The sequence below is a fragment of the Cucumis melo genome, chromosome 3 (assembly GCF_025177605.1).
Source record: "Cucumis melo cultivar AY chromosome 3, USDA_Cmelo_AY_1.0, whole genome shotgun sequence".
In the NCBI taxonomy this organism is placed as follows: domain Eukaryota; kingdom Viridiplantae; phylum Streptophyta; class Magnoliopsida; order Cucurbitales; family Cucurbitaceae; genus Cucumis; species Cucumis melo.
In genome coordinates this window covers 12,243,779-12,387,957 of record NC_066859.1, presented here as the reverse complement: position 1 = coordinate 12,387,957, position 144,179 = coordinate 12,243,779, and the positions used below count along the sequence as shown (strand labels likewise).

General features: G+C 35.1%; 4 protein-coding genes and 4 long non-coding RNA genes across 17 annotated transcripts; 2 read left to right on the top strand and 6 right to left on the bottom strand.

The window, feature by feature from the left end:
• Positions 1 to 13,960: 13,960 nt before the first annotated feature.
• LOC107990749 (uncharacterized) lies at positions 13,961 to 15,730 on the bottom strand. The gene is made up of 2 exons (XR_001762488.2): positions 14,714 to 15,730; positions 13,961 to 14,121 (listed from the first exon to the last, which is right to left on the bottom strand). It is a non-coding gene; the product is annotated as an uncharacterized LOC107990749 (long non-coding RNA).
• A 178-nt stretch (positions 15,731 to 15,908) lies between these two features.
• On the top strand, positions 15,909 to 16,717 carry LOC127148543 (uncharacterized). Its single transcript, XR_007819584.1, has 2 exons — positions 15,909 to 16,234; positions 16,384 to 16,717. It is a non-coding gene; the product is annotated as an uncharacterized LOC127148543 (long non-coding RNA).
• A 2,002-nt stretch (positions 16,718 to 18,719) lies between these two features.
• Positions 18,720 to 41,343, bottom strand: LOC103488651 (plant UBX domain-containing protein 11). 3 transcript variants are annotated; one of them, XM_008447469.3, is made up of 10 exons: positions 41,111 to 41,343; positions 40,732 to 40,831; positions 38,543 to 38,595; positions 38,375 to 38,456; positions 35,896 to 35,961; positions 35,727 to 35,794; positions 34,460 to 34,657; positions 23,218 to 23,713; positions 20,054 to 20,326; positions 18,720 to 19,222 (listed from the first exon to the last, which is right to left on the bottom strand). In XM_008447469.3, exons 2-10 carry the CDS (start codon positions 40,829 to 40,831, stop codon positions 18,981 to 18,983), a joined length of 1,578 nt encoding a protein of 525 aa, XP_008445691.3. In that variant the 5' UTR covers positions 41,111 to 41,343; the 3' UTR covers positions 18,720 to 18,980. The 3 variants fall into 3 exon arrangements, with proteins under 3 accessions (XP_008445691.3, XP_050938564.1, XP_050938565.1); XM_051082607.1 differs by lacking the exons at positions 38,375 to 38,456; positions 38,543 to 38,595; positions 40,732 to 40,831; positions 41,111 to 41,343 and adding an exon at positions 37,366 to 37,715 and having other exon boundaries at positions 35,896 to 35,995; XM_051082608.1 differs by lacking the exons at positions 38,375 to 38,456; positions 38,543 to 38,595; positions 40,732 to 40,831; positions 41,111 to 41,343 and adding an exon at positions 37,482 to 37,714 and having other exon boundaries at positions 35,896 to 35,995.
• LOC127148542 (uncharacterized) lies at positions 35,101 to 35,717 on the bottom strand. Its single transcript, XR_007819583.1, has 2 exons — positions 35,493 to 35,717; positions 35,101 to 35,403 (listed from the first exon to the last, which is right to left on the bottom strand). It is a non-coding gene; the product is annotated as an uncharacterized LOC127148542 (long non-coding RNA).
• Positions 41,344 to 76,279: 34,936 nt separating the features above from the next.
• LOC127148541 (uncharacterized) lies at positions 76,280 to 82,440 on the bottom strand. Its single transcript, XR_007819582.1, has 4 exons — positions 82,271 to 82,440; positions 77,459 to 77,546; positions 76,982 to 77,374; positions 76,280 to 76,905 (listed from the first exon to the last, which is right to left on the bottom strand). It is a non-coding gene; the product is annotated as an uncharacterized LOC127148541 (long non-coding RNA).
• An 8,728-nt stretch (positions 82,441 to 91,168) lies between these two features.
• Positions 91,169 to 92,955, bottom strand: LOC127148540 (uncharacterized). The gene is made up of 5 exons (XM_051082606.1): positions 92,653 to 92,955; positions 92,499 to 92,564; positions 92,031 to 92,420; positions 91,848 to 91,943; positions 91,169 to 91,756 (listed from the first exon to the last, which is right to left on the bottom strand). The coding sequence occupies exons 1-5, from the start codon at positions 92,953 to 92,955 to the stop codon at positions 91,211 to 91,213; spliced, it is 1,401 nt and encodes a 466-aa protein (XP_050938563.1). The 3' UTR covers positions 91,169 to 91,210.
• A 1,855-nt stretch (positions 92,956 to 94,810) lies between these two features.
• On the top strand, positions 94,811 to 101,158 carry LOC103488653 (PTI1-like tyrosine-protein kinase 1). Its single transcript, XM_008447471.3, has 8 exons — positions 94,811 to 95,085; positions 96,363 to 96,537; positions 98,453 to 98,706; positions 98,814 to 98,940; positions 99,029 to 99,302; positions 100,161 to 100,293; positions 100,540 to 100,626; positions 100,712 to 101,158. Exons 2-8 carry the CDS (start codon positions 96,444 to 96,446, stop codon positions 100,841 to 100,843), a joined length of 1,101 nt encoding a protein of 366 aa, XP_008445693.1. The 5' UTR covers positions 94,811 to 95,085; positions 96,363 to 96,443; the 3' UTR covers positions 100,844 to 101,158.
• A 14,923-nt stretch (positions 101,159 to 116,081) lies between these two features.
• Positions 116,082 to 130,199, bottom strand: LOC103488654 (CMP-sialic acid transporter 2). 8 transcript variants are annotated; one of them, XM_008447474.3, is made up of 17 exons: positions 130,021 to 130,199; positions 129,812 to 129,909; positions 128,873 to 129,127; positions 125,279 to 125,395; positions 124,244 to 124,300; positions 122,776 to 122,853; positions 122,577 to 122,621; positions 121,487 to 121,546; positions 119,290 to 119,412; positions 119,104 to 119,181; positions 118,685 to 118,754; positions 117,859 to 117,966; positions 117,585 to 117,718; positions 117,424 to 117,497; positions 117,141 to 117,186; positions 116,971 to 117,037; positions 116,082 to 116,540 (listed from the first exon to the last, which is right to left on the bottom strand). In XM_008447474.3, the coding sequence occupies exons 3-16, from the start codon at positions 129,038 to 129,040 to the stop codon at positions 116,987 to 116,989; spliced, it is 1,209 nt and encodes a 402-aa protein (XP_008445696.2). In that variant the 5' UTR covers positions 129,041 to 129,127; positions 129,812 to 129,909; positions 130,021 to 130,199; the 3' UTR covers positions 116,082 to 116,540; positions 116,971 to 116,986. The 8 variants fall into 8 exon arrangements, with proteins under 8 accessions (XP_008445696.2, XP_008445698.2, XP_008445700.2 ...); XM_008447476.3 differs by having other exon boundaries at positions 128,873 to 129,140; positions 130,021 to 130,184; XM_008447478.3 differs by having other exon boundaries at positions 128,873 to 129,100; positions 130,021 to 130,184.
• Between the last annotated feature and the right edge of the window lie 13,980 nt (positions 130,200 to 144,179).

The window sequence follows — 144,179 nt, the reverse complement described above, 5'->3', positions numbered from 1 at the left end:
AAGATCTAATTTTTTTGGAAATGGCTGGAATTATGAAATTAATACTGTACATAGTTTTGGTTGAATGTGAGAAAGGGTGTCCTTGAGGTTGATTCTTATCGACCTAAGCAATTTTAAAGCTCTAAATTCACGTCAGTTTAAGAGGTTGCTTATGAGTTTCATAAAATAAATTTGGGGTAATTTGGTTAAGAAATGAGGGAGATAAGCAAGCTTTTGTGAGTGTTTGCTACTGTTGCTGCTGCAAAAGAAAAAAGGTTGTACACTGCATAATGCTTCATTGATTCGAACTGATTTGAGGAGTTCGAGAGTGTTTCGGATGTCCAAACATTGAGGTAAACTTGTTCTTATTAAGGGTAGGAGGTTTACCTAGGTTAATTTAATTAATTTTGGAATTTAGGTCGCTGGAGTTGAAAAGTTGGCTGGAAACTTACGTTTATACTCTATACCAACAAAAGAACTCAGGAGCCCATAGATTCAGTATTGAGTTTACTTCATAGCAATAAAGGACTAGTATGCATATAGATATGTTATGTTACTAGCTGTTAAGAAACTACTTTAGGACGGAAACATGCTCACGATGTTTGTTCTTGTTAAGTTAATTTAGTCCAAGTTTGTTCTTGTTTCTTAGGAATTAGTTATTCATGATTTGTAATCATGGAGCAAGTTTAGGTCATGTTGTTAGTGGGTAGTTATTTTTTAAGACTTGAAATATTGTATTTTTCCTTGAATGTAGATGCAGGAACTTGTCTTCAATTTGCTGTTGCAATATTTATTTTTTATCTAGAAAATAGCAATTGGTATCAAAGCTCTCTTCTTAAGGGATCTATGAGTGTGTGTGAAGTTGTGTCATGGACGCCGTAGTAAGTTCTAGTTTCTTTTCAATTTCTCCATCGATATTTGATGGAGACAACTACCAAGTTTGGGCAGTTCGTATGGAGGCATATATGGAAGCTTTGGATATTTGGGAAGCAGTGGAAGAGGATTATGTAATTCCTGCTCTTCCAGACAATCCTACCATGGCGCAAATCAAAGTGCAAAAGGAGAAGAAGACAAAGAAATCCAAGCCAAAGGCCTGTTTGTTTGTTGCAGTCTCATCTACTATCTTCACTCGAATTATGACTATGAGATCAGCATATGAGATATGGAATTATCTCAAGTCAGAGTATGAGGGATATGAAAGAATCAAAGGAATGTGTGTGCTAAACTTGATTCGAGAATTCGAGTTACAGAAGATGAAAGAAACAGAATCAATTAAAGAGTATTCTACTAGGTTATTGGGCATTGCAAATCAAATCAGATTACTTTGTTCTGAGTTCAAGGACTCAACAATTGTAGAAAAAATTCTTGTTGTATCAGTGCCTAAAAAATTTGAGGCATCTATTTCTACCTTAGAAAATACCAAAGATTTGACTCAAATCACTCTTGCAGAGATACTCAATGCTTTGCAAGTGCAGGAACAAAGAAGAGCCATGAGGCAAAAAGGTGCTGTTAAAGGAGCCTTACTAGCCAAGCATCATGAGAACGTTAGGAAAAATAAGAAGAAGTTTTTTAAGAAGAATCAAATTTCTACTAGAGAATCTTCAGCTTACAACAAAGCAGGAGTCAAGAAGGGATCCTACCCTCCATGTCCATATTGCAATAAACAGGGTCATCCTCCTTTTAAATGTTGGAGGAGACCAGACGCCAAGTGCGCCAAATTTAACCAAATGGGGCATGAAGCTATAATTTTCAAGAACAAGAATCAACAACAAGGTATAAAGGCCAAAATTGCTGATCAAGAGGAGGAGGATCAATTGTTTGTGGCAACATGCTTCGTGGGTGGTAAGTCAAAAGAAAGCTGATTGATTGACAATAGCTGTACCAACCATATGACTCATGACAAGGAGTTGTTTAGAGATCTAAAGTCAACAAATATCACCAAAGTCAAAATTGGCAATGGAGACTACATCTCAGTCAAAGGAAAGAGGACTATTACGATTGCAAGTTGTACAAATACAAAATATATACAAGATGTTCTTTTTGTACTTGACATTAACCAAAATCTGTTGAGTGTGGGTCAACTTATTGAAAAAGGTTTTAAATTTACTTTTGAAAATGAATATTGCTTGATTAAGGATGCAACAAATCAAGATATTTTCAAAGTAAAAATGAAAGAAAAAAGTTTTTCACTCAATCCTTTAGAGGAGGAGCAATCTATTTTTTCTCTCAAAGAAGATGTAACACAGCTTTGGCACAAAAGAGCCTGTCACTATCATCATCAAGGGCTACTGCAACCAAAGGAGTTGGCACTTGATATTCTCAAGCTTAGTGAAGTAATCTCAAGCTTCAAAGCATGTCATTTTGGAAAGTAAAATAGGAAGTCATTTCCCAAGTCATCTTGAAGAGCCACTAAAAAATTGCAGCTCATTCACACAGATGTTGCAGGCCCTCAGAGAACACCTTTAAAAGGCAGTCTCTATTATATTGCCTTTATTGATGACTTCACTAGAATGTGCTGGATTTTTTTCTTGAAGTTTAAATCAGAGGTTGCTCATGTTTTTTGGAAGTTCAAGGAAAGAGTTGAAAATGAAAGTGGTTGCAAAATTCAAATTGTAAGGTCTGACAATGGGAAGGAGTATATTTCGGCAGAATTTGACAAGTTTTGTGAAGATTCAAGCATAAAACATCGACTCACAGCTCCTTACACTCCTCAACAAAATGGAGTTAGTAAGAAAAGAAACAGATACATCATGGAGATGACAAGATGCACACTGCATGAGAAGAGTTTGCTAAAAAAGTTTTGGGCAGAGGCAACAAATACAGCTGTATTTCTTCAAAATAGGCTTCCCACAAAAGCGGTGAAGGAAAAGACACCATTTAAGGCATGGTATGGTTACAAACCATCACTAAAATTTCTCAAAGTATTTAGTTGTTTGTGTTTCAATCATGTTCCACAAAGCAAGTGTGACAAACTTGTATAGGAGAGCTTCACAGGGTGTCTTTATAGGCTATAGTACTATCAGCAAAGCCTATAAAATTTTTCAGCCACAAACTGGAAAGATTGTCATGAGCAGGGATGTTCACTTTGTGGATGATGAAGAGTGAAACTTTGATGATGCAGAGAAGAAAGGTCAGACCTTGGAAAAAATGAAATTCAAGTTTTTTTATTCAAGCATTGAAGAGGAAGATGACTGGCAAAATGAAATAGTAGATGGTGCTTCCGTGAGAGGAACAAGGTTGCTTTCTGATATTTATGAAAGGTGCAATGTTGCTGTGTGTGAACCTGCAAACTATGCAACTGCAAACTATGCAAAAGCAAAGAACGATCAAAGGTAGCTGCAATGGAGTAGGAGTTGTCAATGATAGAGAAGAACAAAACTTGAATCCTTGTTGACAGACCTCAAGACAGGAAGGTAATTGAAGTTAAATGTGTGTTTAGAACCAAGCTTAATGTTGATGGCTCGATTAACAAGCACAAAGCCAAGCTTGTGGTTAAAGGGTATGCTCAAATCTTTGGTGTTGATTACTCTGACACTTTTGCTTCTATTACTAGAATGGACACAATCAGGTTACTATTTGCAATAGTTGCACAAAATGGTTGGAAATTGTTTTAGTTGGATGTCAAATCAGCTTTTTTGAATGGTGTCTTACAAGAAGAAATTTATGTTTAGCAACCTGAAGGATGTGAGAAGCAAGATGAAAGAAATAAAGTCTATCTTCTCAAGAAGGCTCTTTATGGTTTAAAACAAGCTCCAAGAGCTTGGTATAGCAAGATTGATGAACATTTATTGAGCTTGGGATTTTTGAAAAGTCTATCAGAATCAACCTTATATGTCAAGCACAATGGTACTAGCATTCTTATTGTTTCACTGTATGTTGATGACCTACTAGTTACAGGAAACAATGCAAATCATATTCAAAATTTCAAATGGGAGATGATGAAGATGTTTGAAATGACAGATCTCGGGCTCATGTCCTACTTTCTTGGCATAGAGATCAAGCAAGGGCAAGGTGAAGTTTTCATCTGCCAGAAAAAATATACAAAGGAAATGCTAAAGAAGTTTAAGATGGTTGAGTGTAAGGCAGTAAGCACTCCAATGAATCAAAAAGAGAAGTTGTGCAAAAAAGATGGTGCTAACAAAGTTGATGAAGGATATTTCAGGAGTTTAATTGGTTGCTTGTTGTATCTCACAGCAACAAGGCCTGATATTTTGAATGTTATGAGTATTTTGTCTCGTTTCATGCATTGTGCAAGTGAATTACATCTCTAGGCAGCAAAAAAAGTGATTCGATATGTCAAAGGCACAAGTGATTTTGGTGTTAAGTTCACAAGGGGCAAGGAGTTCAAGCTGATTAGTTTTTCTGATAGTTATTGGGGAGGTTCCATTGATGATATGAGAAGCACTTTAGGCTACTATTTTACTCTTGGCTCTGGTGTTTTCCCTTGGGGCTCGAAGAAGCAAGAAATTGTTGCCCAATCTACTGCTGAACCGAAATTTATTGCTGCAACAGATACTGCTAATCAAGCTTTATGGCTGAGGAAAAATTTACTTGATCTTGATTTGGAGCAGAAGGAAAGGACAGAGATTCTTGTTAATAACAAAGCTGCTATTGCTATTTCTCATAATCTTGTGTTTTGTAAAAAGACCAAACATTTTAACATCAAGTTATTCTTTCTAAGGGAAGTGCAGAAAAGTGGAGAGGTGATTCTTGTCTACTGCAAAACAGAAGATCAAGTTGCAGACATATTAATTAAACCGTTGCTTACTTGCAAGTTCGAAGTTCTAAGGTCAAAACTTGATGTTTGCAACTCCTAAAGCAAGGAGGAGTGTTAAGAAACTGCTTTAGGACTGAAACATGCTCACAATGTTTGTTCTTGTTAAGTTAATTTAGTCCAAGTTTGTTCATGTTTCTTAAGAATTAGTTATTCATGATTTGTAATTATGGAGCAAGTTTAGGGTCATGTTGTTAGTGGGTAGTTATTTTTTAAGACTTTAAATATTGTATTTTTCCTTGAATATAGGTGCAGGAATTTATCTTCAATTTGTTGTTGCAATCTTTGTTTTTTATCTAGAAAATAACACTAGCATTAAGTTTACTCTTTAGCAACAAAAAGACTCATGAGCCAACAAAATTATCATATTGCTAGCATTGAGTTTACTCTGTAGCAATAGAGGTCTAGCATGCATATAGGTCTATTTCATTGCTAGCAACGAAGAGATCAGGAGTCGGTTTATGTATATCTACGATATAAAGTTAAGTTCATTTATGTTTTATCTAAAGCTAGTCACTCATTAAGCCTTTTAGCTCACATTTTCAAAATGTTTTCATTTTTCAGGTAATAATCGTGATCTTAGAGTTGAGCTTACCGATGCTAGTCGTCTAGTTTGTCTAGCAGGTTCGTGTTGTTGTTGCCATTGACCTCGGTGGATTTATGTATTGTGTGTCTAAAGAAGAATGCAAGAAAGGTACAAGATTTTGATACAATCAAGTCATTTATTTTTAAACATGAGTTTTGTTACACTATGACTTGACAGTTTTTTCACTATATTATTTTTTGTAAAAGAAAGTTTTACTATAGTGCTATTGTACATATCTTTTAAGTGAAGTTTTATGTTTAGAAGGTTAGCATAGTAAGACAGTCAACATATGTTGGATTCACACCTCTTCTTGTGAATAGAGAAGTTTTCTAGAGAGGGAGTGTGACAAATTGGTATTAGAGCAATAAGTTCCTTGGGAACCGAAAAGTATTAAGTAAGTGTCAAGTATCATGCATTTGTGTCCGGTCAAACTGGTAGGCGATGTAAGCAAGAAGAAAATGGGATAAGATCTTACCAAATTCTAGTAAGTTTTAATAAAAGAATAAAAGTTAAAAGCTAGTATCCCTTAAACTAAGGCTAATATGGGGAGTAAAGCATTTGTATTGATTAGTAGGAAGTACAATGGACAAATTCAATTGCATGGATCCTAGGAATGAGTATAAAAACGGAGGATTTGAGGTTCTAGGAGCTAAAATGTTTAAAAGTACAACAAGATTCAATTGAAAGAGATGAATGGATTAGTACAATAGAAGAATGTCTTTGGGCTATAAGGTGTCTGAAAGACTAGAGAATCATGTTAGCTAAATCTATGCTCCAAGGAGAGACAAGGACTTAGTGGGAAGCAATAAAAAGAGAATGTAATAGTGAAGAGATACTAAATTTGAGAACTTTTCGAAAATATTTGAGGGAGAAATGTCTCGAAATTCTATTATAGTAACTAATAAGAAGGAAAATGAAAAGTTTGTTCAGAACTCAATGATGGTCATTGAGTATGTTGAAAACTTGCCAAAAGAATGGAGTATGTTACTATCACCACCATCTTAGAGGAAGATTGATGCAAGAAGTTTGTAGATGGTTTACGAAGAGAACTTTGTACGAAAATTTTCAGTATCAAGTGGACAAACTTATCTCAACAAATTGCAGTTGTATTAGAGCTTGAGAACAGCTTAATTGAAGAAGAGACAAAGAAAGAAGCAATACAAGCAAGATGGACAAACGAGAGCTCTAGAGGTCAAAGCTCTAATTTAAGATACTACTCCGCCAAAATTTTTCGAAAGAAGTGTTAGATTAGGACAAACATTACCCAAAGATAGGAACCAGGGAAGAGGAAATCCAAGACCTTTCGAACCAGTAGTAATATTTGTAACCGGAGTCCATAAGAGATAGGGTCTAACCACAAACGTAATTAAAAGACACCCTTGAAATAGCTGTGGTAGAATACATCGTAGAAATTGCATGAAGGAAATAGTTACATGTTATAATTGCAAGCAACCAGGACATTAAAGGTTGGAACTTTCGTTACTGAAACCTGGAGATCAACCCGAGAAAGAAATGATATCTTAAACAAATAGTCAACCAGGAACAACTGTTTTGATGAATAAAGACTTTTATGTAGAATAATGAAGCATAATCGATATATAAAGAGGAATAATGCGTAACAAAATATGTTGAAATAGGATAAATGCATTATGCAAGTCTCAAAAGGTAAAACACATGTTTATCATGGTTTTTATTATCTTAACATGGGGTTTTAGCAAAAAGAAGCAAAAAGAGAAATGAAAGAGTCATTTCAAGAGCCTAAGCTTGCTTTAACCAACCAAGCGACCAAAGAAAAGATGTTGTCACACTCCATTCCAGACCACCTCCTCTCATATCGAGAGACATTGTGAAGTCAATCGATATCGTTTTCTTCTAAACGACACCAACTGATCTCACTCTACTTGAAAAACTTGCGAAAAAAAATAACACAACTCTAGAGATAGATATAATGTAAGAACTCAAGTGCAACCCATTTTATAACATATTTTGAAGATTAGTCTGACATAAACTATTAATATAGACCATAGATTCCTTAACTACAAGAATTGACCCTCACTTCCCACGATATAAAGCTCATTATACATAAACCTAACAACATGTGGCTTAACTACCTTAGTTGTAACTCCAGATTTCTGATGGATGTAGCTTAGCTTTGCAAAAGAACATCATTCATCTAGATATACTTGATAACTTGTAGAAATCAGTGGGAGAGGTAATCTCATATATAAAAAGATTATCATCCTCCCCTGACACGAACTCAATGGTGATGAAGTAAAAGGTGTATCCTAAAAAAAAGCAACATAAGGAGAAACAAGATACCTTTTAGGAGTAGGACAATAAAAACGATACCCTTTTGAACACGTGAATAACCCAAGAAGATACATTTCAAGGATTTGGGATCTAGCTTAGTATGATGAAGACGAACATCGCGAACAAAACAAACACAACCAAATATCTTAGGAGCAATATGAAACAAAGACTTGGTAGGAAAAAGAACTCGATAACGAATCTCACCATTAAGAAGAGATGAAGGCATTTTATTAATTAAAAAACAAGCCGTAGACACGGCTTCAGCCCAAAAAGTTCTCGAAACATGCATTTGAAACGATAAAGCACGGGCAGTTTCAAGTAAATGCCTATTTTTGCGTTCTGCGACACCATTTTGAGATGGAGCGTCAGCACACGAAGACTAATGAATAATGCCATGTTCACACAAGTAAGAGCCAAGAGTATGAGATAAATGTTCACCCGCATTATCAGTGCGCAAAGTTTTGATAGAGACATTGAACTGATTTTTTATTTCAGCATGAGACGCACAAAGTGAGATAATAACTCATAACAATTTTTCATTAAATATAACCAAGTTAGACGAGAATGATCGTCAACAAATGTAACAAAATAATGAAAGCCTGTTTGAGATACAACTGGACAAGGACCCCAAATATCAAAATGAACTAACTCAAATGGAGCATTTGCTCGTTTATTGACTCGAGGACTCGAACTAAGACGATGAAATTTAGCAAATTGACACGAATCACAATTTAAAGAGGACAAAGACCTAAATTCGAGATAGAGTTTCTTCAACACAAACAAAGATGGATGACCTAAACGACAATGAACTTCAAAGGGAGAAGGAACGACAGGACACGCCACAGCTTGCGATACTTAGTGATCAAAGAGATAAAGGCCTCCCGACTCATATCCTCTACCAATAATCTTCTTCGTCACACGATCTTGAAAAAGCAATAACCTGGAAAGAACAAGACAACACAATTAAGGTCATGAGTAAGTTGACTAATAGAAATTAAATTAAAGGATAAGTTAGGCAAATGTAACACAAAAGATAGAGAAAATGATGGAGTAAGATGAATAGTGCCAGATCCAAGAACAGAAGATGTGAAGCCATCTGCCAATGTGACAAATGGAAAAGGAGTAGGGGACAACGGTCTAGAAAATAGGCGAGAATTACCTGTCATATGCGTCGTGGCACCAGAGTCTATGACCCATTTTGTAGATGATGTAAGAAGACACTTGGTATTACCTGGGGCAACAGTGGATGCAACAGGAGTAGAGGAAGATAACGCTTGTAATGAATCTTGGTAGTTCTGAAACTTAGCGTACTCATCTGCAGAAATCGTAATTGACGCCTCTGGTATATCACATGTGGAAGCTATCTGAGCATGTTGAGATTGTTGACTATTCTTATATATAATTTTTGACAATCACGTTTTATATGGCCTGGCTTACGACAATAGTTACAAACAATCTCTGTAGAATCTGGTTGTCGATGATCTTCCTCTAAACATTGCCATCCATCGCTCGAGGTGCTCGAGGGTTATTGTTCTTGCTAATGAGAGCACTATTGGATTGCGGAATAGATACACCATTCGGAGAGCTTTCAATGTGAAGGACACGAGTGAAAGCATCGTCTAATGATGGAATCTTAGAGTTAGAGAGAATCTGTGTCTTCGTCATTCCAAATTCAGGTAAAAGTCCATTTAAAATGATTATAATAGCCATCTTCTCTCGTTTAGCTTGTTGAACTTTAACATCAGGATTAAATGGTAACAGCAAAGCAAGCTCAGTAGTTATCTTCTTAAGGCGCATAAAGTAGTTGGTAACAAACTCCGCTTTTTATTCAACACGGAAAAACTGCATACAGACTGTAAAATTCTATGTACTTGCTCTTTACCTGAATATAGAAAATCTAAAAATTCCAAAAGTTCTTTAACAGACTCACAGTGATCAAGTAATCCAATTATCCCACTCTCAATGGAGTTTTTGATCTGAAGATATAGACGGGCATCATCATGAAGCCAATTCTTCTTCTTCTTTGCATTTTCTGGGGCCTCTTCGGTCATATGATCATCCATATCAGTACTTTTCAAATAGAAGAAGATTGTGTGACGCCAATCATAATAATTAGATCTATTTAACTTGTGTTCGGTGATCTTAGAGGCTAGGAAAATAACATTAGAAACTACCATATTCTGTATGTCGGCCATATTGAAGACACAAACTGATTTTAGTCCACACAAACAAAACAAATCAATCCAAATAGTTGCAAGATTGGAACAAAACCAGCCACAACCCTAGAACGAGGTAGTAATCCTCAATTTTCGTCCAAATCGAATGATCTTCAGTGGACCCAATTGTATAGAATGACTAACAAATAGGATTCGAGGCAAGCCCAGAAGACTGAAGTCAAAACGGACGGCTCACGCGCCAGCGCATGGCGGCTATACAGGAATCTTTCGACAGCGCGTGAAGCTCACGTGCGACGTTTCTCGATGATTGGCAACGACAGAATGCGACGGACGGTGATGACCCTTCTGAACTGGCCAGTGTCGACAAACGGCCACTCAAAGATGACCTAAACTAAGCCCTAATGGAAAAGGAAACCACCAACTATGAAATTCGAAACCCTAAAGGCTCTAATAGCATGTACTCAAGAAGTCAAAGAAAAGTATCTTTCTTATTATCATTTAAAGTCAAAATAAAGTTACATATATATAGAGAACAGAGAAACCCTAGACTATATGCACAATTACGATAATGGACATGTAATATATATATATATATATATATATATATATATATATATATATATATATATATATATATCATAACACAAAACATACTACCTTGAATTAGGGCGAGTTGCCTCTCGATGCTTTTGTCATACTTGCTCACCTTTCGGATCTAAATACACAAACTTAAACTATGATTTATACCTAATCATTGTATAAGTATTCTAAGTTGTTTCTCCTTGACTAAGGTAAACAACCTCTCGGTGCTTTCGCCACACACATTGTCATTTTTGTAATGCATGCAAAGGACAAAATTGGCGATAAGATTATATTGCTACAACCTCCTCGCCAATCGCGTAGCTAAATGCATGTTCTCATTAATCAGATGATTACAATCAATTCCATTGTTCTTCTCTCGAATAAACAATGTTCTTGACAACTGTTCTTAACTCAACAAAATTTAAAACGCACATACTATGATTCTAGGCATTAAAACACATTTTATTACCCAACAAGCTAACCAGAGAGATTAAAGAAAGCGAGAAACAGAAATACGGTAGAATGAAATAAAAAGTGAAGTGCATTGAATAAAATAACTTTAGGTCTCCCGTCCATGAGGTACATATTACAATACAGTACAATATAAATACAAATTGGAAGAAAGAGGAAAGTGTTAAGCCTCAGAGTATGATTTTTCATGCTCATTGGTTTTTGATTTTTTCCTATTAAAGAGAGGGAGATGAAGGGGAAGAACTCTATCTCTTTTGTTTTGACCTCTCATCTAAAACTCAAGGAAAAGTAAAGGATGGACGATGTAGAAACTTGCTCTCCGGCCAAATTTTTGCACCCTTGTTCTGCAGTGAATGGTTACTTTTATAGGCGAGAGTTGAGGTTGAAAGGAGGCCACGTGTCATTAATGCTTTTGAAAAGCAGTAACTTGTCGTGTAGACCGTCTTTTCGTCCTTTTCGCGTCAACTAATTTTGTCTACTAGTGCCTTAATGCCTAGCTTGCTTCTTCTTTCTCTAGTTGAATGTGTCTTCTCGCGTAGATGTTGTTTCGTCGAATGTCACTTCTTTTGCTTAAAAATCCTGTGATAAGAGCACTAAAAACGCAGTAAAACAGGGATAAGGCTCTTCCGAGTCATGTTATTCGCAAGTTAATCAAATTGGCTTTTTCCTCCTTATTTTCTTCTATTTTTCATGCATTTAGACTTCATAATTTTACATAAAAGGTTACAATAACTTGTATTTCTACAAGTATCAGAAGCTTCTCAATATCTCTCCTAGAAACAAAGTATCAACTAATTGTCGAGTATCTATACTCAGTCCATAATAGAACACCTCCATCAATAAGCATTTGGGAATGCCATGATGAGGGCAAGTTTTCACCATCCTCTTGAATCTGCTCCACATGTCATGTAGATTCTCTCATCTCTTTGCCGGAAGATCGTTAAGTTCTATCCTCTCTTAGCATTTTTGACAGGTGGGAAGATGTCAAATTGAGAATGCGAGGAGAAGGCAGGACTTGAAAACCTTCAAATAGAGAGAGAAAATTTGATTGACGCGTGGAGACGATTTAAAATGATGGTAAAGGGCATAATAGTAGGACTTGCAAGTAAAGTTTGAACAATTAATGAAAATGTGATATTTTTCTTTCATTCTAATATATGTATGTATAAATGTATGACATTAGACTTGGTGAATGACTATAAAGATGATAGAGATTTAATAACATGATCATATTTAGATTTAGTTAAGAGATCTACATGTATTAACAGAATTGTTTAGAGTTTACCAAATGATTGTGTGATGTGTACCACACGATCATTTAGGCTTGATGATTGTACATTTAACTATAGTTACGACATCGTCTTGACTTAAGTACGCGGTGGTCTATGGTGTATTACACGATCATTTAGCTTTGTTAACACGACTGAATTCGTTTATTTGCGCGATCGTGTAGACATTGTAAGACGATTGTTATCATTTTTTTATTTTTACAGAATACATGATAGTTTAGACTTTTATTGTGGCATATATACAAGATCGTTTAGATCTATATACACGATTTTTTATATTTGTGTACACGATCGTTTTTATATATTTATACAATTATTTTTTGAAAAGTATCTAAACAAATATAAACATTCAGTCTCAAGGTGATTAAAATTAAAAAATAAAAATTGTACAAGTATAACATAAACCAAACAAACATTTTATTTACCAAAAGAATCTATTTGCGCAAAATTCTCACATATTGTTGCCTAAAAAGTTTATTGTTTTTCATGTCTAGATAATTACTATTTGAATTTGTTACAAGGTATTCAACAAATTTAGCACAAAAAATCACGCAATCTAATGATGGACCGCGTTGCAATGTGGCTTTGGATCTAATTATTGGCCAAGGGTCAAATTTGAAATTTTTTATTGTATCATGTAATCTAACAACTATTGCCAGTGAAGGGATGCATCATGTAGGTATAGCAAGAGATTTATCAACAAATTATTTTTTAACATAGTTCGACATAGAGTCAAATACGAAGATCTTGTAATTCCATGTCAGTTGCAATAGCCATCCAATGTTCTCTGATGTTGATGCAGCCAATCACATAGTGAACATTTGACCACCCCACTTTATTTAGGACTACACCAATAACATAATTAAAATAGTAAAGTAAATCAATTCTCTCAATATAGCTTTATGTGCAGTTATGGTTGACCATTCAACCTTCTTGTTCTCTTCATTCTATATCGTTTCTCTTGAGGGGTGTTTTTGTTTCTTTTAATTTTGCTTGTTTGTTGGATCCTCGGTTCTGGCCCTTCCTCTTATTTCCTTTATTCATCTATTTTGGTTTCACCATAGTAGGGGCAAGTCTCCTCGGTACAAAATTCACCTCTTCCCTTTGTTCTTACCTTCAAACCTCCTCCTCAATCCTCAACCGAGTAATCAGACTTTCCAACGAGAATTTCTTGGTTTTGTGCCTAAAGGTGTTTTTAAAATCCTTCCATAAAGGGGTGCAGTTTGTCAATAATAATAGCTATTTGAAATTGTTCATCGAAGGACATACATTTGCTAATTATTTCATGAACTATTTTTGTAGTTCATGGGTTTGAACCTCCACTAATTTGTCATCCGTCATTTGAAATTTCAGGTAATGGTTGACAGCATAGGTTTTTTTATTCAGCCTCCTTGGTGTTATATTTTTTTCTTTGGGCATCCCAAACCAATTTTGCTATCTCCATGGTGCAGTAATAATCATATAGCTCGTCAATCAAACCATTTAATTTGAAATTTTTACCACGAAATTCTTTTATTCCCAATAAATAGTTCCTTAATTTATTCCTTGGTGGAATTTCTCTCTAGAACCTCAGGTTTCTTCGTGGCACAAGCACATGTCACACCCCACCCTGTAGACACCCTTGCTAATCATATGAGACGCAACATGATTTGAGCATCCTGGATGCATTTAAATGCCCAAGAAAATCAGACTTGAAGTCCTTGTGCCTTGCTTAATCGCCTACTCTTTTCTTAATCTTAACTTATAACTTAACAAATACCTTTAGGCGATTTGAATACATAACACAGGGAAATAACCAAACTAAAACTTTATTAAACTTCATTGAGCATTTTACAATAACTTTACAACTAATACATACACAAATCTTAAAACTTTAAAGAATAAAACGTCTTGGCAACCTTCCTGCCTAGCAAGCCCTTCAAACTTCTCTTACTTGGTCTTAACGACTAACTCCTGGAAGATGAGATTTAAAAACATAAGTCTAAACGACTCGGTGAGGTTTTAGGAAATCATTTTTGCAATACCAGGGTAAATACCATTTTATATATATCAGAAACATCAATTCATAATAACATTTCATTCGCATAAACCTTCTTTTCGCATAACACACATTAGTTATCAACATTTCTTTCGCCAAGGATCCCGAATCATTCTCGACGCTAGGTCAGTAACTTCACGTTTAGACTACTGTAACAACAAGATTCGAAAATACACAGATTCGTCCGTGTTGCTCATGCTAAGACGCAATTCATATCTTCTATACATTGTCCCACCTCAATTCACCATGTAGCCCTATACACCACATGGTGGCCTTGACTCTTTATGTGCACATAAAAGGTAGCTCATTGATAGGAAGTAACCAATGGTTTAAAAACCATTTCATGAACAAGTCATGCTTTGAAATACATAAATCATACTTTGAAACATATAAGCTTTTCATGTAAATCTCTTTTAGAAACATTTAAATTGAAATCATCATTTCAAACCATCAAAGAATTTATAAGGATGCTTAAAATCATTCACACACTTTAAAGAAAACACTCACCAAACTTAACCTTAAACCTGGATTGCTCCTACTTTCCTCTTCTCGCGTAGACAAAATGTCAACACTTCAAGTCTTGAGATCTCCTCTTGAATTGAGCAGAAAATTAATAACTAAGGTCTTACCTCCCACTATTTATACTACTTCCTAACCGAGCTTAGTCATCCTTAAACTCTTGTCCTCTTGCCAGCTACTATTCTTGGCAGTGTACATGTAAGCTTAAAGTTTAGCCTAATCATGTTTAGTTTAACTCTTACACATGGCCCATTAAGTAAACTTAGGAAATCTCTGAGATGTTTCCTTTCTTCTTCTCGCCTAGTCCTTCTTCTCACTCAATGCCTTAATCACATAGTAACACTTGAATCTTCCTCGCAAACTATCTTAGTCCTCCCCTCATTATCACCTAACCTTACTTCAAAACGCCTAATTCAAAACACTTAACCAAAATTTTACTTCTTTGCTTTTAATTTTGGTACAGGTCTTACACATCAACAACTTTCATGACCGTAAGGAAGAACATCTTTTGTCCCCATCTTTTGAAATTTATCCCTTCAAAACGAAACAAATAGTTGAGTTTAGATGACATCACATTGGAATGTGTTAAAGCCATCAAAATAGATGAATCGTATTAAAATTGTTGTCGCTAGAATTCTCCAACCGTCAATAAATGAAAATAACAACCAAACTTTCACTAAATTAGAACACTGTAAAATAAAAACTTGTTAGTTGCAAAGCTCGTTTTCTTTAGGACGTTTCGCAATATTGCCCTAGTTTGTGCAGCAGTTTTGAAGTTACCACAGCGTCCCCAAGATAAAACAGCCACAAAAATGTATAACCCTTTTTGTACAGAAATTGGTCACCAAAACCAAGACCTTGCTTGGAAAATATGATTTTGCTTGAAAAATAAATAAATAAGAAAGAATGTAAATGGAAAAGGAAGGAACTTTTCTTCAAATAAGGGAAGATAGGAGAGAATGGGAGAAATGAAGATTATCTAGGTTGTGCTGTTAAATGTGATGAAGGTTCTGGCTTTTATAGCCTCTGTGAAACTAATGGTTAGAAAACGTAAAGTACGTTCTGTGTGCATTCCTTTTTAAGAGAAAGGGGAGGAGTACTATTGACACGTGGATGGCCATCGACCAATTCGTAAACCAAATCGTGAAACTAATTTTCATAACAATAAGATCAATATTTTTATTTTTGGGCTCTTCTGCGTGTGCCGTGTGAATCACCATTCAATATCAATTCATAACCAATTAGACCCATTCCCATAAAGATAAAAAGTAAAATCAATATTTATTTATTTTTAACAAATTTCACCAACACATCATCTTTATTTTTTCTTCTTTTGCTCATTCTTTTGTTTCTTTTCACCATCTTTGGAAACAATAAACACGACACAAACACCTAAAAAACGTGCAACCTTAAATAACGTTAGACCCACAAGCAACGACGAAAACCACAAACTTCGATGACTCATCCTTGCAAAAAATCTCGTGATAATACACCATTTTCACAAAATGGGTAGGTCATTTGTTCTTACAAATTATTTCCATAGAAAAATGGATTATACATGAGTTTTTTTTTTTTAGATTTGTGTTTTTCGTGGTTTTAAATTGTAGCTATGAATTTTATAGAATATCATGAGTTAGAGTTTTATTTTCCTGATTTAGGTGGTTTTGCACACAAGAAGATCAAGCTTAAGAAAGGGTTTGGTATCTGATGCGTATCATGCAAGTGTATGTGGTCAAGTAGCAATAAAATAGTGTAAGATACCGAGTATCGTTCTCAGGGATGACTTTGGATGGTTTAATACTCAACTATTTTAGAATTAAAGTAACTTTAGCTAAGGAAATTGGACATTGGATTTAGTGTAGTTAAAGTTCAGATTAAGCAAGGGAGAAGATACATTGGATAGTGTTTCAATAAACAAGATGTTCTAGGATGATGAATTAATTACTTATTTCATTGATTAATAAATTGGCATTTCATGAAATTTAGTATTAACTTGCTTAAGTCTAGAAACTTTGATTCTGGATTTTTTTTTTTTTTTTTTTTTTTTTGGAAAGGAAGGTGAGGTAGTTTAAAGTTCTGGATTTAGTTCCTGTGCATTTTGACCACCCTACTTAGATATATTTTGTCAAGAAGGTTTTCCTCGATGTAACTCAAATAATTAATTCAACCTCAAGTCACATTTTTGTTTTCGTTTTAGGTTTTATCGTAATTTGATAACAATCATATGACTATCAGTATTATTAGCAATCATATTAATATCAATATTAAATCACAAATCAGATAATAAATCAGTATCATTAACAATCAATATAAGATAAAAATTTGTATCAAATAGTAATCAGATATCAATCACTATTAATAATAATCATCATCATCAAGTAGTAATCAAACAACGATTAAATAGCATTCAATATCATAATAGTAATAAGTCATCGATCAAAATAACAATTGATATCATTGGCATTTGGTATTTGATTGCAATTCGATCACAATCAGTATCATTAACAATCAAATAAAGATCAATATCCAATATCAATATAATCAGGTAGTAAATCAATATTACTAATAATTGGTATCGAATAGAAAACAGTTAACAATTTATATCAAATAGCAATCAAATAATAATTTGACATCTATCAGATAACATTCAGTATTACTAGTAATCAAATAGAAATCAGATGGTCATCAAATGTAATTACACATTTCTAACTATGAAGACATTTTGGTCATCTAATTGTTTTCAATTGCAAGAGATTAGGATTCATGGTTAAGTTTTTTTCATCAACATATTTTCATTGTTTGTAGTATTGCAAGAGTAGCATTCAAAGTTGACTTCAATGTCATGTCATCCACTATTTTCTTCGAGTTGCATTACTACATTAAAAATAAAGCATTCATTACTTTTATTTCAAAAATACAAGTAGAAATTTAAAATCTATTTGTCGATAAAGTCTTGTTCAATTAACATTTATATATACCTAACATTGAGAAGGTTTATAGTTTAGATTCCTTAGTCGCACCTATAAAAAGGAGTATTTAAGTGTCAAAGTTAAGATGTAGCCTTAAACCTTTCAGAGTTGTTACTAAATGTAACATCACATGACCATTAAATAATTACCATACTCACCTAGTTTCTTGTTCGAGCAATCTCCAAGATGAATAGTTGAAATAAGTGCAGAGTAATATTTGGGCCTACTTAATGCACCCCTGGTCTTACACCTTTATAAACTATTCTAAATCAAAGAATAATTCACATACAAGTTAACCAATAGTGTCTTCTTCTTTTTTTTTTTTTTTTTTCTTTTTTTAACTTTCGATGGTTTTTTCAAATGAAAAACTAAATTAAAAAGAAACTATATGTTTTTTCCCTAAAGTATGAGCTAATACTTTAATGATAAAACAACCAAAATAAAATGGATCTAACCAATTCTTTCTAATAAATTGTAATATGAGCGTACCTATTTCTCCTTGTATATCTTTGATAACCATCAACCAACACAAATCTAATACAAGTACAAAGACTTAAAAATGATAAAGAGAAAAAAGTGAAAACAAAGGTGTAATTGGACTTAAAAATGATAAAGAGAAAAAAGTGAAAACAAAGGTGTAATATTAAATAATGTAAAGATCCGTTCGTATATTAGTATATACCCTCGGCCAAGAGGTTAGAAATATCATCTCATATATTGAACTAAAAATAAATAAATAAATAAATACCAGTAGGGAAATGATGCTTCAAAATTTTTCTTAAACTCCAACTTGGAGCAGCAATAAATAATTAAGGCTTCATTTTATTTATAATTTTTGAATTTAAGCTTTCGAGCACTACCTTCTATTTTGCTTTCAACCTTCTACTAATCTTTTAAAATTTAACATGTAAAAAACATGGTAAAATAACTAGAAGGAACCATTAAAAAATTCAAAAACGGAAAACAAAAAACAAAAGTAATTACCAAATAAGAAACACCATCTAATGCAGCAAGAGCAAAAGTGATTTTGACAAAGAGACCATTGAGTGTCATCTTTCAAAGCTTAGATAAAGGTAGTTAGATTTTGAAACTTTAGATCAAATATAATTTTAGTCCAAACTTGAGACTATACTTCCCCTCTCTTCCTAAAAGAGTAGAGATGACATCCAAATATAGACTTATTTAATTTAAGATATATACAATGTCATTATAATCAGCTATAAGTTTCAGATCATATTGTATAAAAGTAAAGCAATTAAGTTCTCCTCGGACAATCTGGTCTTTCATCATTGTCGTTTGCTATCATTGTCACCACCATACTCTGTAGAATTACCATTCCAAAAGGAATTCCTACTTCTGAATCGTTCATCATCATCGTCATGTTTTAATGTATGAATGCTATGAATATTTGCTCCAAATCTAGATGAAGAAGATGGTTGCTTGCCTCGAGTATTGTTTTCACCCGCCATTGCAGTTCCTTGGTTTGGTTGGCGGACATAGTAGTTCTCTGCTTCCAAAGCGCTATTACCTGAAACCATCCAAAAATATTAGCCATTCAAAGGATTAAGGAGAAATTCATTTTATCTCAATAGTTCTCATTGAGTCAATTTTAACCAGACTTGCATTTCTTTTTTATATAAGAAACCGGCAATGCATTAGAACCAAAAGAAGAATAGGCAATCTAACAGCCATAAACTTTCAATTTTATCCAACTGAATACTACTTACAAATGAATAGTGAAATTAGCAACTCATTAAATGAATTAAGATCTTTTAAACCAAAAATAAATAAATAAATAAGACTTTGTATCTTGTTGATTGTATGATTATTGATTCATCTCAACAAAAAGACTCAGCAAAATTCTAGTGCTTTTAGTCGGTTTGTTGGAAGCAGTTAGTCTCTTCTTGGACTCTGGAGCTTTGCCATTCATCAATCATTTTTAGTTGGGCCTTCATTGTTTTCAGGCTCATTCTTTGGGAGTTGTTGCGGTGGAGGCTTCTTCCTATCTGTTTTTGGGTTTTCTTGGTTTGACAGATATGAATCATCTCGTTTAAAGTATTCTTGGAAGAAGTGTTTTGCTGGATGTCCTTCACAGGATGTATATCTTAAATAGCCTGCTTTTAATTCTCCTGTTAACTTATCATCTTTGTATCATTCGTACTTTTCATTGCTTTCTTATTCACTCCCAAATAGAGTTGTATCTCTGAGCATTAATCTATTAATGAAAATATTAGTAAAAGAATAGAACTTTTGAAAGTTAATGAGAAAGAGACTGAAATGAAGTAATCTTGAAACCTCAGACAAACCAAGATTTTAACCTTAAAAAAAACAATTGATATCTTCAAGATAAGAAACTCACTATATTGTCGTGCGTCTCCCTGAGTTTCATGTCTGGAACTTGCTGCACTCGCCCCTACCCCAAGATAAGAGAATGGATTCACATAAGATAAAATCCTTTTAACGAATGCAAAATATCCATCACTATTTTCATCTGAAGAAACGCCATCGGCTGAAAATTTTCTTTCATCAGAGGATGATCCTCCTCTTAAATTAGTACTAACTCCTCGATGTCGAACCGTTATCAATGCTTGTCTGTTATGTAGGCCCAGGTCTGATAATGATTTACCCAAATCTGGAGCAATTTAAACAAATAAGACAACAGTCAACACCCAGCTTTCCATTAAGCATCTTCATGCCATTAAGTATATCATGATGGTAAGTTCTAACAAAATTTCAAAATGGAAGTGAGAGTTTATTGAAGTCCAGACCAGAAAGACACCAATTTGAGTTGCACTATTGGCCGTACCCATAGGATGATAGATAAATCTTTAATCAGTTGCTAATCTTTAATCAGTACCAACTGATACCCAGTCCTAAACAATGGATGCCAGTCCAGTTGGTATTTCAAAGGATGGATGTCAGTCCAGTCAATATTTATAAGGCACGTGATGATCTCATGATAGAAACTCATAAATATGATCAATATCTTTTTCCTTTTGAGTCGGTGAAATCATGATCAACATATTAGTATTTCACTCCAAGAAAACAGGACTATTAGCATGTATTCTAAGTTCAAACTGTACCACTCGAAGCACCATCTGATTTACAAGTTCTAATTTCAAGTTGCTCAAACGGGAGCAAAATGAGTACAACCACTGGACTAAATGAAACCTGAAACTTGTGAATACACATGCCAAAATGATAAAAGAAAATATACTCGTGAAAATTTATACGAGAAAGGTTTTCAACAAGATAGCATAAATAAAAGGACATAAGAGTTCACTTTTGCAATTTTTTCTGTTTGTCATTTATCATGCAAATAAATCCTCCTCCAAATTTGACATGTGGAAGAGAGAGAGAGAGGGAGAGAGAGAGAGAAGAGAGAATAAAAAAAGCACCAATCCGAATAATAACAATAATAATAAATGAAAAACAAAAGAGAAAACATAGCTTTCTGAATCCAAGAGTCAATATGATATTAAAAAAAATGTAGGGAGAAGAATGAGAAGAAAAGGCCACAGCCAACACCAAAAATATAACATCGTTAAGACTGGTCACATCATGCCATATTAACCAAATAAACATATTTATCGTATCATTCTCTAATATGGTCTAACAACTTAATATTTAGTATCATTAGTGATTGAACTTTTTTCCAAACCTCGTGGATTAAACACTTGAACTATCAGTTTTTGAGATCTAAGACTTAAAGACTCAAGATCTAAGACTCAACATTTGAAGTTCAGTTTGTAAGCTTTGAAAATCTCTTTATGGTTTGAAACAATTTCCTAGAGCATGGTTTAACAGATTTACGACCTTTGTTAAATCCCAAGGCTTCTCTCAAGGACATTATGATCACACACTGTTTACAAAAAGGTATGAGTTTGAGAAAATTGCTATGTTGATTGTGTATATCAATGATATTGTCTTGTCAGGAGATGATATTGTTGAGAATCTGAGATTACTAGGCTGAAAAAGAAAATAGATGGCGAGTTTGAAATCAAAGATTTATGGAATCTAAAGTACTTCCTTGGGATGGAGGTGGCACGATCGAGGGAAGGAATCTCTGTTTTACAAAGAAAGTATACTCTTGACTTGTTAAAGGAAACATGTATAATTGGATGCAGACCTACTGATACCCCATAGAATTCAATGCAAAACTAAGAAATCCTAGTTACAAAGTTCCTGTTGACAAAGAGTAGTATCAGCGCTTAGTGGGAAAATTGATTTATCTATCTCACACAAGACCAGATATCTTTTATGCAGTTAGCACTGTTAGTGAGTTTAAGCAAGCACCCTACGAAGAACACATGGAAGCCGTGAATCACATTTTGAAATACTTAAAAACTACTCCAAGTAAAGGTTTAATGTGGAAAACTAACCGAAAATGTATTGAGGCTTATACCAACTCTAATTGAGCAGGATCAGTTACTAACAAAAAGTCCACTCAGGATCCTGCACTTTTGTGTGGGGTAATCTTCTTACTTGGAGGAGTAAGAAACAAGGTGTTGTCGCTAGGAGTAGTACTAAAGCCGAATACAGAACTATGAGTTTGGAAATCTGTGAAGAGATCTGGATGCATAAAGTTTTAATCTGGACTGTGAGTTACCTATGAAGCTCTTCTGTGACAATAAAGTTGCTATAAGCATAGCTAATAACCCAATCAACATGACAAAATGAAATACGCGGAGATAGAAGACATTTTACAAAGGAGAAACATGACAATGGTAGTATATGTATCTTGTAGATTCCCTTCTAGTCAACAAATTGTTGATGTCCTCACCAAAGGGTTACTCAGGCAAAACTTTGACTATCGTGTTAGCAAGTGGGGCCTAATTGACACCTATGCTCCAACTTGAGGGGAAGTGTTGGAAATTAGGGGATTGTGGAGTGTTTATAGCCAAAGCGTATTTGTGTAATTTATTGTACCCTAGCTTTATTTTCTTTTTTGTTTTGGCTTATTATAGCCTATATATATTCTTCCCTCTTGTACTCTTTTGATTATTAGAAAATAATAAGAGCGGCTTCTATCGTGGTTTCTCCCTGTACTAGGATTTCCACATATTCCTTTTCTTCTTTTCAATAGTATCCTTTGCGCAAATAATCTCTTTTTTCATCTATTGGTGTATGCCAAATGAGAGAATTTATTAATGAATCAAAATTATTGAATACAATGAAGGAATCCTCTATTTATAGAGATTTAGATGTAAGATGGGATTAAAAAAGGATAACTAAAAGGAAACTAAACACTGATTAGGGACTAAAACGTAATTAATCAAGGATTAACCAAGATTAATTTGAATTTACCAAATTACCCAAAACGTATTACATCATCTTTTCAATTAACAGTTTGGTCTATTGTTAAAAAGTATGGAATTTACCAAATTACCCAAGACGTATTACATCATCTTTTCAATTAACAGTTTGGTCCATTGTTAAAAACTATGGAAACAAAGAATAATCAATAATATACTATATTAGGAGCTATTGACTATAACCAAGAAATAAAAATTCAGATGATACCTTGATCTGTGAAAACCTTGCGAGGATATGGGATGGCTAAATCATAAGATCCAAAGGTACTTGGTTGGCTGTTATCCACGTAGTCCTTGATCATCCTCAAGGTACTTGTCTTGGGAAACTTTTCCTGTAGGTTAATACCATTCAGCAAGCGAATGTTTAAATGAACATCATTTGACGTGTAGTCCTTGTGGGCACTATCATTTTCTATAGCATTGTCATCAACAATTTCCTTATTTTCTCGGACCTCTTCCTTGGCTTCTAAAGACATTGGTTGTGGAGCTCTTGATTGACTGGATTCAATAAGCTTTGGAGTGATATAAGAGTCATTAACAATTTTTGAGGCATTTTTAGGGGAACAGCTTTCCTGGTCTCGAGGATGTGCCAATGAACTTTTGTCTTTCTCAGAGGGCTCAAGGGATAATTCATCATTATTCTGAATCTCAACACTCAGAGAATGATGTACATTTGACTCCTTAATGTCTGCTTTGATGTCTTCCTGCTAACAATATGTTAGACCTCCAGTAATATACCATTACAGCAGGAAAAATAAAAAGAAGTTACACGTGTGAGAGTACATATGTGTGTGTGGGTTATTTTGTAATAAAGAGTATGTGTTAGTTAGTTGTTAGAGTTTGTTAGTGTAAAGGTCAGTGGATGCTTTGTATAAATAGGGAGCTTTTAGGCGGGAAAAGGGATTATGAATGCGGAGAAGAAATTCAGTAGGCTTGTTACTTCTTGAAAGGAGAAAGAACAAGAGTGCCCTAGCCATTAAATTGAGTTCTACTCAATTCAATTACTTGTACTGTTTCTAATTCATCAATAAAGTCAGAAATTCTATTCTATCGTTTCGGGATCTATCATATTGGTTTCAGAGCAAACGTGCTAGGCCCCCAATCCTATTTACGTATAATAGAAGTAAGAAAAAACATGAAACCAATGAGGAAGAAACAAGTGGCATGGGAAAGCATATCCATGAAACCAACCAGGAGAATACACGTGGTGGAAGGGAGGAAAGCAAGAAGATCGGGGACCAGCAGGAGGGGCCCACAGTTAGTTAGTATGGGTATTAAAAGGGGCAGAGAAGAACAAAAGAGGTATGGATATTTTGGGGGAGAAAAAGGAAGAGGCTGCAGGCTCCTTTGCGGAGGAGAGAGCAGAGTCCAGGTTCTTTTGTTCTGGTTTTTATTTTCTTGTGTTTGGCTGTGTTTTGGTGATTTTCGAGTTTGTGTTCGTTAGGCATTCCGGTTATTGTATTTTGTTGTTCTTTTAGTTAACACTTCAACAAGGAAATTGTTTACTGTTTGATTGAAGTGTTCTCTAGTTTTGGGCTATAATCCTTTGTTGAATGTAATAGAACAATCAGATCTTGTGGTATCTTAACATTTTGGTATCAGAGCCAAAAACCTAGGCAAGACTACGACGATGGAAAAGGTGGTCGAAAAACGATTGGAGACGGTGGAGCAGGAAATGAAGAGATTGCCGGTTATTGAAGAGAATATAGCACTGTTGTCCAAAAGCCTTGCTGAGATGAACTCGCAGATTGACAAACAATCCCAGCAACAACAAGTGAGCTTGAAGTACATTGAAGGGATCATTAGAGATGATTCGCCTGAAAGAAAACAGAGGAAGGATCCACTAGCCAAGTCACGATGGCGGGATCGAATCTCCCAGCGACAATGGAAGAACCAAAGGGGGATACGAAAACAGAAGAAGAACGAACGTTAGATCGAAGCAAGTTTAAAAAAGTTGAGATGCCGGTATTTGATGAAACAGACCCCGACTCTTGGCTGTTCAGAGCGGACCGTTACTTCAAGATACATAACCTGTCAGACTCGGAGAAACTTACGGTGGCAGTGATGAGTTTCGACGGCCCAGCACTAGACTGGTACCGGTCACAAGAAGAGCGGGAAGCATTTACCGGATGGGATGATTTGAAACAGAAGATGTTGATGCGGTTCCGGGTGACAAGAGAGGGAACGTTGGTGGGCCGGTTCCTAACCATCAAACAAGAGACAACTGTCGAAGAGTATCGGAATCGTTTCGACAAGCTGTTAGCACCGGTGGCTTTCTTACCCACGGTGGTGTTAGAGGAAACGTTCATGAACGGACTTAACCCGTGGCTGAAATTCGAAGTAGAAACACTGGAGCCCAATGGGCTGGCCCAAATGATGAAATTGGCCTTAAAAATAGAAAATAGAGGTTGGTCCGAAAAGAGTGTGGGTTGGTCAGTGCTTATGATACTAAGACCACCTACAAAAGTCAACAACCCAAGAATGGAAGTTCAGCAGCCGCGAAAGAAGGAACAACTGGGGGAAGCTGGCTAATGAGAACGATCACACTGAGAGAGGTGGCGACGGGAGATAACCGTCGTGAGGGACCCACTAAAAGGCTAACGGAAGCTGAGTTCCAGGCCTGAAGGGAAAAAGGGTTGTGCTTCCACTGTGGAGAAAAATATTTCGCTAGGGATAGATGCAAGTCCAAGGAGAATAAGGAGCTCCGAATGTGCTGGTCAAAGAAGGAGGAGAGGAATTGGAGATTGTAGAGGAAGAGTTTCTCGATGCCGAGATAGAAATTAAACAAGCTGAGGTCCAGAATGTGGAGAACTTGAACATCGAACTGTTTATCAATTCGGTAGTGGGACTATCCAACCCGGGAACCATGAAAGTTAAAGGAAAGATTGGGGAGGAAGAAGTAGTGATATTGATCGATTGTGGGGTAACCCACAACTTCATTGCCGAGAAAATAGTAACCAAACTGGGACTGACACTGCAGGAAACACCTAATTATGGAGTGATCTTAGGATCCGGAAAGGCAGTCAAGGGCAAGAGGGTGTTCCGCGATATGGAGGTTCAGATGGGGGATGGAAGGTGAACGACAGCTTCCTAACATTGCAGTTGGGGGGAGTTGATATAATCCTGGGAATGCAATGGCTCCACTCTCTTGGGGTGACAGAAGTCGATTGGAAGAAGTTACTGCTGACCTTCTACCACCAGGGCAAGAAGATCATGATAAGGGGAGACCCGAGCCTCACCAGAACACGGGTGAGTTTGAAGAATCTGGTGAAGTCATAGGGGGCAGAAGACCAGGGATTCCTTGTGGAATGTCGATCCATAGATTGTGAGCTGATGGAGGAGTCTGCATAGGGAGAAGAATAGGGGGAGGGAGGAAGGAAAGAACCCCATAGCCACCTTGTTCGAAAGATTTGCCAACGTGTTTAAATGGCCAACAACTCTTCCACCCCAGTGCAGCATTGACCATCACATTTATCTAAAAAGTGGGACTGACCTGACAAACGTCAGGCCATACCCGTATGCACATCACCAGAAGGAAAAGATGGAGCGACTGGTAGATGAAATGCTCTCCTCAAGAATTATACGACCAAGCAAAAGTCCGTACTCCAGCTCGTGTTGTTGGTAAGAAAGAAAGATGGGAGTTGGAGGTTCTGTGTGGACTACCGGGCCCTGAATAATGTGACGATTCCTGGCAAGTTTCCGATCTCAGTCATAGAGGAGTTGTTCGATGAGTTAAAGGGAGCTAACATCTTCTCTAAGATAGACCTCAAAGCCGGATACCACCAGATACGGATGTGTCCCGAAGATATTGAAAAGACAGCGTTCAGAACTCATGAAGGGCACTACGAGTTCTTAGTGATGCCGTTCAGACTGACTAACGCACCCTCGACATTCCAGGCTTTGATGAATCAAGTGTTTAAACCATATCTGAGAAGGTTTGTTCTTGTTTTTTCAACGATATCCTAGTCTACAGTCAGGGCATGGAGGAGCATGTGCAACACTTAGAAGTGGTCTTAGGACTACTATAGGAGAAGGAATTGTACGTGAACTTGGAAAAATGTAGCTTTGCTAAACCACGGATTGGATATTTGGGTCATTTCATATCGAAGAAAGGCATTGAGGTGGACCCTGAGAAGATTAAAGCGATCAATGAATGGCCAATTCCGACCAATGTGCGTGAAGTTCGTGGGTTCCTAGGTTTGACCGGCTATTACAGACGCTTTGTAAAGGACTATGGAACACTAGCAGCTCCACTCACGCAGTTATTAAAGACTGGAGCATACCAATGGAATGGGGAGGCCGAAGCTGTGTTTGAAAAATTGAAAAAAGCCATGATGACTCTTCCAGTGCTCGCCATGCCACACTTCAACCTTCCATTTGAAATTGAATCGGATGCTTCAGGGTTTGGAGTCAGGGCTGTGTTGACTCAATGCCGGAGGCCAAGGGTGCGCCCAGTGTATGAAAGGGAGCTGATCGCAGTGGTTTTTGTAGTGCAGAGATGGCGCCCGTATCTGTTGGGAAGGAAGTTTACGGTGAAGACGGATCAACGGTCACTAAAACTTTTGTTGGAACAACGGGTGATACAACCCCAATACCAAAAATGGATAGCGAAACTCCTGGGATATTCTTTTGATGTGGTTTACCAGCCGGGGTTAGAAAATAAGGCCGCAGATGCCTTGTCCAGAATTCCCCCAACCGTGCAATTGAACCAAATCACCGCTCCCGCGTTAATAGATGTGGAAACCATCAAGGAAGAAGTGAGACACCCATATACAGCTAAGGTCGTGGATTTTATCGAAGGGCTACCTAAATCCAAAGGATAGGATGTGATACTAGTGGTGGTTGACAGGCTAAGTAAATATGGCCACTTTCTATTGTTGAAACACCCATATACAGCCAAGGTCGTGGCAGAAACGTTTGTCAAGGAAGTAGTTAAGCTCCACGGATACCCTAGATCAATAGTGTCCGACAGGGACAAGGTCTTCCAAGCCCTTTCTGGAAGGAACTTTTCCGTTTAGCGGGCACCAAGTTGAATCGAAGCTCTTCTTATCATCCTCAATCGGATGGACAGACCGAGGTGGTGAACAAGAGTGTGGAGACCTATTTGAGATGTTTTTGTAGGGAAAAGCTGAACGAGTGGAGCCAATGGATACACTGGGCCGAGTATTGGTACAATACTACCTATCATAGTTCGATAGGAATTACCCCCTTCCAAGCAGAATATGGGAGACTTCCCCCCCCCCCCCCCTTGATATACTACGGAGACATGGAAACATCAAACTCCACACTTGATCAACAACTGAAAGAGAGGGATGTGGTACTGGGGGCGCTGAAGGAACATTTGAAATTGGCCCAAGAAAGAATGAAGAAACAAGCGGATGCCAAGAGAAGGGAGGTAGAATTCCAAGAAGGGGACTTTGGATTCCTCAAAATACGGCCCTACCGACAGGTGTCCCTCAGAAAGAAAAGGAATGAAAAGCTATCCCCAAAATATTTCGGACCTTACCGGATAACAGAGAGAATTGGAGAAGTGGCATACAGATTAGAACTCCCTAGTTCAGCAGCTATTCACCTGGTTTTTCACGTTTCGCAACTAAAGAAGGTCGTGGGAAGGGGAGAATCGGTTCAATCGTTAAACCCATATATGAATGAGAATCACGAGTGGATCACACAACCCGAAGAAGTCTACAGCTATCGCAAGAACCCGATCACTAAAGAGTGGGAAGCCTTGATCAGTTGGAAAGGGCTACCGCCCCACGAAGCAACATGGGAAAACTGCTCCGATATGAAGTACCAGTTTCCGGAATTCCACCTTGAGGACAAGGTGGATTTGGAAGAGGAGAGTGATGCTAGGCCCCCAATTCTATTTACGTATAATAGGAGAAGTAAGAAAAAACATGAAACCAATGAGGAAGAAACAAGTGGCATGGGAAAGCATATCCATGAAACCAACCAGGAGAATACACGTGGTGGAAGGGAGGAAAGCAAGGAGATCGGGGACCAGCAGGAGGGGCCTACAGTTAGTTAGTAGTGGGTAATTAAAAGGGACAGAGAATAACAAAAGAGGAACGGATATTTTGGGGGAGAAAAAGGAAGAGGCTGCAGGCTCCTTTGCGAAGGAGAGAGCAGAGTCCAGGTTCTTTTGTTCTGGTTTTTATTTTCTTGTGTTTGGTTGTGTTTTGGTGATTTTCGAGTTTGTGTTCGTTAGGCATTCCGGTTATTGTATTTTGTTGTTCTTTTGGTTAACACTTCAACGAGTAAATTGTTTATTGTTTGATTGAAGTGTTCTCTAGTTTTGGGCTGTAATCCTTTGTTGAAAGTAATAGAACAATCAGATCTTGTGGTATCTTAACACAACGATCCGAAAAAGAAGAAGTGACGATGGTTCAAACGCGAATTGAAGAGCATATGGAAATGTTTGATCAAGAGATCGTCGGAATGAAGAAAAAAATAAGTAAGTTGCCGGTAATCGAAGCAACGTTGAGCGAAATCACGAAGAATCTGGAGTTGATGCAACTTCAGACTAAAAAACAGCAGCAGGTGATTTATCATACATGGAGACGAATGCGAAAGAGCGATCAATGATGAGTGATCAAATGACCAAATCGACACTGCGCGAGTCTTCGACGATGAAGTCGAAGGAGAACGAAGCAACTTCCAACCGAGAAATCGGTGAAACAAGAACCGAAAAGAAAAAGTTGATACGGACGACATTTCGGGAGATCGAAGCAAATTTAAAAAAGTGGAGATGCCGGTTTTCACCGAAGAAGATCCCGACTCCTAGTTGTTCCGAGCAGAGAGGTATTTTCAAATACATAAACTGACTGAATCTAAAAAAATGTTAGTTTCAACTAATAGTTTTGATGGCCCTGCCCTTAATTGGTATCGTTCGCAAGAGGAAAGAGAGAAATTCCTTAATTGGTCCAATTTAAAGGAGAGACTGTTAGTGCGATTCCGATCAACTAGAGAAGGTACCATTTACGATCGTTTACTTAGAATCCGGCAAGAAACAACAATGGAAGAATATAGAAATTTATTCGATAAGCTAGTAGCTCCACTGTCGGATTTACAAGAAAGAGTTGTAGAAGAAACCTTATGAATGGACTCTTCCCATGGATTAGAGCGGAAGTAGCATTCTATAGACCAAAGAATTTAGTTGAGATGACGCAGCTAGATCGTCAATTGGTTGAGAACAAAAAGATAATTAGAGGAGAGGCGAATTTGAATGGTTTTTCTGGCAGGAAATACCTACCACAACCATCATCGAATGTGAAGCCTGTTATCAATTATGCCACGACTGATGCTAAAGGAAACACAACGTTTCCCACAAGAACTATTACTTTGAGAAGTTCAAATACTGGAGAGGCGCGAAAAGAAGGCTCTTCTAAGCGATTGTCCGATGCCGAATTCCAAACAAGGAAAGGAAAGGGACTTTGTTTTAAATGTAATGAGAAATATTTGACAGATCACAAATGTAAGAGGAAGGAACAACGTGAGCTTAGAATGTTTGTGGTTACTAATAACCATGAAGAGTTTGAAATCATTGAAGAAGCTGAAGTTGAAAGTACAGAGTTACGGACGGTAGAAATCAGAGGAGATACTGCAGCTAGTGTGGAATTATCCATAAACTCTGTAGTTGGACTGAATGATCTTGGTACTATGAAAGTAAGAGGATGGTTGCGGGATAAAGAGGTTGTGATTTTAATAGACTATGGGGCCACGCATAATTTTGTCTCTGAAAAATTGGTGAAGTTGCTACACTTACCAATTAAAGAAACTGCCCATTATCGGGTGATCCTAGGGTCAGGGACAGCCATCCAAGGGAAGGGCATTTGTGAATCCTTGGAAGTACAAATGAAGGAGTGGACTGTCAAAGAAGATTTCCTACCCTAGAGTTGGGAGGAGTATATGCAGTGGCTTTATTCATTAGGAGTTACAGTTGTGGATTGGAAGAACTTAACTCTAACGTTCAGTAATAAGGATAAACAAATTTGTATTGAAGGGGACCCGAGTCTCACCAAATCAAGGGTGAGTTTGAGGAATCTATTGAAGATGTGGGAAGAACATGACCACGGTTATCTGATTGAATGTAGATCCATAGCAGTAGCATCGATAAATGAAACAGTTCATGAAGAAAGAGGTACAAGCTGTGAGACAAAAGGGCTAATAACCACCATATTAGACTAGTATGCTGATGTGTTTGACAGGCCAAAGAAATTACCACCTAGACGAAGCATTGAGCATCACATACATTTAAAAAGGGATACTAACCCTATAAATGTGAGGCCATACCCTTATGCATACCACCAAAAAGAAGAAATGGAGAAGCTGGTGGGAGAAATGCTAACCTCAAGAGTTATTAGACCGAGTGTCAACCCGTATTCAAGTCCAGTACTTTTAGTTAAGAAGAAAGATGGTAGTTAGCGGTTTTGCGTGGACTACAGGGCGCTGAATAATGTTACTGTTCCTGATAAATTTCCAATTCCGGTCGTTGAAGAATTATTTGATGAATTAAGCGGGGCTCCACTATTCACTAAAATTGATCTGAAATCTGATTACCACCAGATCAGAATGGCTGAGGAAGATGTGAAGAAGACTGCTTTTAGAACGCACAAAGGCCATTATGAATTCTCAGTGATGCCCTTTGGGCTAACTAATGCGCCGGCTACATTTCAGTCATTAATGAATGCGATATTTAAACCTTACTTGAGGAGGTTTGTGTTGGTTTTTTTTATGATATATTGATCTACAGTAAAGACATGGAGAAGCATTTGGAGCATTTAGAGGCAATCTTGGCAGTACTACGAAAGCATGAACTGTATGCTAACAAAAAAAATGCAGCTTTGGCAAGACAAGAGTGGATTATTTAGGGCATGTCATAACTGGAAATGGGGCGGAAGTGGATCCCGAAAAAATTCGTTTGATTGCTGAATGGCCTAAACCAACAAATGTGTGGGAAACGCGTGGATTCCTTGGAGTAACAGGGTATTATCATAAATTTGTGCATCAGTATGGAGCTATTGTTGCTCTTCTCACTCAACTTCTTAAAAAAGGAAGTTTTAAATGGAGTGAAGAAGCTAATGAGGCTTTTGAAAAATTGAAGAAAGCAATGATGTCTTTACCGGTTCTAGCGTTGCCTAACTTTGATCAACCCTTTGAAATCGAAACAAATGCATCTGGATTTGGAATAGGAGCTGTGTTAATTCAAGCCAAACGCCCAATAGCCTTTTACAGCCATACATTAGCCGTGAGGGACAAAGGAAGACCAGTGTATGAGAGGGAGCTCATGGCAGTTGTCCTTGCTGTCCAAAGGAGGAGACCTTACTTATTGGGGCAAAATTCATTGTAAGGACTGATCAGAAATCTCTGAAATTCCTGCTGGAGCAAAGGGTAATACAACCACAGTACTAACCAAAGGTGGATTGCTAAACTTTTGGGCTACTCTTTTAAAGTCGTTTATAAACCAGGGGTAGAGAATACAGCAGCTGATGCTCTCTCGAGGATACCCCCAATGACGCATTTATGCAATCTTTCAGCTCCAATCCTTATTGACTTGAAGATAATTAAAGAAGAAGTGGAAAAAGATGAAAAGCTGCAAAAGATAATAGCTGAACTGAGTGGGGAAAAAGAACAGACTGACAGTAAATTTAGTATTCAGTATGGAATGTTGAGATTTAAGAACTGGTTGGTAATTTCAAAAACATCCATTGATACTATCAATCTTACAGACCTACCATGATTCAGCCTTGGGTGGTCATTCTGGTTTCTTAAGTACATATAAAAGAACTGCGGGAGAGTTGTCTTACGTACATATAAAAGAACTGAGGAGAGTTGTATTGAGAAGGCATGAAGACTTATATTAAAAAATACTGTGAAGAGTGCACGGTATGTCAACGAAATAAAATGTTGGCTCTTTCACCTGCTGGGTTATTGTTACCATCGGAAATTCCTACACATGTCTGGAGCGATATTTCTACGGATTTCATGGATGGACTACCAAAAACAGCAGGATATGAGGTGATTTTTGTAGTTGTGAATCGCTTGAGTAAGTACAGTCATTTCTTACCATTAAAGCATCCATATTCAGCAAAAACAGCAGCGGAGTTGTTTGTGAAAGAAGTAGTAAGACTTCATGGCTTCCCTACATCCATTGTGTCGGATAGAGATAAGGTTTTTCTTAGCTGTTTTTGGAAGGAGATTTCGGTTAGCAGGCACGAAGTTGAACCGCAGTTCTACATACCATCCACAGTCAGATGGTCAGACAGAAGTGGTGAACAGGAGTGTGGAAATTTATTTGAGATGTTTCTACAGTGAGAAGCCTAAAGAATGGTAAAGTAGTTACTGTGGGCAGAGTACTGGTATAATACCACTTTTCAGAAGGCTTTAGGCATGACTCCTTTTCAAGTGGTATATGGCCAACAACCACCCCCTTTGATTTACTACGGTGATGTTGTAACAACAAATGCCACTTTGGATGAACAGTTGAAAGAAAGGGATCTGGTACCTAGCAGCTCTGAAGGATCACTTACGATTGGCACAAGATCAAATGAAAAAGTATGCTGATCAAAAGAGAAGGAATGTGGAATATGAGATTGAGGATTGGGTTTTCCTGAAAATCAGACCTTATCGCCAGCTTTCCTTGAGAAGAAAAAGGAATGAGAAGCTTTCTTCTAAATATTTGGGGCCTTATAAGATTCTTGAAAGGATCGGTCCAATTGCTTATAAGCTGGAGTTACCTGACAGCTCATCAATCCATCCTGTTTTCCATGTTTGTTTCTCAACTGAAGAAACTGATAGGAGAGCACATTAATGTACAGCCGACAATCCAACAGTTAAATGAGAATTTTGAATGGGAGACTATGCCTGTTGAAGCTACTGATTACCGTAAGACTAAAACAGGAAGCTGGGAGGTTATAGTAAGCTGGGAGGGGTTGCTAAGTCATGAGGCAACTCGGGAAGAATATGAAGAAATGCAGTGCCGATATCCTAACTTTCACCTTGAGGACAAGGTGGATTTGGAAGGGAGGAGTAATGTTAGACCTCAGTAATATACCATTACAGCAGGAAAAATAAAAAGAAGTTACACGTGTGAGAGTACATATGTGTGTGTGGGTTATTTTGTAATAAAGAGTATGTGTTAGTTAGTTGATAGAGTTTGTTAGTGTAAAGGTCGGTGGATGCTTTGTATAAATAGGGAGCTTTTAGGCGAGAAAGGGGATTATGAATTTGGAGAAGAAATTCAGTAGGCTTGTTACTTCTTGAGAGGAAGAAGAACAACAATGCCCTAGCCATTGAATTGAGTTCTACTCAATTCAATTACTTGTACTGTTTCTAATTCATCAATAAAGTCAGAAATTCTATTCTATTGTGGATTTATCACAATACAAAAGAGAAACCAATTATAAAGAATATAACCTTTTAGCTTAAGGTAGACTATGTTGATATAATACCTTGACTAATTTTTCGGGTCCTTTCTCTTCCTCTACTATACCACTATTGACACCCAGATTTGTCTCTGAGGAACCAATATGATGATCCGAAGGAGAAACAGATGCCAAAGAGGAACTACATAAATCAGAGGTTCTCGAAGTAGATGCCTCAGACTTCTTTGAAGCAAGGGCTGCCGTCAAAACAGATGCTGTTGTTTCCTGCAATTCATCTTCGGATATAACTAAAATGGAAAAATGCTTTGATGCAAACAAAAGGAAGTTTTAATGGTGGATCAAAACGAAAAGTATTCGCAAAATATCGAAACAAATTAAGAGGACTAACTTATTTAATTTTCAATCACATCATAGTGTCGCATCTTTGAAAAGCTGTGAGAAAGGAGAAGGGAAAAGAAAAAGAAAAAGAGAGGAAGGGAAGTAGACGGAGAGAAAAAAATGAAAAAGCCATATAATCCGAAAAATTAATGCAAAATTAGTAAACTTGCCACCTCAACATGCAATATCCTTTGTTTGTTAATCAACTAGCTTTCAAATTAACTCAGAAACCGCTTGGAACCATCTCCCAGACCTCAAATACTAAAGTGTTCATTCTTAAATCCAATGATCATATAAACACCAAACTCAAACTTCAGGGACAAGAAATGTATTTGTCAAAAACTTCATTATTTTCTTGATCCAAATAAGCTAGTAAGTAACATTAGTGGCATTCATGTACAAAACCAGCTTTTCCATTCAGTCAACAACCCACACAAATCACTGATAGTAGAGAATCAATATCTTCACAAAAGCACCAGAATTAGGAAAGATTAAACTCAAGGTCATCTTAGACTAGTCCTCCATGATTCTTTCAGCCCATCTTACTTTTAAGCACCAACTGCAAATTTCTGCATGTAAACTAACTCAGATTTTCTCTACAAGACCTCTTTCCCTTTTTCGAATGTCGAATGCTGTTTTCTAAGCAACAATGCCCGCATTAGTAGGGGTGAGGTTAAGCAAGTTGCCATAAAAGAAAGTACGATCTGAAAGCAACACTTACACAGAAGGAATAGAAGATAGGTAGGTACATTAAAATTTCAAGAACCACCTAACACGCATTCCTTTCTATTGCTCTTGCAATTCCAAATCCCTTCATCATTATTAAAAATAAGAATCTAACAATTTTTACAAGGTATATCACACACCAAGAATCTGTGGAGCTCTGCGTTACAATAAGAAATATACAAAAACATATATAAAGAGAAAAAACAATTAATAGAAAATAGTTCAGTACCTGGATATGAAGACCCAGCCATGCCTTCTCTAAATTGGAAGCCAAAACCTCAGCACTAATGAAGCCCTCTATATAAAGATAAAAAAAAAAAAAACAAAGTTCAACAGAAACGTATAATATATCTAGCTTAATCTGTAGCAAATAGGTGCATGTTACCAACAATCCTTACCATTTAGCCAAAGTTGTATACCATTGTATCCAACAGCTGTAATACATGGTACAGATTTCTGTGGGTCTGTAGCACATTGATACAAGGAAAAACCCTCAACCTTGAAAGGTATTAGAGAACAAGTTCACAATGTTAGCTAGAAACAGAGAGAAGATATATAGAATACAAAGCTGAGAAGCTTGCCCAAGAAAACTCAAAAGAACATCCCAGTTTGAAAAAGAACAACTGACAGTAGACTACAAGCTTAGAATCACGAAGGACTTTCATTATCATAGAACTTGGATTTTCTTCTTAAAAGAAATAAGCCCATTTCAGAACCTTGATCATTTCCTTTTCTTTTTTTGAACAAATTCATTGCCAGAGAATCGAACCCTGAATGCCTCATGATCAAAGATATTTTTGAAAAGATCTAGGAGTTTTATACACACATACGTATATATAGATGTAAACAAACTACACAATGGACCGTTGCTCTTACCCAGTTACTGAATTCTTGGGTGGTGAAGGGAAATAGGGACAGTTTACAGTGGAGGATCGACTCCTGGGGCAAGTTCTCTACTAAGCCCACTTTCCTAAACTTGACAAAGGGGTCATGAAAATAAATTACCGATGGTCAATCTTTTATGGAAGCTTAAAGTTTCCAAGAAAGTGAAGATCTTCCTATAGTCCCTTGCTTATAGAAGTCTAAATACTCATGAGAAGCTTTAAAGGAAGTTCCCAAAGTGGGTCCTCTCCCCCTCCATTTGTTGTCTTTTGTCTTAGAGAGATGGAAACTATGAATCACTTGTTTCTGCATTGTGAGTTTGCTCCAAAAGGGTGGCGTTTTCTTTTTGAACTTTCGGGTAGCTAATTGCCTCCTTGACAATGGAGGGTCTTAATGGCAGGAGCTTTTGTGGGAAATTTGTACAGTTTACCCATTTCCAAAGGCCCAAATGAAAAATGACCCATATCAAATTTTCAATGGAGAATGGCCTTTGCTCGCATCAGCTGCCATTGAAATTACCCACTTGCCCACACAGATGCACCCACCAGGCCCCGTTCATCTCAGTCTCTATTCCTGATCTCATTCCACGTTTCACTATCTCAATTCTCGCTTTTAATAGTCACCAAACAATCTGTGGACCGTTTTCATTTACTTGCTCCCGCGCTCCCACTTCTCACAATCGATCCTCAATAGAAAACACTTAACTGTCTAAAATGAATTTGAAAAATGAGACAGTATATATACTTCCATCAGTCATGTCTCTCAAGTTTCTTACTTCTCACTATCGATCTCCTCATGTACATCTATCGGCTACCAAACAACCAACCACCACTCACGCTTCCAACAACTACAAATACTCATATTTCGTTCATCTCTCTTCATTCAGCTCAACAGGTAAAACTTTCATTTATCAATTTCGTTTTTGGTTTTGGTTTAGGGTTTTTGTTTTTGGTGAATGCGCTCGGGTAGAATTTCGAGTTGTTCACCTGCAGTATTCGATGACTAATTTCAAAACTGTCCTTGAAGATCATTTTCCCGGCCGAGCTACGAGCCTATCATCTCATATTGGGGGTGCCAAGAAGATAATCAAAGAGAAGCTTACAATAGACAGTTTCATGCGTTTAGAAGGGCATATTTGGAAGGTCTGCAGAAATGGACATAATCTTCAACAGCCTGTTAGTCCACCATATCCTCCATAGTGAGGTGCATCACGAGCGAGATGCATCTGAGCAAAGGTGTTTTGTCCATGGATATTGGTGTCTCCACAGAAAAAAAAAATATATATATTGGTTTAAGTATTAATTTATGCAATTTATAAAAAAATAATTAAAAACTAATCAATTATTGCTAATGTTAACTATACACTACAAGAAAAAATTAACTTTCCATTATTATATCTTATCAAATATATATATATATATATATATACATATGCTTTCCATTATTGCAGTTAACAAGTATGACAAGACCAATATGAAATTACTTGACCAATATGAGATCTAATTCATACCCGGGGACCACGGGTCAAAAATGAAACTTCTTAAAAGTTACAGACATAAAGTGAAACCCCACTCACACCTTAAAGACCAAATGTGTAATCCTTTTTTTTTTTATTGTGATAAGGTTCACTTTTTCGTTTCTCAATGAAAAAAGAACCTAGTACTTGTAATAAATGGGGAATACAGAATACCTGGTACTTCTTTCCTTTTATCCCCTAAAAAAATTGATGGCAATATTCCAAAACTAATCTCCTGAATACCTAAATGAACAGACAGTTTAGTTCCAAAACCCAAGATTAAAATTCTCGAAGAGCCCAACTTGGAGATCCTAATCTATGGTCCTCAAATAGAAATAGCATTGTAAAGATGTATAGATCCCCCCCCCCCCAAACACAGCCAATGAGACCAAAATTTATTATCCACATTATACCTCATGGCATGGACAGTAGCATGTAATAGAGATAAGAACTGAAAACTACTACTGAATATAGGATACATATTGACGAAAACTGTGCAGCATCCATACTTCCAGCAGGAATATGCAATAAAACACAGTACTTTGACACTGATTCAGCCACCTGGTATAAGTATAAATGAAAGAACAGTAAAAAGTTAGAGATGAAAGAACATTAATTGTTAATCCATGTAGCTGAGAGTAGTTTACCTTTGAACTTGTCCATGTTGAACTTTCCAATCTACTTGATTCAGCATCATCACCTAAACAGAAAGGGAGAAGGAGAAGGAGAAGAATAAATTACATCTGCAAAATTCAATATTCTCATAGGTGCCCATAAGTATCTTTTGGATAAAGAAACATTTCATTGAACAAATGAAACAAGGAAAACCCAAGAAAGCTCTCTAACTGGAAAGAATAAAAGAAAAACTATACAGAGTATAAGGGTGTAAAGCATTAGTAAGAACCAAATCAGATGGGTGAGAGGAGGTCAAGTTGGTTGAAAAGGACAGGAGGAATTAGGGGAGATGATGGCTTTTTGGGTACAAAGGACACACTGGGAGGAGCCATGGTCTAGTTGTTTGCCTATTGTGACGGGGTCGTGTTCTTAAAGGACCTCATATTGCTTCGCCGGTGATCATCGGCGCATGGAGTAATCCAACTTGAAAAAGGGTCATTGGTGGTGACAAAATAAATAAATAAAAACTTCATCATGGAGGAAGAAGGCAAGTGGACAGTTGCCGGCAAGAAATCAAATTGATTCTTTGTCACTCTAGTGCTAACTTCTATCATATCCAAGCGAGACGAGGTTTTGTGAAGTGGTCTACCCTTCAAGCATGGCCAATGGATGTGAAGTGCCGCAGCTCCATGTGTGCAAAGGAAAATTTCTGACTTCTATCATCCTCCATAAGATGGAGCTTTGCGTTCTGAGTAGACTGTTTCATGTCCCCATTTTTCAAATCTCACCTGATATTCCCCCACAGTGTGCCAACCATTAATGGTTTGTTCTAGAGTTTTGGAGATGAAGAGGGCCTTGTTGACTTGAAAAGGGCTAACAGAACAAAAGACGTTATTGTTCTGTTTGAGGGCATCCATAAGCAAAAGACAGTTGTCATGGAAATGTCTATGAAGCATAACAACGGCAGATAGGCCCAGAAAGGCTAGTTAATTCGGGCTTGGTTGATAGGAAAATTAGTGGCGGTGGGTGAAGTTCATCAAGACTTTTCTACCAAAATTTGGTTCATAGCCTTTTCTAATGCTTATAAAAAAAATTATTAGTATGCATGTAGTAGGGGTCATGTTCTGCAAAAATTTGGGTCATTACATGCATACTACACAACATTCTAAAACCTTAGAGAAATTTATACTCTTCTTTCTTCTTTTTTTTTCCCTTATTTCTTATCCCCCTGCAGTGCAGTGCAGTCTCGGAAGAATGCATATTCATGTTATCTATAAGAAAACAGGATAGAAATTAATCGGAATACACTCTATGCAGCAAAACAAGGATGGGAGATACTTTTACCCATGGTTGGCTAAAACTACGAAATGAGAGACTACATCGAACAAAACAAGAGTGGAAGATAGCATAAAACAGACAAGGGATCCTAAGCCTACAAGCAAAATCAAACAAAAGGCCAACCTATACCTTTCTCGGCCTATTAGCTAAGATCAAGCTTAACAAAAGGCCTCTAACCTAGATTAAAGATGGAGTATTACTAAAAGACGTGTATTGCACTCCATGTATCAATATCATTTTATTTTTAACAACAGATAAAAATTTCATTTGTAAAGAGACTAATTCTCAAATTAACAAACTCCTAAAGGAGGGAATCAAAAAGGAAAACTTATTACAAAGCAAAAGAAAAACAGAGATGAAAACTCCATGTATATTATCTTTGGGGGCCTAAACCCAAATTGTAATACGACCAAAAAGTACTTCTAGAAAATGTACAAATTTGTACGCCTACTTGAGTATTAAGCTGGCATTTATTATAAAAAAGAAATTTCTTGCAATGGACAATTGTAATTAAGGAGAGCAGAATCTCCTAAACTTTTTCATACATAGAACTAATCATTTATATGTATATGGATTTGGATAAGATATCAATTTTTATAGGGTCATTATAATTCACCTATCCTGATAACCCAAAAAAACAAAAGAAGAAACAAGCTGATCTTTTATACACTTCTACGAGTAGTATTTCTAGGTTGGCTATTTTTAAGCAGAAAAATACAAGAAAAATGGAATAAACTAGTGATATACATAATACACCATTATTTAGACCAGTAAGTCCCCCATTACAAAAGAGTAACAGAAAATTGTTGTTCAAATTTCCATCTAAAAGATATACAAATCAGCAAAACCATTGAGGAAGAAGGTAGAATGAATAGAAATATACCAGAAATATAAACCAAAAATAGTTTCCTTTGATTTTTGGATTCGACAATTGCTTCAGCTATGGAACCCTTGAATGCCAGCGATGATATAGACTGCTCCATCTGCACAAATAAACAAGAACGATGAGGAAAACTCGCAAACACTAAGAACAAAAAGAAAGTCAAATTGTAAAACTACATAATCGTCAGAAGAACCAAGACATAGACAAAAGTCAATTATCTTCCCCACGATAAAACAAAGCCCTTTATCATTGAGCCCCTTGAATCCCTAACTATCCATCAATCGATTTCCCACAGACCGTGAACTCTAAAAGCAGATTCTGAGCACACCCAAAACACAATTTGAAGACCCAACAACAAGCAAACAGAAAACCCAATCACCTGAACAAAATTCAAGTAATAGTGGACTGAGAAATTTCGAAATGACGGGCTGATTGGCAATTGGCAAACCGATGCACAGTCGCGGGCACAGCGACTGCACGTTGGATGAAGAAAACTCGCGCTGTCTTACGACGCTTAACTTTTTACTCGAATGACGAAGCCATTGCCATAATGTACTCATTCTTTTGGTACGTATTAACACGTGGGACAGTCATATTTCAAACTTTTTCCTATACATGATGTATCACATTTATTTTTTAATGGTAAATTTGCATCAATATAACCATTTAAAAACTCATAAACTCAGTTACTTTTCATAAATTCTATATTTATTTTTATTTTTATTGAATTTGTATTATTGCAAGACGATTTTTTTAGTTTTTTTCTTTTTTATAATTTATTCTTCTCTTCTTCGTATTAATAATTTCTTCGTATTGTTACTTCTCCTTCTTCATATTTCTACTTCTAATTTGCAATTTCATCATTACTTCTTCAAGAATTTCTTCCTTCTTCTTCATTTTTCATCTTCTTTTTTTCTTCTTGGTGCAAGATCTAAATGAAATCAGTACATGATCTAAACGATCGTATACCAATATCTAAACAATCAGTTGTCTATCCCAGATAGACAAGATATACCACTATCACTAATTGATCGTTTATATTTGATACAAAATTGTTTAGATTTGGTATAAGATCGTTTTGGTTGGTTACAAGATCGTTTAGACTTGCTACGACATCGTTTAGATTGGGTACAAAATCGTTTAAACAAGGTACAAGGGTATAAACTCGTTTAGACTTGATACGAGATCGTTTAAACTAGGTACAAAATCATTTTTCACGTGTGAGTTGATAGAAAATATAACATGCACAGCGAAAATTCGGATCAAAATTTACTCTAGATGCATCTAAATATTTTAAAGGTTAACATGCAAAATCTACCATAATTAAATGAAATTTGGGTTAGAAGAAAACTTACCCTCGTAGCTCCTGATTCTTCGAAATCTCCTCACGAACTCGAATCGAGACCACCACTAGTGTTAACCTGCTATTCTTCGAACTTAACCAAGTTGTAGGACCCACTAAGCGAAGGAAAATGAGGAAGAGATGGAAAATGGAATGTGGGATTTTAGGGTTGAGAGATTTTGGAAGAGAAGAAAAATGAAATATTTTTGTAATTCAAAATTATCAAAAAAAAATGACCAAAAGTAATTTCAATTTGAAAATGGCCTATTTATAAGCAAATTACATGCAAAATGCATGTAATTTGTTCATAAAAACTCAACACCTTATATTCAATTAACAATTAGTGAAACTTAGTTTGATAGGTATTTACATCTCATGCAGCCACTTATCCCACAAATCTCACGAAGTGTTAGAGGGATTATCCAACAAAATGTTAGATTTTCTCACTAACTTAGTTCGAGGGCAATATGGCCATTTGACCTTTTAAATCAATGTCAAATTTTGACTTTTTCAAGTCAAAAGTCAACATTTTGACTTTTTCATCATTTTGTCTGTCTTGACTAATTTCGACCTCCCGAACATGAATCTGCATTCATTTCTTTAAAATTCAAAACACATTTGAATATAAAGCCAGTCAAAGTTTGACTTTTCAAAGTAAAAAAGTCAGAGGGGTCCGGAGGACTTATCCACTTAATAGTAAGAATTCCTCAATCTACGAGAGTTATTGCATTCCTCAACCAACGATAACATTTTGACTTTTTAAAACTTTGACCATTTTCATCAATTCCGAGATTTTGAATATGAATCCATATTCATATTTTTAATATTTAAATTACATTTAAATGTAAAACTCTATCTGATCAAACTTATAATCGATGGCCATATCAAATATATTTATCGGTTTCTCTCTCTTTATCTAATTCAAACAATTCGAATTATTCCAACATATTGTTATATTTTATCATATATGAGCTAGTAGAGGAACCTAATGGACATATAGATCATGGGCTCTAACGATCCAAGATTAACTGATTAAACGCTTTTAGATCAAGCTGATCAACATTCGTTAACTAACGGATTATTCCACTAAAGTTCAATAGTTGCATTCCTCTCACTATATATATATTTCTGTCAACCTGATATAATCATGATCAGTAAGTTAGTCCTTCACAGGTTGTTCATAACCTTGGTTGGGTCAAAATACCGTTTTACCCATAACACTGCATTTTGTTCCTTAAGTCCCATGATCCACTGTTGAACAATTGATTTAAAGTCCAACCTACAAACCAACTCCCTATCGAGCGAATGAGAGGGTAGGACCCCTTGTTCAAGACTTGGATTCAATTTTTAAGGGAACAATTTATCTACTAACCATAAAGCGGGTAGGAGCGAACTTCGTCTTACACTCTATGTCTCTAGCCATCCACCTAGTCTTATCCTTGAAATAAGCGGCTTACTGGGTCAGCGTTGTTGAGCTGCCCTCACCTATGAAGATCTAAGGATAATTCCATTTAAATAGAAGTTCATAGTTAGCTCAGGATTAAAATTAAGTTACTTAAGTCATCAATAAATTGAAATAGTCAGTTTTATATAGTCAATAGTGTTATAACTTAAAAGTGACTATTTCATAGTTCCAATCTTATGTAAACTTTTTACGTAATATCTCCACTCCCATGTCTCTACATGCCTCCATTATAGACCGTCTTGGGCTATATACTCGAGCTTGATTCATATTTATGTCTATACATAAAGTTCAGGTCTACACTAGATAGCCTGTAGACCTTAGTTTATTAGATTCAAAGTTATAGTATTCTATTTTCATTATTAAGTCCTCAATAACCATTTTATTGAATAGAATATAATTTTAAACTACAAATAATGTTGAATTGAACCGTGAAAGAATTACTCATATGAGGACAATAAACATATGAATACAATAAATTAGGGCATACACCTAAATACTCTCCCCTTTGTCCTAGTGCACAAACTTCGTAGACCTAAACTATTTAGGTGACCATCAAACACTTTAGTCGTAAAGAACTTTGTAAATGAAACAATCATGACTTGCTCAACAAGTATAGAGGTTACTACAATGTTACTACAACAAACCTTTAAGAACAAACCTTAAATCATCTACAACTAGTATTGTATTTAGGTTTGATTTCCAAGTCACATAATTATCGCCATTAAGTTTCTCAGAAGCTAAGAGTTGTACTATTAAGCTATTCATGTTGAAAAATGAAACATATTCTATTTAGTGATGAAAAATTATAACTCTTTAAAAACCAATTAGTTTAGCAAATATAAATAATGTACTCATCATTATTATGTTTTGCAACGATATTTCAAAAGTTTAGAATAACCTCTACCGAGGGGTAGTCGATTACTCCTCTTTTAAACCAAGACAATCTTGACCAAACGATAAATCCTGAATATCTCATATTCCTATAACACTTAGTTATCGCTACTTCGGTCAAAAATATACCAACTCCTTAGTAATTCTTATAAGTGTAACCTGTCATTTTTAGATCTCAGAGATAAGAATCATTGTGCTATCAAAAGTGGAAAGTCTGTATGAAAACCGATCTAAGAGACTCTATCCATATATGGAGTTTGTGGTGTTTCAAATCCTATAATACAACCCTCTAATTGGTAAGGTCGCTCTAGGGAAGACATGCAGACGCATTATAGGAATCTCACGGTGCGACTTAATGGAAGAGACCATGGGATGTATTGTCACATATTCCTTATCCACTTACTATGAACTACTTCCCCTATTCACCTTGTCAAAGCTGCATGCAAACACTCTTCGATTGGAGTCCGCTCCTATGCACAATCCAAAGCCTTGCATGGAACTCACGATGCGAACTCTTAAGGACGCTAGAGCTAAAAGTATGCTACTACTCTCTAGCTAAAATGTTCTAAGACGGTTTGAAAGGGTACTAATAAAATTAGGATCATATTTAGGCTAACTTAAACATATCCTAAATCTAATGAAACAACTGATCATAACCATCATACCAGTTTTTACCTACGATGTCTAGGTGATAAACTAGTTTTATTACCTTACATCTCTCATGCATGCTCATAAAACTAGATTAACTAGGCTCAAGAACTGATTACGGTCTCCAGGTAGTAGGTGTTTCGTAACCGTCAACTTAAGAACCTCCAACCTTAGTCATCTTATCTGACTTGTTGACAAAATCAAATCAGGTGAGCCTCTTGTAACCAGTTTTCCAAGATATTGACCTAATTTTATGAAAAATTGGTTGATATGTTTAACCTAGTTGAGCATGCAAGTTATCTTTGTTATAGATTTTAAAAGTCTACTTAATTTTATCACACTTATAAAACTATAAACTAACCTATAACATTCATTCAAGCATTATATAACCATTATATAAAGAAATCAATTAATATGGATTTTAATTTGTTTAACTTTTAATTAAATCATATTAAATTAAATTAAATTAATAATTAATTAATTTCATTAAATCATATTTAATCAAAATTAATTTGATTAATTAAACGATTAATTAATCATATTAATTAACTAACATGAATACTATATATTATAACCATTGTAACATACTTTCAATGTATCAATATGTTAATCTAAGGTGGGATTTTAAATCGCATACAAATTAAACTTTAATTAAAATACATCACATGCATAATTAATTAAACACCTTAAAATGGACTGATTTTTACTCCTAAATTAAGCTAAGTACTAAATTATTACAATAATAATTTGTTGTAGTACATAATTGCTCCCGAGCAACTTGAACCATTTGAAAAACACCCAAAACTGCGCTGAACTGGCCCAAGAATGAGTGAACCTGACTCTAAAACCATCAGCCAAAGACATAGGTCAATCAGGCAGGTCGAACCAGGTTACAAAGCGGGAACCAAGTACGAAAAAGACTAAATGCATGGTGTAAGGAGGGCGGATGAGGACCGGATCGAATCCAAGTTAGGTGAATGGGTACGTGGGCAATCGAACCCCGGGTTGGGTGGACGCGTGGGTGCACAACATTGAACCACATGGCGAATGCTGGGCACGCGCAATGAGCTGGATTGCAAAATAGGTTCTTGGTTGGGGCTGGATGTCCAATTGGGTCTGAAGCCAAAATTTTGGGTCTATCTTAAACTTTTCTTAAAAAAAATTACTTTTTTCTCTCTTGATTGAAGCAATTACAACCTAATTACCACTTTAATGACTGTAATACTTTTACAAACCCATTACAACATTAATTAAGTCAGAGAATCGGCAACTAAAACACTTAATCTAAGGCTAAAACCATAATATATCCATTTTAGTTCAATCAACAATTTATCAAATAAATTGAAACCCAACATGTACAACTAAGTAAAATTAAGCATTAAGAGCATATCAAATGTAGGAATACGAGACATGCACAGAGGAAATAAAGATCGAATTTTACTCTAAATGCAACTAAACAATTTAGAGATTAACATGCATCAAACTATCCTAATTAAATGAAATTAGGGTTCATAGAAGTCATACTTTCTTAGCTTCTCGATTACTCGATATCTTCTCACAAACACGAACCCGAGACCACCACCAAAGTTTACCTGTTATTCTCTAGACTTAGAACTAGGTTGTAGGACATGTAAGGTGGAGGAAATTGAGAGAAGGATGGAAATTGGAGGTGGAGCTCATGATTGAGATATTTTAAGAGATAAATTTTTTGAATAGTTTTGTAAGTCAAAATTATATAAAAAAATATTTATATAGCTAAAGTCTTTTTAATTTTGAAAAATGGCTTCTTTATAACCTAATTACATGTAAAGTTGGTCAAATCTCAACATCTAACATTCCACTAGCCATTTGTGGAACTTAGTGGACTAAGTGTCTACAACTCATATAGTCACTTATCCTACTAAGTGTTAGTGGGATTATCCAAGAAAATATTGAATTTTCCCAGTAACTTAGTCTAAGGGCAATACGGTTGCTTGACCTTTTGAATCAAAGTCAAACTTTGACTTTTTCAAGTCAAAAGTCAACATTTTGACTTTTTTACCATTTTGTCTATCTTGACTCATTCTGACCTTCCGAGAATGAATTTATATTCATTTTTTTAAAATTCAAATCACATTTAAATATAAAGTCGGTCAAAGTTTGTCTTTTCAAAGTCAAAAGTCAATGTTTTGACTTTTTACAACTTTAACCATTTCCATCAATTCTGAGCTTTCGAATATGAATTCGTATTCATATTTTTAATATTTAAATCACATTTAAACATAAATCATAATCTCAAACTTATAACCGACGACTATATCACATATATTTGTCGATTTCTCTCTTTTTACCTAAGTCGAACAATTTGAATTATTCAAACATATTGTTTTAAGTTAATTCCATATGAGATAACAGGGGAATCTAATGAACCTATAAATCATGAACTTCAACGATCTAATATTAACTGGCTAAACTCTTTTAAACCGAGCTAATAAACATTCGTAACTAATGGGTCATTCCACTAAGATCCGTAGTTGCACTCCTCTCACTATAGATATATTTGTGTTCATCTGATATAACCATAATCAGTAAGTTAATCCTTCACAGGTTGTTCCTAACCTCGGTTGGATCAAAATACCGTTTTACCCCGATATTACATCTTGCTCCTTAAGTCCCACTGATCCACTATTGAACAATTGGTTTAAGATCCAACCTATAAACCGAATCTTTCTCTGGACAATGAGAGGGTAGAGCCCCTTGTTCAAGACTTAGATTCAATCCTTAAAAGGAATAATCTATCTACTAACCTAAAGGGGGTATAAGTGAATTCCATCTTGCACTATGTTCCTAGCTATCCACCCAGTCTTACCTCTGAAATGGAAGGGTTATTGGGTCAGCGCTGTTGAGCTGCCCTCACCTATGCAGATCTAAGGATAATTCCTTATGAACAGAATTCATAGTTAGATCAGATGTAAGGTTAAGTTACCTAAGTCATCAATAATAAAAATAGTGATTTTTATATAGTTAATAGTGTTATAACTTAAAGATGACTATTTTATGGTTCTAGTCTCTGCTAAACTCTTTACATAGGATGCCCCCAGTTCCATGTCTCTACATGAACAATTAAGGATCATATCGTTTGTCCTACCTATAAATCGGGGCAGATCCATAGTGTCCCTAGAATTAGGCGTCTGACCTTATACATACACTATAGACCTTTTGGACTATATACTCAAACTTGATCCACATTTATGTTTCTACATAAAGTTCAAGTCTACACTAGATAGTGGATAGCCTTGGGACCTTAGTTTATTAGATTCAAGATCATAGTATTCTATTTTCACAAATAAGTTCTCAATAACCACTTTATTGAATAAAATATAATTTTAAACTACAAATTACGAGTTTTAGGACATAAATTTCAACATGATAATTGTGCAGAGTAGGCAAGGCCACATTTGCAGCATGGGCATTTAATTTTTCACCTAAAGTATGCCTATAAAAGAAGCCCAATTTCACCATGAAGATTAAGAAGACGCGACCTTAGTCTCTATTAGGTCGTTTGCTAAAGAAGTCTTGGAGGTGACTGTTGATGACCCACTCCTTAAAGGCAAGTAAATCGCCTCTGAGGAAGCAGGCGAGACATATGCTTTTCAATACCTAAACAAATAAGTAGTTAATAGAACGTGACGAGAGAGAGTAATGATGAAGATTAGTACTTCAAATTTATTGGAGAGACATTTGGAAAACCTGTTATGGATGGATTTGAAGACATGTTTGCATACCAAGCTGATCTACAAGAACACACAATGAGAAATGAGAAGCAGCTTCAAGACTTGGAATTGAAGATAAACAATAGTGATTAACACGATCGAACTCAACACCAACAACTGACTTCGGATGTTACACTTCTGAAAATCCAAAAAAAAGTGATCCAAACACAAATCCAAGTGTTGAATAGTTTAGTCAAGCGAGTTTCAATATAGAGTGATGTGCAATACAAGTCACTGATGAATTACATCCACACGACCATTATGAGCCTCGTGTGTTCCCATCTTTTTGCTTGAATTTGGGGAACCTCTACACGAGAATGAACCAAGTGCTTTGCCAGGACCTTTCGAAATGCAACCTGAATCTTAAGTTTGGGAGTGTTATCTTTTCTTTTTATGTAATTTTGTTTTTCACTTATGTAATTTGTATTCTTTGTTGTAATTATATTCTTTGCAATCCAAGTAAATATTTTGATGCATTGATCATGTATTCTATTTTATTTGTTTTGAGCTTTAACTTTTGCATTTAAGTTCTTTAATTTTTCTTTTCCCCGCGAGGATAACTTCAATGATATAATCACGCGAGATTAAGTTTTATTTGTCACTTAGGCATCCAACTTGTTAAGAAAACCTACTTAAAAACTATTTCTAGAAAAATTGATTTCACTAGACAAGCAAGTTTTACCTCAAACCTCTTTTGTAAGTAAATCTTATCATTCACTTTTGACAATGAGGACCTCACTGCGTTCTAAATTTGGGAGTGTGTGAGGTCTGAGCTAAAGCTTTCAAAAAATTGAAAGATTCTTTTCTACATGTTTTAAATAAGATGTTTTAACAAAAGTTAAAACCATTCAAAAAATAAAATAAAATAAAAATTCTTTTATTCAAATTCAATTGAAATAAGAACTCCAATGTCGCTGCCTATAGATAGAAAATAAGAAACAAAGCTTCAAAAATCTAAGAATAAAATAAATAAGTGACGATAAGAGTTGTAGTTGAGAAGATGAATAGATTCATAGAATACCAATGATTTTCCACTAAACGCCAACACAAATGAATAATAAAAGTTTCTTTGCCAAAAAGGAACTAAATTTTTTCGAAAACAAAACCATTTCTAAAAATTGAAAATAAGATTCTTTAGGAATGAAAAAGGATATTTTGAGACTTAAGTTTGCTATGTTCTGAGTCTAGAAATATTTTCATAATTGGAAGTCCTCGCAAGAGTGGAACGGAATGGCGAATAGAACTAGGGCACATTATGAGAAGTTTAGTGGATATGTAAGGAGGAAGGTAAGTCTTAGGTGTGGAGTTTTGCTTAAGGACAAGCATTGTTTTAAATTTGGGAGTGTGATCGTGTGTAGAAATACAAGTTATTATGGTCTTTTAGGTATAACAATGGAGTCAAAATGTAAGATAAAGGACTAAAATGCATAGCTTTTATTGCAAATTTATAAAGTCAAGAGAATGCAACTTACATAAGTTACCACATCTGATTAATTTTGTTTTTAAGTGTTTTTATACATGGGATGATAAAAAGAAGAAATGAAGCAAATTGTAAAAGAACGCGTTCAAGAACTTAGCGATAAGAAGTTGTCTACTGATCCAAATCATGAGGTGTTCTAACTACAATTCATAAGGCGTGGTGATCCGGTAAAAGATAAAAGTGATAGTTAGAGTTGATGTGACATGAAACAGCTACTTTCTACGTTGACAATTGCAGGGAATAAGGATTGTTGTGTAACATAGCATAATTAAATTGCCGCCCAAATGTGCCCATAAATACCTCCAACTTCACCATGTACAAAGAATCATAGGGGCCTCTCGGTGGAAGGACAGTTTTAGAATCCTTTCCCATTTGTAGAAGTTCCTCATATTCACCTCTTCTCCAATTAACTTCTGAGTGAGAGGTTAGAGAGAGATTAGAGAGAGAAGTTCACCCATTCCCCTAACTTGTAAAAGAATCATACAAAGATCTAGTTAAACTTTTAGCAGAGTAGGCTAGGCTTTAACAGACGTCGGAATTAGGACCTCTATCTGTAAGGGAAATAAACATTAAAAGGGTGAGCTATAAAGTCCCATGAGTGGCAACTTTTAAAACAAAACATGTTTATTGAAACAAGTATCCAACACATAATACAATCTTACAAAAATACTTTTGTAGGCAAACATTTCAAACAAAGCAACTCATAACTTAAAATTAACTAGTTTGACTTTACTATGTTGTGGTAGCGCATGCCCAATACCCCCAATGTCTTCCTTTCTAACCTTAACTCTATGATGTAGTAGGACCCGCCATGTACTCCAATCATCTTCCATTCTAACTTTACTCTACAATGTAGTAGGGCACACCTAGTGTCACAATCGTAACCTTTTAAAGGTGGAACGGGCGATTGTGCGGCACTTGTTCTAACTCGGTGAACAAGTCAGCCGTCTTAAATCTGAAAGTTGGGGACAAATTTGCGGTACGATGTAGGCTCCTTTCACATTTTGAGAGAAAATGGTTTTATAAAATTGGAGAGAGAAATAAAATCATTGAAAACAACGTTAAAGAATGCATTGAAGACTGCCAATTGCAAGGAAAGCTTAAATTGCAAAGAGTACAACAAGGTTTGGTTGGGGATTCAACTACTATGTCTCCCCTATAGTACATTTTTAACAATTTTAGCTTTGACAAACTTGCATATGAAAATGTCAAAACGTCACACTCTAGCTCGGCGACAACAAAATGAAAGCAATAAGTTAAACAAAGTACAAAACATAAAGATAATGTGGTTTGAGGATGTTCGGGCATGCGGCCATGGGCAAACAATGCATTGGACAAGCATGCTCTAACATTCTCCCCCACTTAAACAGTTGATGTTCCTTTCAACTGGTGAAGTTCGAATGCTTTAATCTTCTATTTCCATGCTTCGAGGTCTTCAACACGTTTCCAACTTGTTTCTTCTACGGGGAGGTTTTTCCACTTGACTAGGAATTCGTGGATTCTTCTCATGGGTCTTCTACCTTTCCTTACTCTGTCAGCAAGGATCTCTTCAACTTCTTTCTTTTCCTTCTATTTCAGGTTAACAGGTGGTTGAACACTGTCATTGGATTGCTTGTCATCAAAGTCTTGATGGTAGGGTTTTAAGTTGCTTACATGAACTACTGGATAGATTTTCATCCATGCAGCCAACACCACCCTATATGATGTGTTTCCTATCTTCTTGAGGACTTCCATTGACCCCTCATATTTCTTGACGAGGAATTGATCTTTATGCCCTCTAAATCGAATTTGTTTCGTTTTCAGTTTAATGAGGACTTGATCTCCTGCACAAAACTTGAGAGGTTGCTGCTTCATATCAGCCCGCTTCTTCATACACTTCGATGCTTTCTTTAAGTAAGCTCAAGCGATATCTGTAGTCTGCTTCCATTCTCTTGTAAAGTTGTGAGCTTGTAGATTCTTCCCTACATAAAGGGGTCTACAATATGAGGTAGCAAGGGTTGTCTTCCACTCACAATTTCAAAGGGGCTCTTCCCTGTTGATGAGCTGGTTTGAGCATTAAAACAAAATTGAGTCACATCCAGTAACTGGATCCAATTCTTTTGTCTTGCATCGATAAAATGGCATAAATACTCCTTGAGCAGATAATTGAATCATTTTGTCTAGCCATCAGTTTGAGGGTGGTAACTTGAGGATATGTTCAGGCTCAACCCCGAGAAAGTAAATAACTCGATTCATAAGGTATTAATGAATCTACCATTGTGGTCGCTCAGAATGCTCGTCGAAACTCCCCTAACTTCAAGACGTGCTTAAAGAATAGTTGTGTAGTCAACTCGACAGAAAAAGCTTGATAGTGGGAATGAAAGTATGGCATACTTTGAAAACCGATAAATGATAACTAGGATGGCCTCAAGATCACCAACTTTTGAAAGGTGTGTAATGAAGTCTATACAGATACTTTCCCACGGTCTTGTTGAAACAGGCAAGGGATCGAGAAGTCCAGCAACTTTTGCTTTCTTGACCTTATCTTGTTGGCAGATGAGGCATGTTTTTGTATACTGCATGACGTCGTCTCGCATGTTAGGCCAGAAGTAGCCTTTCTTCAATAGTGCATACGTCTTTTGCCACCCAAAATGGCTTGCCTACAACGTGTCATGACACTCGTACAATAACTTTTTCCTCATGTCCCCTACTCTCGGATCATATAGTATGTTTCTGTTTGTCAACAACAAGTCTTCTTCAACCCAAAACTGTCTGGTTTTGCCAGCTTTGGCTAGAGCAACCACAGCTTGGGCAAAAGGATCCTTTTGAAACAGTACATGAGCTCCATAAGGCGCTTTCATAGGTCTGATAAATCTGGTGGCTAATAACTCATGCAATTGTTTCCTAAGCTTAGCTAACTCAGGTGGAACCATTCGGTAGGCATTCTTTACTGAAGGCTTGGTTCTTGAAATAAGTTCAATCTCGTAATTAATTCTCCGTCGAGGAGGCAGTGTCTTTGGCAGTTCAAGTGGCATGATATCAACATATTCATTCAGAACTTTCTAGATCTTGGTTGGGATAGTTCCCGTGTCAATATACTCATCCACTAATGGGATGGCCATGAAGGTCGTCTTTTCTCTGTTGAGGTCTTTTTCAGTTGTAGGGCTGAAATCATTCTCACCCCACTTGGTTGTTTGATTTTTGCTTGGATCACTATCGGGTTATTTCTCGTTACTACCATACCAAGTACTACGTCAAATTCATCCACACGGACCACGACTAAGTCAACGTCTCCTCTCCATTTGCCTAATTTTAGGGGTACACTTTTTGAGACCCTAACAATTGGTAAGGCTTCAGAGTTCACAGTTTTTCTCTTGCCTGTATCCTCAATTTTCAATTCTAACCGACATACTTCTTGCTCAGAAATAAAGTTGTGAGTTGTACATGAATCTACCATTGTGCTCTTTGCAGTTTTGAAGTTTATGACTGTGTCGACAAACATGAGTCCCTTTTCAAAAGCATCCTTTTGGTGAGATGCCTTCTTTTAGATTGCCAATAAGAATTTTAACGTACCCATTCGAGGTGTGTCTCCTTCATCTTCTCTTTCTGCTTCTATTTCTGCCTCTGAATCATTAGAACTACTGTCAACAAGCCTTGGTGTGGGCATTCGGCTACCCGAGGGGGCCTTTGTACAAGAAGAAAGAAATGGGTCTTGTCTTATTTGAATTTAATGGATGTGCTCCTCGAGGAGTGTTAGAGCTTGAGGTCTATGGTTTCTCATAATGTGTGAAGTTTCTTGGGGGATTAGGCTTCGAGATTCTATTCCCGAGGTTCAATGTATTCACATTATTCTTTTAGAACCCTTGGTCGCCACCGTAGTCAAACAGTCTCTCTACAGTAGCAAGATGAGAGCTAAGATCTTGAACTTTTTGTTCGTATAACTTAGTCCTGGCCCACGACTTGAGCCCCTCTTCAAAGCAGAATATTTTATCTTTTTTCGACGTATCCCGAACATCCAACATAACATCAGAGAACTGTTTCATATACTCTCTTATGGTTCCAATGTGTTTAAGTTCCCGTAGTCTTCTTCTAGCAATAAATTCAACATTTTCGGGGAAGAACTGAGTCCTTAGTTCTTTCTTTAGATCTTCTTACGGTCAATGGTACATTGACCATTTTGGACGTTGTTCACTTTCGACCTCCACCAAAGTTTTACATCATCAGACAGATGCATGGAGGCTAGTGTCACCTTGGTTTCTTTCGAATTGGTTCCACTAGCCTTAAAGTACTGCTCCATATTAAAGATTAAATTTTTAAGCTCTTTAAATCATAGTTCCCATTAAAGGTCTTGGGTTTCAAGATCTTGAGCCTACTCGAAACATTATATACTTAATTCGGGGTCTAGTTTCCTACTGCTTGCATCGTCAAATTTACTTGCATTTTCATCTCGGCCATGTCGACCATGATTATCTCGATCGTTGCTCTAAAGTCGTCTGACAAGTCACTAAACAACTTTAGCATGGTCTTTTGGGAACAGTCAAGCTCTTTGACACGCTCTTCCATGTGCACTGCTTCCACGTTCAAAACTGCCCGCTTAGGTGGTTTTGTGTTCCAACGAATCAATCCATAGTGTCAGTTAACTTATGGGTAGCCCATCTACTCGAGCATTCAAGGCATCTACTTCTCTGACTTTTTTCCCAACCCCTCTAGTCGGGTCTGGTGAAATCTTACTTTATCTAGAAATTTCCTCAGATATAAGAATTGCTCTTAAATCTCGATCAGTTACTCAGATTGCGATTTCGACAATTGTTTAATAGCCGACATATTTTTGTCTTGCTGAGCGAAGGAGCTAACAAAACTTTGATACCACTTGTCACAATCATAACTTTTCAAAGGCGGGATGGGTGATTGTGCGACACTTGTTCTAACTCATTGAACAAGTCAACCATCTAAAATCCTAAATTACGGACAAACTCATGGTACGATGTAGTCTCCCTTCACATTTTGAGAGAAAATAGTTTCATAAAACGTGAGAGAGAAAGAAAATCCTTAAAAATATCGTTAAAGAAATCATTAAAGGCTCTCAATTACAAGGAAAGCCTAGATTTTGCAAAGAGTACAACAAGGTTTACTCGGGGATTCAACTACTATGTCTTCCTATAATACATTTTTAACAATTTTAGCTTTGACAAGCTTGCATATGAAAATGCCAAAATGTCACACTCTAGCTCGATGACAACAATATGAAAGCAATAAGCTAACTAAGTACAAAACATAAAGATAAAGTGGTTTGAGAATGGTCAGGCATGTGGCCATGGGCAAACAACGCCTTGGACAAGCATGCTCGTGACACCTAGTACGTCTATCGTCTTTGTCGTAGTAGGGCATGGCCAACGCTTACAATTTTATCATTGTCATGGAGTACACTTAACATCCACAACGAGATAATCTTATTTGTGCAAATAACATCATTATAATATCAATCTCCATCTTAATCATGCATTTAGTGTCACTCTTAGAAATATTAAAACATTAAATCATGCTTTCTTTTTAAGTTCACTAGCTTAAATCTTAACTTAAGTACTAGAGCTCTTTAACTTGATACCACTCTTGCATCATCTTACTTAAACATGTCTTTAACTTAGATATTTTCATAAACTCGACATTCAATTCATTTGCTCAGAAATCTCATGTTCAAGAAACACATTCAACTCAAATGTTTTTAAACTTAAATCATGGATACTTATTTATAAATCCCATCAAACTATTTTTAAACTTGAAACTCATGCTTTGTAATGCAGTTATAACTCAAGTATAAATCAAATACTTTTAACTCAAAGCATGCTATAAATATAACTTAATCAAACAAGTTTAGAAATTTACTTGAAACCCATTTTTGTCACTTACAACTTTTGGTTAGATTCTTGGTTTGTAGATTTTCCCTATTTCTTCTTGTCCTAAAGATAACAAGAAAATATCAAGTACTTACTTTGGATTCCAACTAATGGAAGCTTCTCCAATTTCTTTATCTTTTCCTTTTCCACTTGAGAACTATTTTCTTACTTTGGGTTCCAACTCTTTGGGTGGTCTAGCTTGCTCAAGTCCGATTCTTCAAGTTTTCTACAACTCCACACGAGCTCCCAACAAATTTAGAGCCTAAAACGACAAGCCTAAACTTAGCAAATTTACTCTTAAACTTCTTCTACGAGGAAGAAGAAACTTGGACTTACTTGGATCTAACCTCAAGCTCTACTCTTCATCTTTAGATCAAACTCACCAACATTCTTGCCTTTTAGGATGTCTCTTGACCGAACACCCAACTAGAGCTTGGCGTCAAACTATCCTCTTGCCTTGACTTCACTCTTGCAAGGAAACTTATCTTTTCTCTACTTCTTCTTTATTCTTGCTCTTAAAGTGAAAATGGTGAAAAATGAGAGTCTGTTGTACTTAAAATGTTCTTTGCGTCCAAAAAAACACTAGCCTTCGGGAGATATGAATTTCTGAAAGTCTGTCTGCTGCGTGTCTTTAAGTGATCTCAATCAAGATCATGCTCGATAATCCTAATAAATTCCTTTTCTATTTCCAATTCCGACCAAACATGGTCTCGAGATGGCTCAAGATCCATCTCTAAAACCTTTCTGTTTTCCATCTCGGGTTTCCACAACCTCGAGATGGCCTTAGAGTATATCTTTAAACCATACTATCTTTCAACTTGGTAGTCCAACACCAAGATGCCCCTACCATAGCATCGAGATTTGCTCTTTATTTCTATCTCGCCCGAAATTTCTCAAGGTTGGCATGAGATTCTTACTTATGTCTCCTCTCTGCATTTTCTCTTGGCCAAACAGGACCAAGTCTTAGTACCTCTGCCCTAAGATTCCTTTTTGAGTACTTGCTTTACTTTAATCTGCCCCGGGATGCTATCCTGAGATCCATGACTTAGCCTGAGACCCTTGGGCAAACTTTTAGCTTATCTTCTCAACTTTCTGGCAAACAAATAGAATAGAAGATACAGATATTACAACTCTCCTCCACTTTTTGAAAATTTCGTCCTCAAAATTTGAAACTCTTAGTTAAAGAGTGAGGAATACTTGCTCTTAATCTTATCTTCTATTTCTCAAGTTTCTTCTTCTACCTGGTGGTGCCTCCAAAGGACCTTCATCAATAGGATGCTCTTTACTTCGAGGATTTGCACAGGTTCTTCCTCATAACTTAGATCTTCTCTCAACTCAATCGGTTACGCTTACAAAACATGAGAAAGATTTAGAACGTACTTTCTTAGCATGGATACATGGAATACATCATGTATCTAAGCCAGTTCTAAAGGCAACTAATTCCTATAATTCGCTGGCCTAACTAGTTCTATTATCACATAAGGACCAACGTATGTAGGGCTTAGCTTACCCTTTCTACCAAAATGAAGCACACCCCTCCAAGGAAATAAATTCAAGAAGACTTGATCTTCTACTTCAAACTCAAGGTCTCTTACGCGCTCTTGTCTGCATGAACTAGGCACCGTAAAGCTTCAAGGATCCTTCATCTTCTTGAGTATCCCATTATTGAAGACGTCGCTTGTTGTCTACGTTAGAGCTACTGCTTCATATTCATTCATTCTTTGTTTCTTTGCAATAATATCCTTTAAGAATTTCACGTAAGAAGACATTTGCTCTAACGTATCAACAAACAGGATGTTGATTTGAAGTGCTTCAAGACGTTAGAAACTTCTTAAACTATTATTCATTCGCCTTTCTTCTTGAGGTGACCAAGGAATAGAATAGAAGGCGGTGTGGGATTGGAAGATAATGCTTGATTCAACACCATCTCGAATTATTCATCTTGCCTGGAGTCCTCCACTTTTTTTTTTCTGAGCATCATTATTCTGTAAAGAAGAATTATTATTGGTTAAAGAGATAACAAAAGGACCAGAAATATTTTTTGGAGTGCAATTCTTAGCATTAGAAGTAGAAGTGGAATTTCTACATTTAGAGTGTGGTTCGTGGATGATCAAATTCCTTCTGCTTCTCAGTCTCATAGTCTGACGCTGATCCTTCTCGGATCCCTCTGCCTTGCTAGGTGTTTCAATGTTGCTTGGGAAGGATCTCCTTGGTCTTTTGGAGAAGTCACTGGCGAGTTGCCCCAACAATAACTCCAGATTTATGATGGATGTGGCTTGGGTTTACAGAAGGACATCATTTCTCTACATGTACTTGTAAAGAAGGTTCTCCATTAATGATGAGTAGGATGGAGTAACGGTGGTAGATTGGGGTTGTTGAGGTGGAGAATGATGTGGTCCATTATTATGGTGTTTTTAGTGATAGCAAGATGTTTCACCATGATGATCATCATGACCACCCTATCGCCCTTGATTTTATTGACCCAGTCCTCCCTACCCAAAGTTGGGGTGATTCCTTCAACCTAGGTTATAAGTTTTGGAGTAGAGGTCGTGCTTGATGTACTAACAATCTCATGATTGAGTGGCATGCGTCAGTGTTATGTGGGTCGTCACATCCCACGCAACCCATTTCATCCACCTATTTTACCGCCCGGTATGAACTTCCTACGACATTAACTTACGATAATGCCATTGATTGTAGCAGGTTGCTCCTTGTGGTCATTTGATCTTCCAATGCCACCATTGCATTTATATTCCCTCGTTCTTCAATCTTTCCTCTTTGGCGAGAACCAAAGTCATTCTTAACTATTGTTGGCCATAGAGTCCAGTGTAGATTTAATTGGTTATAGGAGCTTCATAGCATTCCTCCTACAAATAAAGCATCAGCCGATTTCTGTATATCTTTACTCAACTCAAAGTAAAACACCTCCATCAATATGCATTCTAGAAAGGCCATTATGGGGGCAAGCCTTCACCATCCTGTCTTCTTCTAGCATTTTCAATGGGCGGGAATAACTTATTCATAAACTTCTAAATCAGGTCTTCCCATGTGGTCACTGAAGGAAAAACATCAAGAGGCATGCTGCAGCGGAATAATAAAGATCATGCTTTACTCTATATGCATCTAAACGATTTAGAAATTAACATGCATATACTATGCGATAGACTTAAACGAAGAGCATAAAAGGTAACGATGAACTTACCTTTTATAGTTATGAACTTTTTCTTCGATCCAAAGCTTCTTCTTTGCCTGAAAATCACGAGCAAGGACAACCACTAAGTTGACCTACTAATCTCAGGACCAAGAACGGAGTTGTGGGACTCGGTTTGTGAAGTAAAACTTTAAAAGAAGGAAGGAGGTAGTGTATCGTTTAAGTAATATTTGAGAAAAAACATCATCCTTATCTCATTCTGTAATGAGAAGTTTATATATAAAATTTACATGCAAATTACATGCAAATTATTTCATATAATCTCAACATCTAATTAATCCATTAACTCTTTAATGGAATTAGTGGCTTCTAATTCACAATAGGCTGCCACATTGTCCACTAACTTTTAGTTAATTAAGTAATTAGTCAAAGAGGCATTTTGGTCATTTGACCAATTAAGTCAAAGTCAAACTTTGACTTTTCTTAGTCAAAAGTTAACTTTTGATTTTTTTGCTATTTTACCCGTCTTGACTAATTCTAACCTCCCGAATATGAATCTGCATTCACTTTTCTAAAATTTAAATCATATTTGAATATAAATCCGGTCAAAATTCAAAGTTAAAAGTCAACATGTTAACTTTTAAAACTTTGACTGTTTCAAAACTTTCCAAGCTTCTAAATATGAATCTATATTCATATTTATTTAAATCATATTTAAACACAAAGCTTAAAGTTTATATCTACCGACTTATATCTTATATATTTGTCGGTTTCTCTCTCTTTTCTTAATTCGAACAATTCGAGTTACTTTAACATATTTTTCTTAGTTGAATCCATATGAGCTAGTAGGGGAACCTAATGGACCTATAGATTATGGGCTCCAACGATTCGAGATTAATCGGCTAAACTCTTTTAGACCAAGCTTAATCAACATTCGTTAACTAAAGAGTCATTCCACTAAAGACTCTTAGTTGCACTCCTCTCACTATAGATATAATTCTGTCCACCTGATATAACCATGATGAGTAAGTTGATCCTTCACAGGTTGTTCGTAATCTTGGCTGGGTCAAAATACCGTTTTACCCCCGAGATTGCATCTTGCTCCTTAAGACCCACTGATCCACTACTGAATAATTGGTTAAGGTTCAACCTATAACTTGAAACCTTTTCGGGCCAATGAGAAGGTGAGGCCCCTTGTTCAAGACTTGGATTCAATCCTTAAGGGAACAACCTATCTACTATCCCAGAAGTGGGTAAGAGTGAATTCCGTCTTTCACCCTATGTCCCTAGCTATCCACCTGGTCTTATCCCTAAAATGGGAGACTTATTGGGCCAGCGATGATGAGTTGCCCTCACCTATGCAGATCTAAGGATACTACCGAATGAACAAAAGTTCATAGTTAGCTCAGGATTAAGATCAAGTTACTTAGGCCATCATAATTGAAATAGTCAATTTATAGTTTACGGTGTTATAACTAAAAGTGACTTATTTCATGGTTCCAGTCTTATGTAAACTATTTACATAGGACGCCCCTACTCCCTTGTCTTTACATGAACGATTCAGAATTACATGATTTGTGCTAACTAAAGAGCGGACCGCATCCATAGTGTTTTTCCAGAATAAGGCGTCTAACCCTATTCATACACTAGACTATTTGGGCTATTAACTCGAACATAATCCATGTTTATGTCTCTACATAAAGTTCAAGTGTATTTGACAAACTCAGTAAAATAGCCTCGGGATCTTAATTTATTGGTTTTAAGATTATAGCATTCAATAATAAATTTTATTGAATCAAATAACAAAGTACGAGTTTTAGAACACAAATTCCAACAAACTCCCACTTGGACTAAAACTCCAAGTAAGTTAGAATTTTATAAAGAGAGAAGAGTATATATATGAGTACAATAAACATATATAAACTAGTGCATAATCCCAATAAGTCTCCCACTTATCTTAGCTTACAAACCACGCAGACCTAAACCATGTAGGTGGCTCTAAAAAACTTTAGCAAGCCGTGAGAGCTTTTGTAAACGGATCAACCATGTTTTACTCAGAGGAGATTTTTGTTACTGTAACATCTCCTCGATGTATGATTTCCTGATAAGATGGTACTTTCCTTCAATGTGTTTTCCTCGTTTATGACTTCTAGGTTCTCGTGAATTTGCAACTGCACCACTGTTGACACAGTATAAGGTGATTGGCATATGCATATTTGGAACAACTTCCAAATCTGTTAAGAACTTTTTAAGCCATACTGCTTCCTTTGCTGTTTCACAAGCTGCTACATACTACCGCTCCTCTATTCACAGTGAAAACTGATCCCGATGTAGACTTTCTAGCATCTTTATCAGATTGAAAAACAAAGTCAGTGTATCCAGTAAGGATCAGATCCTTAGAACCATACACAAGAAATTAGTATTTTGTTCTTCTAAGATATTTTAGAATATTCTTAACGGCTGTCCAATGATCACGTCCAGGATTGGACTGATATCTACTAACCATCTCTATTGAATAACAAATGTCAGGTCTAGTACATAACATTGCATACATCAGACTCCCAACAGCAGAAGCATAGGGAATGTTACTCATATCATCAACTTCTTGAGGTGTCTTTGGACATTGTTCTTTTGATAAATGAATTCCATATCTGTACGACAATAGACCCTTTTTGGAATTCTACATCTTATATCTTGACAACATTTTGTCATATAAGATGTTTGAGACATGGCTAGTGTTTTGTTCTTTCGGTTCCGAAATATTTGGATACCAAGAACGTATTGAACATTTCCCAAATCTTTCATTTTGAATTGTGTAGCTAGTCATTTCTTAAGGTCATAGTCCACATCATTCATCGCCTATTTATAGGTCAATGGATCCTCTATCCTATCATCAAGTATGACGATTTAAGCTTCACTTAAACCCAAATAGCGATCAGGCTGTTGTACAACCCTCCCACTACATCGAGTTTCTCCCAACTCTTGAGAATGATGTGTTTGACCAATATTCCCAGTTTTATCAACTACTTTAGTTGAGAACTAGGTCTATATGTAGTATTTTTGAAAATTTCTTCTAATACTAGTTTACTGCGAGTTTGATGATTTCTTATGTGGTTTTCCTCTAAGAACGTAGCATTTGTCGATACAAATACTTCATTTTCTTGAGGGTCATAAAATAAACCACCATTTGATTCTTTTGGATAACTTATAAATAGGCATAATTTGGAACGACATTCCAACTTTTTATGATTTTGCACCAACATGTGTGCTGGACATCCACAAATCCTAAAGTGACATAAACTACCTTCACGCCCTTTCCATAACTCATAAGGTGTTTGAAAAACACTTTTAGAGGGAATGTTGTTTAAAATATAGATAGTTGTTTCTAAAGCATATTCTCAAAAAATATCCGGCAATTGAGCAAAACTCATTATAGAGCGAACCATGTCTAACAAAGTTCGGTTTCTTCTTTCTGATACACCATTCTACTGAGGCATACTAGGTGCAGAGAGTTGTGATTGGATTCCATGTTCTATCAAATAGTCTTAGAATCGCAAGTCCATATACTCTCCACCTTGATCTGATTGAAATGTCTTTATTGTTTTACCTGATTCATTTTCAACTTCAGCTTTATATTCTTTGAACTTTTCAAAAGAATCAGACTTGTTCTGAATTAGGTAAACATGACCATACCTCGAATAATCATCAATAAAACTAATGAAATATTCGTATCCTCCCCGAGCCTTGACATTCATTGGTCCACAAAGGTTCGAATCTACGAGCTCTAAAGGTGTTTTGGCTCTAAGACCTTTTCCAGTAAAAGATCTTTTGGTCATTTTTCCTTCAAGATAGGAATTACAAGGAGGTAAAGAGTTATCTTCTAACTAACTTAGAAGTCCATTCTTAACCAATCTCTCAATCCTATTGAGATTTATGTGACCAAGTCTTAAGTGCCATAAGAAGGCATTGGTAGCAACATTTTTAAAAATTGCAAATATAGCAAAATCTATCCGTGATAGACTCTTTAAGATCTATCATTTTCATTATTGATAGGTTTTGACAGATTTTGTTATATTTGAAATATTTTTAAATAATCACTACAAGAAATTGAGAGGTTCCCGACGTACAAAATGACGTTAGAAGAAGGAACTTCAAAACAAAAGCTTGTTTCCTACGCCGTTTTGCATATGTCGAGACACGGTAAAAATATTATTTTAATATTACCTTGTCTTGACGTTTCACGAAGGGCGTTGGAAAACAAGAAGCCATTCTCGATGTGTGGGACTAGGGCATCGAGAATCATTCATAATTAAAATAAATATATAACATATCCCGATGTCTCATGCATCGCGTCGAGAATGGTCATACCTGTTTCCGACGGTTCTCGTCCGACGTTAGAAATGGGTAACATATTTCCAGCTAGCCTATATGGGGCATCGTGAAAAACTCAAATATTAATTATGTCAGAACAGGATTCCAGATGATCCATGCATGGCGTCGAAATGGTAACACCTGTTCCCAACGGTTCTCGTCTGGCATCGAAAATGGGTAACATAATTCCCGATGGCTTGCATAAGACTTCGGGAAAAGTCATTGGGAATGGTTATACTTGTTCCTGACACATTAATAATGGCATCAAGAATGTTTCAAACTATTCCCAACGATTCACTAATTTCGTCAGGTACTGGACGAAACTCGCGACGTCTTCGTGGTACGTCAAGAGTTTCCCTATCTCTTTTGTTTTAGTTCTGTGAATGATAGAACTTAAAGATGAAAAGAAAACGAGAGAGGAGAAGGAGAAGAAAAAGGAGAAATGTCGTTGTGCCCTTGCCCCTTGCCGTCATCTGCCTCACCACCGCACCGCCTTCTACCATTTTTGGTAAGTTTCAAATCATTTTTTTATTAGTTTAGATTATAAACTAGTTTAGATTAGTTAGTTTATAGTTTTGTTTTTTTGAAGTGAGTTTAATATTGAATATTGAATTAGTTTTGGAATGTGGGTTGGAAATTTGAGGGGGGTTATTTGAGAAATTCGGTTGGGAAATTTAAATTTTGAGTTGAAATTTGAGCATGGAGGGGGTTGATAATTAATTGAATGGAATGGAGTGGATTAAGAATTAGAGAGGGGGGTTTAATTGGAATTTTGATTCTTTTTTATGAGGGGTTGATGAAATTTTGAGGGGGTGTAAGGGTTATTACTGTTTTAAAAATTTTGTAATTTGTGTTAAAGATTCATTTTGGCTATCTTGTAATTAAGGTATCCTTTAGTTCAATTCTAATTGTTTATTTCTTAGTAGTTTTGAATAACTTGTTATTTATTTGGGATGGTTATCCTTCAGTTATGGTAGCCTTTTTTGTTTTGAATTTGTTTGTATTTCTGAAGGTTTGAAGAGATGGTAGTAGGGTAGCTTGTAAGGTAGCGTTGTTGGAACGGGTGGGTAGGATGCGAAGATTGAAGTTATTTGTGGTTAATCAGGTTGTGGTGGTTATCCTGCAGTTATGGTAGCCTTTGTAGTTTAAAGTTTGTTTTAGTGAAAATTTTGGGAGATTGTATATTCTTGAGAGTAATTTTAGGATGTGAGAGGAGGAATATGCTTCTAATAAAACCTATTTATGTTTCAAGTACTTTAACGATGGACAAGGGTTGAATGGAACTTAAGAATAAGTTTTTCCTTAAGTATAGAAAGGGAGTGACCTAATTTTTAAAAGTTGTCAAGTTTTACGTTGATGCCTACAGACGAATAAGGTGTCCATGAAAGAGATGTATGAACTTAAATTGGAACTCAATAGAGGGTGTGGAACATCTACTGACTATTGTAATATTCCCCTACTACAAAGAATGAGTGTATCATGGAGAGTCAGTTAGCTTTAGAGGTATAGAAAACTTTGATGCAGAAATTAGTAGTAACCCTTTTGATGAAGGTACTAGTAGTAGGCAGTTTCATGTAGAAGATGATATGTTTGGTATGCTGAATGATTTAAAAGCTCTGATTGAACAGAAAGAGGAAATAGAGGAAGGTCGTTTGGAGGATGACATGTCGAGGAATATTGAGGTAGATATAGATAAAGATACAACAAACATATTACAGGGCTTATTGAATGAAGCATGTAATGAGTTATACCTCAATTATTCTGAACTTTCTTCCTTGAATTTTTTGGTTAAGTTGATGCACGTGAAGGTTCTAAACGGTTGGAGTAACAAGTCCTTCAACATGTTGTTAGAACTCTTAAGAGCAGCATTTCCAATGTGTAGTAGTACTATCCCTAGTTCATTTTATGAAGCCAAATGAAAACTTCGTGACTTGGGCTTGGGACACGAGACTATTCACGCGTGCAAGTACAACTGTGTATTGTACTAGAAAGAGTTTTTGATTTGTAATATTGTCCTACATGTGGCGAGACTTAGTACAAGGTTAATCATAACAGAGGGAAAAAATTCTACATAAGGTATTGCACTACTTTCCTTTGGTACGGAGATTACAATGCTTGTCTATATCACGGGAAGAATCTCTTGACATGAGATGGCATAGGGATAAACATATTGAAACAGATGATGTGTTGAGACATCCAGCTGATGCAGAGGGATGGAAGCACTTTGATTGTGAGTTTCCTAATTTTGCTTCTGGTTCATAGAACGTGCATTTGGGGTTAGATTTAGATGGGTTTAATCCATTTAGTCATATGAATACCTCGTACAGTATGTGGACTATTGTGTTACTTCCTTACAATTTGCCACCATGGAAATGCATGAAAGAGACAAATTTCTTCATGTCACTACTCATACCCGATCTTAGATCTCCTGGTAGGAAAATCGATGTGTATCTTTAACCATTGATTGAGAAATTGAAAGAGTTATGGAATTTCGAGGTGCGTACGTATGACTCTCTTATAGGTGAGTTCTTTCAGCTACATGCAACCTTATTGTGCACGATTAATGACTTTCTGGCGTACGGTGACCTATCAGGGTGAAGTACAAAGGGGTGTCAGGCATATCCCATATGTATGGGTGATAGATCATCGTTTGGGAAACGAGGTAGAATATCCTTCATGGAACATCGATGCTATTTTTTAGAGAATCACGTGTGGCGTAGAAGTAGGCTACACAATGGAAAGTTAGAGTGTAGGGCTCCTCCAGTGGTGATAAATGGGCATAAAATCTTAGAACAACTAGATTAGTTGGAATTTCCAGTTATGAGTAAACATCCTTCAATAAAGGATAAGAAAAGAAAGAGAGCTCTTAATTGGACAAAGAAAAGTATTTTTTTTCGAACTTTCTTACTGGTCGAAACTACTGTTACGTCAACTTGACGTAACGCACATTGAGAAAAATCTTTGTGATAATTTGGTTGATACATTGTTGAATATCGAAGGAAAAAACAAGGACACCACGAATGCTCAGTTGGACTTACAAAATCTGAAGATAAGAAAGGATTTACACCTTATAGAAGTTGGTAACCGATTGGTCAAGCTACATGCGAGCTATACATTGACTAGCAATGAACGAGTTGAGTTTTACAAGTTTATGAAATCAGTTAAGTTTATCGATGGAATTGTTTTCAATATATCATGAATGAAAGAGAGGGGAAAATATCAGGTCTCAAAACACACGATTGTCATGTTTATTACATCGACTTTACCTATTGGTATTCAAGCATTCTTACTGCAAAACGTGTACACTACTATTACCAACTATGTAAATTTTTTGTGACTTGTGCACCAAAATGATAACAGTAAGTGATTTGGATAGATTGCAAGTGGACATTATAATCATACTTTGTAAGTTGGAAAGAGTATTTTCACTGGCCTTCTTCAGCATTATGGTACACATTGTCGTTCACTTACCATATGAAATCAAGGTTACTAGTTCGGTTTCTTATAGTTGGATGTATCCTATTGAAAGAAGTTTATGCATATTGAAACAATATGTTCGAAACAAAGCACGTCTCGGGGGGTCTATTGCAGAAGCGTATGTGATGAATGAATCAAGCACCTTTTGTTCGCCCTACCAAAGTGGTATAAGGACTCAATTCACAAGAGATGAGTGAAATTATGATACCATTCTAGAGGACGAGGAGATTGATGAGTTTGAAATTTTTAAGTAGAAAGTACGACCATTAGGTATGTCAAGTCTTCGTACTCTATCAGAAGAAGAGAAACGCTTCTTCCATTGGTACATCCTTAACAATGTAGACGAAATATCATAATATCGCAAGTAAGCATTTCTTATCTTTGTATTTCTTAGGTATAGTTGTTGAGTATTTGTTATATTGTTGTTACACAAATTAAACTCATAATCATCCTTGTCAGAAAACATTTGAGGCTAATACGTCGATAAGCTCAAAAATGCTACTGATTTGTACAAAAGACATCAATGGAGATTCCTTGAATGGTTTCGAGCACAAGAATATAGCGTGCACGTATGACATATATGCACTAACATATTTATGCACGTGAATGTGTATAATCATTGTCATATTGATTTCAGGTTATAAAATTGCGTGAGTCTGAGTATCTATCTCACGATTTTTTCTCACTCATTTGATGTTCGTTATTATAATGGATGCATCATGGGTGGGCTGAGATTTCACACGTCAAAACGTGATTTCTAGTGCACTACACAAAATAGTGGAGTGATGGTAATAGATGAAAGCGATGCAAGTGGAAGTGACGACAATACGGTGTTTTGGAAGAAGTGTTGCACGTTCAGTATCCAAGGGAAATTAGTGTTTAGCTATTTAGGTGTCAGTGGTATGACAAGGACGTCAACAAAAGTCAAAGAACACATGTGGAATTAAGGTACAAAGGTATCAACACGTCCCGTTTTTTGTTCGCCAAGGAACAGGTAATTCTTGCGACGCAAGCACAACAAGTATTTACCTAGATAACCCAAAAATGGTAGTAATTAGGAAGTTGTGCAAGTGGTCCAGAATTAGTGTACATGGGGCGTGCCCGAAGTGGACGATGTTGAGAATTAGCATTTGAATGTACTAGAAATCGTTGTTAGCCATCGAGTGGATGAACATATCAAAGATGACAGTTTGTGCAGGGCTAACATTGATCCCACAATCGTTGAAAGACCGGTTGTATGTCATGTCACTGACGATTTCATAGATGATATGGATGAAAAATTTCACACGAAAGCAGAACAAACGACGAATCTGATTATGTGTTCGTATTTGCTTATTGAATGTTTATTGTCTATGTCCACAGTGAAGGAATGGAATTCCTAAAGTGGAAGCGTATGAACGCCGTGCAAGTGAAATTCAATTTATAAAACCAATAAATTCAAAGAAAAATAATAAACATGCTTCTCATGGAGGAAAATGTGAAAATAAACTAACCTTTGTACAACCAATTCTTCTTCCAAGCTTCAAGACACCACAAAATTTTCCTTGTTATTCTCCAAGTAAAGAATCACAGAGAGTTGTGGGCTTCTATAATTTTGGTGAGGGAAGAAATTTTTTTGGGAGAATTTTGTTTCTTATGGAATACAGAGAGATCGTAAGATTGTTCTAAAAAAAACTTTTCTTTTTTTTTTTCTTTTAAAACAAATCTTAACAATGGAGGGGGAAGTTATCAAAATAACTTCCCCTTCTTTCCCACGTAGAATAACTCCCAAGGGAGTTATTCATTCTATTTATATATATATATATATATATATATATAAATTAATTAAATTAAAAATCAATATAAATTTAATTAATATATATTATATCTCATATAATATAAACTTTATATTATATCATATATAATATTGGTTTAGATCTCTCATATAATCTATAGTTCTATTATGAATCGAATTCAATTTTAACCTATTGTTTATTTATGAATCTCATTTATATTATTATTATTATTATTTGAATCATATTCAAATATTAACTTCTCTCATAAAAACTTTACATTATAATGTATCAAATACATTATATTAATTGTATCATATACAATTTATTCCCTTTAATCAATTTGAACAATTCAAATTAAACCAAAATAAATTTGATTCTTATTTATCCTTATTGAGCTAACAAGGAGACCTTATGGACCAACAGATTGAAGCTCCAATGAAATGAGATTAATTAATTAAACTCTTTAATTAAATTAATCTCTATTCATTAACTATTAGTCATTCCACTAAAGACTAATAGTTGCACTCTTCTTACTGTAGATATATTTTTGTGTCCATTAGATATAACCAATCAACAGTGCAATGACCCTTCACGAATTGCTCGTAAGTACAGTTAGGCCAAAAATTACTGTTTTGCCCCTGTAGTTACATCTAACTCCTTAAGTACCACTGATTCCTCTAATGAACAATAATTATAGTCCTACTATAACTGAACTCCTCTCAAGCCAAGAGAGGGTGTGGCACCACATTGTTCAAGCCCTGAAATTAACCCTTAAGAGAGCAATTTCTCTACTTACTCTATCTATAAAGAAGGAGTGAATTCCTTCTTGTGTAGTTGTGTTCCCAGCTCCCCAATAAGACGAATCTCCAAAATGGTAGGCATATTGAGTCGGCTATATAGGCCACTCTCACCCATACAAATCAAACGATCGCCTTCATAGGCAGGAGTTCACAACTCACTCAGGATTCAGGTCAAGTCACCTATAGTCATCCTGATGAAATGTAGTCTCAACTAGTAACGGTGTTAATAAGAGACTATTCATTTAATGGTTCGGTCTTATACAAACTCTTTGTATAGAATACCTCCGCTCTAATGTCCTGACATGAATGATTAGGATCAAATCATTTGTAGCACTTTAAAACAATTGTAACAATTACAAAGCAGGTCGTATTCGTAGTGTCACCAAGATGAGGTATCCAGCTTTATCCATTTACTACAGACCATTTAGGTTATCACTTAAACATGATCCGCTTGTATGTCTCTACATACATGTTTAGGTTACAGAAGATAACCTTGGATGTTAGTTTATTGGTTTTGTGAGTTAATGCAATTAAATGTCAAATAAAGTAAAACACTTTATTTTATTAGATAAATAAAAAGTTTGTATAATATATACAATAACAAACTACAAGACCACGAGATTTAGGACATCAACCCCAACACACAGGCACTATGTCGTCTTTTTTTAACGCTTTCGACAAGATAGATGGATGTTTCTTGAGTTCGCTGAGGATTTAGATAACCCTGTGGGAGGGTCGTCGTCGGTGGGTGACAGTTTGGGTGAGTCTAATGGTATACATTTTAACTCCTGATTATTTGAAATTTTTTCTCACATTAACTTTTTGTTATAATTTATTCAACAGGTACTGCTTAACCATCTGCGACTCCGACTCCTAGGAGACATGTGCAGTCTCGACTCTTGGAGTTGAAGTGTTAGGTTTCAGCCGATGGAAGGATTCTAATATCGATTGCCCCTAGTGTAGAGAAGCCTATTTTGCCACACGCTGTTTGCTTTAGCCAGGTAATAGACATGTATGTGCGAAAGACATTTCCATTCCGCTGCCTTAAGTGGGTGGAAGTAGGTCATCAAGGGCGACCTACAGGTATGTCAACTACACATTTATGTTTTTATTTGAAACATATTTAAGTTAACCAAGCTAATGTGTTGTTCTTTGTAATTATAGTGGTTTTTCGTGCTTGATTTCAATGATTAAGTAATGAATAGGTTCGTTGAGCATTAAATACTCAATACCTTTAAAGAATTCTGAAGCGACTATTACAGGCACTTCAAAAAGTATAGCGACCCTAACGAGGCACGTGTCAACCCACCACACATATTGGTAGGACATAATAAGGATTGACACTACTTGTGTGATCATTACATGAGTTGTGCATTCCAGGTGAGCAACTAAACGCTTTGTAATGGTTAATTCTGATTTCAACTTTTAATATGTATAAGAAATAAACATATTAATTATTTTCATGCAGGAGTAATCACGGACCAACAAGGTTGCTAGACAGAAGAAACCTTACAATCATAGTAGTGGGTCAAAGTTGTTTCGAAAAACACACGTTCGGGACGGGATATTCGTGTTGCATGGTGCAGAGGATGTGCATGTAAGTTATCCAAACAATACTTCTACCCTTATTTGTCCTCTTTAGTAATATATTTTTGACTTACTAACTTAGTTTTTAAATTTGTTGCAGAATCAAATACTGGAACTCCAGTCCCAGCCTACCCTAGAGGGTACTTAGCCACTCTCTGGGGATGAGATATACGAGACGATTTGGGTAGGTGACTGGGCTACTCAAAAGGTCTTAGTTGGGGACCCAAGGCGAAGGCCCGCAAGATGGCCAGTGGGAGCAGTGCCACGACCTCATGTTTGCAATCTACAGTAGAGCTCCAATTACGGTCTGAGCTTGATGAAGCTAAGTGAGCAAAGAATATACAAGAAAGAAAGATGTGTTAGCTTCAGAAGTGGACGAATATGGAAGCTCATAGAAGACATGACTCGGGCACCGCAATACGTATAAATGTTTCCATGATCCCTAACTCTGCAGTACGTATAAATGTTTCCATTATTCTTAAGTTCTTGAAATGACATTATTTAGTGATGATATGCATATGTACTAAACTTAGACACTTTTTATCATTGTAGGTCACGCGGTGTAGAATGGTGTACGAGGCTCGTTAGGAGATATACGTTATTTTGTATGGCTTTTTGTGCACTTTTTTTTACTGTTTACTATTTTTTATTTGTATTATGAACTATGTTAAAAGTTTTTAACTTTTTTGTATTACGAACATTTACTATTTTCCATTACGTAATCATATTTAAATTTTTATAGAATATGATATTGTATTTCGAAATTTACCAATTTATTGTGAATTTTCTTTAATTGAATCGAAAATGAATGCGAATAATATAATTGAACAAAAAACATTTTAGGAAAACAATAAAAAAAAATATAAAAAATATTCTCCGACACACCACATACGTTAGGAATATGGTACAAACGTTGCGTCAGGGATGAAATTAAGTTCCCGCATGGCTTAGTCAGACATATGTGTTGGAATTTATGTCCTAAAACTCGTAGTTTGTAATCATATTTTATTCAATAAAGTCGTTATTGAGAAATTGAATACTATAATCTTAAATCCAATAAACTAAGATCCCAAGGCTATTTTGAGTAAACTTGAACTTTATGCAGAGACATAAACATGGATTAAGTTCAAGTAAATAGCCCAAATAGTTTATAGTACATGGATAAAGGTTGGGCGCCTTATTCAGAGATACTATGGATGTGGTCTGCTTTATAGTTAGTACAAACGAGGTAATCCTAAATCGTTCATGTAGAGACATGAAAGTGGGGCATCCTATGTAAAAGGTTTACATAAGAGAGAACCATGAAATAGTCACTTTTACGTTATAATACTGTTTACTGTTTAAAACTAACTATCTCAATTATTGATGACCTAGGTAACTTAATCTTAATCCTGAGCTAACCGTGAACTCTTGTCCACACGAGATTATCCTTAGATCTATATAGGTGAAGACAGCTCATTAGCGTTGGCCCAATAAGCCTCTTATTTCAGGGGTAAGATCGAGTGGATAGTTAGGAACATAGGGTGCAAAACAGAATTCACTCCTACCCGCTTTAGGGTTAGTAGATAGGTTGTTCCCTTAAGAACTGAATCCAAGTCTTGAACAAAGAGGTCCCACCCTCTCATTGGCCGAGAGTAATTCGATTTATTGGTTGAACCTTAAAACCAATTGTTCAATGGTGGACTAGTGGGACTTAAGGAGTAGGATGTAGTCTTGGGGGTAAAACGGTACTTTTCGACCCAGCCAAGCTTACGAACAACCTATGAAGGATTAACTTACTAATCATGGTTATATCAAATGGACACAAATATATCTATAGTGAGGGGAGTGCAACTATGGGACTTTAGTAAAATGACCTGTTAGTTAAGGAATATTGATTAGCTCGGTATAAAGAGTTTAATCAGTTAATCTTGGATCGTTGGAGCCCATGATCTATAGGTCCATTAGGTTCCCCTACTAGCTCATATGAAATAAACTTAGAACAATATGATGGAATGAGTCGAATTGTTTGAAATAGGAGAGGAGAGTGAAGCTGACAAGTATATATAATATAGCCGTCGGTTTTAGATTACTAATAGAGCTTTATGCTTAAATGGAATTTAAATATTAAAGATATGAATGCGGATTAATACTTGAAAGCTCGAAAAAGATGGAAATAGTCAAAGTTGTAAAATGTACAAATGTTGACTTTTAACTTTGAAAAGTCAAACTTTGAACGACAATATATTCAAATGTGATTTGAATCTTGAGAAAATAAATGCAGATTCATGCTCGGAAAGTCAAAATTAGTCAAGACGGACAAAATTGTAAAAAGTCAAAATGTTGATTTTTTGGTTTGAAAAGTCAAAGTCTGACTTTGACCAAATGACAATTTTACCCTTTGACCAAAATTAATGGGAAAATCCAACATTTAAACCCACTAACTATAGTGGGCTACGTGTTAGCAAACTATGAATACATTAAGCCCACTAATGGTTAGTGGGTTATGTGTTGTTGGCCCATGTGTTTGTATGCACATGCAACCTTGCATATCAATACTCTATAAATTGGGCTCTTGGGGCCTTAAGAAAAGGACTTGGCATTTTTTCCGAAAAGAAAATGGGCTGCTATATTTTCTAAAATAAATAAAAAAACCCAACCCTTTTCCCTATTTTCTATCTTTTTTTTTTCTCTCTCCCGATTTTCTTCATCCAACAAGTTCGGAGGATAGTATGTTAACCCTAATGCTGGTTCAAGCATCAATCGTAGTTTCGAACGTAAGTTTTTCTTAAAAACCCTATATTTAATCTATTTTTCGATTTAGGGTTTTTTTTATAAATTAATTGCAATTAGAGTAATCTTTCAATCTTTCTTCCGCCCTACTCGTTTAATCTCTATCAATATGGACGTCGGGGATAATTATTTCCGACGCATAGCTGACGTAGAACATGTTGACGTCGAAGATGGTTTGTTTTCGACACATGGATGACGTCGGTATCGTTGTCGTTGGGAGAAATATATTCCCATCACAACACCGTGTTGGTGACGTGTTGGGAATCTGTCTCCTGAAATATTTCTTTCGACGGTCTTCCCGATGTCTCTTTCAGCTTCCGAAACTTAATTTCCAACATTATTTACAGTTCTTTCGACGTTTTTGTGTGTCAGAAGTGGCTCCATTTCTTATAGTGAATGTTGCTATATATGCTAATATTTTGAATTTAATTGTTATATTTACAACTATTCTTTTAATTAAAATGTTATATTATATAACTATATATTTTAATAATCATGTCCATACTTCAATACACTTGTTATATTGTATGATGGGAATGTCTATTGTTTTTTATTTTATGAATAATGTAATTGTTATGTTATTTCATGAAAATGGAAATATATTCAACATGACATTATTTAGTTAATATAATTGTTATAATGTCATTAGAATGCATGTTATAAGTTTAAATTTTTCATAAAAAAATATAATTGTCATATATTTAATAAAATAGATTAAAATCTTTAATCAAAAGTGACATGTAAACGTAAGATTGCGATTAGTTTTAAATAGTTTAAAATTAATTCACCTAGACTTATGTTTAATATTTTTACTATGATTAGAAATAGGTTAATCTTAATATTTGTTTTAATATGGTTAAAATAAATTCAACAAAAGATTAAAGATTAATTTTCATAAATATAACAAACGGTAAAATATTTAAAACTCTTATAACAAAATGAAAAAGCCGCTGGTCATTTTCTAAAAAGATTCCAGGTTTTTCCTTCTTTTTTATCGTCTTTCTTCTCTTCCTCTCTACGATTTTTTTCTTTCCATCGTCTTTTTCTCTTCTTCTCCAATTTTTTTAAATATTTTCGTTTGCACTTTCTTTCCATCTTCTGTCTTCTACAATTTTTCTTTTCCTTTCCATCGTCTTTTTCTCTTTCTCTACAAATTTTCAATTTTTCTTTTCCTTTCCATCGTCTTTTTCTCTTCCTCTACAAATTTTCTTTTATTTTTTTCAACCGTTATTTGGTTCAAGATCGTGTACAAATATAAAAGATCTATTTTTTTTTTTTTCAAACTATTATTTGGTTGTTTAATATCGTGTGCAAAATATAAAAGATTGTAAAAAAAAAAGTATTAGGATATTGGATAACCAAATCTAAAATAGCCAAATCTAAACAAAAGAATCTTTTAAAAAAATTCTTTAGATTTGGGTAACCAAATTTAAACGATCAAATATAAACGATCGCGTACCAAATATAAATGATCATATATCAAATCTAAACGATTGTATATCAAATCTAAACGATGGTGTACCAAAAAATCTTGAAAAAAATCATTGATATTTGGCTACTCAAATGTAAACGATAAAATCTAACAATTGTGTATCAAACTTTTTTGAAAAAAATAGTTTAGATTTGGGTAATTAAATTTAAATTTAAACGATCGTGTACAAAAAAATCTTGAAAAAATTGTTTAGATTTGACTATTCAAATTTAAAACGATAATGTGTCTATAGACGATCGTATATCAAAGAATAACCCAATCGTCTGTTAAAAAATCTTGAAAAAAATGGTTAAATCTAAACGATTGTGTAGGAAAGAATAACTAAATTTAAACTATTGTTTACCAAATATATTATACGCGTTGCGTACCAATTAATGAGGAAGATTTGAATAAATATTGTAGTTTTGGAAAATAATTATTGATATATTGTAGTTTTGAAAATATTTAGAAAGAATGTGGTAGTTTTAGTCTCTCTTCCAATGTCTTGGGTTGAACCCAAAACATTGCTGATATAAATTTCTTGTCTCCCTTTGTATTCATTTTAATAGTTTTGTAAAACAAATTTAAATTTTGTTAATGCTCTTCAATATTAAAATTTATAATAAAAAAATTTATATAAATATTTCTAAATAATTAAATATTAGATGAACCATTTTTAATAATGACGCGTAATTAAAAAATTAAATATAAATTAAAATAATTTATAATAACCAAATTACATTTATTTGATTGATAAAAGAAAATCAATGTGTTCCTCAATTCGGACGTCTTCGATTTCGAGTTGGTTGTCGACGTCGACTCTGAAATTTATGTTGTTCTCGGTCCTCTTGGTTCTCTGGTTCTTGTTGGTACTCTTGTCGATCTGATACATCTGCAGGTGCTTCATGATACAGATATTCGTTATGTTTCCCATAGCCATGTCCATGTCCATGCATGTAAGAATTAGATGGACCGACATCCATGTATGAAGATGATGGATCAACCCCTGTATCATAATATCCTGTATCGACCTTAGATTCACAATATGTTGCTTCAAATGTTGGCATCATCGTCATCGGACTACCATAACCAGTTTGGCTCTGCGTTTGTGTCGTAGAAGGCACTTCTTCCACATTATGGTAAATTTCATCGAGTTCAGCTTCTTCCACTCGAACACGTCCCCTATGAACTGGTGGAGGTACAATAGGTAGATCATAAATATTATGTATCTCCTCCATGTACCTCTCATTATTATTACATATATCAAGGTCTTATTGTGGATCATTTGCTACATCACGAAGTCTTGTGTTATTCGATCTCTGTAAATTGTAAAAAAATTAGAAATATTTAATTAAATAATTAATTTAAATAATTATACAATATTTAAATATGTACCAGATGACCCACGACTGCTCCTGGTCGAGTGATATAGAACCTCGTAATATTATTATACCAATGGATGTATTCTTGAGTCGCATCAATATCAAATTGCTGAATCGAAACTCCTATTGCCATAAATCTTCTGCGAGATTGTCATCGCACTACTAAATGTGTAACCCTGTCGGACCAATCTGTAACTCTCAAGTCAATGTTATGTAGAAGTGGCTTAGTATTGCATACTGATGAGATATTTTGTTTAAGACCGAATTGTCTAAGCACCCTATCGGGATGATGTCATTCACCAATATGGAAACATATGAGAGGACTGATGGTCAGCCATATATCTTGACCGTTCTTACAAAAATTTGGCAAATTATCAATCACATCTTTGTAAGGCTCTCAGATAATCTGAAACATTATACATTACATTATAAATAAATATATATATGTTTACTAATGAATAAAGAAATTAAAATTTGAGTATCGACATACCTGATTATGCTGAAAAAGGTCGAATATGTACCTATACTGACTAACTACATGAGTAGCGGATCTAGTTACACAAAATTGGTCTCTCCAACTGTATTAATAAAGTAAATTTTAGATTTTGATTTAAAGGGTCTTTTTAAAAATATAAAAAAGGGCAAAGTATTTACACTGTATAGAACAATTCTGATCATTTAATTAATTAGGTTACACGATCGTTTAGATTTGGAGTAAATCTAAACGATTAGGTACACGATTTGGCTACCCTAAATTTTTTTTTCAAAATTTGGTATACGATCGTTTAGATTTGGCTAGAAGATCGTTTAGATTTGGCTACACGATCGTTTAGATTTGAGGTTCCAAATCTAAACAATTTTTTTTCCAAAATTTGGTATACAATCGTTTAGATTTGGCTACACGATCGTTTAGATTTAGGGTTCCAAATCTAAACGATTTTTTTTTCAAAATTTGGTATACGATCGTTTAGATTTGGCTACACGATCGTTTAGATTTGGTTACACGATCGTTTAGATTTGGTTACACGATTATTTAGATTTGGGGTTCCAAATCTAAACGATTTTTTTTCAAAATTTGGTATATGATCGTTTAGATTTGGGTACACGATCATTTAGATTTGGCTACACGATTGTCTACATTTGGTATACGATCATTTAGATTTGCTGTTTTGTTACATTTGTATAAGTTTTCCTTTGATTTAATTATATCACTCATTTAGTATTAAACTATTGTTTGATATAAATTAAAATAAAATAGCATACCATGAACCAAGTGCTCGTCCAGGTAGTAGATGATCATTTTGCATGTGTAAGCTGTGGAGCTATTGTGGAAAATCGTTCCCAAGCCCATATTTGAAGAAGTATCCACAGACCAGCAATGTCACGAACATCCCGCTTCGATGTTTTGCATAGTTGTCTATACAACCATGCCAAGCACGCTCCACCCCACGAGTATCAACCCGCCTCATGTAAATCATCCAATAGTGGCAGGAACATCAAATGCACTAAACTACCTGATTTATCAGAAAATAGACTTCCACCCATTAATTGTAAAATATATGCTCTTGCATATCTGATCATAATTTCCTCTTCTGCGTCGTCATCAAGTCTTGGAAATTGTGACGCCAACCACGTGAGATTTAATCTTGATCCCTTTATTTTATTAGCAGGTGGGACTACACTAAGTAACATCTGACATAAATTTATTCAGTTTTTATGCACTTGACTGATAACAGGTTCTCCATCGACAGGTATCCCTAACAATACTTCTACGTCCTATAAGGTGATAGTGCACTCTCCAGTGGGCATATGAAACATATGCATCTCCGGTCTCCATCTCTTAACGAATGCAGTAATAAGGTACCAATCTAACTGGATGAAACCCAATCTAGCCACCCCATAAAATCCAAATACTTGAAGCAGAGGCAATATGTTACGGTGAAGTGGGATATTGCGTTGGACTACTGCCTCTCTACGTATACAACCTAACTCATTTACCGTTCTATCATCCCACACAATTGAAGATCGATGAAAAGATTGATCATACAGAACATTAGAATCAATCAATCCTGAGTTTAAAGTCATAATCTACATAGAAAATATTAATTAGAAAGTAAACAAATAGGTACAACAAAAAATGCTACATAATGGATTATATAAAATAATTTTATCGAACTAGTTGGTATAAAAAAAAAATGAAGTACACAATTTCTTAATTATCAGATGCTCGTCTCTGTAGCAAAGGACATTTCCTTCGATTTTGACCTCGTTGACCACAAAATCCGCATTGTACTTGAGAACTCGATTCCCTCCAATCCATCTCATTATGATATCGTGAACTCTTCGGTCAATCGGGTTTTCTCAACAATGATGGGTCAGGATGTAAGACGGGCATAACAGGTGTGATCCAGTAATCTTCATGTGGTACTGGCTGAAACTGAGGAGAGTTACATGAAAAATACGTTGAAAGTTTGTAGTAGTCCTCAATGAAATCTTCGTAGTTCATGTTAAATCGCGAACAAACCGTCATAAAATGCAAACATGGTATGCCAAAAGCTTGCCATTTGTTACATGAACAATATCGTTCTGAAGCATTCAACCTTAATATTTGAATATTTCCTCCTTTTGCATTAAGGCTATGACGTCCGATTTTCACATGAAACACACCTTCATGTCGATCATATGATTGCACCTCATGTTTACTAGATCTTGCAGCACATTTCAAGATTTTATCAAGTGTTTACCTACAAATTGACTTCACTTAGTAACGTAGACTTATTCAAAACTAATTGCATGTTATAAATTATTAGTGGATGTATTTATCTCGACGTTCCAATGAAACTCTGATTTATTCTCTTCTTTTCTCAAAATAATTGACACATTTATAGAATGTTGCTTAAGCAAGAGCATTTATCAGCAACATCCGAGCTCCTTTTAGAACTCCATTCATGCACTTTAATATATTTGTTGTCATCCATCCATACCTAAATCTGCCGTCATGTGCTTGAGTCCATTACTCAATATCAATGTCGTCAAAAAAGCTCAAACAGTTGCTGTTAATTTATCCGATGTCTTCAATTGCTTTATTAAATTTTCGAATTTGGAATTGACATCCGGTACGATATACATAATTTTTCAATGTATTAAACTTAAAATTTTTGTTGAAGTTGCTGACAATATGACGCAAACAGAACCTATGGTGACACTGAGGTTCTGTCCATCCATTTGTTGGATTGTTTACAGCCGATATAATGCCAGCATGTCGATCTGAAACTAAACATACCTCATCAAGGAATACAACTTTTTTTAGGTGCTATAAAAACCACCTCAGGAATCTGCAGACTCCTCATCTACAATGGAAAACGCAAGTGGGAGAAGATGTCCGTTTGAGTCGACGGATGTGACTATTAGCAACTTGCCTCGATATTTACCATATAAGTGAGTGCCATCTATCTGAATAATCGGCTGACATCGACTGAAGGCTTCTATATAAGGACCAAATGCCCAAAATACAGAAGTGAGAACAACATGCCCTTCAATATTTGTGCCACGCACTCTCCATTCCACGCATGTTCCAGGATTAGTGTGTTTAACCATATACAGCCACTTGGAAAAAAGTTTATATGATTCGTCCCAGTCACTGAACACTTTTGCCACTGCTTTTCTTTTACCATCCCATGCTCTGTGATAAGGAACATGATATCTAAATTTTGTTTTCATGTCAGACTATAGTTGTGCGATGCTGATTGATAGTTTTTCTTTTACAACATCACAAAACTCTCGAGCCATCATTGAAGAATCCAATTGTACATGACTCTAACTGAGTTCGGAATAAAAACACATGTGTTGCTAAAGTAATTTAGTAATCTCGAACATACCATGTACTTTTTTCTTCGATGCACGAAGCCTCCACGTGCACCCTTCTACCCACTTCTTACATCGAATGCCCAGATAGTTGGTGTTGATTCCACTACCTCATATGGTGCATGATTCTTAATGGCAAAATATTTTACCATATGTTGAAGTGTTTCTTTATCTTGACATATCATTCCCTTATACAGTTCTGAATTGTTAACAACCACAGGGGCTACAATCGGGTCGTGTTCACGAATACTATCTATTACACCCATATCTATTTGAGTGAGCGTATTTGATGGTAATTCATGTTCATGACCATCAAAGTCAAACTCTTCAAACTCATCATTTGTTTCTGTTCGAAAGTCCATATATTCATTATTAGCCACCATTTCTTCATCGTCATATACCGACGATGCAACTAGTTCAGTGTCAGGGACAATAACCTGAGTTCGATCTTTGAGCTGACCAAATGGTTCTGAATTCAAGTTTATATCCAAACCCACTCTACTCACATTGACATATAGATGCACCATGTTCTGGATTGACTTTGCAATTGAAAACATAGTTTTCATTGTGTTCATTTGGTATAGGGAATGACATAAACCTTATTAGTCCCGAGGGAGTTAGATTTGGATGTCTATATATAATTTCTATATCACTTATGAGTATATCTATACCAATTGATGATCCTACGATTTCAATAAATTGTTCAAAGACAATTCCACTGTTTACACTTATAGTAAAACCTCCATAAGCTGGTTGATCATAATCGATTCCATCAAAACCATCAATCATATTACCATTCATAAACAACATAAATCCGCCATTTTCTAAGAAAAGAAAAAAACGAACAATATATTATAAAAATATAAAACAACAAAATTATTTTTGATTATTTAACAACAAAATATAATAAAATTATGTTTTACAAAATTATGCTTAATAATTAAACATAAATCTAAATCCCTTAAATTTAACAAAATCTAACAAAAATTAAAACAATTATAAAAAGAATATCTTTAATTATTTAACCACAAAACTAACCAAATTTAATGTTTAACATAACTAATAAAATTTAACAAAGCTTAATTAATTAAATATAAATCTAAACTTTTTTAATTTAACAAAATCTAACAACAATTAAAATAATAATAACAAAATTATCTTTAATTATTTAACAACAAAATCTAACAAAATTATGTTTAATAAAACTAATAAAATTTAACAAAATTATGCTTAATTAATTAAACATAAATCTACCCGTTAGATTTAACAAAATCGAGCAACAATTAAAACAATAATAACAAAATTATCTAAATTATCTTTAATTATTTAACAGCAAAACTAACAAAAATTAATTAAACATAAATCTATAACCATTCTCTTTAACAAAATCTAACAATAATTAAAATAATAACGATAATAAAATTAAAGAAAAACATACTCTGTCCCTGATGAGGGAGATCTCGTTCTTTATTGGAAAGAAAAAGAAGAAGATAAGTAGTGGTTAATTCATCGAAAGAAAGAAAAGAAAATATGTGCGAAAGAAGAAGATTGGAAAGAGATGAGAAAATATGTGGGGAAGAAGAAAATTGGGAGGAGATTTAAAGAAAAATGATCACAGGTAGTATTTTTGATGGAATGGACGTGAAAGACCATTCACGCAAGCAGAAGGCTTGGAAAGAAAAAGGAGAAGATAAGTAGTGGTTAATTCATCGAAAGAAAGAAAAGAAAATATGTGTGAAAGAAGAAGATTGAAAAGAGATGAGAAAATATGTGGGGAAGAAGAAAATTGGGAGGAGATTTAAAGAAAAATGATTACGGGTAGTATTTTTTATGGAATGGACGTGAAAGACCATTCACGCAAGTAGAAGGCAGAGGCGTGAGATTCTGATTCTTTTTTTTTTCAACATAGGTCTGGTATTGTTTTGTTTTTCTTTATTTTTTTATTTTTAAATATGGGAAAAAATCGTTTATACTAAATTTTGAATTTTTTTTAGATTTGGAACCCCAAATCGTCTTTCTTCCTTTCTTTTTACGCAAATGGTGTATGAAAAAATTGGTTAGACAGTAACCAAAATTAAAAGATTATAAACAATATTGAAAAAAATCGTGAGCCAAATCTAAACGATCTTGTAGCTAAATCTAAACGATAGCAAAATCTAAACGATCGTATACCAAATTTTGAAAAAACAAATTTTAGATTTGTAACCCCAAATCTAAACGATTAGATTTGGAACCCAAATCTAGACAAATATGAACGATCTTATACCAAATTTTGAAAAAAAAAAAGTTTATTTGGAATCTAAACGATCTATAGAAAAATCTAAACAATCGTGTATTCAATAATTAAACTACCAGATGACGTTACCAAATATATTACGTTGAAGACCAGACCTATTAAAAACTACAATATTATAATAAATATTTTCAAAACAACCATATATATCTAAATATTTTTCTTATTTACTATGTTTATATAAAAGGTCCAATTAATGATGGATCATTTTTTGTATTTTATGTGGTGAGTTCTATGAATTTTTTTCGTTTTCGAAATTGTTCCGTTTAAATATTTTGAGACTTTGTTATATTTTTGTAAAAGACTCGATATTAAATTTATAAAATATTTGCATGGATAAGAACTTTGGGAAATTGCCAAAAATAGGTTAAAAAAAGAGATTTAAATGAATTTTGGGACAAGTTTTCAAAAGAAAGACTTTTAGGACAATTTGGGTGTGAATAGACAAAAATGCCCTTCCTTTCCTTTCCCTCTTCCACGTTGCTTTCCCTTCCCTTCTCTGATTCGTTCTCTTTCGCGTATAGTTCCGTTTCCCTTCTCTTTTCTTTCGTGTAGAACACTTGAACCTACTCCGGCCATCGTCAGTTGTTCATCGTCACTTGCCCATCGTCGCTTGCCCATCGTCGTTTGCCCTTCGTCGCTTGCCCTTCGTCGCTTGCCCTTCGTCGGTCGTTGTCCAGTGCATTTCGTCGCTCCTATTCGGACCATTCAATCAACTTCGAGCGTCTTATTTAGGTGAGTTTCATGTATAACCGATTTTCAATTTATCTGCTGTAAGTAAATGTTTGTTAGGGTATTTGGTGCTATTTTCATCCGTAATTGTCTGGTTTTTGGAATTGGACTTATTTGCCGTAAATTAGTTTAGTCAAATTTTGGTTTTAGGTTCTTAGAAAGTTCAATGTTCAATGGCTAGTGAAAAATGAATTGAACTAGAGGATGAGGATTTAGTTGGATCAAATAGAGGAGGAGTAAGCAATAGGAATAGAAGGAATTAAGGTTTTTTTTTTTTATCTCGCATTTTTTTTTTATCTCGCACTTATCTCGCACGTATCTCGCACGTTCCAAACTTTCACTATTTATTTCAAAATCAACTTGGTACACCTCCTAATCCATTTAGAGCTATTCTTTGCATGTTTAGTAACTCTCTTAGGCCCTCATGCTTTATCTCGCACGTATCTCGCACGTATCTCGCACACATCTCGCACGTTCCGAACTTTCACTATTTATTTCAAAATCAACTTGGTACACCTCCTAATCCATTTAGAGCTATTCTTTGCATGTTTAGTAACTCTCTTAGGCCCTCATGCTTTATCTCGCACGTATCTCGCACACATCTCGCACGTATCTCGCACACATCTCGCACACATCTCGCACGTTCCAAACTTCCACTATTTATTTCAAAATCAAATTGGTACACCTCCTAATTCATTTCTTTACATCTTGCACGCATTTTGTAGGTTCTTAAGTTCAAATCAATTTTTTAAGATACAAAAGTACTTAAGGTAGTTTAAGGATGGCACATGTTCGGATTTTAGTGCGTCACGGTGGTGAATGGGATGAGGGACGAAGAAAATATGAAGGAGGAGTGTTAAAAGGCATTGTTGTCCCTAAAGAAATAACACACAAAGATTTACAGTCTGAACTATATGACCTTGCAGAAGTTGACCCTACAAAGTTTGACATAAAGATAAGATGTATATATGAGATCAAAGGGGAAAAGGAAGCTCCTCCATTTGAGTTAAGCAATGACCGTGATTTGAAGTTTTATATTCTTAGTGAAAATCCATTGGAGGTCCCCCTATACCTATCGTTTGAGCCTACAAGCAATCGAAGCATGAAAGTGTTAAACAAAGATTACAATTCAGTATCTGGGAGCAACCAAGTTCAAAATTTAAACCCTCATCCTCCTCCAATTGGAATGGATAGATTAGATGAGAATGAAGTTGATATTGGTGAAGTCGAGGGTGGCTTGTGTCATAACATGATAGGGACCAATTCGGCTATATGGGAATCATATGAGTCATATCATTCAATAGATGATACTTTTACATTGGAGTCAGTTGAGATGTACAATGAATTGTTTGACATCCCAGAACAAAGAGATGCTCCTACAAAAGATTGCAAAGGAAAAGGTAAAGTTGACTACAGGTCCTCTAGTCGGAAGTTGAAGACAAAAGGAAGTGGCTGGTCGGAAGAAAGCTCTACAAGTGAAGAGTTGGATGTAGGACAAATATTTTTTTGCAAGAGAGATTTGTCAATGAGATTAAGTGTGTTGGCAATGAAAAAAAATTTTCAGTTTGTAGTAAAAAAGTCTACAAAAGAGGTTCTTTTCGTTAGATGCATCGACAACAAGTGTGGTTGGAGATTGCGAGCGGTTAGACTGAAGGATTCAAATATATTCAAGATTAAAAAGTATGTGAAAGTTCATTCATGTTCTCTTGAGTTTTTGAATCGTGACCATAGGCAAGCAAAATCTTGGGTTGTTGGAGAATTAATCAAGTCCAAATTCAAGGGGCCCGGTCGCATATACAAACCACGTGATATCATAGAAGACATGAGGCAAGACTATGGCATAAATATGAGTTATGAGAAAGCATGGCGTGCCAGAGAAAATGCATATGAACGAGTGCGAGGGTCTCCTGAAGAGTCATATAATCTTTTGCGTAGATATGGTGAAGCACTCAAATTTACAAATTCAGGTACAATATTTCACATGGAACTCGAAGATGATCGTTTCTTTAAATATCTTTTTATGGCTGTTGGTGCATGTGTTAGAGGATTCTTAAATTGCATTAGACCGGTCATAGTCATGGACGGAACATTTCTTAAGAACAAATATCGGGGTCAGTTGATAGTGGCCGTTTGTTTAGATGGTAACAATCAGATCTATCCTCTAGCCTTTGGAGTAGTTGATAGAGAAACAGATGACTCAATACAGTGGTTCTTAGAAAAATTGAAAGGTGCAATAGGGGAGGTGCCTAATCTAGGCTTTGTGACAGATCGGAAAACATGCTTCGCCAAGGGTATTTCATCAGTTTTCCCATCTGCATTCCACGGCCTTTGTGTCCAACATTTGAGTCAAAATTTGCATGATAAATATAAGAATGACACGGTTGCTACTTTGTTTTATAATGCATCGAGAACATATCGTGAATCAACGTTTGTTGAAGCGTGGAGACATCTTCTTTCATTTCCTAATGGTTCAGGGAAATATTTAAATGATGTTGGAATAGCACGATGGTCTCGTGTTCACTGCCCAGGAAGACGGTATAACATGATGACAACAAATATAGCGGAGTCCATGAATTCTATACTGAAAGAACCTAGAGATTTGCCTATTGCTTCATTCCTTGAAAATGTTCGAGCTTTGCTACAACGTTGGTTTTGGGAGCGTCGAGAAGAAGGCATTAAAGTGACGTCTACATTGACCAAATGGGCAGAGTTAGTTATTCAAAAGAAACAAGAAGGAGCTTTGACAATGAAGGTCAACCCAATTGACTGTTACCAATTTCATGTCAAAGATTTAGATAAGGAGGAGGTCGTAAACCTTCAGACTAAAGAATGCACTTGCAAGGAGTTTCAAGCTGAGCAACTACCATGCTCACATGCCATTGCTGCAGCACGGGTTCGTAATATAAATGTTTATAGTTTATGTGCTAATTATTACACTAATGAATGTTTGTTGGCTGCATATGCGGAGGCCGTCTACCCAGTTGGGAATCAGTCAGATTGGAAGACAAGCGAAGACTACGTACATATGACTGTTTTACCTCCAAAAGTAGTCAAAAGAGTTGGTCGACCGAAGAAAAAGAGGATTCCAAGTGTTGGTGAAGCTCCGAAATTGCATAAGTGTGGTCGGTGTAAACAAATAGGTCACAACAGATTAACGTGTACCAATCCAATTTCATATACCGACAAGTCGAGCATACAAGATTAGAAATTTCCCTACCAATGTACCAAGTATTACACTAATTAATGAATGTTTGTTAATGATGTGTTTTCTTAATGATTTGTCCCAACATTCTTACTTTCTGTGCGTCCAAATGGATGAAGAAGACGAAAATAACGATTGACTTATTCATTTAAGAACACAAACACTGGTTTTATGATCGTTTAAAAATAACTAAATGTTCGTTTAAAAATATGTAAACGATCGTTTAAAAATAACTAAACGATCGGTTAAGAACAACCAAACGATCGTTTGAAAACAACTAAACGATAGGTTAAACAAAACTAAACGATCGATTGGTCGAACAAAACTAAACGATCGTTTAAAACAACCAATCGATCGTTGGAAAACAACTAAACGATCCGTGAAACAAAACTAAACGATTGGTCAAACAAAACTAAACGATCGTTTAAAACAACCAATCGATACCTTGAAATTAACTAAACGATCAGTTAAACAAAACTAAACGATTGGTCGAACAAAACTAAACGATCGTTTAAAACAACCAATCGATCGTTTGAAATTAACTAAACGATCGACTATAAAAAACTAAACGATCGTTTACATAAACTAAACGATCTTTTGAAACAACGAAAGACACCCGCGAATTGTTTACAACCGCGATTCAACATTTCAAAAAAAGTATGCGAATTTACAATATTGCCCCTTTGGTAAAAACGACCGATATATATATACGTTCCGCCTTCTCACTTTTCGTTTTTCGTCACTACGCAATACACAACCGCACTGATCACACCTTCGTTTTCTCTCAGTCCATTGTTCTCTCAGACCATTTTTGTCTCAGTCCATAGTTTTCGTCAACGTTAAAAGGTATTTTCCCGAACTTTTCCTACTATAACGTTACACTTTTCCTTTGTTTATATTTCAAACGTTTCAACTTCTGTCTTCAAAAACTATCACTGTGTTCTTATATTATTATTGTGAAGCGTTTAGGGTTTCGGGTTCGACTTCTGTCTTCAATATATTATATTCATTTCAGGATGGCTGTACCTAGCGAAAAGTATTTCCCTGCCACTGTGTCATGCCAAGTGCACAAGATTGGCAGTCTTATTAAGGATAAACTGACCAAGGACCAGCTGCAAATGTTCGAAAAAACAATTTTTGGTCCATTGCTGAATGTGAACATGGTATTCAACGGCCAGTTGATCCATCATTTCTTGCTGAGGCAGATACCTGAAGACGGTAACGCAGATGGAATCTGTTTCTCGGTTTTAGGGAAGAACGTCCGTTTTACCCAAAAGGAATTCAACATCATAACTGGATTGTGGCCAACAAACAATCCATTGGAGAAAGATTGCGATAGCAAGCGACTGCAAAGTCTTCTATTCGGATCAGAAAATAAGAAAGTAATAACATGCTTGGAAATTGAGGAAATTTTCAAGAATTTTGAGTTTACAAATGATGACGATGCTGTGAAGGTCGCCTTGGCCGTCTTTATAGAAACTGTGATGGTCGGGAAGGATAAGAAAACACAGTTTGACATGGACATTTTGGGAAGAGTTGATGATGAAGAAGCATTTAAAAGCTTCGATTGGTCAACTTTCTTCTACACTCGTCTGCTCAACAGTTTAAAGACAAGTCTCCAAGGCAAAAAAGAAGCATACGAGCTGAAGAAGACACGAAGTTCCAAAGCAGTGTCATACTATAACATCAAAGGCTACGTCCTTGCTTTTCAGGTGATTTTTATTTCTTCATACACTTTAAGTAAATGCCAATTGAACATCAAAGTTTAACATATTTGTTTAAATGTTGTAGGTGTGGGCTTATGAAGTACTCTCAACCGCAAATGAGCACCTGGCCACAAGAAACAGTAAGGGATTAATCCCAAGGATATTGAGATGGAATTGTACACAAGCTCCATCTTACAAAATGCTGCAGAATAACATATTCGACAACAAAAATGTAAGTAAAACCTGTCAGTCATCGTTTAATATAATTACACAATCCAATAATACAATTACATTGCAGACTGTTGTTCAACCTAAACTCAAGATGTCAACCCAAGAGAAGGCTTTCATGGAGAGTCGAATTCGAGGGGATGATAACATGCAAATGGAGGAGGATGAATCCATTGGAGCAATGAACAACAAATCATTGGAGCAATCAGACTCATCTCCACAAAGAGAACAACTCTCACCCCAAAGGGAACAAAGTCAAACAGTGGCTGAGGAGTCTGAAATGCATCCAATCACCAAGAAGAAACATTTCAGATCAAAGAAGTCCAATGACAAAGAAGAACGAAGTCATTCAAAATCCTACAAGAAACTGAAGAAGGAAATAAAAGAAGTTCGTAAGGATTTATCCACACTGACTTCTATAGTCTGTAGGATGGATGACACAATCACAAAGCAGTCATTGGAGCTGTATGAAATGAAGCAGATGCTGGAGAGATTGGTCCAGGTAAAATTTGTTTTCATCATACATTAGATAAACGATCGTATAACTTTGATAGACGATCGTTTATCAAAGTTACTCGATCGTTTAACTTCGATAGACGATCGTTTATCAAAGTTACGCGATCGGTTACTTTTATATACACGATGGTTTAACAATACATTATTTTTTTAATTTTATGTTCGTTTTTATTTGTTTGTTAGAATCAAACTGAAAATCAAGGGAATGATCATACTGATCAGAATGACAATGAGTATGTTGTTCAAGAACAACATACTCAACAACAACCTACTGAAGAACAACATACTGAACGTCAAGAGGAAACCCAAAGGTTAACATTTCATTCATTGTTTACTAGTTTATAAATACCTAACAATTGTATTTTTTTTTCTTATTCTCATGTTTCTTCTCATTTTGTTTAGGGAACATGAAGAGGAACGTGGTAGTGATATAAGCATAGACGGTAGGGATGCAGACTTGCTAATGACTATAAGAGATATATCGGATAGTCTAAGTCATCAAATTCAGAAAGAATCAGACCTGCCACAGATGATTACTACCCTTCCATATGTGAGCCAACCTCTTGCACTTTGTGAATTGGCTCCAATGGATCAAACTGTACAAATTGTAAATGAAGAATCTCAACTGGTATGTATACACAACAAATTTGTAGTCGTTTGAATGAATAGTTTGTTACTTGTTTAATACGATTACATTGCAGGAAACAACAAAAAAACAGGTTGAGATGAAAAAAAATGATGAAGCAGTTACTTTGGTTGAAAAAGAACCAGTAACTGTGCCTGATAAAGATGTGGAAGAAAAACCAATAAAGAGAAGAAAGCTATGTAAAATAGCAAATAAAGAGGTGCAACATGAAGATGAACAAGGTAATCCACCCACAACATCTGCTCAGATCATATCAGTATCTACAACACCTGTCCCAGATGTGGAAATCAGAGAAGTAGATCCATATAATCCGATGTGGAAAGTGGATCCAAAATTATGGAAGGAATACTTGCAATGGAAAAAATCAAGAAAAACAACCCATGAAGAAAGGAAAGTAGTCTCCACAACCAGAAAGAAAGACTTTTTCAGACAGCTTGAAGAAAACACATGGGTACATGGAGACGTAAGTACTCTTCCCAAACGATCGCTTATATTTGATAGACGATCGCTTCTATTAACTAAACGATCGCTTCTATTAACTAAACGATCGTTAAGTTAATATTACACGATCGCTTACTACGTAAACGATCACATGTACATTTCTTATGCGATCGCTTATCCTCTCCTTTCATTCATTAAACGATCGTTTATTTTTTCTTTGTAGACATTGGATTTGCTATCGTTTAGTAAAGTCTAAACGATCGTTTGGTAAAGTCTAAACGATCGTTCGGTAAGTGTAAACGATCTTCTTAATAAACGACGTCTAAACGATCTTCTTAATAAACGTCAAAATATTAAGCGATCGTTTAGTAAAGTCTAAACGATCGTTTGGTAAAGTCTAAACGATCGTTTGGTACAGTCTAAACGATCGTTTGGTAAAGTCTAAACGATATTCTTAAAATCATAAAAAAATTCAGCGATCGTTTAGCTACAAGTAGTTTTGCAACATAGAGAATAATCGATACTACTAATTGAAATGTCAATTGATACTAATTGAAATGCAACATACACAATAATAGAACAGCCAATTGATACTTGTGATTTATGTTAATATTTCAATACATAGGAGTGTTGGTCCATACTTGAAATGCTAATTGTTTTCTAAAGTATGACATGTTTTCTTGACATAATGTATCTAAACCAACACCAGCAGCTATGTACTCAAAATACTTAATTGCGAATACGCCACAATCACAATTATTTCGTTGAAGTGGAATTGGGTCAACAATGACAACTGGCCAAGGTTCCTTGTATGTCGATGATCTACCTCTCCTATCAAAGAAGCCAGTACTATCTAACAACTTTGGCACCAACTGTCGAATGGGCAGTAATATGTTTGTCATCTCTTCGGCAGTTGTAAGTGACGGAAGCGAATCCCATACCTTCACTTGACAACTTACCAAATCCAAGCATAATAGAACCCAATGGTTGCCATGGACATTGAATGGAGAGTAAACGTAATCAACACTTGCCCAAGGATCTTGGAAGTCCACTTTTGACCCGACAACATAGTCAACCAACCTATACTCTTCGTCCCAGTCAAACGGGCGATTCTCTTTAATACATTCTTTGTATAGGGGCCACTTCGAAACTAAAATGCGCTGCAAAGAAAAACATACAAACGCAAATATCAGACCGAAAGACAAATATCAAACGCAAATACATACATAAAGTAACGAGACGATTACAAACCATAAAGATTGTGTCCGCAGTTGTGAAGTTCTGAGAAGAAGGTATCCCGGCTGCCTTAATCTTCAAGCGAATGAAAAGAAAAAGTGCATCCAAATGCTAATACAAACAAAAGTAAGCAGTAAATGTATAGAACCATAACAATGATAAAATTATAATTGCATAAATGATAAGATAATCCCATACCTCATCCGACAACCACCGGCGACACATAAACAAGTCTCTGAAAAAAGCCTTCGATTTTTTCCCATGAAAGGTTTCACGCAGCTCATCGTCTGTACGCTTGTCTGTAATCCACGCTCGAAGTCTATCTAAATGGACGTCAAGTATTTTGTGCATAGGATCATAAACAATTGCTTCAGACTCAGAGGTGCTGGTGGTTGATGTCAGAGACCGTTTAGGTAGAGTTGTGAATGGGGTTGATAGGTAAACACTTGCACGCTTCCTACGGGCGGGCCGAACGTGTGGTCGTTGAGTGAGAAATGGTTCTATCTCTATGACGTCCTCATCGTCAACGACATCTATTGGCTCCTCTAAACCAATATCAACCTTCTTCTCCAACACATCTTCGTCACCCTATGGAAGCTCATAATGCATTAGTGTATATAATGATAGAAATTAAACATCAATATTAGCATGAACATGGAACCAAACCTTCTTTTTAACTTCAATGTGTTCATCCTCCAAGCCTTCGGACACCTTGTGGTCCCCTTCGTCACCCTATGGAACCTCAAAATGAATTAGCGAGAACATGGTTACCAAATATGAAACAACTAACGTGAATACACTTAACAGTTTCATTCCTAACCTTTCTTTGAAGTCCAATGTGCTTCAATATGGTTGACATCAGGCCCTTCAATTCGTCAATATCGGATTTTATAGTATTAAGTTGGCCTTCAACAACCGCTACTCGATCTTGGAGATTTCGAATAGCCTTTTTCATCTTAATCTTGGACTTCTGTTTCTTACTCTTTTTCAACTCATCTTCATCGTTAACAACTTCTCGTACTCTTTTTGAACCACCATTCTTCGACTGAATAATGGTAGATGAGCGGAAGTTTTCAAAAAGTTCACCTGAAGCAATTTTCAATTGCTCCTCTTCAGGTGTCATCTCAATGACCGCCTTAATTATAAACTGCAAATAGAAAAAGGCAAATGTATTTAGGACAAAGAAATAAGCACAAAATCACGCGATCCTTAAGTAAGTTACTATTGCTTGCTACTTACCATTGGCGAGTCAAACACCTGGCTTATAGTTTGGGACTTTGGTGATTGTTGGCACACCCACCTCAGCATTCGTGGTATGGCATGATCGTTTACTTTATCTACACCACATCCAATGATGGTTGGTATAGACTCATATGCCCAAACCTATTCCACATTTGACAAACAAGTTTAGAAAGTGCCACAAGATATATATAGATATATAAACAAGTGGTTATACAATCGTTTCAAAACAACTATACGATCATTTAACATAACTAAACGATCGTTAAAAAGAACTAAACGATCGTTAAAATAACTAAACGATCGTTTAAAATAACTAAACGATCGTTTAAAATAACTAAACGATCGTTTAAAATAACTAAACGATCGTTTCAAATAACTAAACGATCGTTTCAAATAACTAAACGATCTTTTTAAAGTTTTGAAGTAAGAAGTAAGAAGTCAAATACCTGTAATGCATGCGGAAATCCATTGATAGTATATTTTTTTGTCTGTGTTGATTTCTTCTTTCCCTTGGCATATTGCTTGTCCAAGGCTCTTTTCAATGCACTTAGCGTGCGTACAAAAACAATCCGACCCCAATCATAATTATTAAATGAATTCCAATCATCAGCAATCTTCAAAAAACCAATGTCCACTTTGGTTCGCCTATCTTTTCCCAACAAAGATATCTCTATAAAGTAGACTAAAGCTAATTTGACGATATCATCGTCATCACCCTCGTATTCCAAAAATATATCTTCTAAGTCGCTAACGTAAACACAGTCCTTGTCTTTGAAAAACTTCTCCAACAGTCGACTGTTCCCACCCAACTGAATATAGTCCTCTTTAGGACCCCATAGTCCAGTTACGATGTTAAACTCTCTCCTACCGAAAGTACAAACAACGCCCCCTAGTAGGAAACTTATAGAATCCTTTCCTTCATCTTCCACCTCCCTTAACAGTAAGTAGTGGATGAGTGGCCCATTGAAGACAATATTTAGGTCCAAAAAGTGCCCAAACTTTGTTTTCCTAAATAAGGCTAATTGATCGGGTTTGAGTTTGGCCTTAATATTATGTGTTGTCTTTTCCAAATGAGACAAACAGCTTACTAGGGAATAAAAATGATGGGAAGGATTAATCTTGTAGAAGGGTCCGTCGGTCGATGTTGAAGTCGATGTCATGATTCAAGCCAAGAAAAAGCAAATATATTGAAAATGGGTTACAGATAAAACTCACTGAAATAAGAGAACACGCTCAAAGTTGATTCTTAGGTTCGAAAAGGAGAAGCGACGAAATGCACTGGAGGACCGACGACAGACGAACAGTCGGAGTATCTTCGAAGAGCAGAGCGGGAAATTTGAAAAGCCAAAGAAAGGAGATGTTTTTTTTTTTTTTACTTCAGGTGTTCTATGCGAAAGAGAAGGGAAAGCGAACGTGGGTAGGCGAAACAATCAATAGAGAGCGATAGAAATTTAATGAAGGGCATTTTTGTCTATTCACACCCAAATTGTCCTAAAAGTCTTTCTTTTGAAAACTTGTCCCAAAATTCATTTAAATCTCTTTTTTTAACCTATTTTTGGCAATTTCCCAAGAACTTTGTCCCAAGAACATTTTGTCTAAATCGAGGTATCTACGCTTAACTTAATTGGTATATGAATATCATTTGTATTAAAAAAATAGAAAAAATAATGAGAGAAAAAAAAGTGAGTGCTTTTGTCTGTTTCTTTCGTCCAGTTTCTCCGTGTCTTTGATTTATGAAAAGAAAAAGTTTTGAGAAATTCAGACTCAAAAGTTTGAGATAGAAAAGGAAGAAAGAGAGAGTTGTCAGCTTGGCGTCGGCGTTTGCTTCTCTGTCATTCTCTTTTTTTTTTTTTTTTGCTTTTGTTCTTTTGCTTCGCCTTGAATCGAAATCCAAAATACTCAAAATCCTTCCAGAGAAAAAGAAAAAGAAAAAACCCCATCCATTCTCATCTGTTTCTTTGTTGTTCTTTCGCTTCTTCCTCTAATTCATCCAGCCCATAACCATCTACAGGTACTTCCTATTCTCTCTTCTTCGTTCTTTCACAATTTCTGTTTTTTTTGTTTTTTAATTTTAAATTTTGTGCTTGTTTGCTTTCCAATCTGTTCATTTCTGGTACCAATTTCTCCTTTTTACTTCTTATATTCAGTTGGGATTTCAAGATTTCGTTTTTTTTCTTTCTTGGGTCAATTTCTGCTGAGTTTCCTTTCTTTGATTGTTTCATATGGCGTATGGATGTAATTTTTTATTTGGGTTCATCCTGAATTGGGGATTTTCTTCTTATTCTTACACTTCTTCTTTCGGTTGCTGCGTATTTCATTCTTATTTTGAATTTCTCTTGCTTTCTCGATGGAAGACTGATTCTCATAGGCATTTGCTAGTGGTATGAATCATCCATCTCTTGAGGCGATTATGGCTTCTTATTCCTTCTCTATTCCGAAGTCCATTTCGTTAATTGTTTCTTTTATTATTCTTAAAGATCATTCCTCAATTCTGTAATCACTTTATTCCTTTTCTTCTTTGAAAAAAATTCTCCCAGTAAAAGATTACTTTTGTCAATTCTCTCTAATTTAAACTTATTTGACGTTGTAGTGTTAGTTTCTGGAACATCTCGAGGCTGATAAATAGTAATAATAAATTGATTTTCATCCAAATAGTTTTGTTTAGCCAATCAGATGATATGTGTTTTTTCAATGACATCAAGTTGTGTAGAGAACAAGAAACAAAACTAAAGAAGAGAAATCTCTGTTGTTACCTACTCAAAAGAAATAAAATGTTGTCTAGAGAACCATTAGTCGTAGCTATACAACCATTTTCCAACTGCTTGGTTAGCAAGCTAGATAGAACACACTCGACGAGTTTATTACTGTTGATATAACCTGTCTAAAAGATTATTTTGTTTGTGAGAGCAAGGGGTATTTATAAATTTAGGCATCGTCAAGTAGTTAACTTTGGGTTGGATATTGAGATTTGTGTCTAATCCAAGAAGTTCAAGCTCTTAATGGGTGGACTCCTATTATTCTAGTGAAGGTCTAGAATACAAGTTAAAATTTAATGCTTGTTCAATCTACTCCTTTTGGGATGTACTTTAAAATTTTAAATCCACTTGTTTACTTTATGCATAACATGCACAAGATTTCCATTTTTTGCTCTGTTTTCCCCCCATTGTTAGTAAGGTAAAATACTATTGTTCTTGTGCAATCACTAGTATTTCTTTTGTTATAACTATGAAAATTTACTAAAGACCACTGTTGTTACACTCTTAGTGAAACTGTGCTATCATTATGCAGGCTTATGCCCCTCCTCTTGGTTACTTATTACATCCAGATAACAATACTGAGGATTATCAATATCGAAGGAAGAAAGTGAGGATGCGCAAGTGGCTTTGTTGTTTTTGTCAAGTTGAAGAGACTAATCAATCAACTGAAAATGAACACCTGAAAAACCCCAGTAATTTCGGAGATGGTTAGTTTTCTTAGCTACTTTATGAATGTGAAAGAAGAGGGAATGTTGTGTATCTCCTAGCTAGTATTTTATTTATATCCACTTTAACTATGAGTCGAGATAATTTTAATGAGAAAGAAAAAAGCCCGTCAATCAATTAAATATGAAAGTTTGGGGATGGATGCAAAATCGGTTCCTGGAATTAGGCAAGAGGTCATGGACTCATATCTTACAAAACACCTTGTTGGTTCAATTATCCTTCAAATATTATGATTACCAAATACACGAATAATATTAGAAAATCTCCAAATTTCTTGACTATCTTATATTATATTATCTAAGCTAGTATTATTCAGCAAAGACATATGCACATATATTTGATGGAAGTGATGAAGTCAACCTGAAAAACAAAGTGAGGTTCAGAGAATTGGATCTAATAAAAAGTACATTATGAAGTGATTGAATATGATAAGTGGTGTGGTGGAATTGAAAATCAACTTGAGGGAATGTTTGACACCATATTTTGTGGTTCTTTGTGTAATATGCATAATTACAATTCAATTTTTGTTTTCTTTTGGTCATTTACAAGAATACTTTTAAATTTTTTTTTTTTTGGGGGGGGGGGGGGGGGGGGTTGAATGGGAAAAAACATAGTGGAATAAATGCCCTTCATTCAAATTCAAGAAGCTGCTCTGGGACTATGTTTGGCCTGGAAGAAACAGGCCAAAACCCTAAACCTTCATTTTGACGCTTTTAAAGAGAAAATCTCTCATTTGATAAATTCTGTTCAGTCTTGAAGCTCTAGAATCATCTAGAAGGTGATCTCATGATTTTGAAATGAAGAATCTGTCTAGCAAAGAATGAATCTAGTTAACTCTTGATGAGGATCAAGTAAATTTACCATTTGGCAATTGACGGTGATATTCAATAAGATCAAGGTTCTTCAACCAGTAGCATATACTTTGATCTACTATGTAATACTTTCTTACATGCTAACATTTTCAAACTGATGAACCTCTTTAGCAGACAAATTGTTTTGAGGATCATTTTTTTTGGCACATACTTGAACATTTATTTATACAGTGTTCTGTATCATGCTGGTCGATGCTATTGGACTTTCCTGGTTATGTGGGTCTTAATATTTGGAAATAGGAGAAAAACGTTGATCTGTAAAAGTTTGCCCCTATTTTATTTCTAAAATTATAAGAGGCTATTGGACTAATCACAAAAAGAATACAAGCTAGAGGCAGAGGGTCAAGAACTCTCTCCCCCGAAGAAAACTGATGAAGAACTGCCTTCCAATCATGAAGCATTCTAGCTAGGCTATAAATACAGAAATATTTATTCAATGAAAAGTTGCATATGTCATATGTATGTATATATAAGAGTCTACTCCAAATGGCCAACCCAACAGGTGTAGTTCGCTAACTTCTATTTGGTTCATTTTGTGTGTTGTAAAGATATTTACTCTGCTTACCTACTCTGAAGATTGGTGCGAGTCTTTTAGACTTAGTTTGTTCACGTGCATGCACTCTTTTGCATTAATCAAAGCTCTGTTGCACTCAACACTCGTTAGCTACTCATTAGCATTAGACTAGGAGATGTTACCAAGCCCCTGACTCTGCAGACTGCACAAAAAGAGGTATAATATATGTGTATATATCTTCTTTTTTCCCCTATTGTCTTAAGTCAGGTCTATAATATGCTTTTTTGTCCCAACTTCCTGTTCCTATATGTATGTATATTTTTTCTTTTGTAGTTCCCGATTGGCTCAACACATTTGCTCTTTTATGCATGTCTTTTGAAATTTTATTGGCTTGTTCATCCAATTGGGCACTTTTTAGAACAATAGTGTATCCCTGCTCATTTCTCTTCCCTCATCCATCTTCTGAATATGTTTGTTCCACTGAAGCTGTACTATATTTCATGCATTTAGGTCACCTAAGGGACTCAAAAGTGCCAGCTCTTGTAAAAGCTGAGGCACAGAAGGCAGCACTACCAATTGAAGTGCCTACGCTCTCCCTGGAAGAACTGAAAGAAAAAACTGATAATTTCGGGTCCAAAGCGTTGATTGGAGAAGGTTCTTATGGTAGAGTTTATTATGCAACCTTGAATAATGGGAAAAATGTGGCTGTAAAGAAGCTTGATGTTTCTTCTGAGCCTGACAGTAACGTTGAGTTTTTGACTCAGGTTTGTTAGATATTGGAAAAATATTTCCACGACTCTCTTACCTTTAACTAAATTTAATTTCCCATTTTCTTGACCAAATATATGGTCTTTTATATCATGACTGCCAGGTTTCTACAGTATCAAGATTGAAACATGAAAATCTTGTTGAATTGCTTGGGTATTGTGTTGAAGGAAATCTTCGTGTCTTGGCTTACGAATATGCAACCATGGGATCTTTGCATGATGTCTTACATGGTATCCCATCCTCTTTTTCTATATGAATATGTTGCTTGTTACTGATCATTGATCAGGCAACTGATACAAGTCCTCTTCATGATTGAAGGAAGGAAGGGAGTACAAGGAGCACAACCTGGTCCAGTGCTTGATTGGATGCAGCGGGTGAGAATTGCAGTTGATTCAGCCAAAGGGCTGGAGTACTTGCATGAAAAGGTCCAACCTGCAATTATACACCGAGATATCAGGTCCAGCAATGTGCTACTCTTCGAGGATTTTAAAGCTAAGGTAGCTGATTTTAACCTCTCCAACCAAGCCCCTGATATGGCCGCCCGTCTTCATTCAACTCGAGTTTTGGGAACTTTCGGTTACCATGCTCCAGAGTAATGTTTCTAAAACTCTCTTATCTCGTTCTTGGTTAATTGTATGAAAACCTTTAGATAGATAGTTTAGGAGAGTTTATGCTTTTGAGAATTTGTTCAAGCCATGATAAATTGTCTTGAAAGTTCTAATATTAATTTGCATAATGATGGTAGAGCCCTTTGGCTAGGACTTCGGTTCAATTAGTTTTCTTAAATATATCCAAGTGCATACAAGGTGGGAATTTTTGTCTTTCTGCCTATATCAGGGGTGAAAGGAGCAAAATTATTGACACCACTTTTCACTACTAATATTGTGTTACGTGTGGGATAAACCTTTCTTTTCCTTTAGTCCTTTAAGGACAGCTCATTAAGTAATGATCTTTTTGTCCTACTTAGTTTCTATGAGGCTCCTTTTGTTGGGCAGCGTTTGTGGCAGCCTCATTTATTTCCTTTTGATAAAAGATAAGAACAATATTTTCGTTTTGCCCTTTTTTTTGCCGTATTTAACTTTTAGCTCTGTTTTTAAAGTGATATATATACTATCCAAAAAGCAAAAAGTAAAAAATAAAATAGTCAGATTATAAAACTAGTTTTTGTTTCAGAAAATTGACTAAAAGTTGGTAGCTTTTCTCTCACTCCTTATTTTAAAATGAGAAATTAAAAAATTGAACTTATTTTGATTAAGAACGCAGGTGTTTCTTTATGAAATGAGATAACTATTGTATGAAAATCGAAAACATAAAACTAAAATTGAAAATGTTATCAAAAGTAGCTTAAATATCAAACTAAGGCCTTGTGTTCATTTTTTCATTGATATCCCTTTATTCTTACCCTGACCAGAAACCTAAAGAAATGGTTGTGGATTATGTCTTTCTACAGATACGCAATGACTGGACAGTTGACTCAAAAGAGTGATGTATATAGCTTTGGTGTAGTTCTACTTGAGCTTTTGACTGGTAGGAAACCTGTCGATCACACGATGCCTCGCGGACAGCAAAGTTTAGTCACCTGGGTGAGTTTTGTCTATTCTTTGTTAAATTTTTTCCTCATTTGTCTCCTGGACGTGTTTTGAAAAGCATTTCTGCGCACCGTTCTCAGAAAGAGCACAAGTAAGGCACCTTTGTGAGACAATTCCTCAATGTCAGCTCCATAAAGGCTGTTAAGCTTTCCTGCGTCATGGTGCTGCAAAAACATTGTCTACAGTTCTATTCATTCTTTTTGTATCCAAAATATAGTTTGACGTATTTAATTTCTTTAGGCTACTCCAAGGCTAAGCGAGGACAAAGTAAAACAATGTGTAGATCCGAGACTTAAGGGAGAATACCCTCCTAAAGGAGTTGCAAAGGTACTTCATTACAGAACGAATGGTATATAAGGTCGGAGTTCATTCAGCTGATTAACGAATCTACTTTTCTAATTTGGAAATGCAGCTAGCAGCTGTGGCCGCATTGTGCGTGCAGTATGAAGCTGAGTTCCGACCAAATATGAGCATCGTTGTGAAGGCCCTCCAACCTCTATTGAAGCCCCCCGCACCTACAGGTCCCCCTGCACCAGAGTCTTGACGGCAATGTGTACATGGTTTCATCACCCCTCCGAGTTTGAATTCTTGCAAATGCGTCAAATAGTTTCTCTCTAATATGCAGCAACGATATTTGGTTGGTTAACTATATGCATATCCCTTTTATTTCATTGTATAAATGGTGAGTTTGGATGCGGTAGCATTGCGGTATGGGGTTCCGAGTGTCTGGATGTGTGAAGAAGTATCTGTTTCTGAATAATAATGATGGAGTTTTCCCCCCATTGACATTTTATTCTGCCTTCTCAAAACTGCAGAGTGCAGATTTACCTGAGGCTAATTAAGTCTTTTTATTCTCTTATATTTTTGTTCTTCAAGTCTGATCTAAACAAAAACTTGCATTATTGAATTTCACTTGCATCAAAGTGAACTGAGCCTCATGGGATTTGGCATTGCACACACAGCCGCACATGGTAAGGGAATTTTAGTATGTAGTTACAGTTTCTAAGAGTTATATGTGAGTCGGATGCGATTAACTTTATACATCCTACTTTTATAGTACCCACAAGAAAAAGCAAAAATATCTTTGAAAAAGTAGTTAGAAAAATTTGTCATAGGAAGGGGAATTTGTCGCATGACAAGTTCTGGTATATTATTTGGCATAATGCAAGGTTGTAAGTATTCTTTTCAAATATTGATAGGGTTATAATTTTGGTAATCACTATTTGGAAAGTATATAGAGACTTTTCCATCAAACTTCTAAACTTTTTTAAAACTAGTCTTTTTGACGCTCTCTTTCTGACACATGTATTAAAAAACAATGGAAAGTGGTAGAAAATGTAGTCGGAATATTAGAGCTTTTGATACACCTTCAATTGAGCGTATCTATAGTATACATAAATTAGTAATACAATTTATACATGGATGTTATTCTTAAAAATTTTTAATCAGGGTTGATATACTACTATTATACCAATGTTGTATTTGAAATTGCATGCCAGAATGAGTGTTGATACATCAAATCATCGTTAATATAGTTATATTAAGTATATCACTGTAGTATGTGTATATATTTACAAAGGTTGATTTGTTTAAAAGAGAAAATGACCTCATAACCCAAGTCTAAGACACATAAAATATTGCAAAACAAAATAATCCAACACATAAAAAGAACACTCACACACATCTCAAGAAAAAAGGTTCCAAGGAGAAATCTTGGTCCATCAAGCTAAGGTATGGTTAGTAAGCATTATACAACTGATACACTAATGTTATAAATGAAATAATCACATTTTGAATAAGTGTAAATATATGATTGATATTCTTATATAACTTTTATTTGTAATCAAATAAGAAAGTTGATAAAATATTGGTGTGGAAATCTAAATCAGAAAAACATCCCACATCAAAAAATGAGTCATCAAGAAAAACAAATATCCACAATCAAACAAATTTGATTAAAGAAATAGAAAGAATCTAACAATCTCGTAAATGAATTGCAACCAAACATATAAGTAAAATAAGAATGTGTTTAGTGGCTCCAACTTTCGTGCTCCATCTTGGTTCATTTGATAACGTTTTTGTTTTCGTTTTTCTTTCTTTGTTCCATCTTTTTAGATCAAATTTTAATAACTATTTCCATTTCCTATTTCTTGAAACCAAAAAAACATTTGTTTGATAATCATTTATTGTTTTTCGTTTTTTGTCTTATTTTTTCAACATTTTCACTTATTTTTTTTAGTTTAAATATAATTTAATTAGGTAGAAAATAAAAAATATATAGAATTCATTAAAATATATAAAAATTATAAGATATTAACATTATCAAATACACATAAATCCCGTTGCAAAGCTAATGACTATAATATAATAAATTTTATTAATCATATGTCGTTAAAATTTGATTTGAAATATTATTTGTCATTTGATTCATTTATCTTAAATGATGTTGATTTAAATTCAACTCAATTATATTATTATGTAAATGTCTTGGTTATAAAATATCAAAGATAATCTAAATGAATATCTTAGTAAAAAAAATTATATAATGTAAAATTCTAACTAATTTGGAAGGAAGTAAAAACAATAAATTTAAATTTAAAATAGGAGTTTTTTTTTTAAATATAACAAACCGACAAAATAGTTACAATCTATAGAAAAATTTTGAAAATAGAAAAAGCTCACATGCCTACAATGGAAAATAAAAAGAAAAAAAAATGCTCCAGTCAACACGCGAGTGTGTAATTCTTCTTCTAAAAAATGTTGATGCTCGGTCGTGTAAGTAATGATACACGATCGTGTATCACACGATCATGTAGGAAATGATACACGGTCGTATAGGTAGTATCAGCATCGGCTAGTCACGCGAGTGTAATTATTCTTCTAAACGATCATGATACGCGATCGTGTAGGAAATTATACACGATCTTTTAGATATTAGTACATGATCTTGGTTCATGATCTTCTACCAATTCTAAACAACCTTAGTACACGATTGTGAATCAAGATTGTTTAGATATTGGTACACGATCGCGTATAAAGATCTAAACAATTATGTACTAAATCTAAATGATCTTGGTTTATGATCGTGTACCAAGATCTAAATGATTTTTGTTTAAGATCGTGTACCAAGATCTTTTATATTTGCCACACGATCTTGAACCAAGATCATTTAGATCTAGAAGAGAAAATATATGAGAGATGACAAAGATTGTTTACCGAGTGGGAATTTGAAGAAGTGAAAAAAGGAAAAAAAATATGAGAAATGATGAAGAAGGAAGAAATTCTAGAAGAGGAAATGAAGAAATCACGAATAATAACATGTAGGAATATGAAGAAAAAGAAGTAATAATATGAAGGAGAGATGAATAAATCACAAATAAGAAGAAAAAGAAGTAAAAATTCGTTCGCGATATTCTAGGGAAACTTGAAATTTATGAAAATATCATGATTTTCTTTATTTTGTTACACGGACCATAAATATTTTAATGTTTTGTTATGTTTACGAAAATTAACCTTTAAAATAATATATAAACATGTATATCACAAAATTTAAAATTTAAAATTCAGAAAATATTTAAATAAATACATTAAATATTTAAATTTAGAAGATCAAAATAATATATAAATTTAAATATTTAACTGTAAATTAAAAAAAAAAAGTGAAAAAAAATGAGTTGTTAAATGGACAAGAAAATTTAAAATTAAATATGAAATTTAAAAATCAAATAATGCATAAACATAAATATTAAAATAATAATAAAAAAAGACAAGAAGATAAAACAAATTAAGAAATATAAAAAACATATGTAACACCAAAAAATTATGGGCTCTAGCAAAAATATTTATGATAACAGGGCTCATGTCACTACATTTTCTAAATTGTAAAAATAGCAAATTTAAAAGTAGATAACCCTTTGATAGCCATATGATATCACTAATTACTTGTTATATTTTTTAATATTGGTTATATTTGCAATATGCAAAAAAAGAGGAGCTATGAGTTGTTTTTTCTAAATTTTTTTGTTATTTGATGCAATTTTTCAAAAGATTAAGGTCATTTCCAAATTAATTATCTTGATTTTTCATTTGAGATTTAGTATTTTTGGGTTTTATTTTGTTGCTTGAAATTTAAGTTAATTATGTTAGTATATTTTCTGAGAATTAGTTAAGTTTGTGTAATATGTGGGTTTAGTTAAGAATATGGTTTTTATGGGATTATTATGGGATTTTTTAAAAAATATAACAAACTAGTAAAATATTTATACTGTATAGACATAATTTCGAAAATGGAAAAAGTTTATAGGCCCACAATGAGAAATACCAAAAATATCCCACACAACACTCGATTAATCTACCACATGTGCGTGCGAGTAATATTTTTCTAAATAATCGCATGCTACAATATAAATGAATGATTTACGATAGTTTAGGTCGTGATACACCGTTTTATAAGAAATTTTATACCAATCATAAATTTTCACGTCACTTACCAAATTAATGACGAAAAAATACAAATAATTGAATTTGGGACTAATTAAAAGTTGACATGTAAGACCTGTTGCTTAATAAAGGTGATTTGGTTAAACAATCGTACAAGAACGTAAACGATCATGTAAGACAAGCTAAATGATCGTATAAGAAAATTGAAACGAAGATAAAAGATTGTGTAAAAGAGATAGTATGAGAGGCTAAATGATGGTATGAAAGGATAGACGATCATGTAAAGGGTTAAATGATCGTGTTAAATATTATGTAAAATGTTAAACGATCGTGCTAAACAATCATGTAAAAGGTTAATTGATCGTGTAAACAGTTAAACGATCGTGTAGAAAATCGAAGAAGTCCTTGGGGTTAATTACTAAATTAGTGAGGCGGTTTCCAGGTGCCGTGGCATGCAAAGATTCAGAACTTAATTAAGCATGAGCTGACAAATTATAAGAGTTTAAGGAATGACTAATCCAATTTAGGTTTAATTTAAGGAAATAAGACAAAAAGGAAAGGGTCTTTATTCTGAGATTAAATTTTGGCAAAAGAAAGAGAAATTGGTGTAGAGTGCTGCCAAGAAGCTTTTCGGTGAAGAAGAAAAGAGAACCCTAGAACGGTGAAGTATTGTACAAACGTCTTGCATATCTAAGTCTGAGTTGAATGTTGTTGTTGATTGACATTTTTAATTACAATCAGGCTATATTCTAGCATCGGGCAGCGATTGTTTTGATTATAATCAGACTATGTTCTAGGTTGTTTTATTCACTATTTATCTTTGGAGTACTACTAATTTATGTTCCTTCCATAGTTTTGATTTCTATAAAGTTTATCATTTTCTTTTTACGAATACTCTTATTCTGTCTAAAATTCGACCCTTAAAGGCACTTCAATAGTTTTATGATGGTTTTTCTTTAAATTGGTGTTAACCTCTTTTTTACTCTCTAGGTGTAAAATATTCTTCAACAAATGGTGAGTTTTAGTTGGTGTAAGTTTTTGTCAGAGAAATTTATGTCTAACAAAACCTTTTGCTACTGGTTGTGTTTCCTATTAATTCTTTCTCTTCAAGAAATACAATTTCTTCCTCAATGTCCCAAAATCCCTTTATTTCCTTTTCTTTTTTATTTTTTTCTTATTTTCTTTTTCCCTTATTAAGTGTTGATCATAGGGCATATTCATCATTGTTAAGTTTTTATTGCTATAGGAGCCTCGTTTTAAAAAGAATATTGCACACAATCCAATTTTCATATTCATTCTAGGTATTTAAGGTTTTTCACCAACTGGGATTCATACAATTTTCAATGTAATAGAAACTTGTAGAATAATGCAATTATATGTACTTATGTTGAAGATTTGGATTTAAAGAAAAACTATTTGTTTATGTTACGGTAAAACTATGGTATTTTCTACTCTCCATAAATACTTTGATTTTTTTAAAATATTTTTAGGTATAAAAAATTAGGAACTAGAGTTGGTGCCGGACTGCAAAACATGAACTAAATGCAGTTTAATGTCAAAAAGTCACAGCTGGGGAATGAAAGGTATTTGGGTCAAATAAAAAGTTGGTCGAATTTTAATGTTTTGTTTATTTATAATAATTAATATTATAAATAGTTGAGTTATGATTGAGTGGACATAGAATTTCTCAAACATTTTTTGTTATTATTTTGTGGATTCATGGGGTTGTTTCTCTGTGTTCATTATTTTGGTAGATGCTTGATTATTCTTGGTGTGTGAAATAAAACCCAATTTTAAGGGAAAAAACTAGCTCATAATGTAGTTGCTTCATCCTCCATCTCAATTGGAATCATAAACATTCTTTATCCTTTCCCTTTTATTTTACCATTGAATATACTTACCTTTGTTTTTTATGAATAATGTTTCCTTTGTTGGAATTTATGTCATAAAACTTAAACTTTGTTATTTGATTCAATAAAGTTTATTATTGAATACTATAATCTTAAAACCAATAAATCAAGGTCCCGAGGCTATTTTACTAAGTTTGTCAATACACTTGAACTTTATGTAGAGACATAAACATGGATTAAGTTCGAGTTAATAGCCCAAATAATCTATAGTGTATGAATAAGGTTGGGCGTCTTATTCTGGAAAAACACTATGGATGTGGCCCGCTCCGTAGTTAGTACAAACGGTGTAATCCTGAATCGTTCATGTAGAGACATGGAAGTGGGGGCGTCCTATGTAAATGGTTTGCATAAGACTGGAACCACGAAATAGTCACTTTTAGTTATAACGTCGTAAACTATAAACTGACTATTTTAATTATAATGACCTAGATAACTTGATCTTAATCCTGAGCTAACTATGAACTTTTGTTCATTCGGTAGTATCCTTAGATCTGCATAGGTGAGGGCAGCTCATCATCGCTGGCACAATAAGCCTCCCATTTCAGGAATAAGACCAAGTGGATAGCTAGGGACATAGGGTGCAAAATGAAATTCACTCCTACCCACTTTTGGGATAGTAGATAGGTTGTTCCCTTAAGGACTAAATCCAAGTCTTGAACAAGGGGCCCCACCTTCTCATTGGCCCGAGAAGGATTTAGGTTTATAGGTTGGACCTTAAACCAATTGTTCAATAGTAGATCAGTGGGATTTAAGGAGCAAGATGTAATCTCAGAGGTAAAACAGTATTTTGACCCAACCAAGATTACAAACAACCTATGAATGATCAACTTACTCATCATGGTTATATCATGTGGACAAAAATATATCTATAGTGAGGGGAGTACAACTATGAGTCTTTAGTGGAATGACTAATTAGTTAACGAATGTGATTAAGCTTGGTCTAAAAGAGTTTAGTCAGTTAATCTCGAATCGTTGGAGCCCATGATCTATAGGTCCATTAGGTTCCCCTACTAGCTCATATGGATTCAACTAAGAAGAATATGTTGGAATAACTCGAATTGTTTGAATTAGGTAAAGAGAGAGAAACCGACAAGTATATTTGATATAAGTCGGTAAATATAAACTTCAAGCTTTATGTTTAAATATGATTTAAATAATAAAAATATGAATATGATTCATATTTAGAAGCTTGGAATGTTTTGAAACGATCAAAATTGTAAAAGTCAACATGTTGACTTTTGACTTTAAAAGACAAAACTTTGACTGAATTTATATTCAAATATGATTTTAATTTTAGAAAAATAAATGTGGATTCATACTTGGGAGGTTGAAATTAGTCAAGACGAATAAAATAGCAAAAAGTCAAAAAGTTAACTTTTGACTTTGACTTAAATTGGTCAAATGACCAAATTGTCCTTTGACTAATATATTTATTACTAATTGTTAGTGGAAAATGTGGCAGCATGTAATGAACTTATAAGCCACTAATTCCATTAAGGGTTGATGGATTAATTAGGTGTCGAGATTTCATAAAGTAAATTGCATGCATTTTGCATGTAATTTTCTTTATAAACTTCCATTTACAGAATGAGAAGATGATGATGAAAATCTCATAAAAACCTCTAACGATTCACCTTCCTCCTTCCATCTCTCTAAGATATCCTTCATAAAAACGAGTCCCACAACTCGGTTCTTGATCTTGAGATTAGTAGGTCAATGTAATGGTTGTCCTTTGCTCGTGATCTTCAGGCAGAGAAGAAGCTTTGGAGCGAAGAAGAAGTTGAGAACTATAAAGGTAAGTTCATCATTTACCTTCTACATTCTTCGTTTAGGTCTATCGTTTAGTGGTAGCATGATAATTTCTAAATCGTTTAGATGCATATAAAGTAAAACATGATCCTTATCTTCCGCTGTTGCATCCTCTTGATGTTTTTTTTCCTATCATCCTTCATTCTCAATGATAATAAAGGTTCATTTTCGACAAATTTGTAGGTATTTGAAGAATCCACAGGCCATGCATGAGATCGATCAAGTTCATTTATGCATTAGTTTGATTAGATTAGGTTACCCACACGTGTATTACAGTTAATTTATCTTTTCGTATTATTGTAAAACCTTTACTGACAATGTACTTTAAATTTTTTATTATCAATATAAAGATCTTTCTAAATACATGTGGGTAATTTTGAATCATGAATTTTATTTTTCAACAGTAGAAAATGTCAAAATTAGTAAATATATGACAGAAAAATGTGTTGTAAATTGAAAAATAACGATGTCAAGCAAGTGTCGACATATAAGCCTTGATTGGTATTGAGTTAGAGATAAATGTGACATACTTAAAGCATCAATGTAAGGGTATTAATGACAATATATTGGTGTCGAGATATAGATAACGTAGCAAATTTAAAGCGTCAATGTAAGGGTATTAATGATAATATATTGGTGTTGAGATATAGATAACTATGACACATTTAAAGCGTCAATGTAAGGGTATTAATGACAATATATTGGTGTCGAGATATAAATAACATGACACATTTGAAGCGTCGATGTAAGGGTATTGATGACAATATATTTGTGTCGGGTTCTAGATAACGGTGACATATTTATAGCGTCAAGGTAAGGGTATTAATGGCATGATCTTGGTGTCATCTAAGCATATTTAATAACACATTTTATGAAGTGTTGTTAAATAGCTTTTCTTGACAATGACACAAAATTTGTGTCATTCTCTTTATGACGCAGGTTTAGGGTTTAGGGTTAAGGTTTATTCAACGACACAAATTTTGCATCGTTAAAAGCTAAATTTCTACTAGTGGGTCTTATAGTGTCTCTACCTAAGGTTAAATTGTTTCAAACTAAAGTATGATTTTTGGAATTTGATATTGATCAAGGAATCATCAAACCTATTCAAAGGTCATAAGAATTCGTGGATAAGTTTCCTGATGAAATTCAAGATAAAACCTAACTACAACGATTCTTGGGTGTGTCAATTATATCGAAGACTTTATTAAAGACCTCCGGACAATTTGTCTGCCACTTCATGATAGACTAAAGAAAAATCCAAAATCATCGACGGTTGAGCATACACAAGTAGTCCAATCAATCAAATCCCTAGCTAAAGTCATTCCATGCTTATCGCTTGTGGATGAAAAAGCCAAAAGGATCATCGAAACCGATGCATCTGAAAAATGTTAAGACGACATCCTCAAACAAGATATTAACAGAAAAGAATCATTAGTCTTTTTTCATTCTGGTGTATGGAATAGTGCTCAACAAAACTATTCCACTGTAAAAAAGGAAGTTCTAACAATAGTACTTTCTGTCCAAAAATTTCAGGGAGATCTTATCAACGAAGATTTTCTTGTCAAAGCAAATCTTTGCAAGGTGGCAAGCAATTCTATCTTGTTTTGATTTCGCAATTGAGCCTATAAAAGGAAGCAACAATTTCTTTGTAGTTACCTATCAAGAGAGCATCTCTCAAATCAAAAACTCTCTCATAGTATTTCAAGCGTTCCCAATAATGTACGAAAATCTCGATCGATCTCAGCCACTGGGGAGGCCTCTGCCTTCCCTTCCTCCAATCAGCCTAATCCAGTTACTCCTGAAACAGCTGGCTCCTTTAGAGCAAGCTCCTCCAAGGGAAAGCGCCTTATGTCTCAAGCATCTACTCTCATCCCAATGTGTGCAGACAAGTACGACATGGATCTCAGCTTCCAAGCTGTATCTCGACGTCGTCAAGGTTCCTATCAAAGGAACCTAACAATCAGATCAAGTCTTGATCCTTCAACAACTTTGTTTCGCCTAACAAGCGTCGCAACTTCAATCAGGCCACCTCCGAAGCCCAAATCCTATGCCCGAACGATTAAACCAGCAGTATTTATGCCATGACCACCGGTCACAGGTTAACAAACAAAAACCATTATGGATGATATAGTCATCAAACTAGAATTCGACGAACCTTCCGTCCAAGAAATTTGTTCCCAAGTCAACCCACATGGGTTCAACTTCTTTTTGAAAGATATCAAGAAAACCATGAAATTTTATGAGTTCACTTTGGTAGACACTGTTTCTACCAAAATAATCCATATTTCAAATCACAACAATCCTGGAAAAATTGTCTATTCCAAGCTAAAAATTTTCAGGGTCCTCACACCATCTCACTAACCATAAGGAATGTTTGTTCCTAGAAAATTTTCCAAGATATTCAGCCCTCAAATGTATATGTACCGAGACTACATGGAAGCCTAGTACAAAGTACTATGGCACGAGTCTCATAACCACTCTTGGTTCATTACATTTTGTAATAAATCTTACAAAACTAATTTTCCAAACTAGTTCAAAAAATAATGGAGCTAGTTCGATCTAACTTCAAAGATCTTCCCTGTCAAAGTCCAACGAGCCTACCACTAGCTCTCAACAAGCATCTATTCGTCCGCACTTTCATCGACGTATAGATTCTCTCTCTATTTCTAGGTGTCCTAGATTTTCTGCTAGAGTTACCAACTTTCATCCAGAGCAAAGTTCAAAATCTTAGGAAAGATTTTGCGAGTTAAATGGTGGGATAAGTACGACTACTCCTATCTGAATGAAAAACAATAGCGAAATGGTTAAAAACCAACGCTTATCTCTCTCTCCAGAAGAAGACCAATTCCTTCTCGTAAGGAACTCAATTATGACGTCCATCGTCATAACTATATCTAAGGCAAATCTTCAGGCGGTCATGGAAACAGTCATCCACACCATTTCTAACGACAACAAAGAGGATGACCTTGACGATACCAGAATTTCTTCAGATTCATCCATCAGTGATATCGATTTTAATAATGATCCATATTACAACTTCGATATTTCTAACCACTATTTGGATTTCCAGCCAGGATGAAACATAGGTTTTTTGCTTTTGTATTATTATTAAAAAAATTATTATTAATTACTATTACTGTTGCTATTACTGTTACTGTTTATTACTGTTCCTCTTCCTATTTCTATTCCTATTCCTATTACTATTACTATTACTATTACTCTTCCTGTTACTATTCCTGTTACTGTTCATGTTACTGTTTCTGTTACTGTTCCTATTATTGTTCTTGTTTCTGTTCCTGTTCCTGCGCAATGTATTGATAGATATAATTGATAGTGGATAAAGGTGCAATGTATTGATAGATGTAATTGATAGTGGATAAAGATACAATGTATTGATAGATATAAGCCTTTCGACCATGGAAATATAGAAGTCAAAACATTACAATAATAATACAAAAGTGGAAAGTAAAGAGGGGAGTCAAACCGCAAAATGAATAACAATGCATTCCTTGGCTCTTTTACAAAGTTAGGGGAATAGTTGATGGTTTCTCTCTCTAATCTCTCTCTGATCTCACTCAGAAGTTGATCGGAAAAGAGGTGAAGAGGGTAAGAACTACTACAAAAGGGAAAAGGCTATTCCTTCAACCGACTCTCATGTAAACAAGCCTCCTGGAGCTCCTCTAGGGTTTTGGTCCATTCAGGCCTTCTTTTACAAGGTAGAGATGGAGGCTTTTATAGGCAACTTTGGGTGGAAAGCTTCTATTCCTTATCCTCTACACATTTCAGCGCTAAAAACAACCTTGTCAAGTCATATCAACTCTAACTACCATTCTTGTCGTCTAGTGAATTCCTTTGCGTGATGATGTGGGATCTCGCCTAGCAATGTTAATCGCCAAGCATGTTCTTATCACATTGATCTTTCACACGTTCTCTATGCGATTCGTTGTATTTCTTCTTTTCTTCATCATCCTACGACAAAAACACTAAAAAGCAACGTAAATCAGACGTAGAGACTTATGTAAGTTGTATTATCTTATCTCTGTAAATTTCCAGTAAAAGTTACGTGTTTTGGTACTTTATTCTGCGTTCTTGACTCCATTATTCTACCTAAAAGGCTAGAATAACTTGTATTTTTACAAGTTATCAGAAAGTATGTCAAGGTTACTATGCGTTGAGATAGAGGAAAATCCTTGTCTTCCTTCTGCATGAGCTTAAGCTTTTGAGTCTTCTTCTTCTTCTTGTTCTTTTTAGCCCTATTCCCTCTTCTATTATTTCGGTAGAAGCAGAACTCCTTTTGGGCCGGAGTTAACTATTTTTTCTTTCAACATGTCACAACTATTCACCTTTTATCGTCTTCTTCCATTAGTATTTCTTTTCCTTGAAGATCCTTTGGTACGACTTCCTGACATAACTAGACAACTATAGGCTTAAACATCCTGAACTGGACCGCGCTTTCCCTTTATTCAAAAATCAATATTGACGGAGAAGCATCCAACATTATCGTCACTACAACATGGTTTGTGAGCTACTTCCTTCAAGTCTAGTTCAATTTTTTTCTTACGAGCCAACCTTAGAATTAGCTCCTTCAACATAACATTTTTCTACTGGGTGACTGATGACCCGATGATACTTGCAGTAGTTGAGATCATCTACCTTTTCTGCTTGCTCAGGTCGTTTACATTCTGACAGGTGAATCAACTGCTTCTCCAGTAGTTGCTTTAGCATGTCTGCGATATCTGAATCAAGAAATGGGTACATTTTTTCTTGTCTTTTCTTTAAATTCAGACAACGTCTCTCACCTCCATCATCCTTCTTTTCAGCTTTCACTTCATTCCTTTTGGAGAATTTTAGTAAGGTCATGTTTACAACCAAAGATTCCTTCACGGTGCTCTTTGCTATCTTTTTGGCACCCCACATCTCTTTCTTGTCTTTCTTTACTTCAGAACAAGAAAATCCTTAGTTACCCTACTGGCGATGCTCAACTCCATATCATGAGCGCGAGTTGCAACATCTTGAAATTTGTGGGGCTTTATTCCCTGTAGAATGTAGAGAAGTCTCAAATGTATACATTGGGTGCACATTTCTACAGCCGACAGTTCGGTGAGTTAATCCTTGCAGTCCAAAGCTCTTTATTGGTTGATATAGTCGATGACTGGCTCTTCCTTTCGTTGTTTCGCGATTATAAGCTTCATCATGCTTACAATGCGCCTGGTGTTGTAGAAGCGGTTTAAAAACTCTTTTTCTCTTTGTTCCTAGCTATCAATCACTTTAGGGTCCAGGACTGTGAACCACTCAGAAACATTTTATTTCAAGCTAATCTATTCTTGATCATGCATTCACGAATGTTTTGATGAAGTAGGTGATGTACTGCTTCAGGTTGCCCTTTCCATCGAACTACTGGAATTTTGGATTCTTTTAGTGTATGACTTAAAGTTCATGAAAGAAGTATGGGACAAACCTCTATATACTGAGCTTTGTTAGAGTTTGCGATGATATCTTGTAGTTACTGAACTGAGAGGGAAGACACAAAATTTGATTGTTGTTGTGGTTTGTTTTCTTGTACCACATTCTTAGCAGTTTCACGAGTCTGCATTTGCTCTTTAAAGCTACGATTTTGTGGTCTCGTTTCTCAACAACTTTCATTAGAAGATCAATTTTTTCTCTCCATTTTCACCATGGAAACCTTGACCATTACATCAGCCATCTTGACAGACATCACGTCATGGTATGTTTCCCTATTTAACTTACTAGAAGCAGAATAAAAGTTATCATACAAAGGATTTTTCTTCATGACAATCCCAGCTTTAGGAGACTTCATCAATTATTTAAGGATGTTCTGCGTAATGACATAACCTTGATCTTGCTCCTAGATGATCTCCTTTGAATGACTACCGATGATAGGTCCCGCATAAGCATTTCTTGCAACAGAAGATTTGGATGCAGCTTCCTTTGGTGTCATTGGTTTTCTTGTAGATTTTAATGATGAGAGAGAGATGGGAGGTAGAGATGTTCTACTAGGAATGCCAATTTGTTCACATGAGATTTCTAAAAAAATTTAATTGGTGCAGTTGAACTTGTGTCCATATTGTGTGTATTGATTTGATGTAATGTGGTTCGATCTCTAGTATTTGGTCATCTAATTCTCTCTTGGTTGAATGTCTATGTTTGATTCAAGAAAGTGGAGCACGTGATATTCTTAAAGTTGGAGTCTTGGTAGAAAACTTGTATTTTCAAAGGAACTCAATTTTTGAAGGTGATTAGTTTCAGGAGTTAGAGAGCCTTCTAGTTCTTGAGAGAATTGTCCCAACTTCCACTCGAAATGCAACTAAAGCGAGGGGTGCCCCAAATTCTATGCAATACTAAAAAAAGAAAGTCTATCCTTCTACGTCCAAAGAAAGGAAAGCCTAGAGGTGAACTTAAAAAAGCCCTATGACACCACCACCAAAAGAAAGAGGATCAAGGATTACCTATCATAGGAAGGGAAGAGGTAGCTTAAAGGATCAATCAAGCAAGAAAAGGCACCAGTCAGAGGAAGTCAAACTTAGAATCAACAAGCCACACTTTCGCTACTCTATTGCTGCTCTTGCAGAAGAGGCAGGAATTCGAATTAGAGAGAGAATATTAGTACTCTAAGAACTAGAAGACTCCCTAACTCCTGAAGCCGACCACCCTCAAAGATTGAAGTTTCTTTGAAGATACGCTTTCTTACAATACTCAAACTTAAGCATAGACATTCAAACGAGAGAGAATAAAAAAATCAAATACTGAAGATTGAACCACATTGTATCAAATCAACATAAATACAATATCAAAACAAGTTTGACTCCATGAATTAAATTTCTCTAGAAATCTTTGTGAACAAACACATTCATTTAATAATTTTTATCGTAAAAATAAGTAAAGTAAATATTATTATATATTGTTATTGAGTTATTAAAAGCAATAGTTAAACTAAATTTGTTAAATTAATATTGATTAATTAACTATAGTCCAAGTAATATTATATATAAATTAAAAAAGCAGATATGGACGAAAAAAAGTCACAGTTTTTCAAGGGATAAAAATACCTAGAGAAAATGGGAATAAAAATACCCGAAGAAAAATGAGGATACTGATAATGACTTATTCTTAACATGGAAATTAAACATCTATGAAATTCCCATGCAGAAATTCCTCCAACCAACGATCCCAAAGAAGGAATTTGGAGGCAAGAAGTGAATTGTAGTTTTAGGTTATAATAGGTTGTGTTTAAAGTACAAATTATTTTAATTGGGTTATAATAACAAGTGTTTGAAGTGTTATTTTAATTTGATAAGAAAATAGTAAACTATCGCAAAGAATAAAAGAAATGATGAATATAAAATTGTAATTATGAAAACAAATACTCTGAAATAGTATTTACCGTAACTAAATGAAGATTTTTAAATAGTATTCACTATAACAATGGATGGTTATTATAGCTTCACATAATCATGATCCCAAATGGTCCCAAAAAGAAATCTTTCATGTTGATATAAGATAGTTCATTGTGTCACGTGAATTCAAAAGTTTATCCAGAAATAAGAAATTGATCCTTCTCAGTAACAGATATTTATGCCTATATTAAGCAACCTTGATTGCAACTTTCAAGCAAAGAAACTATATATCCTCTATATAACATTTCCATTATATGTATGATAAAAAGTGAGTTTACTTTTTTACCATAGATCTGAATTGTAAGACTACATTTTCAGTGTGGGGGGAAGGATACATAAAAATTTGAGATATTGGAAGGAAATAGACAAAAATTATTAGTTATAATCAATCTGGGGTAAAGAATAATAATACATTTTACTAAAACCACAACTTGAAATGAAGGTAGGGCTGTATAGACCTTGGTATATGACGATACCCATGTTATTATCTATTCTAATCTGTAGCAACAAAAATTTCATATCATATCCAAACCAACCTGAGGAATGAGGAATGCTCTATTTTTCAAACCTTGTAGGACCTCATCAAAAGAATTTTATTCGTAAAGGTTGAGACCCATCACCCGTCTTTCTATGGTCCAATGATCCAGCCAAAACTTCCTACAAAATCCTGCAACAGATGTTCATTATGTGATTTAATGTCAAAGTCGAGCTGACGAAATAAACAGAACCTGTAATGCCAAATCAGAAAAATGCACGAATGCTGTTTTACATTCTCGGCGTATATAATGGGAAGGAAAAAAAAAAATTAAAGCTCCTGTGGAATAAGCCCATTATGTCATGTACATTACAACTAAAATAGCAAATTGAACTCTTGGTGTTTGTCTTCCTTGAATTAAGAAATCAAAAGCTTGTTCAAAATTAGATTGGTGTAGGCAACCATTAACAAATTGAATCGGTATTCAAATAAAACTTTCTTGGTAAACTTAGCTAGTTTGTGAATTTGGAGCTGCTCCTTTTTTTCTGCTAACATAAGGAGTTTAATAGAAATGATAACGAATTTTTATGAACGGAATGAGAAAGACAAAGCATCAAAATACCATGTCCAGAAAATATTTAGGTTGGAAGAAGTGGCTTTCTCTCATCAGAACCAACAAGATGACTGGCCTGCAAACCCAAAAAAAAAAAAAAATCATTCAGCATTTTGTTCTGGAGGTTTTTCATAGAATATCTTGAAAACAATCTCAGAAGAGAAGCATCCATATCACACCTCATCATTCGCTCCTGCTGCTATATTTACGAAGGATCCCTTGGACCTGAAAAGGAAAATCTCGAAAATTTAAATATTCAGAAAGAAAAACAATCCAACAGTTTTTCCACCAATAAACAAAACAGTCACCAGGTCCCTAGAGATCAGATTGGCTTCGCAGTTTACAAAGCAATTGGGGTCTAGCATTAGACTGAGATTTTCTTAATTTTAAATATTATATATATGAACCCCGTGAAAAGAAACCACATCAAATCGAAGTCTCAAGCTATGAATAAGTTCCTACCGCTGGTTATCTACATCCACCATTTCTGTCATCCCATTCTGCTCGTCTTTGACTTTTGAGAGGGGTGAGAAGAACTGAAACACAATATCAAGAATTAGCGGTCCATATTATATTTTGATAGCATATTTAGACTTGTCAGTGTTATCCCTTCCTCGAAGTACCTGGTGCATAGAGATGAACACTATAGAGATTCCCAAGACAAAGTTCATCGTCAAAGTATGACCAAACAACGCTGCAGACGCTATGCCCGTAAAGATAGTAGCAACGGTTGAGGAGTACTTCTTCAGAATTGTATCTGCAAGAAACAAGTGTGAGATATTGATCCATGGACAAAAACAGCCCAGCCACTTTTGACATTAAAACAGTTTTCTAAATAAGAAAAATGCATGCTCTGATAAAAAATGTACTGAGAAGCCTATAAAAGCTTTAGCTTACCTGCATATTTAAAGAAGAAAGAGGATAGAATTCCTTGGGCTGCATTATTAGCTATTAGTAGCATTGTGGCTTTTGAATGACCTTGGAGTATATCAAAACTGCTAGGACCTGAAATATACAAGAAGCCAGACAACAGCTAGTTAGAGCTCTAAAATGCCGTTGAGCTAATACAATCACATTGAAGGCAGCCGAAATAAAAGCATAACGGGGACTGGCAGCATTTGATAAAAGAACATTCCAAACAGACCAAACATCTTAGTTCATTATAAAATAGCTATTCTGAAGAGAATTTAGTAAGAGAAGGAGAAGAGAGCAAAGAATACAAAAGGGCCAAAACACGAGGTCCAATGTCATAGTATCATAATGAAGCTTACCCAAAAAAATAAAAATAATAAAAAGGAGAGAGAATCATAAACTTGGAAAGTCGGAAAGAAAATCTTTGTAACATACTGTACTAAAATCTGAGCAAATCATGAAGCTTGTGTCAAACTACATTTCATGAAAGATAAATTAACATGAGAGCATCCAGAACTATAGAGAATGACTAGCAGTATCGCCACATATGATATCTAATCAATATTTGAATTGGCCTGCTCGCTGTTAAGAACACATTATCTATGTAAAAAAAAAGGACTCAACGTGAAATTACATCTACCACGTCATGATCAATATTACAAACATCTCAGTATCAAAAATAAAAATAAATATATATATATATATATATATATATATATATATAATTTTTTTAAAAGAATTATCTACAGAAAAAATCCAAGACCTTGAAGAAGCATCATCTGGAAGAAATTATTAGAGATTTATATCTTACCTTTCATAATAACCGTTCCTAATATTCCCATGAAGTTGAATATCGCACCATATCCATATAAAAACAAGTTCTGCAATTCAATACAAAGTCCACCATTCAGAAGACGGGTTTCAGTTATTAAGCAGATATAATGAACATTAAGAGAAAATGTTTATACAAGCATAGAATGCTATGGCTTCAACATCAAAAAGAAGAAGCTAAGAAATAAGGAATTGCGCCTCAATATCTGACATCTGTTGTCTCAAATTCTAAACAAACAGAAACTGTTCATGACAAAATACTTTCTCGACTACAGATATGAGGAACAGCTATTCTTACTTTTCTAAATAGAAAACATATGAAACAGAAAAAATATACCAATTTATGGATCTCAGCTTCGCCTCCAGATTCAATTTAATACAACACAATAGTAGCATTACCTGGAGATAGATGCTAGTATCATACTGGCTCTTCAAAGCATATTCGTTATAAACAGAAGCTAGAGATGGAACGGTTACCTGTAAAAGAGATTCAAGTTACTTGAAAATATTTAAAAACCAATAGGAGAATAACTAACTTGAATGTAAGGGTACTAGCATTCTAACCATGAAACAAGATCTACTTACAAAAATCAGAGTGTAGACATATGCGCCCATGGTAACTGTGAGACCCAAATTAGGGGCGCCTTCAGGTAATGACCGCAACTGATTTACGCTTATTCCAATAAGCAACAGCGCAAGTGCTTCCCACTGGGGCAAATAGAAAATAAATATCAGTTACCTTCTTTGTTTTCTTCAATGGTAAGCCTAATTGGATATTCAGGCCTTTCAGGAATAAGACAAGGAACTCTGCCATTTTTGTTTTTTTCTTTTTATAAGAAACAGAGAGATATAATATAAAAATCAACAAGAAGAGAACAACCTAAGAGCGAGGGGTTGAAAACTCCCCCCCCCCCCCCCCCCCCAAAAAAAAAAAAAAAGGAAAAAAGAACTAATCAATAAGCACCTTCCAGTTGTTAATAATCATGAGAAGGCTATAATTACAAAATAACTTAGTGTAGTTTATACGCCACCAAGAGGCCTTATGCTGCACAAGAGCCCAAAAAGAATCAAAAGAGCTAAACTTATCATCGAACACCCTACTATTTTTTTTATTCCAAAGATGCCACAAGAGAGCACGGGTCGCACAACTCCATAAAATTTTTCCTTTTCACTAAAGCCGCCCCCATACAAACCCTTCATCATTCAGTCATCAATCCGCAAAGGGAGACACCGATCCAACCCCAAAAGTCTCAGAAACCCTATTTCACCCTTTAGACGCTAACTCACATTGTAAAAAAAGGTGATCTAAAGTTTCAGCTTACTTCTGGCAAACCGGGCACATGGAAGGGGAGAGATTTCAATTAGGAAACTTCCTCTGGAGCTTTTCCTGGGTGTTGATACTTACTATGAGGCACCAAAGGAAAATTTTGGTTTTTTAGGAATTTTTGGTTTCCAAATAAGATTGACTGAAGGTAGATTGACTTTAGTAGCCCTCTTGGTCAGCTTGAGGAAAGCAAACTTGGTAGAGAACTGGAAGAAACCTTTGCTCTATTCACCACCCAATCAGTTAGCAGCTGAGCCAGAGCAATATAATTACCAATTTCTCTATCAATCGATCTCCTTCTCAACCCAAGATCCCAAGCTTGACTTGAATCAACCCAACAATCTGCCACCACAGCATTCTTTTTTGAAGAAATAAGGTTAGATGTCACAGTACAAGGAAGCAAGAGGTCGGGCGCACACTATCTATCCTCCCAAAACTCTATGTGACTCCCATCACCAACCACAAAATCAAAAAATAATTGTGTGAAAGGTTTCTCAATACAATCTCTTCATTGGTGAGGGAGAGAAGACAAGCATGAGAAACTAGTATAAAACATTCTCAGATAAGAAATAAAAATTGTAACGCTTTTTTACTCCTTTTTACTTCTCTATCATTAATGACAAATTTTGTTTCTTGTTGACAAGAAAAGCCATTTACTAGTGGTAATCACAATTGAATCGATGGAAGCTTCTACTTCAAGCACAAGAAAGGCAGGTTGGTGCATATGGAAGATGGTTGGTTGGAAAGGCGCCCCCACCTCTCATTTCCCATATTTCTTCAATATAAGAAGAGTCAGCACCAAAAAAGAATTTTATAACTTGAAGGATCAAACGGCAGAGGGTTTTCTTTTCTAATATATTGGAAGAAACCAACCAATCCATTAAGGAAATGAAGAGCAAATGAATCTAAACCACATCCCCTAACCAATTGTCAAATGACAGTTGGAACATTTTGTTGAAAGAAAATTTTACTAAAGAGTTCATGACACTAATGGTTGAAACATGCAGGGTCGTCCCCATTCCATCACCCCAATTAAAGGTAATGGTTGATGACGTTAAGCTCAACATCCTCTACCTGCCTTTATTCTGTAGCTTTTCATATTTGAATTAAAAATTACTTTTTTGGTCTTCTGATTTGGTTTCTTGTTTAAATGGTAGTAATAATGATAATACCTGCCTTTTAACAATTATAACTTATCTTCTTTGATTTCTAACTGGATAACCTTCATGTAATCCACCTTAGAAACTCCTCTTCTCAAATAATAATAGTAATAATAATAGTAGTAATACCTAATGCAGAAATATCAAACAAATATAAGGTAATACATAACCGAAGCTAATAACTTTCTATATTTGATTATATAAATATATGAATAACAGTATTGCATAAATAATTGGATGTAGCTCTCCGTTACATTACAACTAGAGCACGCAAATATAGCACAAGAAATATACTAACCTGAATAATGGAAAATCGACGTCTCATAATCACCTTTAGCAAGACAGCAATCACCAAAACCTGAACAGACCAAAGAATAAAAATATTATACGAGGAAAATTGTTTTAAGGTTAGGAAAAACAAATTAGAGAATCCTGATCAATAATCAGACTCGTCACTGTATATATTTTGACAAGAAAAAAAGTGTCATAAGAATTTAGTAACTAGAAGCTACTGAGTATGAGAAATGGCAATGAAGGTCCAAGCTGTTTGTAGAGGCTAATCCTGATTTATTGGAAGTCAGTTGCACCCAAATTCAAGCCCCAACCCGTTCTTCCAAGTCATTTTCTCATCATCCTCACTCCACCTAGTTTAAGTACTTTGAGTTCTCTTTGCCTAACTCCAAGGTAAAATTTCTAAAGGAGTTTAATGTATTTGTAGAGGCTAATCCTTCAGTCATTCTGTAGCTTAAGGTATTTCTCCTCAATGTAAGACCAACTTCAGCAATTTTGGATTTCCCTTCATATGGGTGGCAAGTAAATTCTACACACCGATGCTGAATAGTGGAAGACTTTTTCGAGCTTCCTTTGGATTATGGATTAATTTGGTTAGGTGGTTTCGAGGCAGCCAGTTGCATGTTCTTGAATGTTTTTAGTTTCAAATTAGTTCTTTATGAGAGGATTTTGCATTATCTTTTGTAATTAGATTTCTTCTGATATGGTTTTGTTTAGCACCTTTTCTGTGTTTAGCTTGATCTCGTCTATTTGGAATTTGTTTTTTAGCTTTTGTTGTAGATGTAGACTGAATTTTCTATTTTCTCTTAGTATAATCCTCTTATATTTGAGCTTGAGGCTCTTTTATTAATAATAATTTCAGAGGTTTGTCTCCGTTTCAAAAAGCAAAAGAAATGGCAATGAAGGTCATTGTCAATTGGGCATAGCCATACAGGTTATGAATTACAAAACAAACGAATTATTGTCCAAGAAAATGAGAACCTTCAAGTAAGATGAGAACATTGGTGAATCAAGAGAGAGTCGCCAGTCATATGAGCTAATCAAGACATAGCAGTAATTATACCACAAGTACAGTAATTTACTGATACATATAGTACCTTTAAATTGCTAAGCATCTTCACAGTTGCAGGGTTGAAATATAGCTGTATGGAGAGGTAACCTGGTTAGTTATAGGTATCTGAAATTGTTCAAACACGAACAATATAATCTGACATCGAAAAGAAGCTCCATGATCCATCTAGTTAAGAATAAAATAAAAGAAAAACATACTCTCTTTAATAAATATGAACAGTATACCTGCATGGTAAACTTTAGGTAATTATTTATTGCATAGAGAAATGCTGGCACAGCAAGAAGCACATTGTTACGTGCTGCCTGCAAAATAAAACAAGACATCTTGGGAATTACACCTAAAAAGCCCGGGAATGGAAGGATGAATGGGAAAAAAATAGAATATTCATAAATAATAAAATTAAAAAATCCATAACCCTCAAGAAGAAGCGTCTACCCTATTCTAGAAACCTTTCAGCACAAGTACAATATTTACTGATCGGAACAATCCAAGAGCTTCAAAAAGAAAACTATGTTCAGAGTCTTCAGACCAATAATTAAGTTCCAAACCCTCAAGCAAGAGAAGCCCCAATAGATAAGATTTCCAGCAACCCACCTTTTTACTATTTTCCAAAACATCCGGCTCAACACAAAGAGAATGATTTTAGGAGTGTTGAGTTTTCTTGAGGAAGGTTTTTAATTTGTCTAGGTTCGGCACCTCCTTATGGATGCTCGTGACAAACGGGTTTTGTATGTATTCTTTGTTTCATACAATCCTTAACAATTGATGCAGTTTTGATTAGTACTTGCATATGTTTTCCCTTGGTTTTTGGGTTGGTTCCTTCATGACAGTTTAGAGGGTGAAGCTCCAAAACAGTAGATCTAGTCTTGGATGAATGTCGAGTTTCTAGGCTTAGCCAAAGTACACAAGCTGTGGTCGCAGACATGATGTGAAAAAAGGCAGACAAGGATACGGTCGCGTTGATCAACATGATGAGAACTTAGATCTCTGTATCCCATTGAAGGTAATCTGGATTAATTTCATGGGGTTGGATTCAAGGGGCAGAGAAACCGGCTGGCTAGGTTTCAGATGGTCCTTGGATGTATTGAAAAGGTGAAGGTGTTGAATTATCAAGATATCTGAAAAGAGCATGGACTCAAAAAATTGCAAAGATTTGGAATTTCCACTGAAAATAATTTATAGAATCAAAGCGAACAGGGACCCAAATGTCGGATAGAAGACCAGAGATTTGGAGTCCAATAACGGCCGAATTTGACTGAGGAAGAATTCATTGCAGTAGTACGAAGAAGAAAATATCGTGAGTCTTAGGTGCTCTGATACTAAAATAAATTTGAGGTAATTTGATTTTCAATCAGATTTTATTCAATGTATTCCTTGAAGTATGAACACCATTTTGTTGAAGGGGGAATATACAAAGATACAGCAAAGAATCCTAAATGTTAAAAGAAGATAAACAAGAAATTTAAATAAGAAGAATCTTAACAAAGTAAATCTAATAGACGTTACCTTTCTTTGTCAGCTAGTACATTGTTTCATTTCACTTACTATTATTAAGGTATGATTTTTCCATCTCAATTCACGTAAAGGTAAAAGTAATTCTAAAATGTTTTACTTTGAAAAGGCAAGCATAGAGATTACATTCAAGAGCAACTATTGATGATTATTTAGAAACAGTCATGTGAGAAAAGTAACCTGCATAAACGTTGATATTGAGAGAAGAGGTTTTTCCCCAACTTTCTGATGTCTAGCCTGCAAATTTCGTAGCAAAAGTTTAAACTAAGCCAGATCCATAGGCCATGGGGTCTATTTGGAAGCAATTCAATCAAAAAACTCAAATGAATGCTTTTACGTGAATTTAGATGAAAAGCTCTACAAATGCACAATTCCAAAGTCAGTGCCAAAGTCACACTGAAAACCAACTCTATTAAAAGTATAGTGATGCTTTGTCTTTGAAACCAAAATCAATTAAATGATCTAACTTGAATGCTAAGTTAAGAAAAAGCAGTTAGCGCATCATAAATATTTTTAGTGTCACATAAGCAGTTCCTGTATTTGATGGAATTACATTTGTCACTTAAACCAATTGTTTACCAAAAGAACATAGGTGATTTAAAATGAATTCGACTTCTAATTTTATATGATTTCTTTTTGGATAAGAGACTCCTAAATTTTATATGATTCAAAAGCCTACTCGTGAGGATTTGTGGCATGAGTGGCACTGGGGTTTGTGAAAACAACAAATCGACTTTAGGTGAATTGGTTCAAACCTCATATTGGCCATTCACCATTCACCTTACCTAAGATATTAAAATCTGTCCAGCTTTTTGACAATTAAACGTTATAAGCTTAAGCAATTGTCCATAGAATTAGTTAAGGTATGTGGAAACTAGCTAGGACATTCATAGATACAAAAACAAAATTAAGTATCACAAAAAGATCATAAAATATGAAGTTCCCCCCACCCAAACTCCCCCCTACGCAAACTCCCACAAGCAGAGAAGTCTAGAAGTCAGTGTCTCTCTTATCACCCACAATTGAACAAGAATTGAACTATTAATTTATGTTGCAACAGAACAAAATTAGTGAAACCTATAAACTAACATGATGAGGTTTCAGAATATCCATTTAAATTAAGCATTACAGTCTCAAAGGTATTTTTAAGAGTTTGATTGTTTCAAAAAGGCAAAAAAAAAAAAAAAAAAAGTCGGTTTACAAGATAATATGTACCTGGATTATCAGCATAACAATAGCAAAGATAACCTTCGCAATCTCGGTCAAAAAGTTAACACTAATTGGACTGAACATGAATTTGCCATCCACCTTGGACATATAAACCAAAATAGGCTGGAAATGAAATGAACCAGTATTAGGCATTTAAAAACTAGGTTAAATCACATCACAATTTGACCTTTCAAACAAATCCAATTAGCATCAAACAAGAAAAGGAAGATTCATGTGGGGAACAAGCACCTTCTTGTCTGCTTTGGACTGTGCCTGTGCAATATTCCATGTAAACTTGTACAGTATACCATGCTTAAATAACAGAATACACACGTACATATATGTACATACATACATACACACACATATACACAATCATCTGTTTCCTTTCTACAGTTTGACAAGAATTAATTGAGTTGATTGCTACATAAATGTCAAAACTTACTGAAACTTACTCTCTGAGATAAGTACCACAAATTTATAGAGGCAATGGTAGCAGTGGCAATTGTTTGTTAGATCCCCAATACTTCATACATATACAAAAAAGGGTAAAAAGGGAAACTCACACAATATGCCAAGGGGGAGCTGAGGAGAGAGGGTAAGAAACACCTGGGAGCCCACTGGAGACATGGATATAAGTAAGGAATGTTTTGGGTATGAAAACTAGGTCTGGATTTTGGTGAATGCTGTTATAGGCTTTTAGGAGAAGTTGTCAGCAATTCTCAAAGGATCTGGACTTTTTCTTTTACTATTCCTATCATCTGGTTGCCTATATTACTTGTAATTTTGTATAGCTTGTTTGTTTGTGAAACTTGGATCATTTTATTAATATACTATTTCAAAGTACCATCTCTGTTTGGCCTTTTGTTGAGATCTTTATGAGTTTCAGGTTTAGAATCTTAACAAATAGGTATCAGAGCCAATCATCCTGGGAAGAACACGTTCCATGGCTCAAAAACAGCTTGAAGAAAGAATGAAATCAACCGAAAGGGAGGTTATAGACCTCGAGGAAATCATTCTTCGACTAAAGGAGAGTGTGGACCGTTTAGCTGAAGAAATGAAAAAGAGTGTGGCAAGTAGGAGAAAAGAAGAGTTACGAACGTCTGACGTTTTGGTGCACAAGACGAAAGAGAAAAGGGAGGAGTTAGAAATGCCTTTGACGGCCGAACCTGGGACAGTGGATAAGAGTCCACAAAATTGACGAAATGGGAACGATTAAAGGGAGGGGTGTAATCCTTGTGATTAATAGTGGGGTGACTCACAATGTTATACATCAGAAGATTGTGGAGGAACTCAAACTACCCATCACCAGAGGTACAGAATTGGGAGTAACTATTGGAGTTGTTACGATCGTTGAAAGAGAAGGAATCTATAGAACAATCAAACTGAAACTTCCTGAATTAACCATCCGAGTAAATTTCTTAACCATCAACCTGGGAAAGAGGGATGTAGTAGTATGAATACCATGGCCATACTCGACGGGGTTGATTTGGATACAAAGGCCGTCGAAGTCACTTGCAACTATGAAGGGGGATCAGCACATTGTGCTCAGGGGGATCCGACCTTGACGACAGTTGAGTGTTCATTGAAAAAGTTGACGAAATCATGGGAGGAGGAAGAACAGGGCTTCTGGATTGAGTTCCAAAATTCAGAGGTTGAGGAAGAAGAGAAGACTGAAAACAAGAGCCAGGAAGGAGGGGAAGAAGTATGACTATCCATGATACAAGCTCATCTGAAGCAGTATGATGATATCTTTGACACATCTAGGAGGTTACCTCCAAAGAGGGCAATAAACCATTGAATTCTCATGTGGGAATGGCAAAAACCAATCAACGTGAGACCCTATAAGTATGGGCACGTTCAAAAAGAGGAGAGTGAGAAATTGGTAACCAAAAGATGGCAAACAGAAATCTTTAGGCCAAGTAGAAACCCTTACTCAAGTTTAGTGATTATAGTTACAGAAGAAGCATAGAAGGTGGTGTCTTTGCGTAGATTACCGCAAGTGGAATCAAGTCACCGTGTCATATAAGCTCCCCATCCCCATGACAAAAGAGTTACTCGATGAACTACTTGGGGCAGCAATCTTCTCCAATCTGGATCTCCCATCCAGGTATCACCAGATTAGAATGAGAAACAGTAGATGTCGAGAAAACAACTTAAAGGACACACGAAGGACACTATAAGTTCTTAATGATGTCGTTTGGGCTCACTAATACAACAGCTAGACTCCTGCCATTCCTACATCGATTTGTGCTTGTCTCTTTTGATGAAATATTAGTCTACATCCCAGATATTGGTATATTATAGAACATGAGAGACACTTGGGGGGTAGGATTTAACATACTAAGAGACAATGAACTGTACACCAACCTAAAGAAGTGTGCTATCAGCCACTCCGAAATACAACACTTGGGACAGTGGATCTCGCAAAAAGGGGTGAAATCGATGGGGAGACGGTCAGAGCAATGGTAAAGTGGCCGCCACCCAAGAATGTATCAAAATTGAGAGGACTATTGGGACTGACGGGATATTACAGGAGGTTTGTCAAGAAGTATGGAGACATTGCAACCCCCCTTTTACCGAAGTATTGGCTTTACCCAATGTTGCACTACCCTTCATGATCGAAACTGACGCTTCGGGTTCAGATTAGATATTGTCTTCGCACAAAATATGATGAAGAAGCAGACAGATTTGCACCAGAGGGAGTTGAATTTCCAAAAAGGAGAAGAAGGGTATTTAAAGTTGAGAACTTACAGGCAACTGTCCTTGGCAAGAAAGAGAGGTGAGAAACTAACACCAAAGTTCTATGGACCATATTTTACAGAAAAGATAGGAACAGTAGCTTATCGTCTTGTGTTACCACCGAAGCAAGGATCCAGAATGTGTTCCAGGTGTCACAATTGAAGCTAAAATTGGGGCAGAATCAACGAGTTCAACACATACCTCCAGCAGTAACCGAAGAATTTGAATAACGTTTGAGGTCAGAAACATTTTTGAGGGTAAGATGGAGTAAGGAGTTAACAGTAAACGAAGGGTCGGGCAATTAGAAGGGCTTTCCAAACAGTGAAAAGACTTGGGAATCAGTGTACTTGATCAATCAACAATTTCCCTCCTTCCACCTTGAGGACAAGGTGCATTTCGAGGCGTGCGGTAATGTTAGATCCCCAATCCTTCATACATATACAAAAAAGGGTAAAAAGGGAATGATAAAGAAGGAAGGGGAGCATGATGGGCAATGCCAACAACTTGGACCAAAAGAACGACAAGCATGCACAAGGAAACCAAGAAGGAAGGCTGTTAAGGTTTCTTGATAGTGCAATTGAGCTAAATGAGTAACAGTAATTAGTATGATTTGCAGTGTGAGATACACAATCAGTGATGGAGAGGGTAATCGTTGATATACAAGAGTAGCAGTATAGTTAGGTTCGGTTAGACAATGAACTGAACAACAAAAATTTTATTGCTAAAATACCACTTCAAAGGGAAAGAAAGCAAAACATAAGCAAAAAGCAGGACAATCATGAAAGCACATTTTACTTTAGAATTAAATTAAGAAAGAAAAAAAGCATGTCAACTAGTAGGTTCAGAGATGACAATCACCTGCAAACCAACCAAGATACAATCACCTACAACCAAGAGGGTGTTTAAGGCTCGTTGCTTAGATGATACTCTGATCTTATGTCGATCATATGCCCTCGATATACCTTTGGTGGTGGGGGAAACCAACTTGGAGTGACAAACACTGCATTCTATCATTCCGTTCTTCATCAGCCTACCGCAAAACTATAGCTTGCTCAGACTGACTATATCAGAAAAGAATGGCCAATGCTGCGTAATGAATGAAATCCAAGAGACCTAATCAATGTCCCTAACGGATGAAAAATTAGTAACCATCATAAAGCACTTAAGAATGATATACACCGCAGCTAATGAAAGTTATGTTTCTTAATTGAAAATCTGATAGGTACACCCTGGCGGTGCATATTGAGATCAAAAGAAAAACATTGTACAACACAATTGCTGCAGGTCAAAGTGAAACAAACATCATGTTTCGCTCAAAAACATAACCTCACAAACTTGGAGAATAGGTAATAACACCTGACTAAAAGAAACAAGCAAGACATTCAAAGTTCCATAATCAATACGTTTTCAGTCACTCCCACCTGGAGAACATAACGATCAGCACAGAGTTTAATCCCCCCAAGCCCACCTTGGGAATGGGTGTTAAAAACCCAAATATCCCACCCAATCAATTAAAAGAATAAAACCAAAAAGAAAAGGAAACCCAAGACATAGATCCATGAAAAACAAAATAAAATTCAGATAGATCTTATCAAAAGATCTCATTACTCGACAGTTTCAAATAAGACAAAAGACCAATTTCAAAGATCCCCACCAAACCGACACGAGAAGATCATAATTTCCAAAACAGAATAGAGGAGGTAGGATCTCAAAGACTCAGAAAATTGAGCTCCAGTGTGTGCAGTGATTAAAGTATGAAAAGAACTTGTGTAAACCCAGTGAAATCACAAAACCCACCTGATCTAGAGGCCTCGGAAGGCGAGCATTGAAGGAAGAAATTAGCTCGACGAGAATTCCAGCGAGCGCAAACAAAACTCGTTGGGCAGATCCAACACCTAAGAAAAAGAAACTAGAAAAAATGATTTTTGAGATGAAGAAAGATTCAGAATTGAGGTAGCAATTAAACTGAATACAGAAAAAACAAAATCGATCTGTAATGGTGTTACCTTTTATGAAATTTGAATTGCTAAGAGATGGGAGGATTGAGGAATATGCGAAAATTTCACTGGGAGAAAAAGAGATCGCGCGAAACGTTTGTTGTTAAAGAATAAAGCTCTCTTTCTCTCTCTCTATTTTCTTTTCTTTTTTTTTTTTTCTTTTAATCAAACCAAATTTTAAGATCTTCGGTTTTACACGACGCGGCTTCGGTCATTCTCTTTAGGAAGAAGGTGATGTAGCGATGGTAACAGACCAATCAACGCCCGCTTCTTCTTTGTTATTTTTCCCTTTAATTTAATGTTTCTTTTTTCTTTTCCGCGGATTACAATTTACAACCAGTTTTGTTATTTAAACAATTTTCCAACAAAAACTACAATGAAACAACTAAATAAAACTGAAGTAACCTTTGGAGTAGCCCATTTTTAAAATTATTTCCAAAATTAATCTTTGAAGTAGCCTATTTCTAAATTCTAACAACAATGCAATTTGTCTTACAAGTTATGAGCATGGAATAAATTATAATAAGGAGTCGTTTGGAAGAAGGGTTGGGTTATGGAGGGTTAAGGTCATAATAAACCTAGTGTTATGATAAACTAGGGTTATGATAAGATGTGTTTAAGAGAAGGATTATGAAGTAAGTGTTAATAATATGTGTTTGGGGGCAGAGTTATGGAAAAAGTGTTATGATAAGATTTGTTTGGGGGAAAGGTTATGTGAGTGAATTAAAATAATGTTATGATAATATGTGTTTGGAGAAAGACTTATGTAGGTAGCGTTATGAAATTTATTTATTTTTATATATTTTTTTAATTCATATTATGAATCCGATACACAAATTTCGTATATTTAATTTCTTAAATATGACGTTTATTTTCAACATTTTTTAAGTAGTTACGTGCGAATAACTTTTCTTTTTTTATTACATATTCTAAATCTAATACACAAATTTCGTCTATTTAATTTACCAAATTGTCCCAGTTTTCGTAAAACAAGTTGACTTAATTTATTATTAACGAAATTAGGATCTTATAGCAACAATTATGGAGAAAATTATCATGTACTTAACACCAATATTCATTTGTTATTTGGTCTTATTTCTTTGTATAAATGTACATGTATGTTGTAATAATCTTCAAGAAAAATCAATAAAACTATATGGTATCAAAGCCTTAATTTTTCTTCTGTCGTCACCAAGCTCTCAGTTTTTTGGCGAATACATGACGCCTTCGCTCTTTGTTCTCCGTTCCACGCCTCGGCCAATAGATCTCTGCCCGATTTTCGTTCGCATGTCTCAACACCTATCCACCCGTCCTTCACGTCCGCGTAAAGCCCGTCGAATGCAAAGCCCATACTGTTCGATCTGCTCCTTCTATCGTGCACAAAGGAACCATGTCGCCGTAGAGCCCGTCGCTGTTCGATCCGTCGTCTGCAGATCCATTCTGATCGTGCTTTAGACCAGCTTCAGATCCGTCCCAATTTCAGATCTGTAATTTCGATCCATTCCGCCGTGAAACACCTAAACTCAGATCTGTAATTCAGATCCATTCCGCTGTGAAGCACCTAAACCCAGATCTGTTCGATCCGCTGTCTGCAGATTCATTCCGTCTTAGTTCCGCTGTTTATTTCGTAGTTCGTCGATCCTCTCTGCTTCAGACCGATCCAGTTTTCGTTGCCTTGAGACTCATTCCACCACTCATCCGTGGTTCATCCCCTATTCAACAATCTCCTCACGCACACTTCAACTCTGTTTCCTTCAGGCTCTATCACGGACATTTTCAAAAAGTATTGTATTTGTTTCACTCTTTTTGGCTAATAACTTATTTTGATGGAGAAAAATGACGTAGCTCGTCCCATTAGCATCATTCTTAATGGCACAAATTATATTACCTGAGCCCACCAAATGAGGAGTTTTTTTATAGGTCGGAAGTTATGGCGTATCGTTATGGGAGATATCACCAAACCTGTCAAACCCACTCCTTCAGTGGAAAATATCGAGGATATTAAGTACATTGAAAGACTTGAGGACTTGGATAGCAAAAACTATCAAATCATCACCTGGTTAGGTAACACTTCTATTCCAACCATCCATACTCAATTTGATGCTTTTGATACTACGAAAGAACTTTGGAATTTTCTGTCTACGTGTTTTCAGCCTATAAGGCTTGCTGATTATTATCAATTACATTCTACAATTGTTAGTCTAAATCAAGAAGTGGGACAATCTGTGAACGAATATCTAGCTACTCTTCAGTCCATCTAGACTCAATTGGATCAGGCAAAAATCAGCCCTAACCATATTCGTCTTATAAAAGTCTTAATGGGTCTTCGACCAGAATATGAATCAGTTTGTACTACTCTGCTACATCGCAACCCTCTACCATCCCTTGACGCGCGATTCAGCAAATCCTATTTAAGGAGAAAAGACTTGGTCTTGTCTCCTCTCTGCCATTTGACGTCGCTTTGGCCACTACTCAGCTCTGACCTACTAATGAGACCAGTTTCTGCAAAAATTGCAAACTTCATGGCCATAAGTTTACTAATTGTCCCTTCATTGAGTGCAGGTATTGTCGCAAATGAGGTCACATTTTGGATAATTGTCCAACTCGTCCACCCGCCCTCCTGGTCACTCACACAAACCTAAGTTTTCTCTTAAAGCTGGTTCTTCATCTGTTGTTGTTGCTGCTACATCATCTGACATCACTGCACCTTCGAGCCTTTAGTTAACTAATCTTTATGATTTACTGAAACAGGTGATCTCTTCCCAATCTACTGCTCATGTTGTCACCCCAGGTACCTCTTGGCTCCTCGACTCGACTTGTTGTAATCACTTGACTTTTGACATGTCATTGTTATCCTCTCATATTCCTATTCAATCACTTCCTCCAATTCACTCTGCTGATGGTAATCACATGTCTATTTCTCACATTGACACTGTTAATAAACCCACCATAAAACTTTCTAATACCTACCATGTCCCAAATCTCACATTCAACTTAGCCTCTGTTGACCAATTATGTGATCTTGGACTTACTATTGTCTTTTGTTCTCATGGTTATCAGGTTTAGGATTCTCAAATGGGATAAATGATTGGTACGGGATGGAAGGTGGGTCGATTATTTGAGCTAACATCTCTCCAACACTCTCTTGTGTTCCCAGCCATCTCCACTCCAATCACTGATAACACTATATTTCAGTGGCATCTTCGTTTAGGTCATGCATCCTCTGATAAACTCCGTAGTTTAACTTCTACCGGCCTTTTAAATAATGTTTCTAAGTTTAGTACTTTTGACTGTTTAAATTGCAAAATGGCGAAACAACCTGCTTTGTCCTTTCCTAATTCTACTTCTTTATGTGATAAACCTTTTGACCTAATTCACTCTGATATTTGGGGACCTGCTCTATGTACTACTGTTAATTATTATTAATATTTTGTTTTATTTGTTGATGACTATTCTCATTTTACTTGGATTTACTTTCTTAAAAATCGTTCCTCCTTATATCAAATATATGTTGATTTTGCAAATATGGTTCAAACACAATTTTCTATCACAATTAAAATTCTTCACATCGATAATGCGATGGAATATAAGGACTCTCGATTTCTTTCCTTCCTTGCCCAACAAGGCACTTTGATTCGACACTCATGTCCTCACACCTCCCAGCAAAATGGACGAGCGGAATGCAAACACTGTCACATTCTAGACTCTGTTCGTGCTCAACTCCTCTCTACATCCTGCCTTGAAAAATTTTGGGGAAAGCCCGCCCTCACCTTTGTTTATGCCATCAATCGCCTTCCATCTCAGGTCATACACAATATTTCTCCATTTGAACGACTATACGACACTCCTCCTTCTTACTATAATCTCAAAGTCTTTGGTTGTGCATGCTTTGTCTTATTACATCCTCATGAACATACCAAACTTGAATTTCGTGCTTGTCTATGTTGTTTCTTAGGTTATGGTACCGAACATAAAGGTCTTCATTGTTGGGATCCTATCTCTTAACGATTACATATTTCTCGTCATGTCACCTTTTAGGAACATTATATGTTTTCTAGTCTTTCTTCATTTTGTGCCTCTCTATCTAGTCATCACTCATTCTTTACTGATCCTTCTACTAATCTATTCCCCACTCCTAATTCACCACCCAACACTACACCTTATCCTCCACTCACATCTGAGTCCACTCAATCTCGCACTACCTTTGTGCTCCCGAACCTTTCATCTGCCCCTTGTGAGGAACCTGAACATGCACCTGTCCGACGGTCCACCCGGGTAAGAAAAACTCCTCATCTCAAAGAGTACCGTTGTTTTTCTATTATCATGTCTTTAGATGAACCTTCCTCGTATAAGGAAGCCAATACTAACCCCCTGTGGCAGCAAGCAATGGATGATGAACTTCAAGCTTTAGCAAAAACCCACACTTAGGACTATGTTGACTTACCTCTCGGTAAGAAACCTATTGGCTGTAAGTGGATTTTTAAAATAAAAATACACTCTGATAACTCTATTGAACGATACAAGGCACAACTTGTTGCTAAAGGTTATTCTTAGGATTATGAGATTGATTATGAAGAAACGTTTGCTTTAGTAGCTCGAATGACGTCTGTCTATAGTCTTTTAGTCATTGCAGCTGCAAAACAATGGCCCATTCTTTAAATGGATGTTAAAAATGTGTTCCTAAATGGAACTCTATCTGAAGAATTCTATATGAAACCACCACCTGGCACTACTCTACCACTACAGAAAGTATGTCTCCTTCGTCGTGCTTTCTATGGTCTCAAACAGGCTCCTCGAGCTTGGTTTGCAACATTTAGTTCCACTATTACACAACTTGTGTTCACCTCCAGTTCTCATGATTTCGCCTTATTTACTCGTCAAACGTCTAATGGTATTGTTCTCCTTCTTTTATATGTTGATGACGTGATCATTACAGATGATGACCCTCAAGCATTATCTGATCTGCAATGTTACCTCAGTAAGCATTTTGAGATGAAAGACTTGGGAAATCTCAACTATTTTCTTGGTCTTGAGATCTCCTTATCACCTAGTGGCTACTATTTATCTTAAGCAAAATACGCTTTTAACCTCCTCAATTGATCTGATATTACTGATTCTGCCACTTTCTCAATGCCTTTGGATCCAAATGTGCGCCTCACTCCTTTTGATGGTGTTCTCCTTGACGATTCACTTTGTATCGGCAACTTGTTGGCAACCTAATTTACTTAACTGTGACCCGTTCAGATATTGCATATGCAGTTCACATTATTAGTCAGTTCATGGCTGCTCCTCGTACAATTCACTTCACTGTCGTCCTTCATATTCTTCGCTACATTAAAGACACTTTGGGTCATGGTCTACAGTTCTCCTCTCAATCCTCCCTGGTTCTCTCTGGATTCTCTGATGCTGATTGGATGGACGATCCTACTGATAGACGGTCTACCACTAGTTATTGTTTCTATCTAGGTGACGCTCTTATCTTCTGGCGAAGTAAGAAACAATCTGTTGTTTTTCGTTCCAACACAAAGTCTGAATATCATGCTCTAGCTGATGCCACTTTAGAATTACTATGGCTTCATTGGCTTCTTACTGATATGGGGGCCTCATAGACATCACCAAATATTTTTCATTGTGATAATCGTAGTGCTATTCAGATTGCACATAATGATGTATTCCATGAACGAACAAAGCATATTGAGAATGATTGTCACTTTGTTCGACATCACCTTCAGAGCAACACTCTCCATCTCCAGTCCATCTCTACCACCGATCAACCTGCAGATATCTTCACCAAAGCTCTCCATTCTCCTCGTTTCACCCAGTTAATTCACAAACTCAAAGTGGTCTCAACTCTCCTATCTTGAGTTTGAGGGAGGGCATTAACGAAATTAGGATCTTATAGAAACAATTATGGAGGAAATTATCCAAAATTAGGATCATATAGCAACAATTATGGAGAAAATTATCATGTACTTAACACCAATATCCATTCCTTATTTGGTCTTGTTTTTGTGTATAAATGTACATGTATGTTGTAATAATCTTCAAGAAAATTCAATAGAAATTCAATAAAACTATAATTTTTAAGTATACGTTACATTTCAATAAATTGGTTTTTATGAATGTAACACACAACCCATAAACATGTAAATAAATACAAATAACAATTGGAAATTCGAAGTACCGAAAATAATGTGGTTGAGATTGATATCAAAATTTAATGACCTTCAATTAACTCTATCTTCGAATTTATATCAATATATTTGTGAAATTAAAATTTTGATACCAATCTCATGAATACAATGAGGTAGAGATTGATATCAAAATTTTAATTTCACAAAGATATTGATATAAATTCGAACATAGAGTTGATTGATATAATGTAATCATACCAAATTTATAACTTAAAAACAAGTTATGTTTTTAAAATAAAAAGATTAAAATTAACAAAATTCATAAATATGTAAATTATGAATGAGAAAAAAAAATTGATTGAGAAAGAGTCGAGGAAGAAGTTGAGAAAGGTTGAAAAATGGTTGAGGGGTAAAACTAAGGTTATGGTAGCCCTCCTCCCAAACAAGAGTTTGGTACATATTCTATGGATTTTTTTAAAAGTATTGTTCAATTTTTGATTTTGTAGAGTTTATTTCTGTTATCAAATTTCTAAATAATTTCATTTGGGTTACTAAAAATTTTAAATGTTTAAGTTTTAGTTTCTGGAAAAATATTCTTTAAGTTTCGGGAATGAAAAAAAGATAATGTGAATATCATTGCGATAAACACATTTGTCAATTTAGTTTTTGAACTTTTTGGTAGGATAAAAAAATGAATTCAAACATTTATTTTTTATAAATTGAAAATGAACTTAGAATGTACATTAACAAACTATCTAACACCCTTACAACTCAATAAATTGGTAGAATAAATAAAAATGAGTTCAAACATTTATCACCTATTCTTTTAAATATTGATGCATGGTTTAATCCTCCTCCTTTCAATTCGTAAATATATAAATAAATGTTTGATAACAAGATTTACTTTTTTTTTGCGTTAGGTGCTCAACCTAAAATAAATATTTTAAAAGGGTCTTTTCAAAAATATAATAAGCGTATTTACACTCTATAAAATAATTTCGAAAACAAAAAAGCCCACAAGCTTATAATGAAAATATAAAAAATATCTCGTCAACCATGGACGTAATATAATTGGTATATGATCGTTTAGATTTGGATAACGAAATCTAAACAATCGTTTAAATTTGGTCATTTAGATTTGTATTTTTTTTTCAAAATTCGATATACAATTGTTTAAATTTGTTTACACAATCATTTATTTTTTCAATATTATTTGATACACGATAGTTTAGATTTGACTAAACGATTTTTTTTTTAAATTCTTTTGGTATACGATTGTTTAATTTTTCTACAAAATCGTTTATTTTTTTACACGATCGTTTAGATTTGGCTACTCCAATCTAAACGATTTTTTTTTTCAAATTTTTTTATATTTTTTTATATTTGGTTATCCAAATCTAAACAACATAAAAAAGAAGAGGAAAAGAAGAAAAACGATGAAAAGAAATCGCAGCGGAAAAAAAGGAGAGAAAAAGAACAAAGAGAAAGAAATCATATTTGGTTACTCAAATCTAAACAATGTAAAAAAGTAAAAAAAAAATGAAGAAAGACGATAGAAAGAAATCGTAGCGAAGAGGAGAAAAAAGACAGAAGACAAACCTAAAATATTTAAAAAATGACTAACCTCGTGACCCTGTTACTAGGATCGTAAATGTTTTTGTATTTTGTTATATTTATGAAAATTTTCTTATTTTAAAATTTTAATAATCAAAATTGTTATTATTAATATTAATTAATTAATTAAGTTCGAGATCGACTAAAATAGAATAAATCGTAAAAGAAATATAAACCAAAATGAGACATATAACTATTAGCTACATCTAATTATAATTACGTAGTTTTCAAACAAATATCATATTGTTCTTTCTTGAATTTCATATAACATCAACTACTTTACATGTACATATGTACATGGAACTACTTCACATTAATTCCATACAAATAATTCTTTTCAACCCACGTGTTCGTATATATTTGGAGTCCTTAAACACAAATGGATAGAGAAATAATTTGATTCATGAAGGGAAACTTTAAGATATATTTCGGTAAATATTCGATTTTAAGTATTATGTTTTCTACTATATTAACCTAACTTAATAATGACTTCTTTTTTTTATATATATATATAAAAAAAGATAGTATTTTGGTCATTCAGATTACTTTAAATTTCTAACTTCTAATTAAACTTTAGAAAGGTTTAACTTTAATAAATTTTAGATATTATCTTACATTAATTTTTTTTAATGAAAGACCAAATAACTTTTGTTTATTTTTCTTTTTCAATCTTGAATAATAATAAGATTTAGAAATTTAGAAATCTTAAAATTGTTCAAAATATTTACAAATATAACAAAACTTCACTTTTTATCGAACATGTCTATATCTGGATGTATCTCGATCTATTATCGATGGAAAGTAAAATTTTGTTATATTATATAAATATTTTCAACATTTTAGTTAGATTTAAAGCAATTTTAAATATTTTCATTTTATTTTTCTTTTTGAGTATTAAATGATTGGTAGTCTCTTCTCAAAATATAGCATACTATCTTAAAAAGTGGCTGGCTTGAAGGGACGATTGTTTCAGACTACTTTATACCTCAAATTTACAACATTATCCTATATTTTAAGTTTAGTTATTGTTTAAATTTAGAAACAAAAAAGTCTCATATATTCAATGATTCTTGTAAAAGAAATTTGTTGATTATATTATTTTATTATTCTATTATTATTTGTTTAATATAAAGCACAAAATCAATATTAATTGTTGATTGAGTTTTCCCTAACACATTATTTAAGAGATAAAAAATGTTAGAATATAAAAGGTTTTTATCTATTTATTTTAATAATACAATTTCTAAAATTTATAAGTTTATATTAAATGATGTGATCACAGAAGGCTTGTACTTTTTTATCTTCTTCGGTCATGTATAAAGATCTATCTTCAACCATTTTCTTACAAGCATTTAATATTTTTTCTAATTAGTTTTCTTCTTCTTTTTACTCACTGTATGGTTTTTTCACTTTTTTTTGATAAAGGTATATATTTTTTCTTATAATTTCTATTATAATATTGAATGATCTAACCCTCATCATTTATCTTTGACTTTACTTTTATGTTGCAATAAGAAATTTTGGAACCAACTACAAATTGCTACGTCATTTACTAAAATAATTGTATTTGGGATTAACTAAAAATTGGCATCTTTCCTAAATTAAATTTAAAGACAAATTGGACAATTCTAATGATGTCACATGCCTTTATTATGACATTTGGATCAAATTAATTATTTTGGTTCAATTAAATATTATTTACTTGGGCTAAAATTCAGTTGAGCCAAAAAAAAATAAGCTTAATTTAGTCTAAAACTAAATATGACCCAAATCTATGTGATTAAGCCCATGGGTACATACCAGGCCCAAGTCCATAAAAGCCCACTAGGAAACTCTATAAATAGAGAAGTTCTCTTCATTTGTGAGGAGGAAAATTTTTGACTTTAGAAGGTCTAGAGAGAATTTTTCCAAAAGCTAGAAGACTCCCAAGAAGATTAAAGCTCCTTTAAAGATATAAACTTTCTTTCAAGGCTCCAACTTCAAGAACATCACGTGCTCCGCTTACTCAAATCAAGCGTAAGCATCCAGTCGAGAGAGAATCAGATGATCAAATTCTAGAGATCGAACTACATCGCATCAAATCAACATAAATACAACATCAACACCAAATTCTAGATATCGAATCAAATTTTGCCATAAATCTCGTGTGAACAGTTGCATTACATTTTTTTTGTGTTTCAATATGTTGATAGTTAGTGATTTAAGAGAAAGACTTGAAAATGCGTAAGAGAATAGAAAAATTTATACAATGTCATTTGTAACTTCAAGCCAAAAAATGCTTTGAGTTTTATTGTTGTTGTATGAGTGCTAGGAGGGATTTTTTTACATGGAGAACTTTGGGTTTAAGTGAAATATATCTTCTTTAAGATTCTTTTTAATGAAATTTTACAAGTTGTAAACTTTTTTTTAACTCAAGTTGTAGTATATGATTATATTCTTTATTTCTCCATAAATATGTCTTACTTTCATGCTCCTCAGTCTAAACGATCTTGTATCCAGTCTAAACGATCTTATATCAAATCTAAACGATCATGGTACACGATCTTGTACTTTGTATCTAGTCTAAACAATCTTGTACCCTTATACCCAGTCTAAATGATGTTGTACCCTTGTAACCTTGTATCCAACTTAAACGATTTTGTAACCCTGTATCCAACGACTTAAACGATTTTGTACCCTTGTACCTAGGCTAAATGATCTTGCTACACAATCTTGTACCATTGTATCAAGTCTAATCGATCTTGTACCAAAACTAAGCGATCTATTAGTGATAGTTCTGAGACCCATGCCTTAAAGGAAGGGACAAAACTCGATCATGCAAAGTTGAAAGGAAAGACAAAATACTTTTTGTGTAAGGATCTCAAGCAATCATGTGAAATCTGGGTAAGATTGAAGATAGAAGTGAAATCTTGAGGCCATCTTAGTGCTTGTCCGACCAAGATTTGAAGAAAAGAGAGAAATATAAAGAGTTCTCGAGCAATCTCGGGGCCATGTCCAGCCGAGATTAATAGTTCAGAATGAAAATTAATGAGCAACTCAGGCCATTTTGGGGGCTATGTTTGGCTGAGATTGGAGGCAAAAGAAGTAGGTGTTCTCAGAAAGGTTAGGTGTTTTGATGTAACGAGATAAGAGAGAGTCGGTAAAGATAAGGTTAGCATTTCAAAAGAATGTCTAATCATGAGTTGACATCTAGCTATGTGTTGAGCTTAAGTTGGTTGCATGGTTTAATGAGTTACAAGTCGACATGTGTAAAGTGCAAATAGGACGTGACAAGCTAAGAGAGGCTTGCGTGAATGACTAGTCGAATTTAAGGATTGGTATAAATAAGATTGAAAGGATCAAAGAAGGGTTGTTATTCTGTTGAGTTGTCAAGAAAGTGCTAAGAGTTGAGCTACTTGCTAAAGAAGCTAGATAAGAAGAGGAAGTGAACTGGGTGTTTTGAGAAGAAGGGAATCAAGTGTTTTCCTGAGTGACTTTCGAGAAGAAAAGAAGTATTTTGTTAGTGATTTTCCTAAGTAAAAGAAATGTTTTGAAAGCATTCTTTCTAAATTTGTAGTTATGCATAACACATTCTGTATATCTATATATTGTTATGTTTATGTTGATGATGTTATTTGAAAAGAGAAGACTATTGATGTGATGATTACGATGCTCGTGTGCGAGTAAACCATTAGTCTTATTCCTATCAAGTGAACTACTATTATGTGGTGTGGATATAATGTGTAAAGACGTCATGTGGACGATCTGTACAACGAGAAGTGAACCAGAAAAATTCCCAGATGCTATTGATGAAAAGTTAAGTGAATCACAGTAGTCTAAAAGCAATATACCGACGAGAGTGAATTCCAGTAGTTTTGGCAAAGGGAATGGTTCATGTTCTTTGAGAAAAGAATAAGAGGAAGCTAACATGTGATTCATGAAATGAGGCATTGTAAGTCTGTGTTTATGAAATAAAAATGTATTTATGTGATTGTATTGTAATTTCCAAAAGATATTTCTAGAATCTCATCACTAAGTCTTTGACTTATGGTTTAAGTTTGCCTTCCCCAGGTTCAAGGCGTTTAGGCCAAATAAAGAAAGTTAAGGTGGCTCTTACATGGTAAGGTGATCAAGCTAGGCGTTTGAGTTAACGAGTTGTGTTAGACATGGAAGAGCCTAAAGTCTTTATCTTAAGTCTTGTAAAGAAAGCATGAACTCTATATTGTATTGTATTTGGTCTGCATAAGTTTAAGTTAATAAAGAGAAGCTTGTTTTTATTTTCGCTGCATTGTATTGTGCTTATCGCTTAGTAGCTAAAGAGTTTACATTGAGCAAAGTATTGAAGACTAGGCAATAAAGCCAAGGTTAAAAGAGTTAAGTTGATTATTTAAGTCATTTATGTGTTGTGAAAGCCTTTTAATTCAAAGTTAAAGCTTTCCGTTGAGATTGGTTTATGAATTTGTTCTGCTTACTACGCGTTCAACGTTTATCACGCGGTGTAATACGCGTTGGGTGTCTAGGCGACACGCCTCTATCTAGTCGAATAAAGTGACATTTGGGGCGGAATGTGACAATAGTCATCTATCTTTGTCTATCTGGGGTATGAAGAAAAAAAGAAGATGAGAGATGAAGGAGAAGGAATAAATTCTAAAAGAGAAAATAATAAATCACAAACAAGAAGAAGTGGGAATATGAAGAAGGAGAAGTAATAATATGAAGAAATTAATAATATAAAGAGGAGAAGAATAAATTGCAAAGAAGAAGAAAAAAGTGAAGTGAATAATGATCTCGCAATATTAAAACAACAAAGGGCAAATATGGAATTTATGAAAAAATAATGGTGACTTCGTGGGTTTTAATTTTTTGTTATACGTACCATAAATATTTTTGGGTTTTATTATTTTTATATAAATTAACCATATATATACAATTACAATGTAATCTTCACACGTGCAACTACGTTACCCTCATCTAGTTTTTACATGTGATTATATGTTGAATGTAGTGAACTTAATTTATGATTTTTTTTTCTCGAAAGTCTAAAAGACTCTTTTTTAGGAAGAGAAGTTCAAAGATTGTTTCAAAGGATTTAAATATATCTTTTTTCACTTAATTTCTTTGTTCAAGATTTTGTTATTTAAGAACACTCTTGAAGCCCAAGTCTTAACAAAAATTTGTAAAACAAAACAAAAATTTTATGCCTTGTTTGTGAACCTTTAGAGATTTCAATTTCTAACATATTTTAAATAAATTTATTTTGCGGTGTCTTCAAAAATAGAACAAAACGCAAAAATCTTTATACTGTATAAAACAATTTTAGAATAAGGAAAAAACTCACAAGCGCACAACGTGAGATAACAAAAATACCCTTGTGATTAATCAGTCACACACGCGTGAAAAAACGATCTCTTAGCAACAATCTCTCAACAATGATCTCGTAGCAAGTCTAAACAATCTCGTAGTAAGTCTAAACGATCTTGTACCCTTCTACTTGGTCTAAACGATCTCATAATAGGTCTAAACGATCTTGTACTCTTATACCAAGTCTAAATGATCTTATATCCTTCTACCTAGTCTAAACGATCTGATATTGTACCAAAAAGAAAAAAAAAGATAAGAATATGAGAAATGAAGAAGAAGAAAGCAATTCTTGAAGAGAAAATGAAGGAATTGGTAAATATTTACATAAATAACCATGATATTGTAAAATGAAGAAGAAGTAATAGTATAAAGAAATTAATAATATGAAGAGAAGATGAATAAGTCGCAAAGAAGAAGAAAAAAAAGAAGTGAAAAGGATTACACAGACCGTAATGTTTTGTTATATTTACAAAAATTAACAAAAGAAAAAAAGTAATTGATTCAACTTTTCTTTTAATGGAAAGAGACTTTTTTCTTTTAGGGAAGAAAAATGTTTGTTGGAATAAGTTAAGAGTGTAATATAATCCCTCCAAATGGGAGAATTGATGTGTTTTTTTTATTATAAAAGTTTTATGTTTTGGGTGTCTTATGCTTTTTGTGAATGCTGATTGTGTAACTGATTGTTCTTATTTATTTAAAAAATAAAATATTTCATGAACAAGAATTAATTGTTTTTTTTAAGTACAATCACTAGAAAGGATTACATCCCCTATCATACAATAAAGTATTTGTACATTAATTAAAGTAATTTTTTAATGAAAATCTTTATTTTCATTATCTTTTCTTTGTACATATCATCCACATCAAGCTTTTATACTTTTTAGATTAGACATTGATAGATAGATGTATCTCCCATCGAGATATCATTTATCCATACAGGTTAAAACTGTTGGGTTTTATGTCCTAAAACTCGTAGATAGTAAATATAATCCATTTACCATTATTAATAAAGTGTTTTATTATTATAATTTCAATAAGTGTTATTGATATTATTAGTTTTGTCTTAATAACTTAAATCTA

Bases quoted from the DNA above. Each gene is read 5' to 3' on its own strand.
- LOC103488651 (XM_008447469.3), bottom strand. From the start codon at position 40,831: ATGGAGCAGTCTATATCATCGCTGGCATTCAAGGGTTCCATAGCTGAA. The intron at 35,962-38,374 runs GTATCCTATATT...AATGTGCTACAG, and splicing joins TGCACAGTTTTCGTCAATAT to ACCCACAGAAATCTGTACCA. The intron at 23,714-34,459 runs GTATTATATCAA...TATTGTTAGCAG, and splicing joins GACCCGAAAAATTAGTCAAG to GAAGACATCAAAGCAGACAT.
- LOC127148540 (XM_051082606.1), bottom strand. From the start codon at position 92,955: ATGACACCTGAAGAGGAGCAATTGAAAATTGCTTCAGGTGAACTTTTT. The intron at 92,565-92,652 runs GTTAGGAATGAA...GAGGTTCCATAG, and splicing joins ACATTGGACTTCAAAGAAAG to GGTGACGAAGGGGACCACAA. The intron at 91,757-91,847 runs GTTTGTAATCGT...TTTTCTTTGCAG, and splicing joins CTGCGGACACAATCTTTATG to CGCATTTTAGTTTCGAAGTG.
- LOC103488653 (XM_008447471.3), top strand. From the start codon at position 96,444: ATGCGCAAGTGGCTTTGTTGTTTTTGTCAAGTTGAAGAGACTAATCAA. The intron at 100,294-100,539 runs GTGAGTTTTGTC...TAATTTCTTTAG, and splicing joins AGCAAAGTTTAGTCACCTGG to GCTACTCCAAGGCTAAGCGA. The intron at 100,627-100,711 runs GTACTTCATTAC...TTGGAAATGCAG, and splicing joins CTCCTAAAGGAGTTGCAAAG to CTAGCAGCTGTGGCCGCATT.
- LOC103488654 (XM_008447474.3), bottom strand. From the start codon at position 129,040: ATGAAGAACGGAATGATAGAATGCAGTGTTTGTCACTCCAAGTTGGTT. The intron at 124,301-125,278 runs GTACATATTATC...CGAAATTTGCAG, and splicing joins TTGTTATGCTGATAATCCAG to GCTAGACATCAGAAAGTTGG. The intron at 119,182-119,289 runs GTAAGTAGATCT...TCTCTTTTACAG, and splicing joins ATGTCTACACTCTGATTTTT to GTAACCGTTCCATCTCTAGC.